Raw genomic sequence first — 144,179 nt, 5'->3', positions numbered from 1 at the left:
ATTTCACCCATACACACAGCAAAATGGGTGTTTTTGAATACAGCGTTTTTACTGCCATGACGTCAGGTTTTGGCTGCAGGAAAAAAAAAACGCAGCAAAATGCTCTGTGTGAGCATAACCTGCAGCATTTTACTGTAAAGGAAAGTACGGGAGACTCATTAGGTCTCATGCACACTTGGCTTATTTTTTCCTTGCAGATTGGCAGCAGTTTCATGTCTGCTGGATGTCAGTTCTTTCAGCAGTATTACGTTTTTTCACCATTTCTGATGACCGGGAAAAAAATGCATAAAAAAAGTGTCCAAATGACATGTAAAAAATAGCAAAATTTTGCATTTTTCATGCAGCATTTTTCCTGCTAAGAAATAAGTTTTTGATGGAGAAAAGTCGACATGTGCACATATACTTACTGTCACCCCATCCCAGCTTCACTTTACTCATTTTTGCCCTTTAGTCACTTGTAGACATGTACCCTCTGCAGATTTGAGGTCTTTTCCTCTCTTCCATGTCTTGACTTGTCAGCTACCTCCTCCTGTAGCATCACACTACTGTTCCTTACAGTTTGCAGACTTGCTGCAGCTGCATCCCCCTCCTCACCAATTATTCTGTGATTCATACTAGTTGGATTTTTTGCTGACTGTGTTGGTTTCTGGACATTTACAGATAGGTCACAGGCTTAACATTTCAATATGCCCCTTATTGCATAGACCACAAAGTTTTGGTTTAGTGCTTTTCCAGAGCTGTGAACATCTAAACAGTTTATCAATATTGGTTGTTGGGTTCTGTCAGATGGAAGTTACACTATTAGTATTCTTCTGATATTTTCTGCTCCTCTTCTCTTGTTATCGGCAGCAGGAGACGTATTTGGACACATCGCCATTAATAGGATCCTATAGATATAGAGTGGAAGTCAGAAGTCCTGATAGATCTTCCCGAGACGTGCGGGTTTCGCAATGTTCTGTGATACGTCTGTAGGGACCTTCTCTTCCTGGCATGAAAAATAATATAATGCAGTCATCACCCTGAGAAGACCCGACTGACTTTCCTAACGTGTATTTATTTCTGGATATATTCCCGCGTGACGTTTGCCTGACTTCTGTTTTTACTGTTATTTTTAGAAATTTCGAAGCTCCTCAGACTTCTAAGCCTTGATGAGAAAAGGAGCAAGGTCACAATGGCAACTTGGAAGAATGTGTCTGAGAAAAGAATTGGCAATATTTTTCTTGAAAGGGTTACTCCCACAATCGCATTATTTTTCACAAAGCGCAGCAAATGCACATTTATTGGTTATATACAGCCCAAGCCCAACTTCATTTTTTTCCTGCACCTTTTCGTCTTTTCAGCTCTTTCTGCCCCTCTGTGAATTCAGCTTCTCATAGCTGAATATCCTTACACAGTTAAAATACTTTTCCTAGCGGCACCTTGCTTTTCCTCAGTACTGCAGACCCCTTCCCCCTTTTTTCTGTGCTCCTGACTAATCCCACCACTTTGCGTTATCATTAAACTAATCTAAGTGGAGAATTCACCTTATACTTGCGTGCACTCTCTGTTCCTGTACAGGACCCAACCTGACCTATTTTATCTTCTACTATCTACATCAGTACAGCCTGTGGGTTTCTACAGCATTGTTAGCTGTTTTGTAATAGAGCTTAATTCTTCAGCACCACTTCATATCCACAACAGAGCTTTTAATTACTAGGCAGTGCAGAGTTGTATTGGATGCCAGTTACTGATAGATCAGTGATATGAAACTGTAAATGCTGCTCTGTTGATGCATAAGGCAAAGGATTATCATTTGCCATATGCATCAACAGAGCAGCATTTTAAGCTTTGCATCTGTAATCTGTCAGCAGCAAGCAACAAACAGCTCAATTGCTCTCATACCCTCCAAATACAGCCTCATCCTACAGTAATATAACTCTTCTGAGCCCCTCTAAATACAGCCCCAACTTGTGGTTTATCACTCACTTCAGCCCCCTCTATACAGAGCCCCATTTTGCCGTATATCACCTCCTTGATTCCCTCTATGTACAGCTCCATCCTGTAGTATATTACTCCCCTTAACCTATCTATACACAACCTTATTCTGCAGTATATTACTCCTCTCAGTCCCTCTATATACAGCCCCATCCTGCATTATATCATTCCTCTGTGCCCCCCTATATACTTCCCCAATGTGCAACCCAACTATATCCAGCCCCATCCTGCAGTATTATACTCCTCTCAATCCATCTATACACAACCTTATTCTGCAGTATTTCACTCTTATCAGTCCCTCTATACTCAGCCCCATCCTGCAGTATATCAATCCTCTCTACCCCTCTATATATTTCCCCGTGTTTTCTATCTATATCTAGCCCCATCCTGCAGCATATTACTCCTCTCAATCCATCTATACACAACCTTATTCTGCAGTATTTCACTCCTATCAGTCCCTCTATACTCTGCCCCATCCTGCAGTATATCAATCCTCTCTACCCCTCTATATATTTCCCCGTGCTTTCTATCTATATCTAGCCCCATCCTGCAGCATATTACTCCTCTCAATCCATCTATACACCACCTTATTCTGCAGAATTTCACTCCTCTCAGCCCCTCTACATACTGCCTCATTTTGCAATATATGACTCCACTCAGCCCCTCTATATACAGCCACATCCTTCAGTATATCAGTCCCCTCAGCCATTATATACAAAGCCCCATCCTGCAGTGTAACACTCCGTTTAACCAATCTGTACACAACCTCATTCTGCCATATCTCAACCCCCTTAGCCCTTTATACACAGCCCCATCCTGCAGTATATCACTCCTCTCAGCCCCTCTATATCCAGCCCCATCCTGTAGTATATTATGACTCTTAATCTATCTATACACAACCTTATTCTGCAATATTCAACTTCTCTCAGCCCCTCTATGTACTACCCCATCCTGAAATATATCACTCCCCTCAGCCCCTCTATATACAGCCACATCATTTCAGTATATCACTCCCCTCAGCCCCATCCTGCAGTATATCATTCCATTAAAACCCTCTTTACACAGGTGTATACAGCCCCATGCTGTAGTATACTGCCCCTCTATTCAGGACCCAAAATAGAGGTGTGGTGGCAAGACGACAAGAGACACTGTGCATGATCCACCAGGGCAGAGGCGAATCAAGATGGGGGAAGCCGGGGCATGTGCCCCGGGCACAGCCGGCAGGGAGCTACCTAATGCAGCGGTCCGAAGTGTCTCCCCCGGCGGCTGCATTCTGCCGCCCCTCGGCCTGGGAGTCAGCAGTTCTCTGAGCCAGCTGTACAGGTGCGAGTATAATTGAAGTTCTGACAATGGACTCCATCTTATCATGTGAACCACACCCAGAGGTTAGGTATGTGGGCAGCCAGATCCATCAATCCCTCAGGATGCCCTTAAAACCTGGCCCAGATGCACCAAACAAGACTCTTAGTACTATGTGCACTAGAGCAATACTCCAGGTTTACATCACAGAGGACAACCTCCATGATACATACCTCCTATTAACTAGGTGTCCGGTAGCCGCCTTACAGTTAGATATTTTTTATCATAGAACTATATAAAGTGGATCAGTCAGGTTTCATATCTGAAGACACTATGGCATAGTTCAGGAGAGGATAAACTCGGGATATATAGTTTTCTATCATATTTTCATACAAAAATGTATTTCATTGAAGACAAAAAGTCTGTGATTCTTGATTCACAACCCAGACATGGACAAGTCATGGAAATCCTTTTATCCTTACCCTGCCTTAAAAAAGCCTGTTAATCCTGATTCTCCCACCCTCTCAGAAAAAGCCTGTGAGTCCTACTTTCCCCGTCCACTCATAGAGAAAGTATAGGAGTAACCCCGGCACACTAATAACATGAAAGTAAAGTCTTCTCAACGACAGTCTTTAATTGTTGTGATTTTATTGATTGTAAAAAAAAAAAAAAAAAAAGGGTGGTGTTACAATCCAAAAAAGGGTGGTGTTACAATCCAACGTTTCAGCTCTACATCTCGAGCTTTCATCAGGGATATGACTAGATCCTTGGTTTTGAGGTGTGTGTATAAGTGGTATAGGTTTGCCTTTGTAATCCAGCTGCTGGAACGGTACCTATAGTAACCACGATGTGTAGGGTCAGCACGTGACTCCCGTCCTTGTGTCCTAAATCTAGTCAGGTGTGGACACATCTAGTCATATCCCTGATGAAAGCTCGAGATGTAGAGCTGAAACGTTGGATTGTAACACCACCCTTTTTTGGATTGTAACACCACCCTTTTTTTTTTTTTTTTTTCCACAATCAATAAAATCACAACAATTAAAGACTGTCGTTGAGAAGACTTTACTTTCATGTTATTAGTGTGCCGGGGTTACTCCTATACTTTAGTCTTGTTTTTCCCAGAGCACCTAAGTTGGGGTTTGAGCCTGTCATATCTACTTTACACTCATAGAGAAAGACTGTGGAGCTGCGAGTCTAGGCGCCATTTATTTTTCTTCGCTGCATTTATTTCGGTCATGAAACATGATGTGATTAAATCTTTCCTCATTAGGTTACTCGCTCCACTGATAACGTCTGCACTGCAGATCCAAAGGTTGAAACCTTTCTCAAAAAAGTGACCTGAAGGAACAACAGTAGGATTCCCCATGAAGGAATAGCTGTCCTGAGGCAGCTGTGCACCAGTCTAGTATAAGAGGAAGAGGATCTACACATGATATATTCAGCCAATGTGAATACATAGTGGGGTCAATTTGTACATATTACTTATCATATTCTGATCCTGAGTAACATCTTGTATTATATTCCACAGCTGCACTCACTATTCTGCTGGTGCAGTCATTGTGCTGGTGCAGTCATTGTGTGCATACATTACAATACTGATCCTCTACTGATCCTGAGTTACATCCTGTATTATACTCCAGAGCTGCACTCACTATTCTGCTGGTGGAGTCACTGTGTACATACATTACATTAGTAATACTGAGTAACATCTTGTATTATACTCCAGAGCCGCACTCACTATTCTGCTGGTGCAGTCACTGTGTACATACATTACATTACTAATCCTGAGTAACAGCCTGTATAATACTCCAGAGCTGCACTCACTATTCTGCTGGTGCAGTCACTGTGTACATACATTACATTACTGATCCTGAGTTACATCCTGTATTATACTCCAGAGCTGCACTCACTATTCTGCTGGTGCAATCACTGTGTACACACATTACATTACTGATCCTGAGTTACATTCTGTATTATACTCCAGAGCTGCACTCACTATTCTGCTGATGCCGTCACTGTGTACATACATTACATTAGTAATCCTGAGTAACATCCTGTATTATACTCCAGAGCTGCACTCACTATTCTGCTGGTGGAGTCACTGTGTACATACATTACATTAGTAATACTGAGTAACATCTTGTATTATACTCCAGAGCTGCACTCACTATTCTGCTGGTGCAGTCACTGTGTACATACATTACATTACTAATCCTGAGTAACAGCCTGTATAATACTCCAGAGCTGCACTCACTATTCTGCTGGTGCAGTCACTGTGTACATACATTACATTACTGATCCTGAGTTACATCCTGTATTATACTCCAGAGCTGCACTCACTATTCTGCTGGTGCAATCACTGTGTACACACATTACATTACTGATCCTGAGTTACATTCTGTATTATACTCCTGAGCTGCACTCACTATTCTGCTGATGCCGTCACTGTGTACATACATTACATTACTGATCCTGAGTTACATTCTGTAATATACCCCAGAGCTGCACTCACTATTCTGCTGGTGCAGTCACTGTATACATACATTACTGATCCTGAGTTACATCCTGTATTATACTCCAGAGCTGCACTCACCATTCTGCTGGTGCAATCACTGTGTACATACATTACATTACATTACTTATCCTGAGTTACATCCTGTATTATACTCCAAAGCTGTGCTCACTATTCTGCTGGTACAGTCGCTGTGTACAGACATTACTGATCATGAGTTATATTCTGTATTATACTCCAGAGCTGCACTCACTATTCTTCTGGTGCAGTCACTGTGTACATACATTACATTACTGATCCTGACTTACATCCTGTATTATACTCCAGAGCTGCACTCACTATTCTGCTGGTGCAGTCACTGTGTACATACATTACAAAGAACTGCAGGCCTCATTTGTTAAGATCAGTGTTCATGATTCCACCTTAAGGCCGGGGTCACACAAGCGAGAAACTTGGACGAGTCTTGCATCTTAATACCTGGCACTGCCACCAGCACTCGGGAGCGGAGCGTGCGGCTGCATAGAAATACATGGAGCTGAACGTTCCGATCCAAGTGCCGGCGGCAGTGCCGGGTATTAAGATGTGAGACTCGTTCAAGTTTCTCGCATGTGTGATGCCGGCCTTATAAAGAGACTGGGCAAAAATGGCCTGTATGGCAGAGTTCCAAGAAGAAAACCACTTCTGAGCAATGAGAACATAAAGGCTCAGATTTGTTGGAAAACATCTTCATGATCCACAAGACTTTTGGGAGAATACTATGTGGACTGATGAGACAAAAGTTTAACATTTTGGAAGGTGTATGTCCAATATATGTGGCGTTGAAGTAAAACAGCATTTCAGAATAGGAACATCATACTAACAGTAAAATATGGTGGTGGTAATGTGATGGTCTGGGGCTGTTTTGCTGCTTCAGGACCTGGAAGTCTTGCTGTGGTAAATGGAACCATGAATTCTGCCGTTTACCAAAAAATCCTGAAGGGGAATATCCGGCCATCTGTTCGTGACCTCAAGCTGAAGCACACTTGACCTTAATCTGATTAAGGCTACTTTCACGCTAGCGTTTTTTAGCGCTGCGCTTCGTGCGCAATAGAAATGCATGCAAAAAACGCATCATGCGTTTTGTATGCGTTTTCTTTTTTAGGCGCATGTGTTTTAACCAGTTTCTATCCATGTTAACTCTTAAAATGCATGTGATTTTAAACGCAGTCTATGCGTTCCCATAGACTGTAATGTGTTATTTTGTCGCATTCCGTGCGCAAGCGTTTTTTTGACACAGGTCGGACGGACCAAAAATGCCTAGGCGCACACTGCAAAAAAAATGCATGCGCACGAAAACGCCCCACCAGTTATAAGGTTTAGGATCAAAACGTCGTATGCGACCAACAGGGGTGACAGTAATGACATTGGCTAGACACATAGAAATCGAAAAACTAAAAAATTAAAAAGCTACGAGTTTCGGAAAATGTCGACACATATCACAGAGGTATTTTTTGTTTTGTTTTTTTTTTTTACAAAGCTCAGAATTTTTTAAGCCACGAAAATAATAAAAAAATGCTATACAAGTTTGTTATAGAAAATAAAAGTGAAAGCACCAAAAAAAAAAAAAAAAAATAGAATTAAAATTGTCCATGACAGGAAGGAGTTAAATAGACAGTATATGAGATTCCGCACAGAATAACACACGTGGCGTCACATGTCCCGAACGTAATTTTCCTGGTTTACGTTCTTCCCGGAGCCCCCCCATTTACCAGCGGTGTCGCCTGAGCAGTGAAATACGGGAGCATTTCTCTATCCCCTAATGACTGCGCTCCATTTGCGGTAATGTATACGGGGGAGCGGTGTCCGTAGGTGACGCTCTCCACATATAGTAAATGACTCCCATTAACAGCAAATTATTGTGCATCAAAGCTTCTTCCGAGATGACAATATTGATGGCCGCTTCATTCTTCACTCGAAATGCAGCTCTTAGCCCCTGTCCCCAGAGGAGCTCATTTCTGGAATGCGAGAATTTATGACGATTTCCTTGAAAGGAGTTAAATAGCGCTTTTCTCTATCACATATTATCATATTGTTTTTTCTTATGTTCGGAATTTTGCTACAATATCCACCGATTACTTCCACTCCGGGATTAATAACAGCAGAAGCTCGAAGCGAAGCTTCACTTTAACTCTGTGAATCCCGGGGGGAGGGGCGGAGTAGGAATTTAGGGGATGACGTCCGTATGGAGTAAATACACGTTGGAAAAATCTAATCATTTTCTCATGAATTTGTAGCAAAAAATATATACTGTATACAGTATACTACAGGTCCAAGTCAGTTCAGCTCCTGATCCCTTCCTCCACCTGCAGCCACTTTATCAGCTGCAGAGATCCTGGTTACCCGGTCAACCAGGCTTCATAGAGATGCCCAGCCCCTGCTGGAGATGCCCAGCCCCTGCTAGAGATGCCCAGCCGCTGCTAGAGATGCCCAGCCCCTGCTAGAGATGCCCAGCCCCTGCTAGAGATGCCCAGCCCCTGCTAGAGATGCACAGCCACTGCTGGAAATGCACAGCCCCTGCCGGAGATGCTCAGTTCCTGCTAGAGAGGCACAGCCCCCGCCGGAGATGCACAGCCCCCGCCGGAGATGCACAGCCCCCGCCGGAGATGCACAGCCCCCGCCGGAGATGCACAGCCCCCGCCGGAGATGCTCAGTTCCTGCTAGAGAGGCACAGCCCCTGCTAGAGAGGACCAGCCCCTGCTAGAGATGCCCAGCCCCCCGCCGGAGATGCACAGCCCCTGCCGGAGATGCTCAGTTCCTGCTAGAGAGGCACAGCCCCTGCTGGAGGTGCACAGCCCCTGCTGGAGATGCACAGCCCCTGCTGGAGATGCACAGCCCCCGCCGGAGATACACAGCCCCTGCCGGAGATGCTCAGTTCCTGCTAGAGAGGCACAGCCCCTGCTGGAGGTGCACAGCCCCTGCTAGAGATGCACAGCCCCCGCCGGAGATGCACAGCCCCCGCCGGAGATGCACAGCCCCCGCCGGAGATGCACAGCCCCCGCCGGAGATGCACAGCCCCCGCCGGAGATGCACAGACCCTGCCGGAGATGCACAGCCCCTGCTGGAGAGGCACAGCCTCTGCTAGAGATGCCCAGCCCCTGCCAGAGATGCCCAGCCCCTGCCGGAGATGCCCAGCCCCTGCCGGAGATGCCCAGCCCCCCGCCGGAGATGCACAGCCCCCCGCCGGAGATGCACAGCCCCTGCCGGAGATGCTCAGTTCCTGCTAGAGAGGCACAGTTCCTGCTAGAGAGGCACAGCCCCTGCTGGAGGTGCACAGCCCCTGCTAGAGATGCCCAGCCCCTGCTGGAGATGCACAGCCCCTACTGGAGATGCACAGCCCCCGCCGGAGATGCATAGCCCCTGCCGGAGATGCTCAGTTCCTGCTAGAGAGGCACAGCCCCTGCTGGAGGTGCACAGCCCCTGCCAGAGATGCACAGCCCCTGCCGGAGATGCACAGCCCCTGCCGGAGATGCACAGCCCCTGCCGGAGATGCTCAGTTCCTGCTAGAGAGGTACAGCCCCTGCTGGAGGTGCACAGCCCCTGCTAGAGATGCACAGCCCCTGCTAGAGATGCACAGCCCCTGCTAGAGATGCACAGCCCCTGCTAGAGATGCACAGCCACTACGAGAGATGCACAGCCCTTGCTAAAGATGCACAGCCCTTGCTAGAGATGCACAGCCCCTGCTAGAGATGCACAGCTCCTGCTAGAGATGCCCAGCCCCTGCTAGAGATGCCCAGCCCCTGCTAGAGATGCCCAGCCCTGCTAGAGAGGCACAGCCCCCGCTGGACAGGCACAGCCCCCGCTGGAGATGCACAGCCCCCGCTGGAGATGCACAGCCCCCGCTGGAGATGCACAGCCCCCGATGGAGAGGCACAGCCCCTGCTAGAGATGCACAGGTCCTGCTAGAGATGCCCAGCCCCTGCCGGAGATGCACAGCCCCCGCCGGAGATGCACAGCCCCCGCCGAAGATGCACAGCCCCCGCCGAAGATGCACAGCCCCCGCCGGAGATGCTCAGTTCCTGCTAGAGAGGCACAGCCCCTGCTAGAGATGCCCAGGTCCTGCTAGAGATGCCCAGCCCCTGCTGGAGATGCCCAGCCCCTGCTAGAGATGCCCAGCCCCTGCTAGAGATGCCCAGCCCAGGCTAGAGATGCCCAGCCCCTGCTAGAGATGCCCAGCCCCTGCTAGAGATGCCCAGCCCTGCTAGAGATGCACAGCCCCCGCTAGAAATGCACAGCCCCCGCTAGAAATGCACAGCCCCCGCCGGAGATGCACAGCCCCCGCCGGAGATGCACAGCCCCCGCCGGAGATGCACAGCCCCCGCCGGAGATGCTCAGTTCCTGCTAGAGAGGCACAGCCCCTGCCGGAGATGCTCAGCTCCTGCTAGAGAGGCACAGCCCCTGCTAGAGACCCGCCGGAGATTCACAGCCCCTGCCGGAGATGCTCAGTTCCTGCTAGAGAGGAACAGCCCCTGCTGGAGGTGCACAGCCCCCGCTGAAGATGCACAGCCCCCACTGGAGAAGCACAGCCCCTGCCGGAGATGCTCAGCTCCTGCTAGAGAGGCACAGCCCCTGCTAGAGATGCACAGCTCCTGCTAGAGATGCCCAGCCCCTGCTAGAGATGCACAGCCCCTGCTGGAGATGCAAAGCTCCTGCTAGAGATGCACAGCCCCTGCTAGAGACGCACAGCGCCTGCTAGAGACGCACAGCCCCTGCTAGAGACGCACAGCCCCTGCTAGAGACGCAAAGCCCCTGCTAGAGCTCCACAGCCCCTGCTAGAGATGCACAGCCCCTGCTAGAGATTCACAGCCCCTGCTAGAGATGCACAGCCCCTGCTAGAGATGCACAGCCCCTGCTGGAGATGCACAGCCCCTGCTACAGATGGGCAGCTCCTGCTAGAGATGCGCAGCTCCTGCTAGAGATGCCCAGCCCCTGCTAGAGATACCCAGCCCCTGCTAGAGATGCCCAGCCCCTGCTAGAGATGCCCAGCCCCTGCTAGAGATGCCCAGCTGCAGGAGCTGCGCATCCCCTGCTAGAGATGCGCAGCCCCTGCTAGAGATGCCCAGCCCCTACTAGAGATGCACAGCCCCTACTAGAGATGCACAGCCCCTACTAGAGATGCACAGCCCCTACTAGAGATGCACAGCCCCTACTAGAGATGCACAGCCCCTACTAGAGATGCACAGCCCCTACTAGCGATGCACAGCCCCTGCTAGAGATGCACAGCCCCTGCTAGAGATGCACAGCCCCTCCTGGAGATGCTCAGTTCCTGCTAGAGAGGCACAGCTCCTGCTAGAGATGCGCAGCTCCTGCTAGAGATGCGCAGCTCCTGCTAGAGATGCGCAGCCCCTGCTAGAGATGCACAGCCCCTGCTAGAGAAGCACAGCTGCAGGAGCTGCGCATCCCCTGCTAGAGATGCCCAGCCCCTGCTGGAGATGCCCAGCCCCTGCTAGAGATGCCCAGCCCCTGCTAGAGATGCCCAGCCCCTGCTAGAGATGCCCAGCCCCTGCTAGAGATGCCCAGCCCCTGCTAGAGATGCCCAGCCCCTGCTAGAGATGCACAGCTCCTGCTTTCTCCTCCTTTTACGAAAAAAATGTCATGTACTGTCTGCTCTATGGGATCAGGCTTGTAAGACTTTCCATTGACATGGAAAGTCATGCACATGATGTTTGCATTGCAATGAATGGAGGACCCGTATTCATTAGCTCCTCCTCTATATGGGCCCAATGGTACTTGCTGAAATTATTTGTTCTAGGATAGGAGTTTGCAATCTGATATTTACCGACCCAGAAAAGTTCTGGTCAAATCTCTGGGAATGACGTGTATCATAAAATACGTATATTTCCTACTCGGAATAAATCAGTGCGCCATATGTCAGAACATAGCATAACAGTACCACAATAATCCAGAACACAGAATAGCAGTACCACACTAATCCAGAACACAGAATAACAGTACCACACTAATCCAGAACACAGAATAACAGTACCACACTAATCCAGAACATAGAATAACAGTACCACAATAATCCAGAACACAGAATAACAGTACCACACTAATCCAGAACACAGAATAACAATACCACAATAATCCAGAACATAGAATAACAGTACCACAATAATCCAGAACATAGAATAACAGTATCACAATAATCCAGAACATAGAATAACAGTACCGCACTAATCCAGAACATAGAATAACAGTACCACACTAATCCAGAACACAGAATAACAGTACCACGCTAATCCAGACACACAGAATAACAGTACCACAATAATCTACAGCACAGAATATCAGTACCACAATAATCCAGAACACAGAATAACAGTACCACAATAATCCAGAACATAGAATAACAGTACCACAATAATCCAGAACACAGAATAACAGTACCACAATAATCCAGAACATAGAATAACAGTACCACAATAATCTACAGCACAGAATCAGTACCACAATAATCCAGAACATAGAATAACAATATCACAATAATCCAGAAGATAGAATAACAGTACCACACTAATCCAGAACACAGAATAATAATACCGCAATAATCCAGAACATAGAATAACAGTACCACACTAGTCCAGAACACAGAATATCAGTACCACACTAATCCAGAACATAGAATAACAGTACCACAATAATCCAGAACATAGAATAACAGTACCACAATAATCCAGAACATAGAATAACAGTACCACAATAATTCAGAACACAGAATAACAGTACCACACTAATCTACAGCACAGAATATCAGTATCACAATAATCAAGAACATAGAATAACAATACCACAATAATCCAGAAAATAGAATAACAGTACCACACTAATCCAGAACACAGATTAACAATACCACACTAATCCAGAACACAGAATAACAATACCACAATAATCCAGAACACAGAATAACCGTACCACAATAATCCAGAACATAGAATAACAGTACCACAATAATCCAGAACATAGAATAACAGTACCACACTAATCCAGAACACAGAATAGCAATACCACAATAATCCAGAACACAGAACAACAGTACCACACTAATCCAGAACATAGAACAGTACCACACTAATCCAGAACACAATAATACCACACTAATCCAGAACACATAATAACAGTACCACACTAATCCAGAACACAGAATAACAGTACCACACTAATCCAGAACACAGAATAACAGTACCACACTAATCCAGAACACAGAATAACAGTACCACAATAATCTACAGCACAGAATATCAGTACCACAATAATCCAGAACACAGAATAACAGTACCACAATAATCCAGAACATAGAATAACAGTACCACAATAATCCAGAACACAGAATAACAGTACCACAATAATCCAGAACATAGAATAACAGTACCACAATAATCTACAGCACAGAATCAGTACCACAATAATCCAGAACATAGAATAACAATATCACAATAATCCAGAAGATAGAATAACAGTACCACACTAATCCAGAACACAGAATAATAATACCGCAATAATCCAGAACATAGAATAACAGTACCACACTAGTCCAGAACACAGAATATCAGTACCACAATAATCCAGAACATAGAATAACAGTACCACAATAATCCAGAACATAGAATAACAGTACCACAATAATCCAGAACATAGAATAACAGTACCACAATAATTCAGAACACAGAATAACAGTACCACACTAATCTACAGCACAGAATATCAGTATCACAATAATCAAGAACATAGAATAACAATACCACAATAATCCAGAAAATAGAATAACAGTACCACACTAATCCAGAACACAGATTAACAATACCACACTAATCCAGAACACAGAATAACAATACCACAATAATCCAGAACACAGAATAACCGTACCACAATAATCCAGAACATAGAATAACAGTACCACAATAATCCAGAACATAGAATAACAGTACCACACTAATCCAGAACACAGAATAGCAATACCACAATAATCCAGAACACAGAACAACAGTACCACACTAATCCAGAACATAGAACAGTACCACACTAATCCAGAACACAATAATACCACACTAATCCAGAACACATAATAACAGTACCACACTAATCCAGAACACAGAATAACAGTACCACACTAATCCAGAACACAGAATAACAGTACCACACTAATCCAGAACACAGAATAACAGTACCACAATAATCTACAGCACAGAATATCAGTACCACAATAATCCAGAACACAGAATAACAGTACCACAATAATCCAGAACATAGAATAACAGTACCACAATAATCCAGAACACAGAATAACAGTACCACAATAATCCAGAACACAGAATAACAGTGCCACAATAATCTACAGCACAGAATCAGTACCACAATAATCCAGAACATAGAATAACAATATCACAATAATCCAGAAGATAGAATAACAGTACCACACTAATCCAGAACACAGAATAATAATACCGCAATAATCCAGAACATAGAATAACAGTACCACACTAGTCCAGAACACAGAATATCAGTACCACACTAATCCAGAACATAGAATAACAGTACCACAATAATCCAGAACATAGAATAACAGTACCACAATAATCCAGAACATAGAATAACAGTACCACAATAATTCAGAACACAGAATAACAGTACCACACTAATCTACAGCACAGAATATCAGTATCACAATAATCAAGAACATAGAATAACAATACCACAATAATCCAGAAAATAGAATAACAGTACCACACTAATCCAGAACACAGATTAACAATACCACACTAATCCAGAACACAGAATAACAATACCACAATAATCCAGAACACAGAATAACCGTACCACAATAATCCAGAACATAGAATAACAGTACCACACTAATCCAGAACACAGAATAGCAATACCACAATAATCCAGAACACAGAACAACAGTACCACACTAATCCAGAACATAGAACAGTACCACACTAATCCAGAACACAATAATACCACACTAATCCAGAACACATAATAACAGTACCACACTAATCCAGAACACAGAATAACAGTACCACACTAATCCAGAACACAGAATAACAGTACCACACTAATCCAGAACACAGAATAACAGTACCACAATAATCTACAGCACAGAATATCAGTACCACAATAATCCAGAACATAGAATAACAATACTACAATAATCCAGAACATAGAATAACAGTGCCACACTAATTCAGAACACAGAATAACTACCACAACAATCCAGAACATAGAATAACAGTACCACACTAGTCCAGAACACAGAATAACAGTACCACACTAATCCAGAACAAATAATAACAATACCACAATAATCCAGAACATAGAATAACAGTACCACAATAATCCAGAACATAGAATAACAGTACCACACTAATCGAGAACACAGAATAACAATACCACAATAATCCAGAACACAGAATAACAATACCACAATAATCCAGAACATAGAATAACAGTACCACAATAATCCAGAACACAGAATAACAGTACCACACTAATCCAGAACACAGAATAACAATACCACAATAATCCAGAACACAGAATAACAGTACCACGCTAATCCAGAACACAGAATAACAGTACCACAATAATCTACAGCACAGAATATCAGTACCACACTAATCCAGAACACAGAATAACAATACCACAATAATCCAGAACACAGAATAACAGTACCACAATAATCCAGAACATAGAATAACAGTGCCACAATAATCCCAAGCATAGAATAACAGTACCACAATAATCCAGAACACAGAATAACAATACCACACTAATCCAGAACACAGAATAACAATACCGCACTAATCCAGAACATAGAATAACAGTACCACAATAATCCAGAACATAGAATAACAGTATCACACTAATCCTGAACATAGACTAACAGTACCACAATAATCCAGAACATAGAATAAGAGTACCACACTAATTCAGAACACAATAACAATACCACAATAATCCAAACATAGAATAACAGTACCACACTAATCCAGAACACAGAATAACAGTACCACACTAATCCAGAACACACAATAACAGTACCACAATAATCTACAGCACAGAATATCAGTACCACAATAATCCAGAACATAGAATAACAATACTACAATAATCCAGAACATAGAATAACAGTACCACAACAATCCAGAACATAGAATAACAGTACCACACTAGTCCAGAACACAGAATAACAGTACCACACTAATCCAGAACACAGAATAACAATACCACAATAATCCAGAACACAGAATAACAGTACCACGCTAATCCAGAACACAGAATAACAGTACCACAATAATCTACAGCACAGAATATCAGTACCACACTAATCCAGAACACAGAATAACAATACCACAATAATCCAGAACACAGAATAACAGTACCACAATAATCCAAAACATAGAATAACAGTGCCACAATAATCCCGAGCATAGAATAACAGTACCACAATAATCCAGAACACAGAATAACAATACCACATTAATCCAGAACACAGAATAACAATACCGCACTAATCCAGAACACAGAATAACAGTACCACACTAATCCAGAACATAGAATAACAGTACCACAATAATCCAGAACATAGAATAACAGTATCACACTAATCCTGAACATAGACTAACAGTACCACAATAATCCAGAACATAGAATAACAGTATCACACTAATCCTGAACACAGACTAACAGTACCACAATAATCCAGAACATAGAATAAGAGTACCACACTAATTCAGAACACAATAACAATACCACAATAATCCAAACATAGAATAACAGTACCACACTAATCCAGAACACAGAATATCAGTACCACACTAATCCAAAACATAGAATAACAGTACCACACTAATCCAGAACACAGAATAACAATACCACAATAATCCAGAACACAGAATAACAGTAGCACAATAATCTAGAACATAGAATAACAGTACCACAATAATCCAGAACATATAATAACAGTACCACAATAATCCAGAACACAGAATAACAGTACCACAAAAATCCAGAACATAGAATAACAGTGCCACAATAATCCAGAACACAGAATAACAGTACCATAATCCAGAACATAGAATAACAGTACCACACGAATCCAGAACACAGAATAACAATTCCACAATAATCCAGAACACAGAATAACAGTACCATAATAATCCAGTAAATAGAAAAACAGTACCACAATAATCCAGAACATAGAATAACAGTACCACACTAATTCAGAACACAGAATAACAGTACCACAATAATCTACAGCACAGAATATCAGTATCACAATAATCCAGAGCATAGAATAACAGTACCATACTAATCCAGAACACAGAATAACAATACCACAATAATCCAGAACACAGAATAACAATACCACAATAATCCAGAACATAGAATAACAGTACCACACTAATCCAGAGCATAGAATAACAGTACCACACTAATCCAGAAAACAGAATAACAATACCACAATAATCCAGAACATAGAATAACAGTACCACAATAATCCAGAACATAGAATAACAGTACCACAATAATCCAGAACACAGAATAACAGTACCACACTAATTCAGAACACAGAATAACAATACCACAATAATCCAGAACACAGAATAACAGTACCACAATAATCCAGAACATAGAATAACAGTACCACGCTAATCCAGAACACAGAATAACAGTACCACAATAATCTACAGCACAGAATATCAGTACCACAATAATCCAGAACATAGAATAACAATACCACAATAATCCAGAACATAGAATAACAGTATCACACTAATCCAGAACACAGAATAACAATACCACAATAATCCAGAACACAGACTAACAGTACCACAATAATCCAAAACATAGAATAACAGTACCACACTAATCCAGAACAAAGAATAACAGTAGCACAATAATCCAGAACTCAGAATAACGGTACCATAATAATCCATATTTTAGAATAACAGTACCACAATAATCCAGAACACAGAGTAACAGTACCACAATAATCCAGAACATAGAATAACAGTACCACACTAATCCAGAACACAGAATAACAGTACCACAATAATCCCAAACACAGAATAACAGTACCACAATAATCCAGACATAGAATAACAGTATCACAATAATCCAGAGCATAGAATAACAATACTACAATAATCCAGAACATAGAATAACAGTACCACACTAATCTAGAACATAGAATAACAGTACGACACTAATCCAGAACACAGAATAACAGTACCACAATAATCCAGAACACAGAATAACGGTACCATAATAATCCATATTTTAGAATAACAGTACCACAATAATCCACAGCACAGAATAACTACCACAATAATCCAGAACATAGAATAACAGTACCACACTAATCCAGAACACAGAATAACAGTGCCACAATAATCCCCAACACAGAATGACAGTACCGCAATAATCCAGAACATAGAATAACAATACCACAAAAATCCAGAGCATAGAATAACAATACCACAATAATCCAGAACATAGAATAACAGTACCATAATAATCCAGAGCATAGAATAACAGTACCACAATAATCCAGAATACAGCAGTTATTCTAACCCTTTTGATAACATAAAGTTGTTGCTAAGAGACTCAAAACAGCAGATCTTTCATCCAAAGATAGAAAAAATCCATATTCATTATGTTCCCACTTCATAGTCACACTTGCTAATTCATTGAACATTATAACATAATATTTCGGAGGCATAAAACTATGAAATCATGAAAATTGAGCTGCAACTTGCAAAAATGGTCCATAAAGTGGCGCTGTTTCTGCACAAAAAGCCCTTCTTCCTGGTGATCTGGTGTAGTAGTATATACCTGCCATATACCTGCTCCCCTGGGGGGCAGTGGCAGTGGACGGGCAACTCCAGGTGCCAAGCTCTTGTTTAATCCTGTCTCTATCCAGAGCTTTATATGCAAGGATTTAGACAGTGGCAAACGTCAGGATTGCCTAGTCTCATTTCCTAGAGGTTCCCTTGAGGACGGAAATTAAATTAAACTTGGCAAAATTATTTATTATTGCATGGTGGTATCATTTGGGCAGTGAATTATTCCATGGAAATCAAATGGCAGTATTTTTGGGGATCCTTTGTATTATTTGGGCACTATAAAGTGGTATTGTGTGGTCTGTATATGTCGGTATTATGTATGCAATGGCTCTAGTACATCTACAGCTGCAGTGCTATTGTATAAGCTATATATGGCGGTATTATCTAGGCACTAATGTGGCGCTCCTGAGGCTCAGTCGCCACAGAGGTACTGCACCTTCTCCTAAGGTGTGGTGCCCCACCAACTAGGTAAGTTGGGAACTCCTTTCCACACTCCAACACCTGCACCCACACACTATCGTTCAGCAATGGACCAGATTGCGGCTCCATGCTTAGAAGATAGCAGAGCACCTTTCATGGGTCCTTGCTTCATAACACAAGATGTGCTGGGAGGTGGGTGGAGTTAGATATAAAAGAGTGGGAAAGTTTAGAATGACAGGTCAGTCTGACGGGAGGTCAGTCAGACGGGGAGTCTGAGTGAGAGAGCAGGCTGACAAGAGGTCAGCCTGAGGGGACCTCAAGGCGGAGGAAGACAGTCAGTCAGGCGAGGCTGAGGACTGGTCTTAGTGGAACGAGCTCCCTAGGAAAGGAACAGAAGGAGAAAGATGTAGAACTGCAACCTAAGCTTCCCTAAGAGAGAGAAGGAACAGCGCGGAACGAAGGAGTAGGAGAACAGAGAGGAGTTGTGGATTGGAAGAGGAACACTGCCTATAGGTTCTCAGCGCAAGGCCGGGGCCCGGTCCCCGAGGTTGTATGCACACTTATGGTTCTGCAGCAGGCACCGGTGGAGTAGTTGGCTGTAAATGCACTACTCCCATCCAAGACTTGGGGCACAACAGCAACTGAATAGAGAGCCAGGACTCTGGAAAAAGGAGTCCCCCAGCTGTCTGTCATACAAGTAGAGTTGTTAGGAACATCTGACAGGAGGAACTTCAGAGTACCACGGTACTGGAGCTCTTCACACTAAAAGGCGCAATAGAGGAGTCGTTCAGGACAGGTACATGTTGGCGGAGTGTTGGAGAGGAGAAGCCTAACTTGCCCGGGAGGTTGATTGAGTCTCTGCCCCGGAGGACACGGCACGGAGGCAGGCACCAGTGTGTACCACAAACTGTGAGTAAAGCTTTGGAACTACGAGCCCTGGTGTCTTCCAGTCATTGTGCACCAACACCGTCAGCTACATCTGGGTATCCTCCTTTACACTACCTGCGCCTATACACTTCCCTGGGGTTACAGCTTCACCTGTGGGGAGCTATACCATCTATGCTGCAACACACCATCAGCCCCAGAGGATCTGCATGCAGCGTTGGCTTAACATCTTGCTTGCCAAACACCACAGGTGGCGTCATAAACTATTCCATAAACTATATTACAAACCACCATTGATATTGGGTGCCCAGGGCCACCGGGTCACAGCTGCCGTCACACATCCCACTGACACCGGCCCGGTACCGAGTACCCCACAGCCCTGTGACGGAGGGCGACCCAATTTTGGGTCACGAACAGGATGACGAGACCCAATGCCATCGGGTTCTGTGCACCTGAAATTTGTGAGACTTTGTGCTTTTGAAAATGTGCAGAAGACCTGATTTAATAGACTGTAAAATGGACATTAGAAATGGCCACTGGCGCGGAGAAGAAGGGCGTGAAGAGATGGGAGGTCCTAGGAAAAGACCGCGAAGAGTATTGGGCCTTCCCTGCCTGAATTACTATGTGACAGATACATGGCCCACCCCCCGAGGGGTTTGTATACTGGCTTGGTATGGAGGCGCTGGAAGAAGATGCCGCCCCCGGAAGGAGGGGCAGAAGAAGCCAGTGGCGGGAAAGGGGCCGAGGCAGGAAGAAGAACGCCATGATGGCAGGAGCGCGGAGGCCAGAAGAAAATGACGGGGGGATGCCACCCTCCCTCAGGCAGCGCTCGCAGAGCGTACCACCGCTCCGACACCCTTTACAGCGCTCACCGCTGCCGCCAGGCCGGTGCTGTCATTGGATGCGGCCTGTCAGGAGAAGATACATGAGAGTCCCGGAGATCAGGGCCGCCATCAGGGCATCACTGCCCTTACTACTGTATGGGGCCCCATGAACAGTAGCAAAAGGAGGGGCCCGGATGCGCTGGCAGGCCGGGCCCTCCTCTCTTGATACTGCTGTTGGGGCTACAGGTGCAATAGTTCATGGCCGCTGCAAGCCCGATACCTAACACCGCGGTGATTTAAAGATACACCTACAGTGTTGTTAGTGAATGCGGCGGCTAGAATTCAGTGTTGTACCTTTAAAGCAGCAGCAGGACCAAGTGCATCATGGTCCTGACGCAGGTCATGTGACACACTGCGCGCTCTTCTTCATTTTCCAGCAGAGCAGCAACATGTCTCGTTTCTGGGAGACAGAAGATGCTGAAATCGGCGATGAGGCAGAGGAGGTGGGCAGTGTGTGAGGACTTGCAGAAAGTTGCAGAGGGGAGTGAGGTGAGGAGATGGGAGGCTGCTGAGGTGTGGAGATGGAGGCTGCTGAGGAGATGGGAGGCTGCTGAGGTGTGGAGATGGAGGCTGCTGAGGAGATGGGAGGCTGCTGACGTGTGGAGATGGGAGGCTGCTGAGGAGATGGGAGGCTGCTGAGGAGATGGAGGCTGCTGAGACAACCAAAAAAATTCTAGAATTCCACTTTTTTCAATTTCACCGCACTTTGAATTTTTTTCCCATTTTCCAGTACTCTATTTGATAAAGCCAGTCATGTCATTCAAAAGTACAACTCGTCCTGCAAAAAACAAGCCCTCACACGGCCATATTGATGGAAAAATAAAAAGTGGGTATATATGACTGGGAAACGTCTTTATTTGGAAAAATAGCTGAAGAGCCCGGCGCTGCCCGGGCATAGTAACTAACTGTGGTTAGTTATAGCAAATTATAATTATCCTCCATCCCATAGTCCCGTGCCCATATACCCATCATACATATCCTCCATCCCATAGTCCCATGCCCATATACCCATCATACATATCCACCATCCCATAGGCCCGTGCCCATATACCCATCATACATATCCTCCATCCCATAGTCCCATGCCCATATACCCATCATACATATTCGCCACCCCATAGTCCCGTGCCCATATACCCCTCACACATCCTTCATCTCATAGTCCCATGCCCATATACCCATCATACATATCTTCCATCCCATAGTCCCGTGCCCATATACCCATCATACATATCCTCCATCCCATAGTCCCGTGCCCATATACCCATCATACATATCCACCATCCCATAGTCCCGTGCCCATATACCCATCATACATATCCTCCATCCCATAGTCCCATGCCCATATACCCATCATACATATCCTCCATCCCATAGTCCCATGCCCATATACCCATCACACATCTTCCATCCCATAGTCCTGTGCCAATATACCCATCATACATATCCTCCATCCCATAGTCCTGTGTCCATATACCCCTCACACATCCTTCATCTCATAGTCCCATGCCCATATACCCATCATACATATCTTCCATCCCATAGTCCCATGCCCATATACCCATCATACATATCCTCCATCCCATAGTCCCGTGCCCATATACCCATCATACATATCCACCATCCCATAGTCCCGTGCCCATATACCCATCATACATATCCTCCATCCCATAGTCCCATGCCCATATACCCATCATACATATCCTCCATCCCATAGTCCCATGCCCATATACCCATCATACATATCCTCCATCCCATAGTCCCGTGCCCATATACCCATCATACATATCCTCCATCCCATAGTCCAGTGCCCATATACCCATCATACATATCCTCCATCCCATAGTCCAGTGCCCATATACCCATCATACATATCCTCCATCCCATAGTCCAGTGCCCATATACCCATCATACATATCCTCCATCCCATAGTCCCATGCCCATATACCCATCATACATATCCTCCATCCCATAGTCCCGTGCCCATATACCCCTCACACATCCTTCATCTCAAAGTCCCGTGCCCATATACCCATCATACATATCCTCCATCCCATAGTCCCGTGCCCATATACCCATCATACATATCCTCCATCCCATAGTCCAGTGCCCATATACCCATCATACATATCCTCCATCCCATAGTCCAGTGCCCATATACCCATCATACATATCCTCCATCCCATAGTCCAGTGCCCATATACCCATCATACATATCCTCCATCCCATAGTCCCATGCCCATATACCCATCATACATATCCTCCATCCCATAGTCGAGTGCCCATATACCCGTCATACATATCCTCCATCCCATAGTCCCGTGCCCATATACCCATCATACATATCCTCCATCCCATAGTCCCATGCCCATATACCCATCATACATATCCTCCATCCCATAGTCCCATGCCCATATACCCATCATACATATCCTCCATCCCATAGTCCCGTGCCCATATACCCATCATACATATCCTCCATCCCATAGTAGAGTGCCCATATACCCATCATACATATCCTCCATCCCATAGTCCAGTGCCCATATACCCATCATACATATCCTCCATCCCATAGTCCCATGCCCATATACCCATCATACATATCCTCCATCCCATAGTCGAGTGCCCATATACCCGTCATACATATCCTCCATCCCATAGTCCCGTGCCCATATACCCGTCATACATATCCTCCATCCCATAGTCCCATGCCCATATACCCATCATACATATCCTCCATCCCATAGTCCCATGCCCATATACCCATCATACATATCCTCCATCCCATAGTCCCGTGCCCATATACCCATCATACATATCCTCCATCCCATAGTCCAGTGCCCATATACCCATCATACATATCCTCCATCCCATAGTCCAGTGCCCATATACCCATCATACATATCCTCCATCCCATAGTCCCATGCCCATATACCCATCATACATATCCTCCATCCCATAGTCCCGTGTCCATATACCCATCATACATATCCTCCATCCCATAGTCGAGTGCCCATATACCCGTCATACATATCCTCCATCCCATAGTCCCGTGCCCATATACCCATCATACATATCCTCCATCCCATAGTCCCATGCCCATATACCCATCATACATATCCTCCATCCCATAGTCCAGTGCCCATATACCCATCATACATATCCTCCAGCCCATAGTCCAGTGCCCATATACCCATCATACATATCCTCCATCCCATAGTCCCGTGCCCATATACCCATCATACATATCCTCCATCCCATAGTCCCATGCCCATATACCCATCATACATATCCTCCATCCCATAGTCCCATGCCCATATACCCATCATACATATCCACCATCCCATAGTCCCGTGCCCATATACCCATCATACATATCCTCCATCCCATAGTCCAGTGCCCATATACCCATCATACATATCCTCCATCCCATAGTCCCGTGCCCATATACCCATCATACATATCCTCCATCCCATAGTCCCATGCCCATATACCCATCATACATATCCTCCATCCCATAGTCCCATGCCCATATACCCATCATACATATCCACCATCCCATAGTCCCGTGCCCATATACCCATCATACATATCCTCCATCCCATAGTCCAGTGCCCATATACCCATCATACATATCCTCCATCCCATAGTCCCGTGCCCATATACCCATCATACACATCCTCCATCCCATAGTCCCGTGCCCATATACCCATCATACATATCCTCCATCCCATAGTCCAGTGCCCATATACCCATCATACATATCCTCCATCCCATAGTCCCGTGTCCATATACCCATCATACATATCCTCCATCCCATAGTCGAGTGCCCATATACCCGTCATACATATCCTCCATCCCATAGTCCCGTGCCCATATACCCATCATACATATCCTCCATCCCATAGTCCCATGGCCATATACCCATCATACATATCCTCCATCCCATAGTCCAGTGCCCATATACCCATCATACATATCCTCCAGCCCATAGTCCAGTGCCCATATACCCATCATACATATCCTCCATCCCATAGTCCCGTGCCCATATACCCATCATACATATCCTCCATCCCATAGTCCAGTGCCCATATACCCATCATACATATCCTCCATCCCATAGTCCAGTGCCCATATACCCATCATACATATCCTCCAGCCCATAGTCCAGTGCCCATATACCCATCATACATATCCACCATCCCATAGTCCCGTGCCCATATACCCATCATACATATCCTCCATCCCATAGTCCAGTGCCCATATACCCATCATACATATCCTCCATCCCATAGTCCCGTGCCCATATACCCATCATACACATCCTCCATCCCATAGTCCCGTGCCCATATACCCATCATACATATCCTCCATCCCATAGTCCAGTGCCCATATACCCATCATACATATCCTCCATCCCATAGTCCCGTGTCCATATACCCATCATACATATCCTCCATCCCATAGTCGAGTGCCCATATACCCGTCATACATATCCTCCATCCCATAGTCCCGTGCCCATATACCCATCATACATATCCTCCATCCCATAGTCCCATGCCCATATACCCATCATACATATCCTCCATCCCATAGTCCAGTGCCCATATACCCATCATACATATCCTCCAGCCCATAGTCCCGTGCCCATATACCCATCACACATATCCTCCATCCCATAGTCCCGTGCCCATATACCCATCATACATATCCTCCATCCCATAGTCCCGTGCCCATATACCCATCATACATATCCTCCATCCCATAGTCCCGTGCCCATATACCCATCATACATATCCTCCATCCCATAGTCCCGTGCCCATATACCCATCACACATCCTCCATCCCATAGTCCCATGCCCATATACCCATCATACACATCCTCCATCCCATAGTCCCAGTGCCCATATACCCATCATACATATCCTCCATCCCATAGTCCCATGCCCATATACCCATCATACATATCCTCCATCCCATAGTCGAGTGCCCATATACCCGTCATACATCCTCCATCCCATAGTCAACCATTATGACATCATAACGAGCAGCGGCAGGCTTGCAACCTATGATGACATCAGCGTCACCATGGCAACCATTGTGACATCATAATGAGGGGCGGTGCTTGACGCGCACACACTTTTTCCCCATTATGTAGATAGGGGCAAAATTGGTGAATTGGAACGCACGGGGTTAAAATTTTGCCTCACAACATAGCCTAGGACGCTCTCGGGGTCCAGACGTGTGACTCTGCCAAATTTTGTGGCTGTAGCTGCGACGGTGCGGATGCCTATCCTGGACATACACAAACACTTTGAGCTTTCTATATTAGATTGTTCTGCGCTGGCACTGCGGTGCATGGACAGGGCGCCGATCTCCTGGCCTGCATCCTCATACATGCTGTGAGGCTGCTGAGTTCTAGTCAGGAGACCCGCGGCCCGTCCATGTACTGCGGTCCGAGCGCAGATCGATATCCACCGACAGCTTCATACATGTACAGAAAACAATACAATAATCTGCAATCAGAAATACGGATTATAAAAAAAAGTCACAATCTGGTTTCAATTATTTTTTAAAAAAGTATGTGACTCATTTCCTTAAAGAAAAATAAAAATATACCTAAACAGAGTATTGGGTATTTTAACAAATGATTAATAAGTTACAGTAGAGTAGAGCTCATCCAGAAGAGTCTACCTTGTGGTGGTGGCGGCTTAAAATTCTTTTGGCCAGAACAAAAGCTGCTGGCTATATGTATGATCTGGGAAATGTTAATGTGTGATTGGTGAGGATGTGGTGCAGAAGTCGAGTTTTTCCAAGAGTGGGTAGTGGGACTCTGGAAGATTTGAGGGGTGGAGGCACGGCTGGGGTGGAGTCTCAAGGGGGCCCAAACATTTTTACAGTATGGGGCCCTGAAATTCCTAATGGCAGCCCTGCCGGAGATTGTGGGACGGGAGCGGAGTCCCAGCCCGAACCAGCGCGGCTGCCCAGGCTCCTGCCGGCCTGTCCTGGTCCTGAACCAGAACGGATGCAGCTATCGGCCGTACGACAGACGACCCCGGGGGTTGCTGCTGCCGTCATTCGCCATCCAGTGCCCCCGCAGGAGCCGGAACAGCACCGGGAGATATCAGGTATGATGACTGCCCCTACCATGATCCTAGTATTAGGAGTCGCACCCGCAGACAGAAATGGTCCAGTGATCGCGCTGACATCAGGGGGTGGCCACCAAATTGCTTTATACCCGCAACAGCCGGCCATAGTATCATTCGCTGTGATACCCCCTGCAGTCGCGGAACAACATCTATCGGTACCCGCTGCCGCTTTGGCCGAATTGCTGACAGCAGAAATACCGGCTGCAACCCCTGCAGAACCCCAAATAACAGATGAAGATACCGCACCTGGTAGCGGTTCCAGTTCAGCTTCCAGAACCCCAGGAGGGGATCAGCATTAGAAGATTTCTCAAAATTCTCGTTACCCAGGAGGGTTTGTTTGCACCAGTTGTGCCTTTTTCTATTTTTCTACTTTTGCTATCATGTTTTTGTTTTTCTGGTAGCACCTTTAGTTGCTCTGTTTTGATTGGCAGCGTTTTCCCAATTTAAACTAGCGATCATGAACTTGGAGTGATCCAAAAACTTTTATTGTAAATAGTTGCACCTCTTTAGGTGCCCTCTCTTGGTTTTACATATAGAGACGCTTTGCGAAGATAATGATTTTGCATGGACACTTTTCGAAGATGATGTCTACCTCAAAGGACACTGCAAGAGATCCCGGCTCGGAGCGGTGTCCAGCACTTACAAGAATAATTGTTGAATGTTTTACTGTGAAGTATTTGATAATGTGTTTTACAAGAGTATTAGTAATTGAGAAATGGCTTTTATAGAAGAATTAGGAATGTCTGATCTAGAGATGAGTGATGTGAATTAAGAATTGAAAGTAGACAGGTGACGGACCAGGTATTTGCGGTCAGCGTCTTGCGTCTAGAAGAGACAGTGAAAGTAGAGAAATAAATGTGTACTAGAGAAGGAAAATGAGAGAAAAATGTGTTACAGAGAATAGCACTTTGAATTGAGAATTGCACTTAGAATTAAAAATGTTAGATAGAATTGTCTGTAACGTTCAAGATGAGTACCTCCTATACTAGGAAGATTAGTATAAGAAAAGTTTGTTATGCATTACAAAATTTTTGTATGTTTCTTTGCTGTCAACTTTGTTGTCTTGCAGCCCGAGGACGTGCTGTGTTTAACGGGGGGGTATGTGGCGCCCCTGAGGCTCAGTCGCCACAGAGGTACTGCACCTTCTCCTAAGGTAAGTTGGGAGCTCCTTTCCACACTCCAACACCTGCACCCACACACAGGATAGTTCAGCAATGGACCAGATTGCGGCTCCATGCTTAGAGGATAGCAGAGCACCTTTCGTGGGTCCTTGCTTCGTAACACGAGATGTGCTGGGAGGTGGGTGGAGTTAGATATAAAAGAGTGGGAAAGTTTAGAATGACAGGTCAGTCAGACGGGGAGTCTGAGTGAGAGAGCAGGCTGACAAGAGGTCAGCCTGAGGGGAGCTCAAGGCGGAGGAAGACAGTCAGTCAGGTGAGGCTAAGGACTGGTCTTAGTGGAACGAGCTCCCTAGGAAAGGAACAGAAGGAGAAAGACGTAGAACTGCAACCTAAGGTTCCCTAAGAGAGAGAAGGAACAGCACGGAACAAAGAAGTAGGAGAACAGAGAGGAGTTGTGGGTTGGAAGAGGAACCCTGCCTATAGATTCTCAGCGCAAGGCCGGGGCCCGGTCCCCGAGGTTGTATGGACACTTATGGTTCTGCAGCAGACACCGGTGGAGTAGTTGGCTGTAAATGCACTACTCCCATCCAAGACTTGGGGCACAACAGCAACTGAATAGAGAGCCAGGACTCTGGAGAAAGGAGTCCCCGATAGAGGCTACAGCTGTCTGTCATACAAGTAGAGTTGTTAGGAACATCTGACAGGAGGAACTTCAGAGTACCACGGTACTGGAGCTCTTCACACTAAAAGGTGCAATAGAGGAGTCATTCAGGACAGGTACATGTTGGCGGAGTGTTGGAGAGGAGAAGCCTAACTTGCCCAGGAGGTTGATTAAGTCTCTTCCCCGGAGGACACGGCACGGAGGCAGGCACCAGTGTGTACCACGAACTGTGAGTAAAGCTTTGGAACTACGAGCCCTGGTGTCATCCAGTCATTGTGCACCAACACCGTCAGCACCGCTACATCTGGGTATCCTCCTTTACACTACCTGTGCCTATACACTGCCCTGGGGTTACAGCTTCACCTGTGGGGAGCTATACCATCTATGCTGCAACACACCATCAGCCCCAAAGGATCTGCACGCAGCATTGGCTTAACATCTTGCTTGCCAAACACCACAGGTGGCGTCATGAACTATTCCATAAACTATATTACAAACCACCAATGATATTGGGCGCCCAGGGCCACGGACCGGGTCACAGCTGCCTTGACACATCCCACTGACACCGGCCGGGTACCGAGTACCCCACAGCCCTGGGACGGAGGGCGACCCACTAACATCTACAGCTACAGTGGTATTGTGTGGGCTGTATATGGCAGTATTAGGCCATGTGCACACGATGCAGATATCCAGCGGATCCGCAGCGGATTTTACCGCGCAGAAACGTTGCATATCCGCATTGTGATGTACAGTAGCATGTTAATCAATAGAAAAAAAAAAACGCTGTGCAGACACTGCGGATTTTTCCGTGCGGTTTTCTTGTGGTTCAAAATATGCAGCATGTCACTTCTTTTGTGCGGTTTTCCACCTGCTCTATTCTCCAAATCCGCAGGGGGAAATCCGCAGGGGAAAACTGCACAAAAACCGCAAGAAAAAAGGAAGAAATCCGCAGGAAAAATGCAGGTCATTTGATCTGCGGATTTCTTCAATTCTGCACGGAAAAATCCGCAGGGCAAAAAAGTACGTGTGCACTTAGCCTAATATTGGCAATATATCTAGTACATTTACAGTGGCATTATTTAAGCTGTATATGGCGGTATTATCTAGGCATTAGATCTGTTACTTCTCCAGCTGCAGTGGTGTTATGTAAACTGTATATGGCAGTATTATATACGTAGGTATTAGATCTATTACCTCTCCAGCTGCAGTGGTGTTATGCAAGATGTATATGGCAGTATTATATAGGTATTAGATCTATTACATCTGCAGCTGCAGTGGTGTTATATAAGCTGTATATGAGGGTATTATCTTGGCAATGGATCTATTAAATCCTGCAGAGCTGCTCCATGTATGGACTAGGTGACTCCTTGCTTGTCCCAACCTCTGCCTCCCGTGATGCCATCATGTGTGTTTGGGGGCAAGCGATATTTGTGGCACCGGAGAGGAATGCTGGTATACAGCAGATTTTGTTCTATTTATTATCGGCATTTAACATTCATTCCCATGGATTCTGAATTCTAAAACATGATAATATGTTGCTGGCAGCGGCCCCAGAATAGCGGAGCGGGGCCAGTGTCGCTGCCAGCAGTCCTCTAAGCATAACACAATTTGGGAACGTCTCCCACAGCCCAGATATTCCCACTCACCCGGGTCCATGCCCCTTCAAGGATATCGGCTCAGGATGCTCGCGCCATTAGGTGCTGATGTAACCATTTATTATCATCCTGGATTTCAGAATTGAGCTATCATTCATAATCTCGGCCTCGTGATGGGGCGAGATCAGCCTCAGGATGGAGCGAGATTGGCCTCAGGATGGAGCAAGATTGGCCTCGGGGTGGGGCAAGATCGGCCTCGGGGTGGGGCAAGATCGGCCTCGGGGTGGGGCAAGATCGGCCTCGGGGTGGGGCAAGATCGGCCTCGGGGTGGGGCAAGATCGGCCTCGGGGTGGGGCAAGATCGGCCTCGGGATGGGGCAAGATTGGCCTCGGGATGGGGCGAGATCGACCTCAGGATGGAGCAAGATCGGTCTCTGGGTGGTGTGAGATCGACCTCAGGATGGAGCAAGATCGGTCTCTGGGTGGTGCAAGATTGACCTCTGGATGGGACAAGATTGGCCTTGGGATGGGGAGAGATCGACCTCAGGATGGGGGGAGATCGACCTCAGGATGGTGCGATATCGAACTCGGGATGGGGCGAGATCGAACCCGGGATGGGGTGAGATTGGCCCCGCCTTACTTAAAGCGTGGCTAATGGGATAAAATTAACTCTATTTCTCCCAGGAGCCGAGAGCTTTAAGTCATAGAGGCCACTATAGTCATCACAGCAGAGCGAGCTGTCAATCAAAGTGCCGGGGTGTACTTACAGCCGCCATTCACTGCATACTGAGCGGAAACTGTGGTTATGCCTCTATGTCTGATAGCTGGCGTCTCCTGGGAGGAATGAAGTCCATTTTCTCCCTGTAGCCGTGATGTCAGTGAGGCAGCTGGGCAGCATTGTAACGCTATTGAACTGCTGATTAACCCAATATATGCAGGTGTATAGCATTTGGGGACTTGACAGATTCCCTTTAAATGGGTTTTCCTCTTTCAGTGAGCCCCATACATTCTAGAATACTTAAAGTACCAAACAGAACAGTTACTAACACTCCCTGGGTCCAGCACGGACTCCCCACTGCTTTTCGGGTATCAAGAGTTTTGGCTGCAGTGGTGATAGTGGCTTGTGCTGCCTGCAGAGCTCAGTGATTGCATTACCGCTGCAGCCAACCTGTCAACGTGACGTCATCACTGCAGCCAAAACACTAAGGGTGTGTGCACACGCTGCGCATTCTGCTGCGGATCCGCAGCGGATTTGGCCGCTGCGGATCCGCAGCAGTTTCTGCTGCGGTGTACAGTACCATTATTCCCTATGGGAATTAAAAACCGCTGTGCAGACACTGCGGAATTTTCCGCGCGGATTTTGCTGCGGTTTCAAATCCGCAGAAAGAATTGCAGGTCAATTCTTTCTGAGGATTCCGCAGCGGTTTACCATCTCCTCCATTGCGGAGATAAACCGCAGGGCAAAATCGCAGGCTAATCCGCAGATAAACCGCAGGTCTTTTGACATATAAGCCATGCAGTCAGGACCGGAGGAAGGGAGCCAGACCTGGGCTATTGTGTATGCGCAGTGTGTGTATATACATGTGTAAGTGCAGTCTGTGTGTGCATGTACTGTATATGTACATGTGTATGTGCGGTGTGTGTACATGTGTAAGTGCAGTCTGTGTGTGTGTATATGTACATGTGTAAATGTGGCACCCCAGGAGTTCGGTTGCCACAATGACCTTGCCTCCCTCCAGGGGGGAGTGATGTCATGCCTGGAAGCAAAGAAGGAATCCCCATACCAGGTAGTTTCAGCATATAACACAGTTTCTGCTCGAGGCCAGCAGAGGGAGCTCTAAACCCGATTTCAGGGGAGCTGCTCTATGTGGTCAGGAGGAGGAAGTTAGTGGAGAGAGTTAGAGCCTGAACAAGGTTGAGAGAGGATGTATGGAGAGGAGCTGGGGATAGGAGCTCAATCTGACCTCACCCCAGGCTTGAGCGCCAGTGACCAGGCACCGGAGCCTGAGGCTGTGTAGGTACTAAAGCCCCAGCAGCAGAATCCGGAGGGCAGAAGACCGCAGATCCTCTGTCCCCTACTGATACTCCACGACACAGCAGCACGTGTGAGCCGGAGATGCCAGACAGGAGCGACCCCTGAAGCAGGCTCCAGCTGCCTGTCATGCGAGTGGAGTTCTACCTAAGCATCAGACAGAAAGAGGGACTTGAATAGAGTTTACAGCAGCAAGTACCTCCGAGAATAGCGCTAGAAAGGAGGTCTCACAACTCACCTGAATAAGGAGATTCCCAAATTACTTCCAGGCTGTCCGGCTCCAGAACCATCTGTAACCTGAGCCCCGGACTGTACCTGCACTGCTCAGTAAAAGGTAAAGGAAACTGCACCCTGCTGTGTCTTCTGAATCATTCCTGCGTCACCTACCCTGCACCACACTCACCACCAACATCACCTTTATCACCCTAACGGCCCTGGGACACAGCTCTACCCGTGGAGAGCTTAACCATCTTTGCTGCCCTATCATCCCCCCGCGGATCTGCATTGCAGTGTCACGAACACTTTATTACAAACTTTATTATCCCTTTTTCACTATCCTTTTTATTGGACACCCAGGGTCAATGACCGGGTCACTGCTGCTGTGACACTTCCCTTTTAAGAAGCGGCCCGGTACCAAATATCCCCACTGCCCTGGCAGGCAATCCATAAGTGCGGTGTGTGCGTGTATATGTGCATGTGTAAGTGCCGTGTGCGTATATGTGCATGTGTAAGTGCCGTGTGTGTGCATGTGTGTGCGAGATGAAATTATTATATTTGAATAAATGTTGATTTTATGTTAAAGAAAAATTGTGAATTGTTGTTCATGGAAAAAAAGAAGACATCCCCTGAAAATAAGCCCTAACCCATCTTTCGGTGGAAAAAAATATTATAAAACCCTGTCTTATTTTCAGGGAAATATGGTATTTGCTGAACCAGTGTATCTGAGCCTATCATGTGTGATACATTCTGTGAAGTGATTGTATCTACGTCTATCATGTGTCACACTGTCTGCTGATCTAATGTATCTAAATCCCGTGATGCGTGATACCATCTGCTGAGCCAGTATGTCTAAGGCCTGTTTCACACTTATGTTTTTTCTGGCCGTTGAAATCCGCTAAAAATGGCGGAAAACGGATCCGCCTGGGTACGGATTAAACCGCTACGGTTCACGGATCCGTAAATTTAAAGGAGCCGGGACGTCATTGCGATAGAGGAGAGGAGATCGCGCGATGGAGGACGTCATCGCGATGGAGGCAGGCGAGGAGATCGCGCGATGGAGGACGTCATCGCGATGTAGGCAGGCGAGGAGATCGCGTGATGTAGGCAGGCGAGGAGATCGCGCGATGTAGGCAGGCGAGGAGATCGCGCGATGTAGGCAGGCGAGGAGATCGCGCGATGGAGGACGTCATCGCGATGTAGGCAGGCGAGGAGATCGCGCGATGGAGGACGTCATCGCGATGTAGGCAGGCGAGGAGATCGCGTGATGTAGGCAGGCGAGGAGATCGCGCAATGTAGGCAGGCGAGGAGATCGCGCGATGTAGGCAGGCGAGGAGATCGCGCGATGGAGGACGTCATCGCGATGTAGGCAGGCGAGGAGATCGCGCGATGTAGGCAGGCGAGGAGATCGCGCGATGTAGGCAGGCGAGGAGATCGCGCGATGTAGGCAGGCGAGGAGATCGCGCGATGGAGGAAGGGGGAGAGAGAGAGAGTGTGAATGAATGAATGAATGAATGAATGTATCCAGCGATCCAGCAGCCGGAAGGAATTGCGGGTTAAATCTGTTTATAAACACAAAATGCGGATCCGGACAGAGAAAAAACGTTGCATGGTCCGTTCGGTGATGTCAGCAGACGCCAAAATTTTGGCAGATCCGCAGACATACGGATGCAACGGACGTCCATCAGTCAAAATCCGCCGATAATGCAAGTCAATGGGTAAAAAAACGGATCTGCCAAGAAAAATGGTAGATCCGTTTTTGGCGGATTTTGACTGATGGTGACAAACGGATGTGTAAAACAGGCCTAAGCCTGTCATGTGTGATGCATTGTAAAGTGGGTGTATTTAATGCTATCATACTGTCTTCTGAGGCAATGTATCTAGGCCTGTCATGTATGATTTCATCTTTTGAGCCAAGGTATGTAAGCTTTTTCTTATCATATCCCTGACTGCCCGGGAGAGTAGGGTGTAGACCCAAATCCGGGAATGTCCAGGACACTTGGGACTTATAGATTTATTTTTTGTTCATTCATTCATAGTTGTAGCACTATTTTTTAGGGAACTATACAATAGCAATTTTCCCTGGTTATTGATTTTTTAATGCATTGTCTCCCTTTGATACTTTTTTGGTGCACGTGTGAAGCAGCGTTTTTATTGTGTTTTTTTTGCAGTATAGAAAATCTTTGATTCTGCACTTAAAAGAGCAACTGCGTTTAAAAATGTCATTACTGTAATTGTTTTTCCTTATTTTTCAGTAATTTTATAGGAAGAAAAACATGTGATTTTAATTCTACCTCTAGAATACAGTGACGTAGAAATGCACTGCTATATAGAGATGTGTCTCTATGTATTAGTACGGTCTTCTTGTAATTTAGGAGGCTACACTGCACATCCAAGTAGAGCAAATTCTTCTATATTTGTCAGCACTGGTTGTGGCCTGTAGTTTTTGTTACTGCCTCCAATGATACAGGTAGAAGGTTGAATCTCAGTGAGACCAGATCTCGGAGAGATGCCGACCCCGCTAGAGGGGGAGGAGCTACGGGCGGAGCAGTGTGGGGCATTGCCTTGATTTCCTAGGACAGCAGAACAGCTTGCTCCGAATCGGAACAGTCCCTCTGGATCTGAGACGTTGGGATCTATGTGATGCGCCTACAGTGCCCCCCACACAGTATGATGGGCCAAGTGACCCCCTCACGGTATGATGTGCCAAGTGGCCCCCACACAGAATGATGCACCAAGTGACCCACACACAGTATGATGCGCGAGTGATCCCCAAACAGTATGATGCGCCAAGTGACCCCCTCACAGTATGATGTGCCAAGTGACCCCACACACAGTATGATGCACCAAGTGACCCCCACACAGTATGATGTGCCAAGTGACCCCACACACAGCATGATGCACCAAGTGGCCCCCAAAGAGTATGATGCGCCAAGTGACCAACACACAGTATGATGCGCCAAGTGACCCCCTCACAGTATGATGCGCCAAGTGACCCCACACACAGTATGATGCACCAAGTGACCCCCTCACAGTATGATGTGCCAAGTGGCCCCCAAACAATATGATGTGCCAAGTGACCCCCCCACACACAGCATGATCCGCCAAGTGACCCCCCACGCAGTTTGATGTCCCCACAGTGCCGCTCACAAAGTATGATGACACTCGCACAATATGATCCCACACACAGTATGATTTCTCCACAGTGCTGCTCGCACAGTATTATGCCCAGACATGATGCCTCCATAGTGCCCACCCAAATGTTGTATGATGCCCCTCCACTCCACGGACAATTAAAAATCCTACTCACCTAGCCCTATTTCCACGATATACTATACACAGACCTGTTCCCACAATGAGGGTTGTGTGCTCTGAATGTACCAGCGCAGGAGGCGCAATATAGTAACGTCATGGCGCCTCCTGTACCGAGCCTCAGTCAGCACAGGTGAATGATGGAGCTGAAGGTTCCCTTCTCCACCATTGCATTCAACCCAAACAAGCAGAACATGCCGCCGTCTACCAAGGCAGTAGGACAGCTTCCCAAATCCACGACCGGTTGCTAGTAGACATGCACTTACTCATGAGCAATCATTACTATCTCACCAATAAGGCGAAGGCCCTTAGTGATTGGGACGATCCCTCTTCCTTATGCACAGAGTAAAGTCCTGGCCCTGTGCTTTATGGGATGGGGTGCTGTAATCGTCTTTCAGCCCATGTGTCTTGGCAATGGATTTAAAAACTCAAGTTAGTCCCGTTTTGATCTTTGTTGCCCGCTCTCCTCTAGGTGCCCTTCATACATAAGGGGAATTGACCTTGAATTTCCACCATCTGCAGAGCGGACGTCTCCTCCACGTCTCCATTCACACAGTCTCTGTACTCACTACCATGTGGCCTTTAGGAGTTAAAAAGCTCCAGCGATGAAGGGGTTTACGCATCTGTATAGTCATTTTTGTTCTACTCCAATGTCTCTGTGTACGATATCCGCCCTAGCAACCAGTAGGCCGCATCCAATTCACGGGTGGCTCCCGGTTGCTAAGGGATAATTGTTCATTTACTGTCTAGGAAACAACTGAAAAAATGCTCCCGACCTAATATAATCCCTTTGCTTTTACTTTTTTTTTTACTTTGCATCTTTATATTTTGCTTTCCTTTCTTTATTTTAATTCCATTTTCCCCCTTCTTTTATTTTTTTGTTCATTTTTTTTATTTTGCCTTTTTTTTTCATTCTTTTCCCTCTTTTTTTCTAATCTATGCTATATTGTAAAAAAATAGCATCATGTCACATTGAGTAAGTGACACGATGCTCTCATTTATTCACTTTATATGGAAGTTACCGTATATATATATATATATATATATATATATATATATATATATATATATATATATTAGATACCTATTTTTTTTCTTTAATCATAAATGTTACTGCCGGCAGCTTGGAAATAGATCCAGATTATAAAACAACGGCTTATTTCTCATTTTATGGTAAATGTCAGGATGCTTTTATTTATTCCGTTTCTTAATTACATTTTTTATGCTATTTATTATTTATTGCACTATTTTAATAGAAAAAAAAGGAAAAAAAATTTCCAAAATACTAAAACGCATTTTTTTTTCCTTTTAATGCTGAATGGAAGAGACTTCATGCAAACGTAATTAAGAAAACAATTAAATAAAAAAGTAAAGAGCATAGAGGTAATAAACTTAAATAAATAATAGGGTATAAAAGATCTTTACTTTTTATTTATTTTTTCGAATCACTTTTGTATTTTTTATGAGAAAAATATTGCAGCAACTGAAAAAAGACCTTGACCAACTCCTTTAGAAGTCAATGGGGTCTGATACAGATGTAAAAAAAAAAAGTCTCTGCATTATTTATTTTTATCATAAGATTTTTTAGTGATATATTTTATTTGTAATTTTTATTATTTTATCATATACAGTATTTATGGTTGAATATGCACATATATAATATACTTTATATGACACATAAATAGACAAAGATTTGTTAAAAGATTTTTGCCATTTTTTTCATGTATATTTATTAAATAAATATTATTTTGAAAATGGAAAAACTTAGGATTATAAGAATTATTATTTTTGTTTTATAATATATCTTTTATCTATTATATTCCTTTTTTAATATAAAGTATGCCAGTGCAGACAGCTATGAAATAAATGCCGATTATAAACCACCTGTATTATTTCATGTCTCCTGGTGAATGGAAGGGACATGAATGATTTAAAGTTTTTTTTTTTTTATGACAATATATTTATACCCAGCAGGATTGAGAACATCTGTTGTCTGTCGGCTTTTCTATTTTAATCACTGTTATTAAGGTTATAAATCATGCTTAGAATGATATATTTATATATTTTCTTTTCCAGTCATTCATAAAATACAAACAAAAATGTTCACTTCTTACAGGAGACATCATGGTGCTGGGAACAAGATCTATTCTGGATCGTCATGGATCGCTCCCTCAGGGAAGGCACGCCGCCGCAATTCACGTTCAATTGGACTTGATGTGATGATACAAATGGGATCCAAGAACAGCAGCATGGATTACTGCAGGGAGATCCACTAACCTCCGACACACTGGGCCTGTGCCCCATGGAGGGAAGAAGGGGAAGCAGTTTGGCTCATTTAGATGTCTCCATAGCAGACCTTCCATAACAGTCCGTCATCTCAGTGTGTCTCCACTGATCCCCCATAACAGTGCGTCATTCACGCGTCACTATGACAGTGCATCATCTACAGATCCCCCATAACAGTGCGTCATTCACAGGTCACTATGACAGTGCATTATCCACAGATCCCCCATAACATTGCATCCTCCACAGATCCCCCATAACAGTGCATCCTCCACAGATCCCCATAAGAGTGCGTTATTCACAGGTCCCCATAACAGTGTGTCATTCACAGATCCGCCATAACAGTGCGTCATTCAAAGGTCCCCATAACAGTGCATCATTCACAGGTCCCCATAAGTGTGTCATTCACACATCCCCCATAACAGTGCATCATTCACAGATCCCCCATAACAGTGCGTCATTCAAAGGTCCCCATAACAGTGCGTCATTCAAAGGTCCCCATAACAGTGCGTCATTCACAGGCCCCTTTGACAGTGCGTCCTCCACAGATCCCCCCATAACAGTGCATCCTCCACAGATCCCCCATAATAGTGCGTCCTACACAGATCCCCCATAAGAGTGCATCATTCATAGGTCCCTATAGCAGTGCGTCATCCACAGATCCCCCCATAACAGTGCGTCATCCACAGATCCCCCCCCATAACAGTGCATCATCCACAGATCCCCCATAACAGTGCGTCATCCACAGATCCCCCATAACAGTGCGTCCATTCACAGGTCCCCATAACAGTGCATCATCTACAGATCCCCTATAACAGTGCATCATCTACAGATCCCCATAACAGTGCATCATTCACAGGTCTCAATGACAGTGCGTCATCCACAGATCCCCCATAACAGTGCATCATTCTCAGATCCCCCATAACAGTGAGTCCATTCACAGGTCCCCATAACAGTGCATCATCTACAGATCCCCCATAACAGTGCGTCATCCACAGATCCCCCATAACAGTGCATCATTCTCAGATCCCCCATAACAGTGAGTCCATTCACAGGTCCCCATAACACTGCGTCATCTACAGATCCCCCATAACAGTGCATCATCTACAGATCCCCATAACAGTGCATCATTCACAGGTCTGGGTCACACTCCCAGGGCTGTGGGGTACTCGGTACCGGGCCGGTGTCAGTGAGACGTGTCACAGCAGCGGTGACCCGGTCCGTGGCCCTGGGCGCCCAATTAATAGGGGAAGTTTGAATGGTGGAATGTAGTTAATGGAATAGCTCGTGACGCCACCTGTGGTGTTCGGCAAGTGAGATGTTGAGCCGACACTGTGTGCAGATCCACTGGGACTGATAGTATGGTGCAGTAAAGATGTAAAAGCTCCCCACAGGTGAAGCTGTAGTCCCAGGGCAGTGTAGATGTGGTTGGCACGGGGATGTAGCAGTGCTGGAAGGGTAGGAAGCATACAAGACACAGCGGGGTGTAGTTTCTGTACCTTTACTTGATAACTGCAGTCCAGGGTCCTGATTACAGATGGTACTGGAGCAGGCTAACCTGGAAGCAACTCCGGGATCTCTCTATCAGCAGATAGGCTGTGCAGTCTCCTTCCTAGTGCTTATTTGAATGAAGTACTCCTAGTACTGAGTTACACTGAAGTTCCTCCTAATTTCTCTTCTACTCTCACTCCTCGTATGGCAGACAGCTGTAGCCGCTATTCCTCTCTTGGCTCACTCCGTGCTGTTGTGCCTCCGAGTCTTAGATGGGGGTAGGGCATTTACAGCCTCCTACTCCTCTGGTGTCTGTTGCAGGACCATTAGTATCCGTTCAACCGTGGAGACCAGGCTCCAGTTCATGTGCTCTCGCTGTGAGGGAGCTCTCTTTCCTCAGCTTAACCTCCAGCTTCTTTCCACACGTCTATACACGTGGCCCTCCTCACACTAACTGACCACTCCTTCCTCTTGGCCCTCAGAGAGCACTCCTCCCTTCAATTCCAGTTCAGAGTCCCCCCTGCTGGCCTGGAGTGGAACTGTGTTGCATGTATAGGTTAACTGCGAGAGAGACCCTTCACTGCTTCCAAGCCTGGCATTACCCTCCCTGGAGGAAGGCAAAGCCACTGTGGCGGCCATACTCCTGGGGGTGCCACATTCCCCCCTAGTGCAAGTCAGCACTCCTGGGCTGAAAAAAGAAACATGAATAACATATAAACATATAAGCAATATGAAGGTTACAAGATTTGAAAAAGGGAAAAAATGTACAAAAACCACATGTTCAAAAATAGTCCTATGATGACAAGTCCAAGCATCAATGTCATGAACATATGAAAACAGTTACAATAATAATTGTACAAGATTTAAAAATGAAAAAGTTACAAAAAACAAGTGCTTCAAAAATGGTCCTATGATGATAAGTCCAAGCATCAATGTCCATGGTCCATTCCTGGGCAAATGGTGAACTAATTACAATTTGGTGACCACACAAGTCCTGTGGTACAATGTCCATAAAACAAAACTGGCAAATTTCAAAGGAAACTCTTACAGATTACGTGTAGGCACAAAACTTGAAAACAGTTACATATATATATATATATATATATATATATATATATATATATATATATATATATACACAATTTCAACATTTACATAAACTTAGCTAGATACGATATCTGATGGGTGGTATACCTTGTGTAGTACGGGTAGACCTGCGTAACACTGGTTGTGTGGGGCTAACTACTGGCGTAGTGTGTAATGTACTGGATACACTACTGGTGGTTCTGCATGGCACAGGGATACTAGATTGTCTGCGAACTCTTAGGCTCACCATGGGCATAACAGGTTCACCACTGGCAGGGCGAGGGTTCTCCGGCTCCACTGCTGGTGTAGCATCTGCTGCCTGATTTTCCTGATCTTCAGGATTTTCTTGAGTCACTTATTCCTGTGCTACCAGCTGGGGAAAGGTCAACACTGGCACCACTCTTGCATCATTTACTTTAGTCCAATTTGCAGGGAATTCTCCAAGTATGGTGCTGACCTTTTCTTCTTCTATGGGTTGGATGTTATCTTGTTCTTCCATTCTTTCTTTTAGCTGATCAGGGCATAATTTCAAATGATCTCTTGATATTGCTGTTGAGGTTTCTCCTCCATCTTTACTAATAAGGCACACCGTGGTATTGTCAAAGATTGAGGGTAGAATGGTGTAGGGTTCAGCTTCTCATTCCAGCTTATGCAGTCTTCTTTTCCTCTTGAGGACTTGTTCTGGTGACAAGGGAACTGCAGGTGCATGCTGATTGTAGTTCCTCTCCTGCTTTTGTCTTGCCTGAGCTAGACTCTTTTCCACACATTATTGTACTCTTCTGTACTGTTGCTGCCTCTCTGTGTCCCAGTCAGCATCTGGGGGTGTCACCTCAGGTGTCAGGACTCCCATATCCAAATCAATAGGCAGTTTACCAGTCCTCGCTCTCATTAGGTATGCTGGAGTGCAGTTGGTGGAATTCACAGGAATGTGGTTGCAGAGGTCTACCAGATCTGGCAACTTTTCTGGCCACAGATTCCTCTCCTCCAAAGGCAAGGTCTTCAGCAGGTCGATCACTACCTGGTTCATCTTCTCACACATGCCATTGGTCTGTGGGTGGTACGGTGTTGTCCGGATCTTCTTACAACCAAACAAGTTACAGAATTCTTGGAACACTTCTGCCTCAAAGGCTGGACCTTGAACTGTAAGCACTCGCTCGGGGTATCCGTGTGGTCGACAAAAGTGCTGTTGGAAGGCTCTGGCTGCTGTCCTGGCTGTTTGATCTTTGACAGGCACAACTACCAGGAATCTTGAGTAGTGGTCCACAATGGTAAGAGCATAGATGTAGCCTGACCGACTTGGAACCAGTTTCACATGGTCCAGGGCTACCAACTCAAGTGGCTGTTTGGTGATGATTGGCTGTAGAGGAGCTCTCTGGCTGTTTCGATCCTTTCTGCGCAGGTTGCATTGTCCACATTCCCGGCACCACTTTTCAATGGCTTTCCTCATGCCCGCCCAGTAGAATCTCTCCCGGTGCAATGCTTCCAACTTCTTCCATCCGAAGTGGCCAGCTCCATTGTGGTATGCTTCCAGGACCATTGATGCCTCTCTCTTTGGGACGATCACCTGCCAAACCAGCTCATGAGTGCGGGCATTGATACTCCTCCGACTCAGCTTTCCTTCATAAATGAACAGCCGGCCTCTCTCCTTCCATAACTGCTGGGTTTCCTCAGGAGCATCTGGCTCTGGGCGTGAGTCAGCTTGGGACAGTAGCTCCTTCACCAGGCGGACTGCGGGGTCATTATCCTGAGTTTCTGCCCAATCGTGATGGGGTAATGGATTTAGGGTGACCTCTTTCAAGCCAGACCGTCTGTTTCTCACTCCTTGAGCACGCTGGGCTGCAAGTGGCCAGTGGAAGGGAGGTAACTATTTCTTCAAGAGCCTAAGGGTCTTCTCCTGCATCTGGCAGATTAGGCATCCTGGACAGCGCGTCAGCACTGGCATTCTTGTGCCCTGCCCGGTACTTGATGGTAAACTCATAGTTAGACAGCCGAGCCATCCATCACTGTTCCAGTGCACCTAGTTTTGCAGTGTCCAAGTGAGTCAACGGGTTGTTGTCCGTAAAGATGGTAAACTTGGCTGAAGCTAGGTAATGCTTGAATCTTTCAGTGACAGCCCAGACTATGGCAAGGAACTCCAGCTTGAAGGAACTGTGTAACGTCCGTCTGCGGTTCTGGGCTGCAGCCAGACAACACCCTGAGAAACACTGATACCCTTTACCCCTATACAGGGATGTGGATTTATAACAGAGCCCAGGAGGTGCTGTCTGAATAGGAGCAGTGGCCAGAGCAGGACGGTTGCCAGAAAGGGAGTTCCAATACAGGACAAAAAGTGGTAGTATCCGGGTCTAAACCAGTCGGGCAGCAAGGTACAAAAACGTTAGGCAGAAGCAGAGTCAGAAGTCCAGGCCAAGGTCAGAATCATAAACCAGGAGGGCAGCAGAGGTACAGAATCGTTAGGCAGAAGCAGAGTCAGAAGTCCAGGCCAAGGTCAGAATCATAAAGCAGGAGAGTAGCAGAGGTACAGAATCGTCAGGCAATAGAGGGGTCAGAAATCCAGGCTGAGGTCAGAATCAAACAGAAATCAATCACTACGTAACACACAGGGGAACCAAGAATATATCCGGCAGCTTGCAAGACCAGTCCCAAGGTATTTGAGAGATCAGGTCATCCCTCACAGGTTCCTGGACTGGTGATGTCATTAGGGCCGCCCCCAGGACCAGGCTAGATGGTGATGCAGTAACCCCCTGATGACTGACAGAGGGGCGGAGCCTGCGCCCACCAGATGCCTGCACAGGAGCCATTTCTCTGTCACCACCATAACTCACGGGCGAACCACGGCGCCTCCCCGTGGCCGAAGCAGGAACAGCCGTCCCCGTGTCTGACAGTGAAATGGCGGTCCGGCGCCTCCTAGTGGTCGTGACCGGAACAACAGGCCCCGAATCCAACGGTGACGTGACAGACCGGCACCTCCTAGTGGCTAAAGCTGGGACCATAGGCCCTGAGTCTGCCGGCGACGTAATAGAACCACGGCGCCTCCCAGTGGCCGAGGCATGAACAGCCGTCCCCGAGTCTGACGGCGAAGTGGCGGTCCGGTGCCTCCTAGTGGCTGTGACCGGAACAGCAGGCCCCAAATCTGACGGAGACGTGACAAACTGTAGTTGTCAGGGTTCCTTTCAGTGGGACGAAGCTTCCTGCTGGCGTAGGAGATCATTCTTTCTTTGCCATTCTGTACCTGCGACAGTACTGCTCCCAGTCCCACGTTGCTGGCATCAGTGTACAACACAAAAGGTTTGTCATAATCTGGGTAGGCCAGAACTTCATCTCCTGTGAGAGCCATCTTCAGTCTGGTGAAGGATCTCTCCAACTCCTCAGTCCATTCAAAGGTGGAACTTTTCTGTTTTGCCTTCTTGGACTGCCCCACCAGAAGATTTTGCATAGGAGTGGCTATTTCAGTAAAGCCTTTGATAAACCTTCGGTAGTAGCCTACCAACCCGAGGAATTGGCGTACTTCATGGAGGTTGCTGGGCTTCGACCAGTCCCGGATGACTGTGACTTTGTCAGGATCTGGTGCCACACCTTCTGCACTCACTACATGACCGAGGTACTGTACCTTGGGCTTCAGGAGATGGCATTTGGAAGGCTTCACCTTCAGGCCAAAGTTGGACAAGGCTTCAAACACCTCAGCCAGGTGCTCCAGATGGTCTTCATAAGTCTTGGAGAAAACAATGACATCATCAAGGTACAACAGGACTGTCTCAAAGTTCATGTGTCCCAGGCAGCACTCCATCAGCCGTTGAAATGTTCCTGGGGCCGTGCAAAGCCCGAATGGCATATAGTTATTATTATTATTTATTGTTATAGCGCCATTTATTCCATGGCGCTTTACATGTAAGGAGGGGTATACATAAAAACAAGTACAATAATGTTAAACAATACAAGTCATAACTGGTACAGGAGGAGAGAGGACCCTGCCCGCGAAGGCTGACAATCTACAAGGGATGGGAGAAAATACAGTAGGCGAGGGTAGAGCTGGTCATGCAGCGGTTTGGTCGATCGGTGGTTACTGCAAGTTATAGGCTTGTCGGAAGAGGTGGGTCTTCAGGCTCTTTTTGAAGGTTTCGATGGTAAGTGAGAGTCTGATATGTTGTGGTAGAGTTCCAGAGTAGGGGTGATGCACGAGAGAAATCTTGCATGCGATTGTGGGAAGAGGAGATAAGAGGGGAGTAGAGAAGGAGATCTTGTGAGGATCGGAGGTTGCGTGCAGGAAAGTACCGGGAGACGAGGTCACAGATGTATGGAGGAGACAGGTTGTGGATGGCTTTGTATGTCATGGTTAGGGTTTTGTACTGGAGTCTCTGGGCAATGGGGAGCCAGTGAAGGGATTGACAGAGGGGAGAAGCTGGGGAATAGCGGGGGGGACAGGTGGATTAGTCGGGCAGCAGAGTTTAGAATAGATTGGAGGGGTGCGAGAGTGTTCGAGGGGAGGCCACAGAGCAGGAGGTTGCAGTAGTCAAGGCGAGAGATGATGAGGGCATGGACTAGGGTTTTTGCAGATTTTTGGTTGAGGAATGAACGGATTCGTGAAATATTTTTGAGTTGAAGTCGGCAGGAAGTGGAAAGGGCTTGGATATGTGGTTTGAAGGAGAGATCAGCGTCAAGGATTACCCCGAGGCAGTGAGCTTGTGGGACTGGGGAGAGTGGGCAGCCATTTACTGTAATGGACAGGTTTGTTGGGGGGGTCACGTGAGATGGGGGAAAGATGATGAATTCTGTTTTGTCCATGTTAAGTTTCAGAAATCTAGCAGAGAAGAAGGATGAAATAGTGGACAGACATTGAGGGATTCTGGTTAGGAGGGAGGTGATATCTGGTCCAGAGATGTAGATCTGTGTGTCATCAGCATAGAGATGATACTGAAAGCCATGAGATTCTATGAGCTTTCCGAGGCCGAAGGTGTAAATGGAGAAGAGCAGGGGTCCTAGAACTGAACCTTGTGGGACTCCGACAGATAGGGGGCGAGGGGAGGAGGTGGTGTGTGAGAGGGAGACGCTGAATGTCCGGTCTGTTAGGTATGATGAGATCCAGGATAGGGCCAAGTCTGTGATGCCAAGGGATGAGAGGGTTTGTAATAATAGGGAATGGCCCACTGTGTCAAAGGCAGCCGACAGGTCCAGGAGGAGGAGGACAGAGTAGTGCTGCTTGCTGTTGGCGGTTAAGAGGTCATTGGTGACCTTAGTAAGGGCAGTTTCAGTGGAGTGGTGTGACCGGAAGCCAGATTGTAAGCGGTCGAAGAGGGAGCAAGAAGAGAGATGGGAGGACAGTTCAGGGTAGACGTGTTGTTCCAGTAGCTTGGAGGCATAGGGGAGAAGTGATATAGGGCGATAGCTAGATACAGAGGATGGGTCAAGAGAGGGCTTTTTGAGGATAGGTGTGATGGAGGCATGTTTAAAGCTTGAGGGGAAACTCAATATAGTTGAACTCACAGAGACCCATTGGAGTGGTAAATGCTGTTTTCTCCTTGTTTGCCTCTGCCACGGGAACCTGTCAATACCCACTAGTGAGATCTAAGGTGGAAAAGTAGTTAGCAGTTTTAAGTGCAGCTAATGACTCTTCAATTCAGGGTAATGGGTAGGCATCTTTATGTGTAATGCTGTTAATGTTTCTGTAATCAACACACATTCTCATGGTACCATCCTTTTTCTTTACAAAAACTATTGGAGCTGCCCAGGGGATAACACTCTCTCTGATGACCCCTGCTTCCTTCATCTCTCTCAACATACCTTTAGCACATTGGTATTGTGTTGGGGGTATAGGCCGGTACCTTTCTTTTATGGGTGGAAGATCTCCAGTGGGGATATGATGTTGAACCCCTTTTGCCTGCCCAAAATCTAGTGGGTGTTTGCTGAATACCTGCTCATATTCTTGTGTCACTCTGTAAACCCCATTTTTCTGGTATGAAGGTGTAGAATCAGTCCCCACCTGTAGTTGCTGGCACCACTCCTCCATCTGCTTCACCGAGCCATTGTCCTCCACCTGATCGGATGAGACCAAGGGCTCTGCTGCCTGCAATGCATTATTACTGACAGTGAGCAGCTTAGCAACTGTGGCATACCGAGGTATTGTGGCCTCCTCCTCCCCACAATTCAAAAGGCGTACAGGTACTCTCCCTTTATGTACATCAATCACCCCTCTGACTGTCAGGATAGTGGGCCTGCTATCAGAATATACTGGTTCTACCAATGCCTGGTAATCCTTCCCTCTGAGGCCTATGGCTGCCCGACACCAAATCAACATTTCACATCTGGGGGGTATTACAATGGGAAAAGCATCACTCACTCTGACACTACCAATTTCTCCGCCAGAGAGTTCTACCTGTTATCTTTGCATCAGGGCCTTGATCTCGTTCTGCAGGACTCGTTGTTCACCGGAACCAGCAGTCTCAGACACCTGTTGCAACAAGACAATAACCTCGGACAGACAATTTTCAATTACATTTGTACCAAGAGTCATCATGGTATTACATTCACGTCGATCAATATCAACAATTATCAGACCTTGAGATTTTAACTCCACCCTCCCCACTTTAACAGTAATTTCTTTACATCCCACTTGTGGTAAAGACTGACCATTACTGGCAACTACTGTTAGTTCATCAGTTGGGCCACCGGTGAGTTCAGAGTCTGCCCAATACCTCTTGTAGAGGATATATGGCATAGTGGTCACCTGGGAGCCAGTGTCCAGCAAAGCGTTCATGGGGATGCCGTCAATCACCACAGGAAGGACCGGTCTCCCTCCAACATACCTGGCTCGCCAGTTCCTTGGGCCTTGTGGTCCTACTCCTGGGGGTTGGCCCTCTGCCCTAGGGGTTGCTCATTTAAAGGACAAAATCTTGCAAGATGACCTGCCTTGTAGCAGCGACAACAGATGGGACGTCCGTCCTGGTCATAGCGGTCGTTGTTCCTTCCTCAGAGTGGCGGGGTTCTCCTCCGGAGCCACGGGACATCCTCTGGACTGGAAGCAAGCTGGATCTTCTCTTTGGAGGACACCTGCAGGGACTGCACGGTTTTAGTAAGTGCAGCCATCCCTTTGGTCAACTCCTAGACCTGATGACACAGCTCTTCTGTAGGATCTTTATCCAGAGTCTGTGCATCAGCCTCCACAGGGATGGAAGGAAAACGTGTTGCTTCCTCGTGGTAAGTGATCGCTGGGCGCCTAGGGGGCGCTGGACGGCTGTCAGTTGGTTCCTGCAGGATCTGAATAGCCCTGTCCTTAAAGTCAGCAAAGTCCAGATCAGGGTTTTGCAGGGTTATGATGCACAACTGTCCTCTGTGGGTACTGGATAGGAGTCCTTCAATGAACTGCTCCTTTAACAGTTTATCCTCCTCCTTCACACTGTCAGGATCAACTTGCTTAACTGCTCGCCGTGCCTCCTGCAGGTTAAGAGCATAGTCCCTTATACTGTCCTGCATTCTCTGCTTACATTCAAAGAACCTCATCTTGATTTCAGCTGCATTGCGAGTGTCAAAGGTGCTTCTCAGCTTGGCTAGAATTTTTTTTAACAGTCTCTTTGTCAGTGTCCTCCAGGCTTTCACCTCTCTCTGTGCTGCACCCGTTAGCTGTCCAATAAGGATGTTCACTTTCTGGCTTTCAGACAGAGGGTATACTTTAAACAAACTGCGAAAAAAGGAGAAACCTGAGTCCATAACTACATGCAAATAAACATCTTTATTGAAAGGCAATAAAAAAAGGAGCAGAGCTATAGGTAAGGAAGTTAAAATACAAAAGCAGTGTCAAAAGATAGCCGGATACAAAATGGAATGAAAATCCTGTGCAGCACTGTCAAAGGCTCCAGCGGGTAAGTAAATGAATAACTAATTGTATATAACAATGCAAGAGGCAAGAAAGGTAAGGGGGAACAAGAGGATCTCTCTGATATATGGTAGCATAATCATGTTGAAAAGTCCTACATGGTGCAAAAAGCGAGACCATCTAATAAATTATTGCACACTTGCCCAATAGAAAATATTGAGGATTATATCGTACCCATCATGTCAGCCGAGGAGAGTGCTGCCGTCCAGGAAAACCCCAATGCGCATTTTGCGGTAAAACCGCTTCCTCAGGTTCTGCTCCCTTTTTTATTGCCTTTCAATAAAGATGTTTATTTGCATGTAGTTATGGACTCAGGTTTCTCCTTTTTTCTCAGTTTTTGTTGAGTCGTCCTACTTTCTATATTTTGGGGTCTATATGTGCACTTGCACAGTATGAAATATTATGTTTTCTGAGGGTATTTATTTTTTCTTTAAACAAACTGCACAGTCTCTCTTTAAATTCACTCAGGGTATGTGACTCACCCGAGTACTGCGGTAGCCAGGCCGCTCCCGGGATGTAGGGCATGGACAGCGGCATTATGGAGACCGCTGCGGCGGGCGCTACTCCTTGCGGCGCTGAGGGGTTGGCGACGGCGTCCACACAGACATTCTCTTCCCCCCCAGTTAACGTTAGCCAGGGCCGGGGGTTGTGTGAGCTTACCGGCGGCCGCTTCGCAGGCCCGATGCTCCGGGCTGTAGGCCTCAGCTCCTCCCACTTCTCACGCGCTGTCCTCTCTTCCCGCGCGACACTTCACTTCGCGCTCTGTGGCAGGCTCCGCCCACGAAGACCTGCCTCTTTTGGTTCCCGTGTGCGCCAAGCAGCGCGGCAATGGCGGTAATTGGTGCCAACACAGTCTTTTACACAAACACAGTCTATGGCACACAGGACCCGGGGGGTACCAGGCTCCGTAATCCTGTACGTGACGCCAAGTTTGGGTCGCCCTCCCAGGGCTGTGGGGTACTTGGTACCAGGCCGGTGTCAGTGGGACGTGTCACAGCAGCGGTGACCCAGTCCGTGGCCCTGGGCGCCCAATTAATAGGGGAAGTTTGAATGGTGGAATGTAGTTAATGGAATAGCTCGTGACGCCACCTGTGGTGTTCGGCAAGGGAGATGTTAAGCCGACGCTGCATGCAGATCCACTGGGACTGATAGTATGGTGCAGCAAAGATGTAAAAGCTCCCCACAGGTGAAGCTGTAGTCCCAGGGCAGTGTTGAGGTGGTTGGCACGGGGATGTAGCAGTGCCGGAGGGGTAGGAAGCAGACAAAGACACAGCAGGGTGCAATTACTGTACCTTTACTTGATAAATGCAGTCCAGGGTCCTGATTACAGATGGTAACGGAGCAGGCTAGCCTGGAAGCAGCTCAGGGATTCTCTCTCAACAGACGGGCTGTGCAGTCTCCTTCCTAGCGCTTATTTGAATGAAGTACTCCTAGTACTGAGTTACTCTGAAGTTCCTCCTAATTCTCTTCTACTAGCACTCCTCGTATGGCAGACAGCTGTAGCCGCTATTCCTCTCTTGGCTCACTCCGTGCTGTTGTGCCTTCGAGTCTTAGATGGGTGTAGGGCATTTACAGCCTCCTACTCCTCTGGTGTCTGTTGCAGGACCATTAGTATCCATACAACCGTGGAGACCAGGCTCCAGTTCATACGCTCTCGCTGTGAGGGAGCTCTCTTTCCTCAGCTCAACCTCCAGCTTCTTTCCACACGTCTGCACACGTGGCCCTCCTCACACTAACTGACCACTCCTTCCTCTTGGCTCTCAGAGAGCACTCCTCCCTTCAATTCCGGTTCAGAGTCCCCCCTGCTCGCCTGGAGTGGAACTGTGTTGCATGTATAGGTTAACTGCGAGAGAGACCCTTCACTGCTTCCAAGCATAATAATAATCTTTATTTTTATATAGCGCTAACTTATTCCGCAGCGCTTCACAGTTTGCACACATTTTCATCACTGTCCCCGATGGGGGCTCACAATCTAAATTCCCTATCAGTATGTCTTTGAAGTGTGGGAGGAAACCGGAGTACCCGGAGGAAACCCACGCAAACACGGGGAGAACATACAAACTCCTTGCAGATGTTGTCCTTGGTGGGATTCGAACCCAGGACCCCAGCGCGTGACATCACCCTCCCTGGAGGAAGGCAAAGCCACTATGGCGGCCATACTCCTGGGGGCGCCACAGGTCCCTATGACAGTGCGTCATCCACAGATCCCCCATAACAGTGTGTAATCCACAGATCCCCCATAACAGTGTGTCATCTACAGATCCCCACAACAGTGCATCATTCACAGGTTCCTATGACAGTATGTCACTGTGGAGACATCACACTGTATGAGGGGAATGTGGGAACATCATATTGTGTGTGGGGGGGGCATAAGCATCACACTTTGCAGGAGGGGGCTGTAGAGTCATCATACTGTGATAAAGGCTGTGGGCACCATACTGTGTGTTGGCATGCAATGTGGGGGGCATCAGTCTGTGTGTGTGGGGGGCAGTGAGTGTAAGGGAGAAGACCGGGCTGCGGGTCCCTGCTTGCAGGGACCGGAACTGTTGAGGCTGCATCCCCTGTTGCCTGGGGGCAGAAGTGAGAAGCCGGACCAACCTCATAACCTGAGTAGGCGGGGGACATAAAAAGAAAAGGGAGCGCAACAGCAGGGAGTTTGGCGCCAACCCACAGCAGTGCGTAGTCAGGTGAGCGGCGTGCTCCGGCACCATGACAGGCTGCACTGGTTTGGCCCCGCTGTCTGCAGAGGGATGGCTGCGCTGAGAGGGGCTGTGCATTCTGCAGTAACCAGAGAGGATTGCTCCATCCCGCGAGCACCAGCATTGCTCAGACCAGCGTCCGTTGACTCCTGCCGCCAACAGTGGGGACTTAAGTGAGAGAGGTGCAGTGTACCCGGTGGCCACCCTAGAGCAAGGCGCCGTACGTTCCGTGTCTGTGAGCACAGCGCATGTGCCAGATAAGAGAGACCTGGTATGGGACAGACACTTGTGCCCTGATTCGCCCGTTTATACTTGCCAGTCTATGTTGGACCTGGACGGCGCTGCGGCCTTAATTGTCTCAGCCGCATCAACTTATGGACCAGGGGATCAGCGGAAGGTACCGGAGACCAACCGCTTCCGCCAGAAGTCGGATCCTCGTTGTTTACGGGTACTCTGGTTTCCTCCCACATTCCAAAGACATACTGATAGGGAATTTAGATTGTGAGCCCCATCGGGGACAGTGATGATAATGTGTGCAAACTGTAAAGCTCTGTGGAATATGTTGGCGCTATATAAAGATTATTATGATGTGGGGGGCTATAAGGGCATCATACTATGTGTGGGGCTGTGGGCATCATACTATGTGGGGGGCTGTGGGCATCATACTATGTGGGGGGCTGTGGGCATCATACTATGTGGGGGGCTGTGGGCATCATACTATGTGGGGGGCTTTTAGGGCATCATACTATGTGGGAGGCTGTGGGCATCATACTATGTGGGGGGCTGTGGGCATCATACTGTGTGGGGGGGCTGTTAGGACATCATACTATGTGGGGGGGCTGTGGGCATCATAATCTGTGTGGGGGATTGCTGTGGGCATCATACTATGTGGGGGGCTGTGGGCATCATACTATGTGGGCAGCATGGTGGCTCGGTGGATAGCACTGCAGCCTTGCAGCGCTGGAGTCCTGGGTTTGAATCCCACCAAGGACAACATCTGCAAGAAGTTTGTATGTTCTCCCCGTGTTTGCGTGGGTTTCCTCTGGGTACTCTGGTTTCCTCCCACATTCCAAAGACATACTGATAGGGAATTTAGATTGTGAGCCCCATCGGGGACAGTGATGATAATGTGTGCAAACTGTAAAGCGCTGTGCAATATGTTGGCGCTATATAAAGATTGTTATTATGTGGGGGGCTGTAAGGGCATCATATTATGTGGGGGGCTGTAAGGGCATCATACTATGTGGGGGGCTGTAAGGGCATCATACTATGTGGGGGGCTGTTAGGGCATCATACTATGTGGGGGGCTGTGGGCATCATACTATGTGGGGAGCTGTGGGCATCATACTATGTGTTGAGGGGCAATGTGTAGGCATCAAAATTTGGGGGGGCATCATACTATGTGTGGGGCTGTGGGCATCATACTATGTGTGGGGCTGTGGGCATCATACTATGTGGGGGGCTGTTAGGGCATCATACTATGTGGGAGGCTGTGGACATCATACTATTTTGGAGGCTGTGGACATCATACTATGTGGGGGGCAGTGGGCATCATACTGTGTGTTGAGGGGCAATGTGTAGGCATCAAAATTTGCGTTAGAGGACTATGAGGTAACATACTGTGTGTGCTGGACTGTGGGTGACACCATACTTTGTGTGGGGGCATTTCGGGCTTCACAGTGTGTAGTTGGGGTCTGTGGGGCCATGGTAGTGTTATCGTACTGTGTAGGAACACTAATTGGCTTCAATAAGAGAATAATTGTGTGGCATGCATGAAGGACGAGGGCGAGGTTAGGGTACTAAGATAAAAATTCAGTGCGCTGCGTGGTATACGTCGCTCTTTTCTAACTTACAAAGTTCTGAGGTAGCATTATAGGGGCACTGTTGTGAGTTCATTTTCCCCTTCACTACTGAGGCCCGAGGAACTCCCTCTTCTGGTAAAGAAAGGTAGTGAGCCTGATTATCAAACACCTGAGTCTGATGATGATGACTGGCTGAGTGGAGTTACTGACTGGATATAAGGCTGCCGACGCCCTTCTGCCCTGCGGGTGATTTCTCTGTGGGATCCTTGGAGACCAGTCTGAATTCCTGCTCCTCTAAAGCTAAGTTTTCTGCTCGGCCTTTTGCATTTGTGCTTAGACTTTGTCTTGCCTTGTTTTTCTGGATTTCTGCCATTCCCTGCTGGGGTGTGCTGAATTCCTTTAGCTCTGTCTTCTGAAAATACCTGAGTGCTGATTTAGTTTTTGAAGCCTAGTTGCTTCAGGGTCTTTTTCATATCAGCTTGTTGGCTTATGTCTTTGGTAGGGTTTTGATAGATTGCAGACAGCAACCTTCCTTTCCTGTTCTGTTTAGCTAGCTTGGGCCCCATCGTTTGCTCAGCCTATCTTTCTATCTGTGTGAGTGTTCTTTCATCTTGCTTCACCGTCATTATATGTTGGGGGCTGCCTTTTACTTTGGGGTCTGCTCTGGGGCAGTTTAGATTTCCTTTTCTGTCTTTAGGCTATTTAGCGCTCTGGCTGTGATCGAGGGGTCTAGGGCATCGTAGGAACCCCCCACGGCTACTGCTAGTTGTGTTGATAGGTTCAGGGGTCTGCAATCTGATAGTTGCCAACTTCTCTGGTTTTCTGGACGTAGCTTCTATTTTTGTGTCTGCCTCCTACGGTGACTCAATCATAACAGAATCACCCGCCATACCGCAGTGTTATGAATGAGTCACCATAGGAGGCAAAAAGCACTTATACAAGCTAAGTCCAGAAAACCAGAGAAGTTGGCAACTATCAGATTGCAGACCCTTGAACCTATCAACACAACTAGCAGTAGCCGTGGGGGGTTCCTACGATGCCCTAGACCCCTCGATCACAGCCGGAGGAATACATAGGCCTAAAGAAAGAAAAGGGAAATCTAAACTGCCCCAGAGCAGACCCCAAAGCAATAGGCAGCCCCCAACATATAATGACGGTGAAGCAAGATGAAAACACTAACACAGACAGAAAGACAGACTGAGCAAAGATGGGGCCCCAAAACTACCTAGACAGGAAAGGAAAGGAAAGCTGCTGTCTGCAATCTGCAAAAACCCTATCAAAGACATAAGCCAACCAGCTGATATGAAAAAGGCCCTGAAGCAGCTAGGCTTCAAAAACTGAATCAGCACTCAGGTATTTTCAGAAGACAGAGCTAAATGAATTCAGCACACCCCAGCAGGGAATGGCAGAAATCCAGAAAAACAAAGCAAAAACAAAGTCAAAGCACAAAAGCAAAAGGCCGAGCAGCAAACTTAGCTTTGGAGGAGCAGGAATTCAGACTGGTCTCCAAGGATCCCACAGAGAAATCACCCGCAGGGCAGAAGGGCGTCGGCAGCATTATATCCAGTCCGTAACTCCACTCAGCCAGTCACAATCATCAGCCTCAGGTGTTTGACAATCAGGCTCACTACCTTTCTTTACCAGAAGAGGGAGTTCCTCGGGCCTCAGTAATGAAGGGGAAAATTAACTCACAACACCGCAGATCCTAGGGTACTCAATAGCAGGAAAGAATTGTAAAAAAGAAAAAAAAAGTGTGTATATTTTTTCCTCTATATCTCTGAGGCCGTAGGGGGAATTATTTTTTCTCTCAATGGAGATAAAGCAATTATCTGATCGTGTGGAGCAGCTCGCTGCGGAAGTGCGGGGAATTTCCGCCTACCTTGCTCATTCACATGCTGCTGAACCAAAGATTCCTACACCTGATGTATTTTTTGGGGATCGGTCTAAATTTTTGAATTTCAAAAATAATTGTAAATTATTTTTTGCCTTGAAGCCTAACTCGTCAGGGAGCTCCACGCAGCAGGTTAAAATTGTCATCTCTTTGCTGCGTGGCGATCCCCAGGATTGGGCATTTTCTTTGAAACCAGATGATCCTATTCTGACTAATGTGAACGCATTTTTTCAGGCCTTGGGGTTGTTGTATGACGAACCTAATGCCATTGATCAGGCTGAAAAGACCCTGCTGGCATTGAACCAGGGTCGTGATTCTGCAGAATTGTACTGTCAAAAATTCCGAAAGTGGGCAATACTTACTACCTGGAATGATAATGCCTTGGCTGCTCTCTTTTGGAAGGGGTTGTCAGAAGCCGTAAAAGATACTATGGTGGGATTTCCTGTTCCCTCTGGTCTTGACGATTCTATGTCATTAGCCATTCAGGTTGATCGGCGTTTGCGCGAACGCAAAATTGCACGAGAGGTGTTGCCACCTGTTGAACAAATGTCTGAACCTATGCAATGTGATAGAGTTTTTTCCAGAGAGCAGCGTCAGGAGTTCAGAAGGCGTAATAAGTTGTGTTTTTTCTGTGGAGATGCCTCGCATATTATTTCTGTCTGTCCTAAACGAGAGAAACGCTTTGCACACTCATTTTCTGTTGGTGGTGTTCAACCTAAGTTTCTTCTGGCTATTACTCTGATCTGCTCCCTGTCCACATTTTCCGCCAAGGCTTTTGTGGATTCGGGAGCAGCCCTAAACCTAATGGACTTGGATTTTGCTAAACGTTGTGGATTTCCGATGACACCTCTGCAGACGCCTATCCCTTTGAGGGGGATTGATGCTACTCCTTTGGCTAAAAATAAACCTCAGTTTTGGACCCAGGTGGTAATGCGGGTCGCCCCAGACCATCAAGAAAATTGCAGATTTTTGGTGTTGCATAATCTGCATGATACTATTGTTCTGGGGTTTCCCTGGTTACAAATTCATAATCCAGTTTTGGATTGGAAATCTGTGTCTGTGGTGAGTTGGGGTTGTCGGTGTGCCTTTATTGAGGCTCTGGTGTTTTCCACCTCTCCTCAGTCGCATGATGTTCCTGATTATTTGGCGGACTTTTATGATGTATTTAGTGAGAATGAGTCTGCGTCTCTGCCTCCTCATAGGAGTTATGACTGTGCAATTGAACTGAGCCTGTGGTGTAAATTTCCCAAGGGTCGGCTCTTCAATCTATCTGTACCCGAGCACGAGGCTATGCGATCCTATATTAAGGAGGCGTTGGAGAAGGGTCATATTAGACCATCCTCGTCACCCTTAGGTGCCGGTTTTTTTTTTGTAGCCAAAAAGGATGGATCATTAAGACCTTGTATTGATTATCGTGCCCTCAACAAAATTACTGTTAAATATCAGTATCCGTTACCCCTGATTTCTGATCTATTCTCCAGAGTTAAAGGTGCTTGCTGGTTTACCAAGCTTGACCTCAGGGGGCGTATAATCTTATTCGCATTAAGCATGGGGATGAATGGAAGACGGCGTTTAATACTCCGGAGGGACATTTTGAGTACCTGGTGATGCCTTTTGGGCTCACTAATGCCCCTTCTGTCTTCCAGTGCTTCATGAACGATATTTTCCGAGATTTTGTCGATAAATTTTTGATTATCTATCTGGATGATATTTTGATCTTCTCCAAGGATTGGGATTCTCATGTGGAACATATTCGGACTGTGTTCCGGATCTTGAGGGAGAATTCCCTGTATGTCAAAGGATCTAAATGCCTTTTTGGAGTACAGAGGATTTCTTTTTTGGGATTTATTTTGTCCCCGTCAACTATTGAAATGGACCCGGCCAAGGTACAGGCCATTTACGATTGGGTTCAGCCCACTTCTTTGAAGGCCCTCCAGAAGTTTTTGGGTTTTGCTAATTTTTATCGGAAATTTATAGCAAAATTTTCTAGTATTGCCAAGCCATTGACTGATTTGACTAAGAAGGGTGCTGATGTGTTAAATTGGTCTCCGGAGGCTGTTTCTTCCTTTCAGGAGCTGAAGCGAAGATTCACCTCCGCCCCGGTTTTGCGGCAACCTGATGTCTCACTTCCGTTCCAGGTAGAGGTGGATGCTTCTGAGATTGGTGCAGGAGCTGTTTTGTCCCAAAAGGATCCTGTAACATCTAAAATGAATCTCTGTGCTTTCTTTTCCCGAAAGTTCTCTCCATCTGAACGTAACTATGATGTGGGGAATCGGGAACTGTTGGCCATGAAATGGGCATTTGAGGAGTGGAGACATTGGTTGGAGGGAGCTAAGCATCAAGTCGTGGTCCTCACTGACCACAAGAATTTGATTTACCTAGAGTCGGCTAAGCGCTTGAACCCTAGACAGGCTAGGTGGGCCTTGTTTTTTTACACGTTTTGATTTTGTGGTTTCTTTTCTTCCTGGAACTAAGAATGTCAAGGCAGACGCCCTCTCTAGGAGCTTCTTTGCTGATTCTCCTGTGGTGACCAAGCCTGCTACCATCTTAGGCGAAGGGGTAGTTCTTTCTGCCATCTCGCCCGATTTGAGACGTGCTCTGGAAGAGTTCCAGGAGGACAAACCTGAGCGTTGTCCCAGTGGAAAGTTGTATGTTCCTGACCAGTGGAAGAAGAGAGTGATGTCTGAAGTTCATTGCTCTGCTTTGGCTGGTCATCCAGGTATTTTTGGTACTAGAGATCTTGTGAGTCGGTCTTTTTGGTGGCCCTCCTTGTCTCGTGATGTCAGGAATTTTGTGCAGTCCTGTGGGACGTGCTCCTGGTCTAAATCGTGTTCTCGCTCTAGTGGGTTGTTGATGCCTTTGCCTGTCCCCAAGAGGCCATGGACCCATATTTCAATGGATTTCATCTCTAATATGCCTGTCTCTCAAAGGATGACTGTTATTTGGGTGATTTGTGATAGGTTCTCTAAGATGGTTCATCTTGTACCACTCCCTAAGTTGCCGTCTTCCTCTGAGTTGGTGCCCCTGTTTTTACAACAGGTGGTTCGCTTGCATGGGATTCCTGAGAACATTGTATCTGACAGAGGAGTCCAGTTTGTGTCTAGATTTTGGAGAACTTTCTGTTCCAAGCTGGGAATTCAGTTGTCCTTCTCCTCTGCTTTTCACCCTCAGACCAATGGGCAGACAGAGAGAACAAACCAGACCTTGGAGTCATATTTGAGATGTTTTATTTCTGCTGATCAGGATGATTGGGTTTCATTTTTGCCCTTGGCCGAATTTGTTTTAAATAATAGAGCTAGTTCTGCCACTTTGATGTCACCTTTTTTTTGTAACTTTGGGTTTCATCCTTGATTTTCTTCAGGGCAGGTGGAGCCCTCTGCCTGCCCAGGTGTTGACACTGTGGTGGAGAGAATGCACCAGATCTGGGACCAAGTGGTGGATAAGTTATCTCTCTCCCAGGAAAAGGCCCAGCGGTTTTCCAACCGACATAGGACCATTGGTCCCCAATTTAAGGTTGGTGATATGGTGTGGTTATCATCAAAAAATATTGCTATGAAGGTGGCTTCTCCTAAGTTTAAGCCTAGATTTATTGGACCTTACAAGATTTTGGAGATTATTAATCCGGTCTCTTTTCGTTTGGCTCTTCCTGTCACATTTAAAATCCATAATGTGTTCCATAAATCTTTGTTGAAGAGGTTTGTTGAACCTGTTGTTCCGGGGGTGGCACCTCCAGACCCTGTATTGGTTGAAGGTAACATGGAATATGAGGTAGAGAAAGTACTGGATTCCCGTCTGGCTAGACGGAGACTCCAGTATTTGGTTATGTGGAAGGGTTATGGTCAGGAGTATAATTCCTGGGTCTCTGCCTCTGATATTCATGCCAAAAGATTGGTGCGTGCCTTTCATCGGGCTCACCCTGATCGCCCTGGTGGCGTGGTTGAGGGTTCGGTGACCCCTCCTCAAGGGGGAGGTACTGTTGTGAGTTCATTTTCCCCTTCACTACTGAGGCCCGAGGAACTCCCTCTTCTGGTAAAGAAAGGTAGTGAGCCTGATTATCAAACACCTGAGTCTGATGATGATGACTGGCTGAGTGGAGTTACTGACTGGATATAAGGCTGCCGACGCCCTTCTGCCCTGCGGGTGATTTCTCTGTGGGATCCTTGGAGACCAGTCTGAATTCCTGCTCCTCTAAAGCTAAGTTTTCTGCTCGGCCTTTTGCATTTGTGCTTAGACTTTGTTTTGCCTCGTTTTTCTGGATTTCTGCCATTCCCTGCTGGGGTGTGCTGAATTCCTTTAGCTCTGTCTTCTGAAAATACCTGAGTGCTGATTTAGTTTTTGAAGCCTAGCTGCTTTAGGGTCTTTTTCATATCAGCTTGTTGGCTTATGTCTTTGATAGGGTTTTGGCAGATTGCAGACAGCAACCTTCCTTTCCTGTTCTGTTTAGCTAGCTTGGGCCCCATCGTTTGCTCAGCCTATCTTTCTATCTGTGAGTGTTTTTTCATCTTGCTTCACCGTCATTATATGTTGGGGGCTGCCTTTTACTTTGGGGTCTGCTCTGGGGCAGTTTAGATTTCCTTTTCTGTCTTTAGGCTATTTAGCGCTCCGGCTGTGATCGAGGGGTCTAGGGCATCGTAGGAACCCCCCACGGCTACTGCTAGTTGTGTTGATAGGTTCAGGGGTCTGCAATCTGATAGTTGCCAACTTCTCTGGTTTTCTGGACGTAGCTTCTATTTTTGTGTCTGCCTCCTATGGTGACTCAATCATAACAGGGCACAATGGCAGGTACCATTGTGTGAGGTGGGCACAGACGCACTCTCCCCTCAGAGCGGGGCGGTACCTGTTTTTGATTTTTGTCTATGGTAGCGTACGGATTTTCTACAGGAGACCCTGTGTCCGGTGCAGTAATAATGTGCCATATATACAGTAATTATCTGCCCGTTCTGTGTACACAGCCCCGGCACCGGCAGCAGCTTTTTGCGCTCGCCCTTTCATCGCAGATCTTTGAAGACAAATATAATACTGCTCATTAATCTTCTGTTAGCGAAACCAAGAAATACAATTATCGCCCGACGCCGCCTCAAACACCTTCCTTACAGCGTCACTTGATATCGAAGAAAAATAAATCAATTTGGATGGAACAAAAGAAAAGCAAAAAAATTGTTTCTCAAGGATTAAAGATGGATAGATAAAGAAATTCGCTTTAATATTTTATTTTTTAGGATATTTTTTCCTTCAGATCTGCAAGGCAGATTATAAAAGCAGTGTGAAAAAGCCGACGGCGGAGCGTCCTCTGCTGACACTCGCTGCATTCAGGTCCTTAGGGGCAATAATGATGGAAGGTAAATATTCCAGGATGGTCACACAGAGACTTTCTCTGGCAGGATTGTCATTTCCAGAGTTAGAAAATACCCATGTCCGTAGGTTGTGTGGAGTATTGCAGCTCAGCTCATTAACGTAGGGCTGAGTGGCAACAAATATATGGAGGGACAGTGCAGAGGTCTATTTCATTTTCTGTTTACACCTAAGCCTGCAATGACGACAAAGGGGCATCTGCTATGTCTAGAGGAAAAAAAATTAATCATAATCACAGAAGGCAATTCTTTACTGAAAAAGCAGTGAAACAATGGATTCTTTACTGTGAGAGCAGTGAGACTATGGATTCTTTACTGTGAGAGCAGTGAGACTATGGATTCTTTACTGTAAGAGCAGTGAGACTATGGATTCTTTACTGTGAGAGCAGTGAGACTATGGATTCTTTACTGTGAGAGCAGTGAGACTATGGATTCTTTACTGTGAGAGCAGTGAGACTATGGATTCTTTACTGTAAGAGCAGTGAGACTATGGATTCTTTACTGTGAGAGCAGTGAGACTATGGATTCTTTACTGTGAGAGCAGTGAGACTATAGATTCTTTACTGTAAGAGCAGTGAGACTATGGATTCTTTACTGTGAGAGCAGTGAGATTATGGATTCTTTACTGTGAGAGCAGTGAGACTATGGATTCTTTACTGTGAGAGCAGTGAGACTATAGATTCTTTACTGTGAGAGCAGTGAGACTATGGATTCTTTACTGTGAGAGCAGTGAGATTATGGATTCTTTACTGTAAGAGCAGTAAGACTATAGATTCTTTACTGTGAGAGCAGTGAGATTATGGATTCTTTACTGTGAGAGCAGTGAGATTATGGATTCTTTACTGTAAGAGCAGTGAGGATATGGAGCGCTCTGCCACATGATGTTGTAATGGTTGATTCACTACAAAAATTAAAAAAGGACCTGGATGCCTTTCTTGAAAAATATAATATTATAGGATCTGTGATGTTGATTCAGGGAACTTGTCTGATTGCCGTATTTTTCTTCCTCTGGATCAGGATGTTAGGACATAGGTTGAACTCGATGGATTTATGTCTACACTCAACCTTCAAAACTATGAAACATCAAAAACAACTTTTGAAAAGGCACAGTGCTGTTTTGGGGAGAAAGTGGCAATATTGTCCGGGACAACTTCTTTAACACTAAGAGAATAGATTAATTTCCATTCAAACGCTATTTCAAATTGATCTAAGATATATAGATAGATAGATAATAGATAGATACATAGATAATAGATAAACAATACAGTAGATAGGTGACAGATAGATAGATAGATAGATAAATTGATAGATGATAGATAAATTGATAGATGATAGATAGATAGATGGATAAATATATAGATTGATAGATGACAGATAGATTAATAGATAGTTGCAGTGGCATAATTACAGTTCTCTGGGCCCCTACCAGCATGTTGGTTAGATCCATGGGCTCCTGTAGTAATGTCCCCCATCCTGTAATATTGTCCCCCATTCTGGACCTCATCCTGTATTAATATCCTCCGCCTTTGCTCGTATCCTCTAATAATGTCCTTTGTCCTGGTACCTATTAGATAGTAATGTCCTTCCTTCTGTAATAATCTCCCCTGTCCTTTTCCCTATCATGAGATAAAGTCCTTCGTCCCCTGTCCTGGACCCCTTCCTGTAATATTGCTCCTTGTCCTGGGACCTTTATTTAATAACTTCCCCTATCCTGTAATTACATCCACACCCTGTAGAAATTCCCTTGGTCCTGGGCCCCAGCCTGTAATAATGTCCTCCATCCTGGCACCTTTCCTGTAGTAATGTCCCTGTCCCGGCGCTTTCCTCAAACACATTTAAACACACAATAAATAAATGATTTTCTTTATCTTTATGTTTCCAGGCTCCCGCGATCAGCAGTCCCGTCCTCTCCTCCCATTGCCGGAGAGAGGAGGTGAGTGGCGCGTGCAATGCTGGCCTCTGATAGGTCGGTGGCCATTATAGCGATTACTTTCATCTCCCCTATGCCAAAAATAAGGCGACTGTCTCTTTAAGAGTGGCATCACGTGCAATAAATTTGGCGTGTACATGGCTGGACAGGAAGATGTTAATATTATTAGCGGCATTTGATGCGTCATCTGCAGCCATTTCTGCACTCGCGCAATCTTTACAGTGGTATCTACCGTTCTTGCTGAAGGGGGCGCCACAGATGGCTCGGCACCAGATCTCGGAATCTTTTCACTGTTTGTGTAGCACTTTTATTTGGTTACATTATGCATGGAGCTGTGATGTGGTAACTGTATGTTGGTATTATTTCTGCACTGTTTTGCGGTACTCTTTTTAGGCATTATGTGGCGCTTCATTGCTGAAGTTCGGGACTTCATGGAAACCACAGCGATCAACTGAGCAAGACGTCTTTCTAACTCCAACAGTCCCTTGTGAGACAATGAAAGTTCTTCCAGGGATTTTATAAGATTGTAAATGGCCAAAATCAAGAAGCACAAATTGCAGAGTATATTGCGGTATAAATAAGGAATCCGCAGAAACTGTCCAAGGCCACAACATCATAATCGGGGGCTCATAATGGAGGTCACAAAACAGAAGATAATACGATCTTTCTGTAAATAATTCAAAAGAAAAAGAGCAACCGGTGATAGAAGTAATGAGAGAACTTAATTGAATAGATGTCAGAATATTGATGTAAGAGACAAAAGGTCTCATTGATTTATCAGCGCCTGTGACAGGACGACGCGATATTACCTTGACAAGTAGCAGACAGCAACATGTCAGGAGCGTGATCAATTATACAAGCAGAAATCTTATATATCAAGTGTGGAAGGACTCAGACATATTCCACAGTGAGCTCATCAAAATATAGGAAAAAGCAAAGTGACACCATGATAACACTATAATACTGCCTCTATGTACAAGAATATAACTACTATAATACTGCCTCTATGTACAAGAATATAACTACTATAATACTGCTTCCTATATACAAGAATATAACTACTATAATACTGCCTCTATGTACAAGAATATAACTACTATAATACTGCCTCTATGTACAAGAATATAACTACTATAATACTGCTCCTATGTACAAGAATATAACTACTATAATACTGCCCCCTATGTACAAGAATATAACTACTATAATACTGCCTCCTATGTACAAGAATATAACTACTATAATACTGCCCCTATGTACAAGAATATAACTACTATAATACTGCTCCTATGTACAAGAATATAGCTACTATAATACTGCCCCTATGTACAAGAATATAACTACTATAATACTGCACCTATGTACAAGAATATAACTACTATAATACTGCTCCTATGTACAAGAATATAACTACTATAATACTGCCCCCTATGTACAAGAATATAACTACTATAATACTGCCTCCTATGTACAAGAATATAACTACTATAATACTGCTCCTATGTACAAGAATAAAACTACTATAATACTGCCCCTATGTACAAGAATATAACTACTATAATACTGCCCCATGTACAAGAATATAACTACTATAATACTACCCCCTATGTACAAGAATATAACTACTATAATACTGCCCTATGTACAAGAATATAACTACTATAATACTGCCCCTATGTACAAGAATATAACTACTATAATACTACCCCTATGTACAAGAATATAACTACTATAATACTGCCCCTATGTACAAGAATATAACTACTATAATACTGCTCCTATGTACAAGAACATAACTACTATAATACTGCCCCTATGTACAAGAATATAACTACTATAATACTGCTCCTATGTACAAGAACATAACTACTATAATACTACCTCCTATGTACAAGAATATAACTACTATAATACTGCCCCTATGTACAAGAATATAACTACTTTAATACTGCCCCCTATGTACAAAAATATAACTACTATAATACTACCTCCTATGTACAAGAATATAACTACTATAATACTGCTCCTATATACAAGAATATAACTACTATAATACTGCTCCGATGTACAAGAATATAACTACTATAATACTGCCCCATGTAAAAGAATATAACTACTATAATACTGCCCCTATGTAAAAGAATATAACTACTATAATACTGCTCCTATGTACAAGAATATAACTACTATAATACTGCACCTATGTACAAGAATATAACTACTATAATACTGCTCCTATGTACAAGAATATAACTACTATAATACTGCTCCTATATACAAGAATATAACTACTATAATACTGCTCCTATGTACAAGAATATAACTACTATAATACTGCCCCTATGTACAAGAATATAACTACTATAATACTGCCTCCTATGTAAAAGTATACACTATGTATATAATTATTAGGCAATATGTATTTTTTGATTATTCATTTTAGTATTGAACGTCTTGAAATTATTAATAAACCTGAAACTTAAAAAGTAGAAGTGCAGGTTTTTTTTCTTAGGAGGATTATCTCTGTGTACAGAATGATTAAGTTTCCCATTACCTCTCCACTCACTCCCTTCTAGAACCTTCACAGTCCGGCTTCCGCCCCCTACATTTGACTGAAACTGCACTCATCAAAGTGACCAATGACCTTCTGACAGCAAAACGTAACGGTGACCACTCTCTGCTCATTCTTCTTGACCTATCTGCAGCTTTCGATACTGTTGACCACCATCTCCTACTCTCTAGGCTCCAGTCACTAGGCATTATGGACGCTGCTCTCTCCTGGTTCTCTTCCTATCTCTCTGACCGCTCCTTCAGTGTTTTGTTCGCTGGCTCCACGTCATCTCCTCTTCCTCTCGCTGTTGGGGTACCTCAGGGCTCAGTCCTTGGCCCCCTTCTCTTCTCTCTCTACACGGCCCCAATTGGACAGACCATCAGCAGATTTGGCTTTCGGTACCATCTTTATGCTGATGACACACAACTATATACGTCTTCCCCCGACCTTACCCCGCTGTACTACAGAACGCCAGTGACTGTCCGCAGTCTCCAACATCATGTCCGCTCTCTATCTGAATCTTAACCTCTCAAAAACTGAACTTCTTCTGCTCCCGCCGTCTACTAACCTCCCTAAATCTGACATTTCCCTCTCCGTGAGTGGCACCACAATAACTCCCCGGCAGCAGGCGCGCTGTCTGGGTGTTATGTTTGACACCAATCTCTCCTTCACCTCCCATATACAATCTCTTGCCCGCTCTTGCCACTTACACCTAAAGAACATCTCTAGAATCCGCCCTTTTCTCACCATGGAAACAACAAAAATCCTCACTGTTGCATTGATCCACTCCCGCCTGGATTACTGCAACGCTCAATTAATTAGCCTCCCCGTCACTCGACTATCCCCTCTCCAGTCCATACTTAATGCAGCGGCCAGGGTCGTCCATCTGGCTAATCGGTACTCGGACGCATCCACTCTTCGCCAGTCCTTACATTGGCTGCCCATTCATTATAGGATCCAATTCAAAGTACTTGTTCTCACCCACAAATCTCTCCACAGTGCGGAACCCCCCTACATCTCCTCCCTCATTTCTATCAACCTAACCGACTGCTGCGCTCTGCAAACGACCTTCGACTAACCTCTGCACTAATCCGTACCTCCCACTCCCGACTCCAAGACTTCTCCCGCGCTGCGCCAATCCTCTGGAATGCTCTACCCCAAGAAATTAGGACTATCCACAGTTTGCATAGATTTAGGCGCTCCCTCAAAACGCATCTGTTCAGAGCGGCCTATCACGTTCACTAATCAATGTCATTCTAAGTGTAAGTGTGCGTGTGTAGCCCATTCACTATCGCCATCCATCCCTCACTCCCTCAAGATGGCTGGACCTTCATTGTAAATACACACCTGTACTCTGCATCTCCCCCACCTTATTGTAGATTAGAAGCTCTCACGAGCAGGGGCGGCTTATTTTACTTTAATTATTGTATTGTTAATGTTGTTACTTATGACTTGTGTTTGAAACACACGACTTAGCAATCAAGAGGAAGTGAGGGCTGCCGCTACCACTGACTTTATCTTGAATACTAATTGAACTGAAGGCGGGGCCAGTGATGCGGGCTCTGATTGGGCGCAGGGCTCACGTCATACCAACCACCTGTGAGTCCCGGGAAGGCAAGTGCTGACACCGCTGGAATGGAGCCGGCACGGGAGGTGGGTACAGGTGTTTTTATTTTCACTAGGGCTAACATTTAGAGTTGTGCTAGTAGTGGACAACACCTTTAAGGCCTTTCCTGGCCCCCAGCAGTGGAGACTTTGATGCTGCGATGGAGCTTTGTCTTGCAGAATAATCCTGGTTTTCTTGACAAACGCAGACATTTTCCTGCTCCGCTGCTGAAAGAAAGTGTCTTCTAATCGCCGTCAGGGGGATTGTGAGGGGATTCTGATCCAGTATTGACCACTGAACCACCATACATAACTGACCACTGAACCACCATACAGTGCTAATCACTGAGCCACCCTGCTGCTTTTAATAATCCCAGCAGTTCCCACCTCTGCCTTGCTGTACTGATTCAGTCATTGCCCATTCTTATGATCCATCCATCTCATCTGTTCATAAAACGTGGGAACAATCTGTATCACTGAGCCTTGACACTTCCAATTCTGTGTCTTGCTCAGTGGTGGTCGGGCTCGGCCTCCTCACCTCAGCAGTGTCTCTGAGCACTGAACGCCATATACTTCTGCGTCTTGCTCAGTGGTGGTCGGCCGTGTCTCTGAGCACTGAAGACCTTGTACTTCTGTGTCTTGCTCAGTGGTGGTCGGGCTCGGCCTCCTCACCTCGGCCGTGTCTCTGAGCACTGTCTCTGTGCACCTTGTAGTTCTGGCCTCCGGGGAGGCTGCGGCTCTGGAATATGGCAGCACTGGAGGACCCCGGCTCCTGGTGGCTTCTCCTCTGATTCCTCCCGTTTCGTTTTCTCCTGTGTTTTGCCCCCTGGTGATTATTTGCTGTGACCCTTTGTTCTGTGTTTGCCCCGATATCTGACAGTCTCAGGAGCGGCCTCCTCTGTGGACTGGGAACAATCTGGGACGTCTCAGAACCAGTTATTCTCTTTTTGCCCATTTTATAACGGCTCAGACGCAGGAATCTCGCCGCTCGTCACTCGCTGCTCGCCGGTGCACGTTGGTTATATACATGGCGCCGGTCCTCAGGGAATATTCCTACAATCCCGTCATTTTCCATATGTTAATTACCCAGGAGACAGTCTAGGATCAACAGCAATAACCTCTCACTGTGGAGACGGCCCCAGGAGAAGGTGATCACACCCCGATCAATGCTCCGCTATATGGAGCCCAAGCAAACTACAGGAGGCGACCCAGTAACTGTATCCGCAAATAAGGATGAGCTGCTCACAGGCTCCGGGCCGCTGGCATCAGACGCCTGCGTCCTGTACTGGCAGCCCAGGCGGGTAATAGGAGACGATGCTGGGAAGCTCTGACTACGTGACAGGGAACCTCTGTCTCCCCAATCCCTGTGTGTGAGATGGAATCTGGCGCTAATTTTAGCTTTGGTGTAATGAAGCCGGAGGCAAATCTCAGTCATATCTGTAATATCCGACCAGGAAATGTACAAATGTATATCACAACGCCCCAAACACGGAGTCAATTCATAAGAAAGCATTGTATCACTGACAGGATGCAATTGTAATTGTGTCTATAGATAATCACAATATAAAGGAGGCGGTATTATATTTTACTGTACATACAGTATGTGACAGTATTACAGTAGTTATATTCTTATACACAGGGGCAGTATTATAGTAGTTATATTCTTGTACATAGGGGCAGCATTATAGTAGTTATATTCTTGTACATAGGGGCAGTATTATAGTAGTTATATTCTTGTACACAGGGGCAGTATTATAGTAGTTATATTCTTGTACATAGGGGCAGTATTATAGTAGTTATATTCTTGTACATAGGGGCAGTATTATAGTAGTTATATTCTTGTACATAGGGGCAGCATTATAGTAGTTATATTCTTGTACATAGGGGCAGTATTATAGTGGTTATATTCTTGTACATAGGGGCAGTATTATAGTAGTTATATTCTTGTACATAGGGGCAGTATTTTAGTAGTTATATTCTTGTACATAGGAGCAGTATTATAGTAGTTATATTCTTGTACATAGGAGCAGTATTATAGTAGTTATATTCTTGTACATAGGAGCAGTATTATAGTAGTTATATTCTTGTACATAGGGGCAGTATTTTAGTAGTTATATTCTTGTACATAGGAGCAGTATTATAGTAGTTATATTCTTGTACATAGGAGCAGTATTATAGTAGTTATATTCTTGTACATAGGAGCAGTATTATAGTAGTTATATTCTTGTACATAGGAGCAGTATTATAGTAGTTATATTCTTGTATATAGGAGCAGTATTATAGTAGTTATATTCTTGTACATAGGAGCAGTATTATAGTAGTTATATTCTTGTACATCGGGCAGTATTATAGTACTTATATTCTTGTACATAGGGGCAGTATTATAGTAGTTGCATTCTTGTACATAGGAGCAGTATTATAGTAGTTATATTCTTGTACATCGGGCAGTATTATAGTACTTATATTCTTGTACATAGGGGCAGTATTATAGTAGTTATATTCTTGTACATAGGAGCAGTATTATAGTAGTTATATTCTTGTACATCGGGCAGTATTATAGTACTTATATTCTTGTACATAGGGGCAGTATTATAGTAGTTGTATTCTTGTACATAGGAGCAGTATTATAGTAGTTATATTCTTGCACATAGGGGCAGTATTATAGTAGTTATATTCTTGTACATAGGGAGCAGTATTATAGTAGTTATATTCTTGTACATAGGGGCAGTATTATAGTAGTTATATTCTTGGACATAGGGGCAGCATTATAGTAGTTATATTCTTGTACATAGGGGCAGTATTATAGTAGTTATATTCTTGTACATAGGAGCAGTATTATAGTAGTTATATTCTTGTACATAGGGGCAGTATTATAGTAGTTATATTCTTGTACATAGGGGCAGTATTAGAGTAGCTATATTTTTGTACATAGGGGCAGTATTATAGTAGTTATATTCTTGTACATAGGGGCAGTATTATAGTAGTTATATTCTTGTACAGCAGTATTATAGTAGTTATATTCTTGTACATAGGGGGCAGTATTATAGTAGTTATATTCTTGTACATAGGGGCAGTATTATAGTAGTTATATTCTTGTACATAGGAGCAGTATTATAGTAGTTATATTCTTGTACATAGGGGCAGTATTATAGTAGTTATATTCTTGTACATAGGAGCAGTATTATAGTAGTTATATTCTTGTACATAGGGGGCAGTATTATAGTAGTTATATTCTTGTACATAGGGGCAGTATTAGAGTAGCTATATTTTTGTACATAGGGGCAGTATTATAGTAGTTATATTCTTGTACATAGGGGCAGTATTATAGTACTTATATTCTTGTACAGCAGTATTATAGTAGTTATATTCTTGTACATAGGGGGCAGTATTATAGTAGTTACATTCTTGTACATAGGGGCAGTTTTATAGTAGCTATATTCTTTTTACATAGGGGCAGTATTATAGTAGTTATATTCATGTACATAGGGGAAGTATTATAGCAGTTATATTCTTGTACATAGGAGCAGTACTATAGTAGTTATATTCTTGTGCATAGGGGCAGTATTATAGTAGTTATATTCCTGTACATAGGGGACAGTATTATAGTAGATATATTCTTGTACATAGGAGCAGTATTATAGTAGTTATATTCTTGTACATAGGGGCAGTATTATAGTAGCTATATTCTTGTACATAGGGGCAGTATTATAGTAGTTATATTCTTGTACATAGGGGCAGTATTATAGTAGTTATATTCCTGTACATAGGGGACAGTATTATAGTAGTTATATTCTTGTACATAGGAGCAGTATTATAGTAGTTATATTCTTGTACATAGGAGCAGTATTATAGTAGATATATTCCTGTACATAGGGGACAGTATTATAGTAGATATATTCTTGTACATAGGGGCAGTATTATAGTAGTTATATTCTTGTACATAGGGGCAGTATTATAGTAGTTATATTCCTGTATATAGGGGACAGTATTATAGTAGTTATATTCTTGTACATAGGAGCAGTATTATAGTAGTTATATTCTTGTACATAGGAGCAGTATTATAGTAGATATATTCCTGTACATAGGGGACAGTATTATAGTAGATATATTCTTGTACATAGGGGCAGTATTATAGTAGTTATATTCCTGTACATAGGGGACAGTATTATAGTAGTTATATTCTTGTACATAGGAGCAGTATTATAGTAGTTATATTCTTGTACATAGGAGCAGTATTATAGTAGTTATATTCTTGTACATAGGGGCAGTATTATAGTAGATATACAGTGGGGCAAAAAAGTATTTAGTCAGTCAGCAATAGTGCAAGTTCCACCACTTAAAAAGATGAGAGGCGTCTGTAATTTACATCATAGGTAGACCTCAACTATGGGAGACAAACTGAGAAAAAAAAATCCAGAAAATCACATTGTCTGTTTTTTTTTTCATTTTATTTGCATATTATGGTGGAAAATAAGTATTTGGTCAGAAACAAAATTTCATCTCAATACTTTGTGATATATCCTTTGTTGGCAATGACAGAGGTCAAACGTTTTCTGTAAGTCTTCACAAGGTTGCCACACACTGTTGTTGGTATGTTGGCCTATTCCTCCATGCAGATCTCCTCTAGAGCAGTGATGTTTTTGGCTTTTCGCTTGGCAACACGGACTTTCAACTCCCTCCAAAGGTTTTCTATAGGGTTGAGATCTGGAGACTGGCTAGGCCACTCCAGGACCTTGAAATGCTTCTTACGAAGCCACTCCTTCGTTGCCCTGGCGGTGTGCTTTGGATCATTGTCATGTTGAAAGACCCAGCCACGTTTCATCTTCAATGCCCTTGCTGATGGAAGGAGGTTTGCACTCAAAATCTCACGATACATGGCCCCATTCATTCTTTCATGTACCCGGATCAGTCGTCCTGGCCCCTTTGCAGAGAAACAGCCCCAAAGCATGATGTTTCCACCACCATGCTTTACAGTAGGTATGGTGTTTGATGGATACAACTCAGTATTCTTTTTCCTCCAAACACGACAAGTTGTGTTTCTACCAAACAGTTCCAGTTTGGTTTCATCAGACCATAGGACATTCTCCCAAAACTCCTCTGGATCATCCAAATGCTCTCTAGCAAACTTCAGACGGGCCCGGACATGTACAGGCTTAAGCAGTGGGACACGTCTGGCACTGCAGGATCTGAGTCCATGGTGGCGTAGTGTGTTACTTATGGTAGGCCTTGTTACATTGGTCCCAGCTCTCTGCAGTTCATTCACTAGGTCCCCCCGCGTGGTTCTGGGATTTTTGCTCACCGTTCTTGTGATCATTCTGACCCCACGGGGTGGGATTTTGCGTGGAGCACCAGATCGAGGGAGATTATCAGTGGTCTTGTATGTCTTCCATTTTCTAATTATTGCTCCCACAGTTGATTTCTTCACTCCAAGCTGGTTGGCTATTGCAGATTCAGTCTTCCCAGCCTGGTGCAGGGCTACAATTTTGTTTCTGGTGTCCTTTGACAGCTCTTTGGTCTTCACCATAGTGGAGTTTGGAGTCAGACTGTTTGAGGGTGTGCACAGGTGTCTTTTTATACTGATAACAAGTTTAAACAGGCGCCATTACTACAGGTAATGAGTGGAGGAAAGAGGAGACTCTTAAAGAAGAAGTTACAGGTCTGTGAGAGCCAGAAATCTTGATTGCTTGTTTCTGACCAAATACTTATTTTCCACCATAATATGCAAATAAAATGAAAAAAAAACAGACAATGTGATTTTCTGGATTTTTTTTTCTCAGTTTGTCTCCCATAGTTGAGGTCTACCTATGATGTAAATTACAGACGCCTCTCATCTTTTTAAGTGGTGGAACTTGCACTATTGCTGACTGACTAAATACTTTTTTTTGCCCCACTGTATTCCTGTACATAGGGGACAGTATTATAGTAGATATATTCTTGTACATAGGGGCAGTATTATAGTAGTTATATTCTTGTACATAGGGGCAGTATTATAGTAGTTATATTCCTGTACGTAGGGGACAGTATTATAGTAGTTATATTCCTGTACGTAGGGGACAGTATTATAGTAGTTATATTCCTGTACGTAGGGGACAGTATTATAGTAGTTATATTCCTGTACATAGGGGGCAGTATTATAGTAGTTATATTCTTGTACATAGGAGCAGTATTATAGTAGTTATATTCCTGTACATAGGGGGCAGTATTATAGTAGCTATATTCTTGTACATAGGAGCAGTATTATAGTAGCTATATTCTTGTACATAGGGGCAGTATTATAATAGTTATATTCTTGTACATAGGGGCAGTATTATAGTAGTTATATTCTTGTACATAGGAGCAGCATTATAGTAGTTATATTCTTGTACATAGGGGGCAGTATTATAGTAGTTATATTCTTGTACATAGGAGCAGTATTAGGCTGGAGTCACACTAACCTGCGCAAAATACGGTCAGTATTTTACATGCGTAATACGGATCAATGACCACTAAATAGTGGTCCGTAGGTCATCCGTAAGCAAGGTGAGGTCGCGTATTTTGCGCATGTGTGTATCCGTATGTAATCCGTATAGCGAGATTTTCTCGCAGCCTTGCAAAATGGACATTTAACGGTTTTGAGGCCTGCAAACAATTTAAATCATTAGCCTGCACCCTATTTAGACACTCAGAAACAGGTGGCTGCCTACATTCTGTACATTTCTCACCTTGCTTTCACGAGGTGTGTTGGTGTTCTTTGTGCAGCATGGCAGAGGGTCTGACATTCAATACAACCGAGCAGGTTCTCTTTACCTGGCTTTTGTCACGGCGCTTTGGCCAACCATATCCTGTGATAGTGGATCCGCGGAGGAGGAGACGCATGTGGGTCCATCCACTTTGAGGCAACGACTCACAAGAGGTCATTTTCACCGCCTCTATTCTTCTCTGCGGGATCATCCGGAGAAATTTTACCAATACTGTCGCATGAGGATTTCCACATTTGATCTCCTCTTGGAGACAGTGCGCCCTGGGATCACCTTTCAGGACACAAGGATGCGCAAAGCCATATCTGCAGAGGAGCGACTTCTACTCACAATACGGTATGTACTACACAACCATATTCTCTATGTTCATAATGTGTGTGTTAATTTATGTTTTTTGGCCTTCTTGGACAAAGTTTAATACCCTCATCTTACTCAAAATATGTTTCACCTGACACAGCAGAATGTTACATCTAATATGTACTGCATATCACTTAGTCATTGTGCCACCAAATATGTGTGTGTTCTTCTCTCTCATTTCCTACCAAGTTTGGTCGGCATGTAACTGATTTTTTTTTACTTTAGCCATTCTAACCTGGACTATTTATGTTGTTCTACAGCTTCCTGTCCACTGGCCTGTCTTATGCCGCCCTCCACCATGAGTTTCTCATTGGAAAGTCCACCAATTCAGGCATAGTGAGGTCTACATGTGCACAAATCTGGACAAGACTCCATCAGGTGGTCATGCCCGAGCCCAGGATGGAAAACTGGTTAAGGATTTCAAGGGACTTTGAGGAGGAATGCCAGTTTCCAAATAGTATTGGGGCCCTTGATGGCAAACATATCAGGGTGCGTAAGCCGCCGAACTCAGGCTCCCAATTCTTCAATTATAAGCAATACTTTTCTGTTGTATTGTTGGCTCTGGTAGACCCTCAATACAAGTTTATAATTGTGGACATTGGGGCCTATGGAAGGACGGGAGACTCTAGAGTCTTCAATACTTCCATTATGGCTCGGCGGCTACGCACCAACCAGTTGGATCTACCACCACCACGCCAGCTGCCAGGCTCCACCGAACAATCAGTCCCTTATGTCCTTGTGGCAGATGAGGCCTTTCAGTTAACGTGCAATGTCATGAGGCCATATCCCCGGCGCAACCTGGACCACCGGCGCAGAATTTTTAACTTGCGCCTATCACGTGCTCGGCGACTGGTGGAGTGTTCCTTTGGCATTCTTTGTGCCAAATGGCGGGTACTCCAGTCTGCCCTTCAGCTGAGTGAACAAAATGTGACTGAAATTGTCAAAGCCTGTGTTGTTCTGCATAACTTCACCAGGATACATGATTGTTCCTCCTCTGCTGGTGTTGTGCGTAGGCCGGACAATGTGCGCAGGGTGAGACCACCTATCATGCCTCAACGTAGACCGCTCTCTGGCCTCAAAGTGCGTGATATATTCACTAATTACTTTATCTCACCTGAGGGGGAAACTTCTTGGCAAGAGAATGCTGTGTCTATGTTATAATTTTCTTTTTTTCAAAGTGTGTCTAAATATATATTACTCAAGCCTTTTTATGATTCTATGAGTGTTTCTTTGCATTGGTTGGTGTCTGTTAGTATGTTGTGAGGGATAGTGAGAAATCACACAGAGACGTTAACTAGAGTAGACAAATTTTTAGTTTTGCCTTTTTTTTTTTTTGTTTTGCTTAAAGGCAAACATTATTTTGCCAGAACACAAATTTGGCAATGGCCAAAATGCCCCTTTGGGCCTTCTTTAACTTGGTGTAACATTAACATTACAGAAAAAAACTGCAACAACCATTATGCAATTACAACATTGCTGCATGCCTACATTAACCTTGATTAGGCAACAAAGGGTGAGCTCCATCACCAAAATAAAGTGAATAAGATAACACTCACATTTCCTCATAATGTTTTCCAATCATAGAAAGATTCCACCATGACAGGCAAGGCTACCTCACATCTTTCACACAGATATTACCTGTCTGTAGAGCAGACAATATTTAAGCATGCTATACTGGAAAGGATGAAAATACAAAACTCACTTGTTAAGACATAGAGAGAGCGTGATATTGTGAATGCTGGTCGCCTCAAATTGGTTTACTAGAGAATGCTAATAACAAAGTGGACTACTTAACTAAAGGCGAGCACGCCTTTCCTATGCATTAGCAAGTGATTAGTGTATTTTCATCCTTTCAGGTAACAGTATAGCGCATTTAAATATTCTCTTTTATACACACATGTAATATCTGTGTGAAAGGCGTGAGGTAGCGTTGCCTGTTATGATGGATTGTTTCATATGTTTGGAAAACATTGTTTAAAAATGTGAGTGTTAAATTATGTTCTAAATGTTGGTGAAGGAGAACACCTGTTTTTTTGTCTAGATTAGAAGCACCAGTTACATGTCACTGGACATCTCCAAATTTTTGAGTCATAAATCCTCATATGTAGGGGAAGGGGAACGGGGAGGAACAGCCTGTGGGTGCTGCTGGACATTGTGGGCAACATCGCCCTGTGTGGGGCCATACTGTTGCCCATGATGCTGTTGTTGTCCAGCCTCCTGGGCCTGTTGGGGATACTGGCCAGAGTAATAATGATGATGGTGAGGGGCTTCTTGTTGGCTCTGGTAGGCCCGTGGCTCATACCCACCAAGATAGCCAGATCGTCCCCAACCAGGTTGGGACCAGCCTCCAGCACTGAGTGGGTACAAGTGGCCATATTGGTGGGGTTGGCTTGATGAAGACATTTGGGGCTGCGGAATAGAAGGATGGGTAGGGGGAGGAAGGGGTTGAGTTGTTGGCCCACGTATTAGGGGCTGTTCAGACCCTGCTTGAGCAAGCATCTGTGTGGATGGTCTCATGCGCATTAAATTTCTTGGTGAGAGCTGCCACCTCTCCAGAAATTCAAACACCTCATATGGGGTATTGGGGGGGTGCTTGCATCAAGCAGGATCTGAATACATCCCCTAATACGGAGCCTGACCTCACGGGTAAGGGCATGGAGATAAAGGGTGAGGCTACGTGCATAGGCCTCCTCACCATCATCTGTAGTGACTCTGGACAAGTAATTCAGCACCCCAGTGTCCACATTGGTCCTGCTCTCTTGAATGGCGACCTGGCGCCTTCTTCTTATTCGCCGTGATGCTAGAGCAGCCTGTGGGGAGGGCCTGATCTGGGCAGTTGGGCTGCTGCTCAAGTTGCCCATCTCTTCCAGGATGGGTGAGGTTGCAGCTGCAGACCGTCCTGGTGGTGTGTTGTGTAGGACAGCCATTGTGTGTTCTGGTGATGCCTCCTCTTCAGCCATCCTTCTTGTAGGGGGAGAAGATGGGCCAGCCACCTCATCCCCTACAGGATCTATAATGGGCTCTGCCTCTGAGGCCGTTCCTCGATCCGTAAGGTTGGATTGAGTTCTGTTATGAAATAGAACAGAGGCAAAAATACATCAATATTTTTGTCCCTGTAAAGTATTTGTGTAATGTTTTTGTGTAATGTGGTGTGAGGTATGTACTTACGGTCTCAGAGCCAGAATTAGGGCGAGGAAGTTCAGCCGGTCATAATATATATATTTCCGCTTTACATGGCCAGCATCCCCACTCCTGGACCGCTGCTGGCGTTCTCGGCGGTACTGGTCCCGGATGCTTCTCCACCGTTTCATCACATCTTCCACTGCAATGTGGCAGGAAAGATTGTCAAAATCACATATTTGAGAGGTCACATTTGCTACCAGTAGTCTAGGCACGGGGCCTTCTGGGGTGTGCGTTCTACCCATGGTGGCATATGTAATTGGGCCGATACCCAGGGTCTCATTAGCTCCCCTGAAACTAATTTTAGTGGCTAGGAGGATGAGGAGCTTGTGGCCTAACCCATAATTATGGCTGTGTGAAGCCACGTGTCACATCCAAATGTAACGGCCTCATGAGGCTAATAAAATTACATGCCCAGGAAGGGGGGGGCTGATTGTAGATTCATTTTATAGCGCGCGCTAACGTTAATTATATTTTTATGGTTGCACTTACGAATTTTATGCTGCTCATCACGTGGTCTGCCACCGAAGTCATGGTACATCTGGCGACAGATGCGCCTCCATGACGCCTCCTTTCTTGTGCGGTTCGCATAGTTTGCGTCGCGTGGGTCCCATATTTCTGGACGCTCCTGCACCAGCACAATTAGCATCTCCACATTTATGTAAGTGGACGCCATGCTGCTGCTGTACTCCGTGGAGGCGTACTTCCGGGATGTCTGGAGCGCTTTTTGAGCTCATTTGCATGTCTACGCTTCCTGATGATGGATTGGCCCATTTCCTGTTCACCAGCCAAAAGACCTGAGTATTGCTCGCAGGTCACACGTGTGTTCAGTGTGTAATGCGTATTTTTTGCGCACCCATAGACTTGCATTGGCGAACTACGGGCGTAGTACGCTGACAATCGCAGCATGCTGCAAGTGGCACGGAGCGTAGGATACGGAGGAGAAATATACGCCCGGTGCGAGTGACCCCATAGAGAATCATTGGTCCGTGTCTAATGCGGGCTTTTAGCGCCTCTCACTCTCCCGTATTCCTCGCCAGTGTGACTCCAGCCTTATAGTGATCCTGCTGCACACGTTGGCAGTAGTAGTAGTCATATTGCACATGTTGAGGGTAATAATGGTCATTTTGCATATGTTTCGGCCAGTAATAGTCATGCTGCACATGTTGGGTGCAGTCAGTATCAGACTTGACTGCCAAGAGCCCACCAGTAACGTTAACTTTGGGGGGCCCACTTTTCACCTGCATATAAATATTACACTACCCACAAATTTACCAATATCTATATATATATACAGTGCCTACAAGTAGTATTCAACCCCCTGCAGATTTAGCAGGTTTACACATTTGGAATTAACTTGGCATTGTGACATTTGGACTGTAGATCAGCCTGGAAGTGTGAAATGCACTGCAGCAAAAAAGAATGTTATTTGTTTAATTTTTTTTTAAATTGTGAAAAGTTTATTCAGAGGGTCATTTATTATTCAACCCCTCAAACCACCAGAATTCTGTTTGGTTCCCCTAAAGTATTAAGAAGTATTTCAGGCACAAAGAACAATGAGCTTCACATGTTTGGATTAATTATCTCTTTTTCCAGCCTTTTCTGACTATTTAAGACCCTCCCCAAACTTGTGAACAGCACTCATACATGGTCAACATGGGAAAGACAAAGGAGCATTCCAAGGCCATCAGAGACAAGATCGTGGAGGGTCACAAGGCTGGCAAGGGGTACAAAACCCTTTCCAAGGAGTTGGGCCTACCTGTCTCCACTGTTGGGAGCATCATCCGGAAGTGGAAGGCTTATGGAACTACTGTTAGCCTTCCACGGCCTGGACAGCCTTTGAAAGTTTCCTCCCGTGCCGAGGCCAGGCTTGTCCGAAGAGTCAAGGCTAACCCAAGCACAACAAGAAAGGAGCTCCGGGAAGATCTCATGGCAGTGGGGACATTGGTTTCAGTCAATACCATAAGTAACGTACTCCTCCGCAATGGTCTCCGTTCCAGACGAGCCCGTAAGGTACCTTTACTTTCAAAGCGTCATGTCAAGGCTCGTCTACAGTTTGCTCATGATCACTTGGAGGACTCTGAGACAGACTGGTTCAAGGTTCTCTGGTCTGATGAGACCAAGATCGAGATCTTTGGTGCCAACCACACACGTGACGTTTGGAGACTGGATGGCACTGCATACGACCCCAAGAATACCATCCCTACAGTCAAGCATGGTGGTGGCAGCATCATGCTATGGGGCTGTTTCTCAGCCAAGGGGCCTGGCCATCTGGTCCGCATCCATGGGAAGATGGATAGCACGGCCTACCTGGATATTTTGGCCAAGAACCTCCGCTCCTCCATCAAGGATCTTAAGATGGGTCGTCATTTCATCTTCCAACACGACAACGACCCAAAGCACACAGCCAACAAAACCAAGGCCTGGTTCAAGAGGCAAAAAATCAAGGTGTTGGAGTGGCCTAGTCAGTCTCCTGACCTTAACCCAATTGAAAACTTGCGGAAGGAGCTCAAGATTAAAGTCCACATGAGACACCCAAAGAACCTAGATAACTTGGAGAAGATCTGCATGGATGAGTGGGCCAAGATAACTCCAGAGACCTGTGCCGGCCTGATCAGGTCTTATAAAAGACGATTATTAGCTGTAATTGCAAACAAGGGTTATTCCACAAAATATTAAACCTAGGGGTTGAATAATAATTGACCCACACTTTTATGTTTAAAATTTATTAAAATTTAACTGAGCAACATAACTTTTTGGTTTGTAAGATTTATGCATCTGTTAATAAATCCTGCTCTTGTGTGAAGTTTGAAGGCTCTAACTTATTTGCATCTTATCAAACCTGCTAAATCTGCAGGGGGATGAATACTACTTGTAGGCACTGTATATATAGCTGAGTGTATGTGTATGTATCAAGCCACGCCCACTCCACATAGCCCCACCCAATGGCGGATGGAGAGTGGGGTTGCAGAGGGAATGTGCGGGACGTGGGTGGAGAGCGGAGCTGTGAGAGAGAGAGCGCAACACAGATGGAGAGTGGGGCTGAGGAGGGATGGAGTGGGATGGCGCGTGGAGAGCGGGGCTGTGGAGGGAGAGCGGGACAAGGATTAAGAGCGGGACTGCGGAGGCATAGAATGGGACAGCGCATGGAGAACAGGGCTGCAGAAGGAGAGATCGGGACGGCGGGTGGAGTGCAGGGATACGGAAGGAGAGAATGCTATGGCTGGTGTAGAGCAGGGCTGTTACGGGAGAGAGCGGGACATGGGTGGAGAGCTGGGCTACTGAGAGAGCGGGACGGCCAGTGGGGATAGAGGCTGCGGAGGGAGAGAATGGGACGGCGAGTGGAGAGCAGGACGGCGAGTGGAGAGCGGAGCTACGGAAGGAGAGAGCGGGACGGCCAGTGGAGAGCGGAGCTACAGAGAGAGAGCGGGACGGCAAGTGGAGACAGGGGCTGTTGAAGGAGAAAACAGAGCTGTGGAGGGAGAATGCAGGACGGCAGTTGAAGATTGGAGCTGGGGAAGGAGAGAGCGTGACGGTGGATGGAGAGCTGGGCTGCGGAGGGAGATAGTGGGGCTGCGGAGCGAAAGAGGGGCTACTGAGGGAGAGAGAGGAACGGACAGTGAAGACAGGGGCTGCGGAGGAAGAGAGTGGGACAGTAAATGGAGAGAGGGGCTGCTGAGGGACAATGCGGGACGGCGGGTGGAGAGCTGGGCTTCGGAGGGAGAGAGCGGGATGGCGAGAGGAGAGTGGGGCTGCAGAGGAAAAGAGTGGAATGGCAGTTAGTTACTATGCCCGGGCAACGCCGGACTCTTCAGCTAGACTATATATAATAATAAACTGCGTAGTTTGGTTAATGAATGATGAGATGCTGAATTTTTCTGTACAGAGTGAATCAAGTGAATTATGCCAAGTACTGCCCATACAGTGGGGTTGGGCGCCCAGATCTGCACAGGGGCCCACCAGGGGATTCCCTTGTTACCCTATGGGCCAGTCTGAGCCAGGGGGTAATGATAGTCATGCTCCACATGTTGGGGGTAGTAGTAGGGATGCTGCACATGTTGGGGGTAGACGAGTAGTAGTAGTTATGTTGCACGTGTTGGAGGTAGTAGTAATAATGCTGCACACGTTGGAGGTAGCAGTAGTCATGCTGCACATGTTGGAGGTAGTAGTAGTTATGTTGCACATGTTGGGGGTAGTAGTAGTCATGCTGCACATGTTGGGGGTAGCAGTAGTGATGCACACGTTGGAGGTAGCAGTAGTCATACTGGACATGTTGGGGGTAATAGTAGTCATGCTGCACATGTTGGGGGTAGTAGTAGTTATGTTGCACACGTTGGGGGTAATAGTAGTGATGCTGCACATGTTGAGGGTAGTAGTAGTGATGCTGTACCTTTTGGGGGTAGCATTAGTGATGCTGCACATGTTGGGGTAGTAGTAGTCATGCTGCACATGTTGGGGGTAGTAGTAGTCATGCTGCACATGTTGGGGGTAGTAGTAGTCATGCTGTACATTTTGGGGGTAGAAGTAGTGACGCTGCACATGTTGGGGGTAGTAGTAGTTATGTTGCACATGTTGGAGGTAGTAGTAGTCATGCTGCACATGTTGTGGGTTGTAGTAGTCATGCTATACATTTTGGGGGTAGCAGTAGTGATGCTGCACATGTTGGGGGTAGTAGCAGTTATGTTGCACATGTTGGAGGTAGTAGTAGTCATGCTACGCATGTTGTGGGTTGTAGTAGTCATGCTGTACATTTTGGGGGTAGCAGTAGTGATGCTGCACATGTTGGAGGTAGTAGTAGTCATGCTGCACATGTTGGGGGTAGTAGTAGTCATGCTGCACATGTTGGAGGTAGTAGTAGTCATGCTGCACATGTTGGGGGTAGAAGTAGTGACGCTGCACATGTTGGGGGTAGTAGTAGTTATGCTGCACATGTTGGGGGTAGAAGTAGTGACGCTGCACATGTTGGGGGTAGTAGTAGTCATGCTGCACATGTTGGGGGTAGTAGTAGTCATGCTGCACATGTTGGGGGTAGAAGTAGTGACGCTGCACATGTTGGGGGTAGTAGTAGTTATGTTGCACATGTTGGAGGTAACCAAAAGCAAAACACAAAACAAATATCCTGGAATAAAAAAGTAAAAAAATATATTGCAAAAATTGCATGAAGGTAGTAATAATAGTAATAATAAGGGTATTTAGTTAACATAATTTTGATCAAAATAATGTAGAAGCCATCCCGCCACGTCACGGCAACCCTTGTGGGACAGTCCTAACTCTTGTATTTAAAACCTTTCCACTTGTCAAGTGACGTAAATGTGAACAAGGGCAGAGGGACTGAACCACCAGTAATAGTATAGGCCAGACAGGATGGATTTTCCAACTCAGAAACAGGGCGGTCACACCCTTATATGCACAGAATGCACAATGAAACAAATGTTGGAGGTAGTAGTAGTCATGCTGCACATGTTGGGGGTAGTAGTAGTCATGCTGTACATTTTGGGGGTAGAAGTAGTGACGCTGCACATGTTGGGGGTAGTAGTAGTTATGTTGCACATGTTGGAGGTAGTAGTAGTCATGCTACGCATGTTGTGGGTTGTAGTAGTCATGCTGTACATTTTGGGGGTACCAGTAGTGATGCTGCACATGTTGGAGGTAGTAGTAGTCATGCTGCACATGTTGGGGGTAGTAGTAGTCATGCTGAACGTGTTGAGGGTAGTAGTAGTCATGCTGTACATTTTGGGGGTAGCAGTAGTGATGCTACACATGTTGGGGGTAGTAGTAGTTATGTTGCACATGTTGGGGGTAGTAGTAGTCATGCTGCACATTTTGGGGGTAGCAGTAGAGATGCTGCACATGTTGGGGGTAGTAGTAGTCATGCTGTACATTTTGGGGGTAGTAGTAGTCATGCTGCACATGTTGGGGGTAGTAGTAGTCATGCTGTACATTTTGGGGGTAGTAGTAGTCATGCTGCACATGTTGGGGGTAGTAGTAGTCATGCTGCACATGTTGGGGGTAGTAGTAGTCATGCTGCACATGTTGGGGGTAGCAGTAGAGATGCTGCACATGTTGGGGGTAGCAGTAGTCATGCTGTACATTTTGGGGGTAGTAGTAGTCATGCTGCACATGTTGGGGGTAGTAGTAGTAGTCATGCTGTACATTTTGGGGGTAGCAGTAGAGATGCTGCACATGTTGGGGGTAGTAGTAGTCATGCTGTACATTTTGGGGGTAGTAGTAGTCATGCTGTACATTTTGGGGGTAGCAGTAGTGATGCTGCACATGTTGGAGGTAGTAGTAGTAGTCATGCTGCACATGTTGGGGGTAGTAGTAGTCATGCTGTACATTTTGGGGGTAGCAGTAGTGATGCTGCACATGTTGGGGGTAGTAGTAGTCATGCTGCACATGTTGGGGGTAGTAGTAGTCATGCTGTACATTTTGGGGGTAGCAGTAGTGATGCTGTACATTTTGGGGGTAGTAGTAGTCATGCTGCACATGTTGGGGGTAGTAGTAGTCATGCTGCACATGTTTGGGGTAGTAGTAGTCATGCTGAACGTGTTGAGGGTAGTAGTAGTCATGCTGCACATGTTGGGGGTAGTAGTAGTCATGCTGTACATTTTGGGGGTAGTAGTAGTCATGCTGCACATGTTGGGGGTAGTAGTAGTCATGCTGTACATTTTGGGGGTAGTAGTAGTCATGCTGCACATGTTTGGGGTAGTAGTAGTCATGCTGAACGTGTTGAGGGTAGTAGTAGTCATGCTGTACATTTTGGGGGTAGTAGTAGTCATGCTGCACATGTTGGGGGTAGTAGTAGTCATGCTGTACATTTTGGGGGTAGTAGTAGTCATGCTGCACATGTTGGGGGTAGTAGTAGTCATGCTGTACATTTTGGGGGTAGTAGTAGTCATGCTGCACATGTTGGGGGTAGTAGTAGTCATGCTGCACATGTTGGAGGTAGTAGTAGTCATGCTGCACATGTTTGGGGTAGTAGTAGTCATGCTGAACGTGTTGAGGGTAGTAGTAGTCATGCTGTACATTTTGGGGGTAGTAGTAGTCATGCTGCACATGTTGGGGGTAGTAGTAGTCATGCTGTACATTTTGGGGGTAGTAGTAGTCATGCTGCACATGTTGGGGGTAGTAGTAGTCATGCTGTACATTTTGGGGGTAGTAGTAGTCATGCTGCACATGTTGGGGGTAGTAGTAGTCATGCTGAACGTGTTGAGGGTAGTAGTAGTCATGCTGCACATGTTTGGGGTAGTAGTAGTCATGCTGAACGTGTTGAGGGTAGTAGTAGTCGTGGGTGTGCGCGGCTCTGCAGCCGGCAGAGTTCTCACCACCAGGATTGAGGGAGGAGGAGGAGGGAGAACAGAGGCAGCAGAGGAGGAGGAGAGAGACAGGAGACTCTTCCCTGCACTCTGTCGCCATCTGACCCCACAACCCTCCTCCAACTTCAGGGACTCACATCTGATCGGAGTGTACACAGGCAGAGCAGCATGGATGTCAAGGAAGGGGACACCATAGAGAAGGGCACCTCAGCCAGTGGGGTGGTCGTACAAGTGAGAGAGAAGAAAGGACCCCTCCGAGCTGCAATCCCCTACATGCCTTTCCCAGTGGCTGTCATCTGCCTCTTCCTTAATACTTTTGTACCAGGGCTGGGTAAGTGGCTGTCTCTTCTGTTCTGGCGGGCACTGCCCACATGATAGGAGCCTGGCATGTGCTGCTCTGGGCTCTCACTTTTCCACCTGTTATCTGGAAGTTTATTTCAATGTGAATGTTTGCTCCAGTGTTTACTAATAGAATGTGACAATCTGATGTCACTGGTACATAGAAGCTCACGGAGAACAGCAGAACATACACTGGAGCAAACTGCCAGAGCTCTGATACAATGTAACTGAGACAATGCAGCACATTGCTGTAACCTGATAGACCTGATACAATGTATCTGATAGATCTGATCCTGTGTCGCGCACTGATCCTAGTATACATAGGATACAGTGTAACACTGAATCACTGCTAGTGTGCAGCACACTGATAGACAGCACTCCTCCATAGTGATACATAGCAGCAGCCATATTCTAAATGTACAATAAATGTAACAATGTAAAGATGATATCTGATACAATATAACCCACTGATATAATGTAACAGACTCATCCTGTAATGTTATTACATACTAGATCTCCCTTCTCACTGATACATTGTTAGCACAAATACTTTTATACCATTCATAGCAATCTCACTCAATGTTCATAAGAGAAATATCGCCGACATTACAACAAAGTGGCCTCAAATCATAAGACGTGCGGAATCTGTAACACAGGACAGTGCAGGGAGATGGCAGCTCCCCATGGGATGCACAACTACAGCACGAGAGCCAAGGATCACTACTGGTGGTGATACAATGTAAGGCCTCTTTCACACATCAGTATTTTTGATCAGTATTTCATCAGTATTTGTATGCCAAAACCAGGAATGTCTCCAAAACAAAGAACAGACATCAGTCTTTCAATTATATTTTTTTCTTGGTAAGTTCCATTCCTGGCTTTGGCATACAAACACTGATGCAAAATACTGACCAAATACTGACGTGTGAATGAGCCTTAACACAGTGGGAGGCCGGTTCCACACGTCAGTGTCTCCGGTACGTGTAGTGACAGTTTTCTCACGTACCGGAGACACTGACACCCGTAGACCCAGTCTAATGAATGTGTCTATGCAGATGTCAGCGTGTTTTCATGGACCGTGTGTCCGTGTGCAAAACACGCTGACATGTCTGTTTTTGTGCAACAGCACGGATCACACGGACCCATACAAGTCAATGGGTCCGTGTAAACACGTACCGCACACGGATGCTGTCCGTGTGCGTTTTTAAAAGTCAAAGGGTTAACATTAAAAATAACTTTTCAAAAACACGGACAGCACACGGATGGTACACATGGACATACGGATAGCACACAGATATCACACGGATGACCTCCGTATGCACATGGACACGGATAGCTCCGGTACCGGTTTTTCCGGTACCTGAATTATTTGGACGTGTGAAACTGCCCTTATTCTGAGATCACCCATGTGGAACAGGATCAATGTCTCACACTGATGCAATGTCTCACACTGACACAATGTCACACTCTGATATACACACATTGCTTGACTGTATACAATTGTTAGTGAAGTCCAAACAGACATGCCTGGAGACCAAGGGTCTGTTCACACATTTAGGGTGTGTGCACACGCTGCGGATCCTGCTGCGGATCCGCAGTTTCTGCTGCGGTGTACAGTACCATTATTCCCTATGGGAAAAGGAAACCGCAGTGCAGATGCTATGGAATTGTCTGCGCGGATTTTGCTGCAGTTTCTAAACCGCAGAAAGAATTGCATGTCAATTCTTTCTGCGGATTCCGCAGAGGTTTACCATCTCCTCCATTGTGGAGATGATAAATCGCAGGGCAAAACTGCAGGCTAATCCGCAGATAAACCGCAGGTCTTTTGACCTGCGGATTTATCTGCGGATTTTGAAAATCCGCGCGGATCAATCCGCAGCAGATTCCGCAGCGTGTGCACACAGCCTAAGTATTTGGTGCAGAAATTTCTGCACCATTTCTGCATCTCTTGGCAGGAAAAACACAATGTAAAATAGGTGTGTTTTTATGCAATTTTTCCCTTGACTTCCCCTGACAAAGTTGCACCCAGCAGCGATACGCGTGGGGCTCCCCACACCTCCCCTGTCCAGGGACCACCTTTTCCTGACGACCTGACCCCCGACGTTCCATTTTGGACTACTCCTTATGGTGACCATTTCTTTACTTTCTACTATATACTGTGGCATTTACCTCCATTTTTTTTTTTTTCTTTTTTGCCCTCAATATTCTATTAGGGTCTAGATCTCCTAACCATCCTCATATTGGATGGTTCCTTGCTCCCTGCTATATCAGGGCTATTTACAGGGCTCCTCAGATCTTATGGGGTCTTCTGGAGTGAGTGTTGGTATATCCCCTCTATTCTTATAATGGATGGTCACCTTGCTTATAGTACCTTTTGGTCTATCTATAAATATAAATATTTTGAGTAAATAGCTACATTTCTCTGGGGACGCCCAGACTCGGGGTTGTTGGGTCATGCCCTATGTATTATTATGTACATTTTGGTGAATTTTGTGTAATTTTCCATAAGTGGTCTTTGCCTATCAGCATTTATTATTAGATCTGTTTGGGACATTTGGGGCTGTGCCTTCCTTTTTAAATGTTTTTATTCTGTATACCTATTTGTCCCTCAATAAAATTTATATGTATTGGTCACATACTTTATGGCCTTGTGTGTGCGCTTTATACGCTGGGTCCTTTCTTCTTCTTTTGTTGATCATTGCTTTTGCCTTTGCATTGTGCAGCAGCCCTCATTTATTTTCAATATTAATTATTCTCCTGACCTCCTTTTTTCATGTTTTATGCGATTTTTTTGCATTTTTTTTTTACTTTTAGTGCAGATTGTTCCTCACTCATTAGTTTGGGGTGAAATCTGCAGCAAAAACGCAGCATGAAATGACATGAGGAAAAAATAAGCAACGTGTGCATGAGGCTTCAGGAATCTCATTCACTTTGCTGGGACTAGGAAATCCTCCAACACCACAAAAAAGAAAACAACAACAAATCTGCAACTTTTGCACAATCTCTATATGACAGACACTATGTGGCCGGATACAAGGCCACACACTCACAGCCACAAATGGCACTGATTCAGCTTTCTCACATTACACAGTGATACAGATTAGGCCTGTTTCACACTTCAGTTTTTTTGTGTCAGTTAAAATCCGGCAAAATGGCGGAAAGCGGATCCGTTGCTAACTGATGTGAACGGATGCCACCAGACCGTTTTTTTGACGGATCCGTTGAATGAACAATTTTAAAGTAACCGCAGCCCGGGGAAAAAAAGAGAGAGAGAGAGAGAGAATGAATTTTTTCCGTCCGCCCGAAAGGATTTCAGGGTTAAATTTCCGGCTGACTTCCTTCCTCCGGGCAAGCGCAATGTAAAATGCGGATCCTGCAGCAAAAAAAAACGTTGCATGGTCCGTCCAGGAATGTCGGCAGACGCAAAAAATTTGGCGGATCCGCAAAAAAACGGATCCAACGGATGGCCATCCGTCAAGATCCGCCGCTAATGCAACTCAATGGGGAAAAAAACGGATCCGCCAAAAAAAAATGGCGGATCCGTTTTTTTTAAAAAACGGCGGATTTTGACTGATGGTCAAAAACGGAAGTGTGAAAGAGGCCTAATACTGTTACATTCTGAATAGATGGTGACAATGTAGCGCAAGCGGCACTGATAACAGGTCCACTGCCCATACACATACAGTAGGAGAGCAGTCAGCAACTACTCCACCAGCTCAGCTACACACATGCACGCTCAGCTACACACATGCACGCTCAGTTGGGCTCAGCGTACAGATCAATGAGGAGGGAGAATAAGCTGTTACCAGAGGTGATGACATCTGCTGTCAGGGAAACGTCAGGACATCCCTATATACAGTGGTACCCTGATATCACTGATACAATGTCACACTGATGGAATATAACACACTAATACCATACTAAAACACCATGCTACTAAGCTAGTGCAATGTCTCACACTGATACAATGTGACACAGTGATACAACATCGCACATAATGTCTCACACTGACGCAATGTCACACAGTGATACTATGATAATGTCTGTACAGCGCTGCGGAATATGTTGGTGCTATAGAAAGAGATTATTATTATTATAATGTCACACAGTGACACAATGTCTCGCGCACGGATACAATGTATAAATGACACGGATATCACTGATACATTGTGTCACTTTCCTTCAGTTAATAAATAAGACAATAATCATCTAGAAGAAATATATGGGACGCCCTGAGGATTCAGGCGATGAAGCGTTAAACAGTTTTACGCTTTGTGAAGCAGATTAATAATCCCGTATTCCTCCATATTTTACATCCCGGGAACCATGACAAGCACAACTATTGAATGAAGCGTTTTAGCAATGAGCGCCCAATCTGAAGGGACTTTACGGCTGATTAATGGCCGCGTCCCGGACACATTCCGCTCATGACACCTGACAAGAGATCACGGCGCAGCATTTACTTATCGATGCTGAGCGTGTAATAAGGATTCTCTATATGAATGAAGTGTGTGCGGCCTCAATATATATAAACAGTGTAACCAGCCACATCCTGCCTATACATGGTCTTATTACTGGGGTGGGGGGCTTCATAGAATTGGTGCTGGAAGAGCAGCATCCTTATATGACTCCAGGGTGGAAACTGGGTCACTGCTCCTTTAAGATTCCTATGGAAGTAACAGTGGTTGTTTCTAAAGACACAGCTGCTGCAGAACCTCTTAATATTACATTACTATTCTCATTACTAGAGAAGATATTGGTGTTTTCTTGTACACTAGAATATCATTAATGGGGGCACCACCTCTGGGACCCCCATATAACCATATTTGCTCCAGTCAGACAATTGCAAGCTCATTCTCCATTCAAGTCAATGGGATTTTCAGAAACAAATTAATAAGTTCTTGGATCCCCCCAAAACAAGCAACATTGTATTATACTTCTTATTAAAAATCTTCTCCTTTCTCAAGATAGGAGGGATTTTTGTGTTTTATAGTTTACTACTTGTGGCTAAGGTTACCGACCACCCTCTGCAGTATATCAGCGGTGGCCAGTCCCCTAGGCAATGGGCGCAGCACTTACAAGCTGTTTGATATAGAGCTTGTAAATGCTGCTTTGAAGCTAGCCAGATCGTAAGATACTCACATTCTGGACCAGCGATGTCCCATCGGTCATGTGACGTTGTTATGTCTCGTGAGCGCTGCAGCCAGTCAGCAACCACTTAATGACTGCATGGGTCCAGGAGGTGAGTATATGGGGTGTTTTTTTTTTTTTATTTTATCTGGACTACTTTAGAATTTAATAAGGGGTTGTCAATCTAGTGTACCACCCCTTTAAAACTTATTATAATACGGTATTTTAAAGGGGTTGTCTCAATTTTTTTAACAAAATTGCGCCCTTGTTTGCAGCCTGTTTACACTGGCCAGTTATCAGGATATCATCATTCCTACGAGCGATCCTCCCCGATGGTCATCCTGTGTATTTGTGCCCTTACTAACCACCAAAAAATGGGGAAAATATATGAGGTATAGTACATGTAGATAAATAGAGGGCAGAGGGTTATTCTGTCCTGTGTCATGGACGTTCTTAGAAACCCCCTTTAAAAAAAATCATGCTCAGCCATAATAGCTTAGATAGGGTTGATAGGGCATGCTGAGACTAGTAGTGCCATGAGTGCGGGTGTAGAGGTAGACAACAATGGATAGGGCACAGGTCGCCCTTTTTTGCAGCCTTTCTGGCTGAGCAGATTGCACATCAGTTCTAAAAATGACATTTGGAGTTGGCAGAGAGCAGAAGTCGGTTGCGGAATGAGACGCGCGATGGCGAAGTATCAGGAAAGAAGCTCCGTGCTTGGCAGTGATTCCGGGTGGCAGCTCTTCTACCGCCATTCTTATTACATTGGAATGAATGGACAAGAATGTAAGGGTGCGGTGAAAAAGCCAGAAATTGGGAATGTAAACCGTCAACAAACTTTCTATGGATCGCTAGTAAAAGCAAATATGACAAACCTTGTAATATATCAGAAAATATTGCCTCTTTCTCCACTTATGAGCCACTTCTTCCACTTCCGCCTGCTTCCTAAACTCATCATTCACTCTGGAAAACCGTAAAAATCCATCGTGATCAAAACAGATGGGAAAAAAGACAGACTGGCATTTCACTGAGGGATAAATGTTACAGCTGACGATCCAATCGGAAAGAGGAGTATAAGGAGGTAGCAGAGTAGCACAAGGAGAGAGACACATAGAGATTTTGCTGCTGTTTTCTACTGTGTTTTATCTCACCCCAGTGCTGGATTTATGGTTACACTGCTCTATAATGTCCTCTATGCTGCTGCTGCTTTTGTCTATGTACTAAATTAGAAATTAAGATCAGAGATCTTTCATGTGTGTTTTCTGTAAGGGAGACATCATAACAGGTAGTTAGTGTTTTATCTCACTCCAGTGTTGGAATCACAGTTACACTGCTCAGTACTTCTGTATAATGTCTTCCTTGCTTCTTCCAACACTTGCTACATAAAGGCAAGAGAACAGGAATCCTTCATATCTATGTGTGCTGGGTATAAGGGACATAGTAGGGAAAACTTAGAAAAATTCAGGATACAAGTAATATAGTGGCCAGAAATTGTATTATTCATCATATTCACACACACACACATACATTGCAGCTTATTCTAAAAAGCAGGTTATAAATAATGGCGGAATTGTTATTTTTTTCTGTGATTTCACCGCACCTAGAATTTTGTTTCCCCTGAATTTTTAGTACATTAATTATGTGGTAAAGTGAATAGTGTCCTTCAAATCTACAACTCGTTCCACCAAAAAAACAAGCCCTCACACGACTGAATAAAAAAAAAATTAGGGCTCTTGGAAGAAGGGGAGGAAAAAACGTAAACGCTAAAATGAAAAAACTGCCTGGCCGGGAAAGGGTTAATGATAGGCACTATAGGACCCCATTTAATTGAAGACATGTTAGACTCCCTTGAATTGTAGATTTATAGACCCCCTATAGTTATATACTCTGTGGACCCCCTGTAATTAGCCCAAGCTTCCCCATAAATGGCCGCCTCAGTGAGTAGATGTCTTGTAGAGTAAGCTTTGTTTCCATCCTCTGTGCAGGATCGGGCCCGAGGAGCCCTGAGCGCCACTCTCTCCAGTCACATTTAAATTCCTTTTTTTTTTTTTTTTTTTTGTTTCCCTTTTTTACACTTTTATGGCCGCTGTCAGCCGCTGGAAATCTCCATTCAGATTGTTTGCGACAAGGGAGCGCGACCGTTCACTTCCAGAGGAGACGGTGTGAGAATTATAGCGGGCGGAAAGTGAGGATGTAATTTGTTCAGACGGATCTGTGAATTTCCAATTTATTCATTATTTACTGGATTTTCCCAGTGAAAGTTGTTTCCAGCGTGAGAAGAAATATCTACAGGAAAAGCGGCCTGTTCTGTCCTGTAAAGGGAAAAAACCCCAAATATACTAAAGTAAAAAAAGAAACAGTAATGCTGCGTATAGATAGATAGATAGATAGATAGATGGATATATAATATCAATTGCTAGTGTGATTAATACACCCTGATGGTCCGGTGTTGGGGCAGACTCTGGTGAGTGGTAAGCCTTGGGCGCGTTCTTCTGTAGCTATGGTCCCCCTCGTATGAGCAGAGGTTCTTCGTCACATTTGATTGCAGGACATAGTGATAAACATCAATAGTAGATACAATACAGTGCAGACATACCACCAACCCCTCTCAATGCTAATAGAAAAAATTAGAGTCCGGCTCAACAGGACTGGATTTTTCTTTTCTTTTTCAAAAGAAAATATAGTTCATACAAAAGAAAATTTTCATGGTTGACATGACCCAGTCTAGAATCATATGCTCCCTCCAGGCTGGGCACACAGGCTCCTATCTCCAGGCTGGGCACACAGGCTCCTATCTCCAGGCTGGGCACACAGGCTCCTACCTCCAGGCTGGGCACACAGGCTCCTACCTCCGGGCTGGGCACATTGGCTCCTCCCTTCAGGCTGGGCACACAGGCTCCTCCCTCCAGGCTGGGCACACAGGCTGCTCCCTCCAGGCTGGGCACACAGGCTGCTCCCTCCAGGCTGGGCACACAGGCTGCTCCCTCCAGGCTGGGCACACAGGCTGCTCCCTCCAGGCTGGACACTCAGGCTCCTCCCTCCAGGCTGGACACTCAGGCTCCTCCCTCCAGGCTGGACACTCAGGCTCCTCCCTCCAGGCTGGACACTCAGGCTCCTCCCTCCAGGCTGGACACTCAGGCTCCTCCCTCCAGGCTGGACACTCAGGCTCCTCCCTCCAGGCTGGACACTCAGGCTCCTCCCTCCAGGCTGGACACTCAGGCTCCTCCCTCCAGGCTGGACACTCAGGCTCCTCCCTCCAGGTTGGGCACTACTATTGCTAAGTCCTTTTCCATGTCAGCAGGACTATGCGTCACCTACACAGCAGATGTTATCATCAGTCTATAGAATAGTGACATCAGGGGCCATAATGGACCAGAGCTGTGATGCAGTTAGTAGTGAAAAGGGATCTGTGTGACTTGTGTCAGTGGATTGTGTATGATGCTTATTAGCCTTGAAATGTCCCAGAAGGACAATGTAACAGCCCCTCGATTCATTGCGCATACAATGAAGGAAATAAGTATTTGATCCCTTGCTGATTTTGTAAGTTTGCCCACTGACAGAGACATGAACAGTCTGTAATTTTAAGAGTAGGGTAATTTTAGCATTGGATTTTATTTTTGATATTCTGTCTCTCAATGTTGAAATTAACCTACCCTTAAAATTACAGACTGTTCATGTCTCTGTCAGTGGGCAAACTGACAAAATCAGCAAGGTATCAAATACTTATTTCCTTCACTGTGAGATATATATATATATATATATATACACACACACACACAGTGAAGGAAATAAGTATGTAAACACCAACATGCCATTGGAAAAGTCACTTTGACATTTTCCTTTTCCAAAAACTTTTATTAGGGTTTTATAACAATAAAGGGGAAAGGGGGTGGGACAACAGAGGGAAAAGACATAGAGGCAGAGAGGACCATGTGGTCCTTGAAACCCAAAGGGTAGGAAAATAACAAATCAGATTTTAAAAACCTTTCAATAAATTCCAGAACTACAAAGGCACTAAATGCAACTCATATCAAATATAATGACTTAAGAAAACTTTAGGGAAATAGAGATATCCATTGGGACCATTTTTTTTTGTAAATTTAATCGAGATTGCCGTTCACCATCGCTATGTGTTGTTCAAAGGTTTATGGAGGGTAATTTTGTCGATAATATCTTGGATTTTTTTTTTGGGGGGGGGTGTTGTGAGTTCATTTTCCCCTCCGTCACTGAGGCCTGGTGAACTCCCTATTCTAGTGAAGGAAGGTAGTGAGCCCGATTATCAGGCACCTGGGACTAATGAAGACGATTGGCTGAGTGGAGTCACTGACTGGATTTAAGGCAGCCTACGCCCTTTCTGCCCTGCGGGTGATTTCTCTGTGGACTCTTGGACACCAGTCTGATTCCTGCTCTCCTAAAGCTAAGTTTTCTGTTTTGCCTTTTGCATCTAAGATTTGTTTTTGTTTTTCTTGCTTTTTGGACTCTGCCACTCCCTGCTGGAGTGTGCAGTGTTCCGTGAGCTCTGTCTTCTGAAAGTACCTGAGTGCTGATTTAGTTTTTGAAGCTTAGTTGCTTCAGGGCCATTTTTATATCAGCTTGTTGGCTTTTGTCTCTGATAGGGTTTTGGCAGATTGCAGACAGCAGCCTTCCTATCCGTTCCTATCTAGGTAGTTTTTGGGCCCCGTCTTTGCTCAGCCTGTCTTTCTATCTAAGTGTTTTCATCTTGCTTCACCGTCATTATATGTGGGGGGCTGCCTATTGCTTTGGGGTCTGCTCTGGGGCAGTTAGATTTCCCCTTTCCTTCTTTAGGCCTATGTATCTCTTCGGCTGTGATCGAGGGGTCTAGGTCATCGTAGGAACCCCCCACGGCTACTGCTAGTTGTGTTGATAGGTTCAGGGGTCTGCAATCTGATAGTTGCCAACTTCTCTGGTTTTCAGGACTTAGCTAGCATTTCTGTTTTTGCCTCCTACGGTGACTCAATCATAACAGAATCACCCGCCAAACCGCAGATCCTGGGGTACTCAATAGCAGGAAAGAATTGTGTTTAAAAAAAAAAAAAAAAGTGTGTGTATATTCTTTCCTCTATATCTCTGAGGCCGTAGGGGGAATTTTTTTTTCTCTCAATGGAGATAAAGCAAGTGTCTGATCGTGTGGAGCAGCTCGCTGCTGAAGTGCGAGGAATTTCCGCCTATCTTGCTCGTTCGCATGCTGTTGAACCAAAGATCCCCACACCTGATGTATTTTTTGGGGATCGATCTAAATTTTTGATTTTCAAAAATAATTGTAAATTATTTTTTGCTTTGAAGCCTAACTCGTCAGGGAGCCCCGTGCAGCAGGTTAAAATTGTCATCTCTTTGCTGCGTGGCGATCCCCAGGATTGGGCGTTTTCTTTGAAACCAGATGACCCTATTCTGACTAATGTGAACGCATTTTTTCAAGCCTTGGGGTTGCTGTATGATGAACCTAATGCTATTGATCAGGCTGAAAAGACCCTGTTAGCATTGAACCAGGGTCAAGAATCCGCAGAGTTGCACTGTCAAAAGTTCCGAAAGTGGGCGGTCCTTACTACCTGGAATGATAGTGCCTTGGCTGCTCTCTTTCGGAAGGGTTTGTCAGAAGCCGTAAAAGATACTATGGTGGGATTTCCTGTTCCCTCTGGTCTGGACGATTCTATGTCTTTAGCCATTCAGGTTGATCGGCGTTTACGTGAACGCAGGATTACACGAGAGGTGTTGCCACCGGTTGAACAGACGTCTGAACCTATGCAATGTGATAAAGTTTTGTCTAAGGCGCAACGTCAGGAATTCAGAAGGCGTAATAAGCTGTGTTTTTTCTGTGGAGATGCCTCACATGTTATTTCTGTTTGTCCTAAACGTGAGAAATGCTTTGCACACACGTTTTCTGTTGGTGGGGTTCAGCCTAAGTTTCTTTTGGCGATTACTCTGATCTGATCCCTGTCCACATTTTCCGCCAAGGCTTTTGTGGATTCGGGAGCAGCGCTAAACCTAATGGGCTTGGATTTTGCTAAACGTTGTGGATTTCCGTTGACACCTCTGCAGACGCCTATCCCTTTGAGGGGGATTGATGCTACCCCTCTGGCTAAAAATAAACCTCAGTTTTGGACCCAGTTGGTCATGCGGGTCGCCCCAGACCACCAAGAAAATTGCAGATTTTTGGTGTTGCATGGTCTGCATGATGCCGTTGTTCTGGGGTTTCCCTGGTTGCAGATTCATAATCCAGTTTTGGATTGGAAGTCTGTGTCTGTGGTGAGTTGGGGTTGCCGGTGTACCTTTAGTGAGGCTCCGGTTTTTTCCACCTCTCCTCAGTCGCATGAGGTTCCTGACTATTTGGCGGACTACTATGATGTATTTAGTGAGAATGAGTCTGCGTCCTTGCCTCCTCATAGGAGTTATGACTGTGCAATTGAACTAAACCCGGGGTGTTAATTTCCTAAGGGTCGGCTCTTCAATTTATCTGTACCCGAGCACGAGGCTATGCGGTCCTATATTAAGGAGGCGTTGGAGAAGGGTCATATTAGACCATCCTCTTCACCTTTAGGTGCCGGGTTTTTTTTTGTGGCCAAGAAGGATGGTTCTTTAAGGCCTTGTATTGATTATCGTGCCCTCAATAAAATTACTATTAAATATCAGTATCCGTTACCCCTGATTTCGGATCTATTCTCTAGAGTCAGAGGTGCTTGCTGGTTTACCAAGCTTGACCTCAGGGGGGCGTATAATCTTATCAGCATTAAGCAGGGGGATGAATGGAAGACGGCGTTTAATACTCCGGAGGGACATTTTGAGTACCTGGTGATGCCTTTAGGGCTCACTAATGCCCCTTCTGTCTTCCAGTGCTTCATGAATGATATTTTCTGAGACTTTGTCGATAAATTTTTGATTATCTATCTGGATGATATTTTGATCTTCTCCAAAGATTGGGATTCTCATGTGGAACCTATTCGGACTGTTCCGGATCTTGAGAGAGAATTCTCTGTATGTCAAAGGATCAAAATGCCTTTTTGGAGTACAGAGAATTTCTTTTTTGGGATTTATTTTGTCTCCGTCAACTATTGAAATGGACCCGGCCAAGGTACAGGCCATTTATGATTGGGTTCAGCCCACTTCTTTGAAGGCCCTCCAGAAGTTTTTGGGTTTTGCTAATTTTTATCGGAAATTTATAGCAAAATTTTCTAGTATTGCCAAACCATTGACTGACCTGACCAGGAAGGGTGCGGATGTGTTGAATTGGTCTCCGGAGGCGGTTGCTTCCTTTCAGGAGCTGAAGCGTAGATTTACCTCCGCCCCGGTTCTGCGGCAACCTGATGTCTCACTCCCGTTCCAGGTAGAGGTGGATGCTTCTGAGATTGGTGCAGGAGCGGTGTTGTCCCAAAAGGATCCGGTAACATCTAAAATGAATCCCTGTGCTCTCTTTTCCCGTAAGTTCTCTTCATCTGAACGTAACTATGATGTGGGGAATCGGGAACTGTTGGCCATGAAATGGGCATTTGAGGAGTGGAGACATTGGTTGGAGGGAGCCAAACATCAAGTGGTGGTCCTCACTGACCACAAAAATTTGATTTACCTAGAGTCGGCTAAACGCTTGAACCCTAGACAGGCTAGGTGGGCCTTGTTTTTTACACGTTTTGATTTTGTGGTCTCTTTCCTTCCTGGAACTAAGAATGTCAAGGCAGACGCCCTCTCTAGGAGTTTCTTTGCTGATTCTCCTGTGGTGACCAAGCCTGCCACCATCTTAGGCGAAGGGGTAGTTCTTTCTGCCATCTCGCCCGATTTGAGACTTGCTCTGCAAGAGTTCCAGGAGGACAAACCTGAGCATTGCCCCAGTGGAAAGTTGTATGTTCCTGACCAGTGGAAGAAGAGTGATGTCTGAAGTTCATTGCTCTGCATTGGCTGGTCATCCAGGTATTTTTGGTACTAGAGATCTGGTGAGTCGCTCTTTTTGGTGGCCCACCTTGTCTCATGATGTCAGGAATTTTGTGCAGTCCTGTGGGACTTGCTCCCGGTCTAAATCTTGTTCTCGCTCTAGTGGGTTGTTGATGCCTTTGCCGGTCCCCAGGAGGCCATGGACCCATATTTCAATGGATTTCATCTCTGATATGCCGGTCTCTCAAAGAATGACTGTTATTTGGGTGATTTGTGATAGGTTCTCTAAGATGGTTCATCTTGTACCACTCCCTAAGTTGCCATCTTCCTCTGAGTTGGTGGCTCTGTTTTTGCAACAGGTGGTTCGCTTGCACGGGATTCCTGAGAACATTGTATCTGACAGAGGAGTTCAGTTTGTGTCTAGATTTTGGAGGACGTTCTGTTCCAAGTTGGGAATTCAGTTGTCCTTCTCCTCTGCTTTTCACCCTCAGACCAATGGGCAGACAGAGAGAACAAACCAGACCTTGGAGTCGTATTTGAGATGTTTTATTTCCGCTGATCAGGATGATTGGGTTTCATTTTTGCCCTTGGCCGAATTTGCTTTAAATAATAGAGCTAGTTCTGCCACTTTGATGTCACCTTTTTTTTGTAACTTTGGTTTTCACCCTCGATTTTCTTCAGGGCAGGTGGAGCCTTCTGCCTGCCCAGGTGTTGACACTGTGGTGGAGAGAATGCACCAGATCTGGGACCAAGTGGTGGATAAGTTATCTCTCTCCCAGGAAAAGGCCCAGCGGTTTTCCAATCGACATAGGACCATTGGTCCCCAGTTTAAGATTGGTGATATGGTGTGGTTATCATCAAAAAATATTGCTATGAAGGTGGCTTCTCCTAAGTTTAAGCCTAGATTTATTGGACCTTACAAGATTTTGGAGATTATTAATCCGGTCTCTTTTCGTTTGGCTCTTCCGGTCACATTTAAGATCCATAATGTGTTTCATAAGTCCTTGTTGAAGAGGTTTGTTGAGCCAGATGTGCCTGAGGTGGCACCTCCGGACCCTGTATTGGTTGAAGGTAACTTGGAATATGAGGTAGAGAAAATTCTGGATTCCCGTCTGGCTAGACGGAGACTCCAGTATTTGGTTAAGTGGAAGGGTTATGGTCAGGAGGATAATTCCTGGGTCTCTGCCTCTGATATTCATGCCAAAAGATTGGTGCGTGCCTTTCATCGGGCTCACCCTGATCGCCCTGGTAGTGTTGTTGAGGGTTCGGTGACCCCTCCTCAAGGGGGGGTACTGTTGTGAGTTCATTTTCCCCTCCGTCACTGAGGCCTGGTGAACTCCCTATTCTAGTGAAGGAAGGTAGTGAGCCTGATTATCAGGCACCTGGGACTAATGAAGACGATTGGCTGGGTGGAGTCACTGACTGGATTTAAGGCAGCCTACGCCCTTTCTGCCCTGCGGGTGATTTCTCTGTGGACTCTTGGACACCAGTCTGATTCCTGCTCTCCTAAAGCTAAGTTTTCTGTTTTGCCTTTTGCATCTAAGATTTGTTTTTGTTTTTCTTGCTTTTTGGATTCTGCCACTCCCTGCTGGAGTGTGCAGTGTTCCGTGAGCTCTGTCTTCTGAAAGTACCTGAGTGCTGATTTAGTTTTTGAAGCTTGGTTGCTTCAGGGCCATTTTTATATCAGCTTGTTGGCTTTTGTCTCTGATAGGGTTTTGGCAGATTGCAGACAGCAGCCTTCCTATCCGTTCCTATCTAGGTAGTTTTTGGGCCCCGTCTTTGCTCAGCCTGTCTTTCTGTCTGTGTAAGTGTTTTCATCTTGCTTCACCGTCATTATATGTGGGGGGCTGCCTATTGCTTTGGGGTCTGCTCTGGGGCAGTTAGATTTCCCCTTTCCTTCTTTAGGCCTATGTATCTCTCCGGCTGTGATCGAGGGGTCTAGGTCATCGTAGGAACCCCCCACGGCTACTGCTAGTTTTGTTGATAGGTTCAGGGGTCTGCAATCTGATAGTTGCCAACTTCTCTGGTTTTCAGGACTTAGCTAGCATTTCTGTTTTTGCCTCCTACGGTGACTCAATCATAACAGGGGGGTCTTTTCCAATGAAATGCAATGGAGTTTTTTGTAACTAGTAAGATATGAACCACCAAAGGAATGGTGGAATGCTCAATGCCATCAGAATGTAATGATAAAAGAACTAGTTGAGGTGACAGGGTGATGGGTTTGGAAAGTAGGGAGTTAAGGAAGATAGGTCTTTCCAAAGAGATTTGATTAGAGGACCACTTTGATATTTTCCAACCAGTAAAGCCAGCCAGCTATGTTGTCATCTTCTACCTATCACGGTCCGGTCAGCGCTAGCGGACAGCCTCGGCTGAATAGGGACTCGCCCACACTGCAGAGGGGCTCGGTGTCGGCTACAGTGGGGAAAACTCGGGCAGACAGGACCTGGGACGCCGAAGTTGGCAAGCAGGACAGGACCTACGGTCATGTGACTGAAAGGGGCAGGGCTTAGCATCCTGCTGCAGAGATACTGCAGGACAGAACTATAGGAATCCTCAGGTCAGACAAACGGGTATAACTGACGGGGATTGGCGCTTCCTGGGGCTATAAGAAGCTCTCCCCGAACCAAGGAGAGGCCACAATAATAAGCCCCAGGTGTGCAGGTAAGAGCCTGCACTGGTATCAAAACATTAACCCCAGGAGTGCAGGTCCACCAGTACTGGGTTCCAGACATTAACCCCAAGCGTGCGGGTCCAGTCCGCACTGGGATCATGACACTACCTTTATGGCTTTCCATAATTTCCAGCCCTTGGCTTGGTAGCAGCCTCCTAAGGTTCATTTTCTCTTCCATCATCGTTCCCAAGTATACAGTGATATGTTACATTTCTCTGTATCGAACATAATTTCTGTGGAATAGAATATGAACAGTGACTAATAAGGAGACTTTCAGGTCATAATTAGAGAAACACTCTGCATAGTCAAAACTCCACATTAATTAATTGACTGTTAATTAAACAATACTGCACTCTCTGGCAGGAATGAGGTTTGGAATGAAGAATTGGACAACGGAGCTAAAAAAAAATCCAAAATATCCAACAAAATGTCGGGACAAATTATTGTGACGCTAATTTATCTGTGTGATAGGAAAGCCGATAACATTTCAATTGAAAATTGCTCAAAATTCTGAGAGTGAGACCTTTTTTTAAGTGCGACTGATTCTATTTCTAAATTAGTCCTGTCCGGCAGCAGCAGTATAGCAGTTGCGACAAAGTCACCGGTAAAGTGATGGAGGCTTGGGCTTGTTTTATGTGGGCATTCTTAGAGTGGGTGGGAGGGTGCCCACCTTATCTCCACCTGCACCGCCGTGTACTGACAGGACCTGTGTGATGTCACAATCTTGTGGTCAGTCACATGATGGATAGGCGTCACATGGTCTAGGGTTTAGGTGGCGAGTTTTGCAAGTCAGCAGTATGCAGTGTACCTGGGGAGGAAATACTCCAGGAAATGTTTGTGCCCGTGTGGCATGTTATGGACCCGTACCGTGGACACTACACCTGTTAGCGGGCGGAACCCCGCTGGTAAAAGGACTGTGTTTTCTTCCTTTTTATTTTGTTTTGCTGTTTTGCCCAGAGGGCCTTGTTTATTTTCACTTGCTTGGTATATGATGCCTCATGTTCTTAAAGAGACAGCGTTCCGTTTATACCTTTGTGTCCAGCCGAGTGAGCCGCTTTACCACACAGTTATATTGTTGTACATAGGAGCAATATTATAGTAGTTATAGTGCCTTGAAAAAGTATTCATATATCATGAACTCTTTCACATTTTTTTCATGTTACTGTACTTAAATGCATTTTATTGGCATTTCAGGTGATACCAACACTAAGTAACAAGTAGTGTAAAGGAAATGATACAGGGTTTTCTAAATATTTTAAAAATATAAATCTGACAATTGCTGCTTTAGTCTTTGGGGTCTGTCTCTACCAGCTTTGCACATCTAAAGGTGGCAGGATGTTTACAGTCGTTCTCCTGCTAGAAGGTGAACCTACAATCCCAGGCTCAAGTCTTTTCCAATCTCTATCAGGTTTTCCTCTGGAATTGCACCGTATTTAGCTCCATCCATCTTCCCATCACCTTTGATCAACTTCCCTGCCCCTGCTGAAGAAAAGCCTCCCCACAGCAGAATGCTGCCACCACCATGTGTGACAGTGTTGTGAGCAATTTTCAGTGCAACAGATTGTTGTTTTCAGGGTGATGTGCAGTTTTGTTTTTCCACCACATATAGCGTTTTGTGTTTAGCCCAAAAAGTTCTCCTTTGGTCTCATATGAATAGAGCACCTTGTTCCACAATGTGTCCCCTACACAGTTTTTTTGCAAACTGAAAGTATGTATATGACTAATAGTTATCCTGTGGACATATTCTCCCCCCAGAGCTGTGGATCTCTGCAGCTCCTCCAGAGTGACCATGGGCCTTTTGGCTGCTTCTTTATTTAGTGCCCACCTTGCTTAGGATGTCAGTTTAGGTGGACAGCCATGTCTTAGTATGTTTGCAGTTGTACCATACTTCTTTCATTTTTGGATGATGTATTGAACAGAGCTCCATGAGATGGGCTATTAATTTATAATCTAACCCTGCTTTACTCTTCCCCACCCCACAACTTTATCCTTGACCTGTCTGGTGGGCTCCTTGGTTTTCATGATTCTGTTTGATTCCTAACACAAACCTCTGAGGCCTTCACAGAACAGCTGTAGTTATACTGAGAAGAAATTACACACCAGGTGGACGCAATGTAATTATGTGACTTCTGGAGTTGATTGGTCCCTAGGTATTTTATTTAAGGGTATCAGATTGCAGGGGGCTGAATACAAATGCATGATTTCAATTTTCAGATTAATATTTTTTAAATATTTAGAATACCAGTGTATCATTTCTTTTACATGTCACAAATACTTACTACTTTGTGTTGGTGGGGCAGAAAATCTGAATAAAATACATTTAAGTTTGTGAGTGTAAGGGTGAGTGCACACAGTGCGGATTCACCTGCGGATTTTTCTGCATGGATTTTCAAGTAAAGTGCCATGTGGTTTTCCTGCGGATTTGCCAGCGGTTTTTCCCTGTTTTAACACCTGGACAATGGAACAGGTGGCAAACCGCTGCGGAATCCGCTGAAAGAATTGACATGCTGCGGATTTAAAACCGCAACAAATCTGCGCGGAAAAATCCGCACCGTGGGCACTGCGGTTTTGAAATCCCATTGGCTAACATGGTACTGCACATTGCTTGCGGATCTGCAGCAGAATCCGCAGCGTGTGCACATACCCTAACTTGGAAAAAATATGGAAAAGTTCACGGGGTATGAATATTTTTCAAGGGGCATGAATATTTTTTCAAGGCACTGTATATTCTTATATAGGAGGCAGTAATATAGCAGTTAAATTTTTGTATATAGAAAGTAGTGTTAAACAGATACGAAGTCACATTTGCAACCTGAGAAATAATGGAAGTGACTTTAAAATGACAAATAATAATGACGTAAAAGTTTAATTTTCCGATCTTTGTGTCTTCCAGCTCTTCTATATCTCTATGGTGTGTTCTGTATTTGCTGCCCCTTTAAGAGAAGCTGCATTTAATGAAGTGACAGTGGAGCCTGTGGCATTGCCCTCGTCACTAATGTCTCTGTGACATTTGGTGGGGGTTTCTCCTGGAATGCGTCAGTATGAATATTCGCTATGGCGCTGACAGGTTGGAGGCTATTCCAGCTTCTCTTTCTTTCTATGGCTCTCAGATCAGTGACACTTTGTGGCTGATGTTCATTTTGTCCAATTGTTTACTGATCGGGATAAATGGTCACATCTTGGGTTGTGGGTGCTAGAGTCTCACCCTTCTGCCTGGGCTCATACTGGAAATGGGCAGTTTCTAATGTGGGTGAACGGCGTTGCCTCTTCTTTTGGCATTCCATGGGAAGTTGGCTTCCTACAGAACAATCTGCTGCACTGAAAATGGCTCACGACACAATCTATTCCTGGAGAGACATTACCGCTCCTTGCACTTCCTTCTATCCATCTTGGGCAGCCTACTTCTCCTTGGCTGAGACTTCTCACACAGATGGATTAAAGGGCAACTCCACATATTACTGAAACTGCAGAGAGGCAAATATCTCTACATTACGTGGTAAAAACAAGATACACAACTGAGTAAGAAACATTGTACTTTGTCAAGAAAATTGGATTTGTCTTTGTACTGATAAACAAACTAAAAGTTTGAGACACTGAAGAACAATTCTGGCCCTTATAAATAATACTGCCCCTATGTACAAGAATATAACTACAATAATACTGCTCCCTATGTACAGGAATATAACTCCTATAATACTGCCCCTATATACAAGAATATAACTACTATAATACTGTCCCCTATGTACAAGAATATAACTCCTATAATACTGTCCCCTATGTACAAGAATATAACTCCTATAATACTGCTCCTATGTACAAGAATATATCTACTATAATCCTGCTCCTATGTACAAGAATATAACTACTATAATACTGCTCCTATGTACAAGAATATAACTCCTATAATACTTCTCCCTATATACAAGAACATAACTACTATAATACTGCCCCTATGTACAAGAATATAACTACTATAATACTGCTCCCTATGTACAAGAACATAACTACTATAATACTGCTCCTATGTACAAGAATATAACTACTATAATACTGCTCCTATGTACAAGAATATAACTACTATAATACTTCTCCCTATGTACAAGAACATAACTACTATAATACTGCTCCTATGTACAAGAATATAACTACTATAATACTGCCCCTATGTACAAGAATATAACTACTATAATACTTCTCCCTATGTACAAGAACATAACTACTATAATACTGCTCCTATGTACAAGAATATAACTACTATAATACTGCTCCTATGTACAAGAATATAACTACTATAATACTTCTCCCTATGTACAAGAACATAACTACTATAATACTGCTCCTATGTACAAGAATATAACTACTATAATACTGCTTCTATGTACTAGAATATAACTAGTATAATACTGCCCCCTATGTACAAGAACATAACTACTATAATACTGCTCCTATGTACAAGAATATAACTACTATAACACTGCTTCTATGTACTAGAATATAACTACTATAATACTGCTCCTATGTACAAGAATATAACTACTATAATACTGCCCCTATGTACTAGAATATAACTACTATAATACTGCTTCTATGTACTAGAATATAACTAATATAATACTGCTCCTATGTACAAGAATATAACTACTATAATACTGCCCCCATATACAAGAATATAACTACTATAATACTGCCCCTATGTACAAGAATATAACTACTATAATACTGCCCCTATGTACAAGAATATAACTACTATAATACTGCCCCTATGTACAAGAATATAACTACTATAATACTGCCCCTATATACAAGAATATAACTACTATAATACTGCTCCTATGTACAAGAATATAACTACTATAATACTGCCCCCTATGTACAAGAATATAACTACTATAATACTGCTCCTATGTACAAGAATATAACTACTATAATACTGCCCCTATGTACAAGAATATAACTACTATAATACTGCCCCTATGTACAAGAGTATAACTACTATAATACTGCTCCTATGTACAAGAATATAACTACTATAATACTGCTCCTATGTACAAGAATATAAACACGTGATACAAATCCTCTGCGCCTCCATGTTAATGATTAATGATGTGAATACTGATATAAGCGCTGTAACATTCTGCAGTTAATCCGGTGTGCGATGTATATATAAGAGGATCAGGACGGTGCACAAAATAAATATTATTCTCCATAATCTAACGCATCCACAGAATATATGCGTGATATAGAGCGGGAGCAGACATGGAAATGTGCCGCCTCTGAGTGCAGACCCTGAAACCGTCCTCAGGGAAAATAAATAACAGAACTTCATGGGAAAATGTTAAAACAATTTTATTTGTATCTAAGAGCCTTGGATAACCGGACAGATCATGAAGAGGATGTCACCGCACAGAGAGTGTCTGCTGAGACAAGGCCTCATCTAGTAGGAGGCTGAGTCCTACACGCTCATGACATAAGACTGTATGGCTGAATATAAACTGTGTATAGCACTTGAAATTGTATGGTGGTATTATGTGTGCTGTATATGGTAGTATTATCTTGACATTGTATGGTGGGTTTACATGAACTGTGTGGCAGTATTAGCTTGACATTGTATGGCGGTATTATGTGCGCTGTATATGGCAGTATTATCTTGACATTGTATGATGGTATTATGTGGACTGTATATGGCAGCATTATCTTGACATTGTATGATGGGATTACGTGGACTGTGTGGCAGTATTATCTTGACATTGTATTGTGGCATTATGTGGGCTGTGTGGTAGTATTATCTTGACATATTATGGTGGTATTACGTGGGCTGTGAGGCAGTTTTATCTTGACATTGTATGGCGACATTATGTGGGCTGTGAGAAAGTATTATCTTGACATATCATGGTGGTATTACGTGGGCTGTGTGGCAGTATTATTTTGACATTGTATGGCGGCATTATGTGGGCTGTGTGGCAGTACTATCTTGACATTCTATGGTGGTATTATGTGGGCTGTATATGGCAGTATTAACTTGGCATTGTATGGTGGTATTACATGGGCTCCTTGTCAGTATTATCTTGACGTTGTATGATGGTACTAGGTGGACGGATTGTGTTGCAATATTAAGTAAAAAAAAAGGAGTGAAGCCATCGCTGCTTGTGGTCAGCACACAATACATAAAGTGAATATGCACATATTAATTTCTAACTGTATTTCAAAATGAGACATTTAGCAAAAAATTGATCAATCATTTGAGCCACCCCGCCACGCCAAGGCAATCTCATATGGGGCAGTCCTACTCTACGTTTTTTATATTCGCTGTGCCATTACGACTTCCTAAATATATTAAAAGCAAGACTGTATAAAATGCACACTATACCTGAAGCGTTTCTCAATCACTCCCATGGAGCCAGAAAAGGCGAGCGCAGATAAAGGCCGACCAGGTCTGCATATACACATCTCAGGTTTAACCTCCACACTTGCCTGACCAGCAATCACAGATAAAGGGTGATACAGGTGCACAATTAAATAGAGCTTGGGGCAGGGCTGGGCTGCCGTGTGAGTGTGCACAGCAGCCTAGATCAATCACAAAGAAACACAGAAAAAATGGTGAACATAACCCAGCGCACACGGCAACAGTGGTGGTCAGCCACATAACCAACATCAAGTAAAAAAAAGGGAGAAGCCTTCGCTGCTTGTGGTCAGAACGGAATACGTGTGGCAGTATTATCTTGCATTGTATGGTAAAACTACGTGGGCTGCGGGGCAGTATTATCTTGACATTGTATGGTGGTATTATGTGGGCTGTATGTAGCAATATTATCTTGGCATAATATATCAGTATTATGTGTGCTGTATATAGTAGTGTAATCTTGGAACTGTATTGTTTGTATGTGGGCTGTATATGGCAATTTTATCTTAACATTTTATGGCGGTATTATGTGGGCTGTATGTGGCAGTGTTATCATGGCGCTGTATTATTTGTATGTGGGCTGTACATGGCAAAGCTTTATTGGCATCACCTAGCGGCAGTATTTTTTGTGCTGTATGTAGCAATGCTATGTTGGCATTATATAGCGGTATCATGTGTGCTGTATATGGCACATGTTGTGTTATTTTGGCAGCATATAGCATTATTATACGTACTTAATACTGCAGTGTTGTCTTGGCTATCTATTTTCAGTATATGAGCTGTATATGGCATTGTGGTCTTGGCATTATATAGCGGTATTCTTACTGCTGTGTATAGTAGTGTTACTTAGTTACCATATAGAAGTATCATATGGGCTGTATGTGGCAGTATTATCTTGCCACTGTATTATTAGTATATGTGCGGTTTACCTGAATGTTATCTTTGCATTGTATTGTTATTACATGGACTGTATATGGCTTTGCTATTTTGCCGTTACATAGCGTATAATTTGGGTTGTGAATGGCAATATTATCTTGGCCATGTATTGTTACTATATGGGTTATATATGGCAGAGATTATTTTGTATTATGTGTCAGTATTATATGAGCTGTATATGGCAATATGACTATGGTGCTGTATCGTTAGTATATGGCAGTTTTAATGGTCATATTATGTGAGCTGTATTTTAGAGTGGCACTATATGGCAGTATAATATGAGCAGTGTATGTCAGTTATTTTGGCACTAAATGACAGTGTTATGTAGGCTGTATATAGCTATACAGTATAGCCGCTCTGTAGTTTCGGCCCTTTGGGAGTCATTGCATCCAATATTACATTCTCTACGGCTCCTTGAAGGCTACTAAGTTGTTTTTTTTTTATTTCCATGGGGAATTAATCTTCTAATGAATGTAATTATGGGTAATGGCTGCCCAGATGGAAATTACTGGGGTGTTGGTGGCGGCTTGTAAAACGGATATGGATGTCTTGCTATTTACACATTTGGGAAATATATGGACTTAATTACTGGGGCGCGGAGAAACCCATTTACTGAGAAGGAAGTGAAATACGTAGTTCTGTGCTCAGAGAGTCGCTACAAATAGATTATGTGTAAAGCTATTACTCTCTGGTGGCAGCCGTATCCTGAGCAGGCCTCCAACATTTTTCATTGCGCGGTTAGTACAGGGGTTTAGTTATAGGGGATACAGAGGTGGGAGTCATTCCTGGGCCCTGGTGCAAGAAGGGGCCCCATAGCACATGGCAGGTGGGGGCCTATTTCATAGTTTGCATAAAGGCCCAGGAGAAAGCAATAAAGTCTGCAGAACACAGAGCGGACGACCTCTTCACCGCCGATCGCCCCATCTCCCCGCTCCTTAATGTATTTCTTATGTTGCATATTAACGCTGTATATTGATTATCCAAACGGTGCGAAAAAAATGAGAAGAAGAATCGCTAAGGGAGATGTACCAAAACCGGAGAAAAAGAAAAGTGGAGCAGTCGCCCATAGCAACCAATGAAGTTATTATATATTAAAAAGTGATCTGTCGAGTGTGGAGAATAAGGGACAGGAGTATAGAGAATAAGGGGCAGGAGTGTGCAGAATAAGGGGCAGGAGTGTGGAGAATAAGGGGCAGGAGTGTGGAGAATAAGGGGCAGGAGTGTGGAGAATAAGGGGCAGGAGTGTGGAGAATAAGGGGCAGGAGTGTGGAGAATAAGGGGCAGGAGTGTGGAGAATAAGGGGCAGGAGTGTGGAGAATAAGGGGCAGGAGTGTGGAGAATAAGGGGCAGGAGTGTGGAGAATAAGGGGCAGGAGTGTGGAGAATAAGGGGCAGGAGTGTGGAGGATAAGGAGCAGAAATCTGGAGAATAAGGGGCAGGAGTGCGGAGACTAAGGGGGCAGGAGTGTGGAGAATAAGGGGCAGGAGTATGGGGAATAAGGGGCAGGAGTGTGGAGGATAAGGGGCAGGAGTGTGAAGAATAAGGGGCAGGAGTGCGGAGGATAAGGGGCAGGAGTGCGTAGAATAAGGGGCAGGAGTATGGGGAATAAGGGGCAGGAGTGTTGAGAATAAGGGGCAGGAGTGTGGAGGATAAGGGGCAGGAGTGCGGAGAATAAGGGGCAGGAGTGCGGAGAATAAGGGGCAGGAGTGCGGAGAATAAGGGGCAGGAGTGCGGAGAATAAGGGGCAGGAGTGCGGAGAATAAGGGGCAGGAGTGCAGAGAATAAGGGGCAGGAGTGCGGAGAATAAGGGGCAGGAGTGCAGAGAATAAGGGGCAGGAGTATGGGGAATAAGGGGCAGCGCTGGGAATATTGAGGTGTCACAGAAACTTAATTTATAGAAAAGTATAGAAGAGACATTTGGGGAGATTAAAATTAAGATTTTACACAATTCCTTTTCGTAGACGCCGACTCCATATGTATCACCGTTTTGTGCCATTCCATACAGCATCTTTGGTTGTACCTACACCAAAACTTGAAAAATGCAGAGAAAATGGGGACACGGTTAAACTCTTGGGGTGTGTGCACACGCTGCGGATTCTGCTGCGGTTCCGCAGCAGTTTTTGCTGTGGTGTACAGTACAATAATATCCTATGGATATTATAACCGCAGTGCAGACGGTGCGGATTTTTCCGCATGGTTTTCCTGCGGTTTCTAAACCGCAGAAAGAATTGACATGTCAATTCTTTCTGCGGATTCCGCTGTGGTTTGCCATCTCCTCCATTGTGGAGATGAAAAACCGCAGGGCAAAACCGCAGGCTAATCCTCAGGTAAAACCGCAGGTCTTTTGACCTGCAGATTTACCTGCGGATTTTACACAATCCGCGTGGCCAAATCTGCACCCCAATCCGCAGCGTGTGCACATACCCTTGATGTTAGCTACCCCATATTTATAAATTCTATATAAAAGTTGCAGACAGATCTTTGTGGTCTTTAACAAAAAAAAGTGGAACAAAAACATTTGTGTTGCAACAATTTGTGCTAAAAAATATTCTACACAAGCGAGCGACATTGGACAATTTGGTCTCCCCCTTATTATCTACTAAGCATTCTTAAAAGCTGCATCTCTCCCCCCGTCCTCCCCCAGTTTTCCTAAGTCCGTACCCCATATATAAAACGAAAGTTGTTGTACTCGAATGTACGCTGTTTTTTTCTTTTTCTCTTTATTGTGTACAATTTTTTGCCATTCATTTCAACATTCCCAAATAAAGAATTTACAAAAAAAAAAAAAAGCTGCTTCAGCGTAATTTACCCCACATTTATCATTACGCTGCAATGTCTGATAAATATGGCAGAGTTGAAGTGAATGCATTAAAGATTTTGCACAAATTGTGCCATGGCTCATCTTATAGGGGAAATATTGGCCTTTTAGTGTATTATTGGGGGTCACTCATATGGGAGAGCATGCAGATTGGATCCCATGGACCTGACCCCCCTATGTGCCCTCTGTATTTTTGCACTGAGGCTATGGATTGTATTCTGGGCAGTGTCTCATCTGGGTATGTTTCTGGGCAGGGGGTCCAGGAGCCCCCCGATGATGTGTGAGGCTTGTCAGGATTTGTTATAGTTAAGCAGAGCAGCGCGGATACGGATAAATATTTATAGAAAGATCAGGGCACAAAGAGGCCTCAGCAGACGGAGATTTACAATCTCCGATCCAGGCAGGTATTAAAGGGCACCTCTACCCACAACCTAAAAATAAAGGAACGGCGAGCACAAGCTTAAAGGTAAAAAGACCTGGACTCGGCAGCTGCCTCATTCACCAGTCTTCTCTCCTTTGCTTAGGACCGTAGTCTGCTGCCTGTGACTTTACAGGTGATGCAAAACTACAACTCCTAGCAATGATATGTTGACAGTTGTAGGCAGGGCCGCCATCAGGGCATTACTGCCCAGACTGGCGTATTGTGCCCGGTGGGCAGAGGGGGCCCGCATTGGGCCCCATCTTTGCAACAACTGGAAAGCCACTATAAAAGGGGTCAGGGCACCCTCAAGTGCTGCATGATCAGCTAATGACCGGCCTTATGTGCTCACCCCTCTGTGATATGAAACTAATAGAGGAGTTCCCCTTTAATGGCTGAGTATCTAACATCTGGAATGAGTTTTCTCCGGCATTACTGTAGGAATCATCAGTCCGGCGCGTTACCCGCTCCCCTGGCACAGAACTTTCTATGTGATTTACAGCTCGTTGCGTCGCTTTTCCATCATTTCTGCTATTTCTCTGCCAAATCATTTGCAGTAATTAATTTGTTGTAGCGGATTAGTGATGCAAATAAAGTTCTGACTAATTTAATTATTCAGCGTTCCACAAGAAGCGAGACTGAAATGTAGCAATGCCCGGCCCTCGTGTCTTATGCCTCGGACACGCAGGGTGGGGGTCCTTTACGCTTACACGTCCCCGACAGAAGAATGGTAGGATTTTGGAGGTCAAGAAAAGGGTTTACGTTGCGCCTCTTTTATTTTCTGTTTTTTTGTTTGTTCACCAATGTGGCCGTGATCTTTTCCAGCCGCCGATGCCATCAAAGTTCCCACCACAGATACCTATTTTCCTGCCTTGGATATTCCTATAATGCTACCCAAAGATGCACCTATTTTACTTGCCATAGATGCCCCTATGGTTCCAGCTGCAGATGCCCATCCACAGATGCCCCTATAGTTTCAGCCATAAGTGCCCCTATAGTTCCAACTGCATAAGCCCCTATAGTTCCAGCCAAAGACACCCCTATAGTTCCAGCAGCAGATGCCCCTTTAACACTAGCCGCAGATGACCCTATAGTACTAGCCTCAGATGCCCTTAAAATTCCAGCCACAGATGCCCCTAAGTTTCAGTTGTAAATTTCCATATAGTGCTATCCACAAATACCTCTTTTCCACCCACAGATAACTCTATAGTTCCAGCCACAGATAACTCTTTTTCCAGGCATAGACGCCCCTGAAGTTCAAGACAAAGATGCCCCTATAGATTTTGGCATAGATGCACCTATCGTACTATCTAAAGATCCCTCTTTTCCAGCCATAAATTCTCCCCTACAGTGCTTCCCAAAATCCCCTAGAGTTCCTGCCACATTTGGCCCATGTGGTTCCAGTTGCAGATGCCCCTATAGTTCTAGAAAAAGATCCCTCTTTTCCTGCCATAAATGCACCCTATTGTGCTACCTAAAGGCACCCCTATAGTGCAAGTCACATTATGCCTCTCTTCTAGTCATGGATTCTACTTTTTGTATTGGCTACATTGTCATTGATGAGCCCATTTAAGTCATGCAAATTGGAAACGTTGTTAGTTGGATCCATGAGCTGAGTACAGTGTTCCCCCGCTCCAGTCCACAAGAGCCACCAACAGGTCAGGTTTTAAGGATTTTCTTGGTATCGCCCAGGTGGTGGAATTATTGCCTGTGAAGGTGAGCAGATCTCAACTGTGCAGTTTTAAGGGAAATCCTGAAAGCATGACCTGTTGGTGGCTGTTGAGGACTGGAGTCGGGGAACACTGAGCTGAGACGTTACCACTTACCAGCTGCTTGGTATAAATAAGATATGGTACCCAGAGATGTGCCATAATTTCTGTAACTAAACGAGGACTTGTCCGCCCTTCTACATTTACAGTAAGGTACAGGGACAATTATTGGGGGTCACACCTGGGCTCTGGCACCTGAGAAGTCTCTGCCACCTAATAAGAGACCAGTTTTATATATGACTCATGGCAGGAGTGGGACCTGCTGCAGACTCTGCATTTGGTGTTGCAGAAAGCTGAGATATGAGGAGCTGTTTGAAAAGTCTTAATAGATGTCACTGGTCGGTTTCTTTCCTTTGTAGCTGCAGGTTAAAAAAAAAAGTTCTGTAATTGCCATTCTGAGCCCGCAGGGCCACTAGTCATGAGAAGAGATTTTTGCAGTTTATATAGAAACCATATGGCGTTATTATGTGAGCACTAGAGATGAGCAAGTAAATTCACTGGACCCTGGTGCAGCAGTCAGTACTCTGTGGCCGCTGGACTCAAGCCTTGGAACGTGATCGGGGCTGCTTATCCACCATCCTGACTATCCTGCGCTGCAATCAGACTGGACATAATTTTACACCAAAGCCCAAAAATTGACCGTACAAAATTGTTGACACCTTTCCAAAATTGTGGGTGCCCATTCAAGCTCCCTCAAATTCGTGATGCTCGTTCAAACTCACCTGTGACAAGTAACAGGTGTGGGCAATATGAAAATCACACCTGAAAAAAAGATAAAAAGGAGAGAAGTTGATCTTTTCAACTTAGTGTTGGCCACACTAAGCATGGAGAACAGAGGAGAAGAGAACTGTCTGAGGACTTGAAAACCAAAATTGTTGAACAATATCAACAATCTCAAGGTTACACGTCCTTCTCCAGAGATCTTGATGTTCCTTTGTCCACGGTGCAAGAAGTTTACAACCCATGACACTGGAGCTAATCTCCTTGTACGTGGACGGCATAGAAAAATTGCTGAAAGGTTGCAATGCAAGATAGTCCTGATGGTGGATAAACAGCCCCAGTCAAGCTCCAAAGAAATTCAAAACTGTTCTGTAGGCTCAGGGTGGATCAGTATCAGTGCAAGCTATCCGTTGATATATGAATGAAATGGAACACTATAGCAGGAGACCCAGGAGGACCCCACCGCTGATACAAACAAAAAAAAAGCTAGACTGCAGTTTGCCAAAATGTACGTCAGTAAGGGAAAATCCTTCTGGGAAAGTATCTTGTGGACAGATGAGATCAATATAGAGCTTTTTGGTGAAGCACATCATTCTGCTGTTTACCAGAAAAAGAATGATGCCTACAAAAGAAAAGAACACAGTACCTACAGTCAAATATGGTGAAGGTTCCAAGATGTTTTTGGTTTGTTTTGCTGCCTCTGGTACTGTGGGTTTTGACTGTGTGCAAGGCTTCATGAAAACTGAAGATTACTAAAGGATTTTGGGTCACAATGTAGTGACCAGTAGATCAGAAAGCTGGGTTTGCGTCCTAGGTCATTGGTCTTCCAACAGGACAATAATCTCAAACATACTTCAGAAAGCACCCAGAAATGGATGGAATCAAAGCGCTGGAGAGTTCTGAAGTGGCAGCAATGAGTCTGGCTATAAATCTTATTGCTCACCTGTGGAGAGATCTTAAAGTTGTTGTTGGGAGAAGGCGCCTTCAAATATGAGAGTCCGGGAGAAGTTTGTAAGAAGAGTCGTCCAAAAATTCCAGCTGACAGGTGTAAGAAGCTTGTGGATGGTTATAATAAGTGATTGATTGCAGTTACTTATTCCAAAGGGTGCAACCAAATAGTAAGTGAGGGGTGTGAAGAATTTTGTCTAGCCCACTTTTGTGGTGTAGTGTGAAATTATATCCAATTTTCCTTTATTTCTCTGTTTTTTTGTGTTGTTCCAAAACACAAAGGAAATAAACGTGTGTATAACAAAACATGTGTAAATGTAATAATATCCTGAGAGACATACTCCATTTTCTGGAACAATTTTATGGGTGCCAACATTTTCGGCCATGAGTGTATATGACTATTATTTGAAGACTAAATTGCTGTTCATGTGGACACAATATTGAAGTCTTTTGTGTTAACTACAGTGGGGAAAAAAAAGTATTTAGTCAGTCAGCAATAGTGCAAGTTCCACCACTTAAAAAGATGAGAGGCGTCTGTAATTTACATCATAGGTAGACCTCAACTATGGGAGACAAACTGAGAAAAAAAAATCCAGAAAATCACATTGTCTGTTTTTTTTTCATTTTATTTGCATATTATGGTGGAAAATAAGTATTTGGTCAGAAACAAAATTTCATCTCAATGCTTTGTGATATATCCTTTGTTGGCAATGACAGAGGTCAAACGTTTTCTGTAAGTCTTCACAAGGTTGCCACACACTGTTGTTGGTATGTTGGCCCATTCCTCCATGCAGATCTCCTCTAGAGCAGTGATGTTTTTGTCTTTTCGCTTGGCAACACGGACTTTCAACTCCCTCCAAAGGTTTTCTATAGGGTTGAGATCTGGAGACTGGCTAGGCCACTCCAGGACCTTGAAATGCTTCTTACGAAGCCACTCCTTCGTTGCCCTGGCGGTGTGCTTTGGATCATTGTCATGTTGAAAGACCCAGCCACGTTTCATCTTCAATGCCCTTGCTGATGGAAGGAGGTTTGCACTCAAAATCTCACGATACATGGCCCCATTCATTCTTTCATGTACCCGGATCAGTCGTCCTGGCCCCTTTGCAGAGAAACAGCCCCAAAGCATGATGTTTCCACCACCATGCTTTACAGTAGGTATGGTGTTTGATGGATGCAACTCGGTATTCTTTTTCCTCCAAACACGACAAGTTGTGTTTCTACCAAACAGTTCCAGTTTGGTTTCATCAGACCATAGGACATTCTCCCAAAACTCCTCTGGATCATCCAAATGCTCTCTAGCAAACTTCAGACGGGCCCGGACATGTACAGGCTTAAGCAGTGGGACACGTCTGGCACTGCAGGATCTGAGTCCATGGTGGCGTAGTGTGTTACTTATGGTAGGCCTTGTTACATTGGTCCCATCACTCTGCAGTTCATTCACTAGGTCCCCCTGCGTGGTTCTGGGATTTTTGCTCACCGTTCTTGTGATCATTCTGACCCCACGGGGTGGGATTTTGCGTGGAGCACCAGATCGAGGGAGATTATCAGTGGTCTTGTATGTCTTCCATTTTCTAATTATTGCTCCCACAGTTGATTTCTTCACTCCAAGCTGGTTGGCTATTGCAGATTCAGTCTTCCCAGCCTGGTGCAGGGCTACAATTTTGTTTCTGGTGTCCTTTGACAGCTCTTTGGTCTTCACCATAGTGGAGTTTGGAGTCAGACTGTTTGAGGGTGTGCACAGGTGTCTTTTTATACTGATAACAAGTTTAAACAGGTGCCATTACTACAGGTAATGAGTGGAGGAAAGAGGAGACTCTTAAAGAAGAAGTTACAGGTCTGTGAGAGCCAGAAATCTTGATTGCTTGTTTCTGACCAAATACTTATTTTCCACCATAATATGCAAATAAAATGAAAAAAAAACAGACAATGTGATTTTCTGGATTTTTTTTTCTCAGTTTGTCTCCCATAGTTGAGGTCTACCTATGATGTAAATTACAGACGCCTCTCATCTTTTTAAGTGGTGGAACTTGCACTATTGCTGACTGACTAAATACTTTTTTGCCCCACTGTATATGGCAGTTTCATATAGAAACTATATGGCAATATTATATTCCAGCCATATGGAAATAGCCTATAGGAACTATATGGCCATATTATGTGAAAACTATGGGGCAGTATTATGTGAAAATTATATAGAACTATTATGTGGCATTATCATGTGGGAAATATATGGCAGTATTATGTGGGAGATATATTCCAGCATAATGTAGGACATATATAGCAGTATTATCTGTGAAATATATGGCAGTATAATGTGGGAAATATATGGCAGTATCATGTGGGAAATATATGGCAGTATCATGTGGGAAATACATGGCAATATTATCTGTGAAATATATGGCAGTATTATGTGGGAAATATATGGCAGTATCATGTGGGAAATATATGGCAGTATTATGTGGAAAATATATGGCAGTATCATGTGGGAAATATATGGCAGTATCATTTGGGAAATACATGGCAATATTATCTGTGAAATATATGGCAGTATTATGTGGGAAATATATGGCAGTATTATTTGGGAGATATATGGCAGTATTATTTGGGAAATATATGGCAGTATTATTTGGGAGATATATGGCAGTATCATGTGGGAAATATATGGCAGTATTATGTGGGAAATATATGGCAGTATTATTTGGGAAATATATGTCAGTATTAATGTCACTGGGTTACTGCACCAGTGTGGAGCCTGAAGACCGCAGCGTCTGATTGCTCCTACTTCATCGCTGAGAAGAAACACTTCTTCATTTTAAATGTGTTTATTGGCCATGTTGGAAATCCCTGTGTTCACAGCTGTGCACAGTTAGCCACTCCTTTCCCCTTTATAATCTGGTCTCTGTTACAAATCCTTGTCAGAGATAGCATTTGCTGCATGGCTTCTGGAGGGAGAGGTGTCCATATGAGAAGAAGAGTTGGAGAAGTGATTAGTGACTGTTGCTTGGTTTGTATGCGAGCTAATTCCTTATCCATCTCTATTTTGGTTTATTCCCAAACCTCCACGCCCCGGTGCATTCCTCTGTTATATGTGAGTGAATATTTTGTATGTCTGGAGTTTTCTGTTAACCCTTGTCTGTGTTGCCCTGTGTGTCGGGTTGGTGTACTGCGGTGCATAGTAGCACCCCTAAAGGGGTGCAGTGTTCTTCTCTGAATGTGATCTTCTCTTCTCTTTCAGGGACATTTGTCTCAGCGTTTACTGTGTTGTGCGGAGCCAGGACTGACCTCCCCGACCGCCACATATGCTGCGTATTCTGGCTGAACATAGCTGCAGCCCTCATTCAAATCCTCACTGCGATTGTTATGGTCGGATGGATCATGAGTATATTCTGGGGGATGGACATGGTCATTCTGGCAAGTAAGTGCAGAAAAAAATATTCTCTGTAGCAGCTGCAGTTCTGATATTCTAGTCATGAACCAGCTGGCACAGGATGAACAGAGGAGCTGATATATCAGAGAGCTGAGGGATGGAGCGGCGAGAGGAGCCGCATGTGCTGATGGATCCCATACAAAAAGGTTATAGGAGGATCAGCCGTCTGGACATATGTGACAGTTATGGCAGGGGGTGATCAGAGGGCAATCATGCTGAATTTTAGGAACTAAAGCAGTAGGGGGTAAACATTCTCGAAATCTGCTTTGGTCACTCATAGCTTTGGCCACCAGCTAGATTACTGTATATTGAAACTTAGGTGAGAGAAGAAGTTAGCTACTTCCTGCCTCACTGATGAAGGTTCTGACCCCGGCAGTGATAACAGATTGTGGTCCACACTCTAAAAAAATAAGAGGGACAGGAGGGTTCTTGCATAGTGGGACTTTTGAGAGAGGGTAACCAGGTGACAGTAAAAGCCACTCTTGGCAGGCAATATGGCTAGCACTAATATATTTCAGACAGCTACTTCCTGACCCAGAAAGTGAAGCGGTCTGGAGCACACTGTAGGTAGAGTTTTTAGGATTTTGAGTCTGATTTGCAAGATGCAAGGCAACCAGACTAAGTGCTCTTATCTGGCATCGAGCGCTTTGTCGGTTGCTATAGGGAAGTTATGTGTCCTATTAGAAGAATGCGTCCAGGATAATTGCTCTCTGAGCTTTTCTATAAACCTTCTAGATCACTCGGGCTCCGTCCTGTAAACATGTCAGGTAACAGGAGCTGCTGGAGGCAGAAGTGTTTACACAGGCAGGATATATGAATTATATACGGACCATACACACTGTGGCAGGGATATTGTGGGACAGGCCGACATGGACATGTTTGGACAGTTGAGTCACAACACAGACGCGATGAGGGAGTCTGCAAAAAATATGCTTAACATATACCAGACTAGTTAAAGGGGCTCTCTGTCTTTTTTTACAATGCAGTTTTACTGATCTCAGGGTTTCTACCTGATGTGACCTCCAGCGATCCGTGGTAATTATTGAAGGAAAACAGCAGCAAGTGTTGAATTGTTCAGGAGAAATGGGAAACTATATAACGCTCATTGGGTGGACATAGCGGCTAATGGGTGGACGCAGCGGCTCCTCTAGAGTGAGAATAACTCTTTGTAGATGCTCTCAGCTCTTGCTTGGCAATGAGGATCCTGATTGGAAGTCAGGAAATAGTATGAATAAACTGGAAGAACACGAACCACCTGCTAGTGGGCACATCTAGGATAGATACAGTTGCCCCTCCAAAGTTCCTCAGGACTTTTAGTGAAATCAAGGCTTGGTGAACTGTGAGGTGTGCTGGGGACCTTGGTCCTGTTGGGAGGTCAATGACACTTGAGTTTTACCTCTCATCAGAAGATATGATGTTTTCTTCAATGACTTCCTGATATTTGATTGAATTCATCTTGACCTCCACATGCTGCAGGTTTCGAGCCCCAGAGGGTGCAAAGTAGCCCCAGAACATCATTGAGCCACCAGCATGCTTCACTGTAGGTATCCCTGAGCCCCTACCATGCTCACTGTAGACATCACCAAGCTGCCACAATGCTTCACTGTAGACAAGACCAAACCAACACCATACTTTGCTGTAGGCATCGCCAAGCTACCACCATGCTTCACTGTAGGAATTACCAAACCTTCACCATGTTTCAATGTAAGCAGCGCCAAGTCACCATCATGCTTCACTGTAGAAATGACCAAGCCACCACCATGCTTCACTCTAGGCATTGGCGAGGCCCTACCATGCTTCACTGTATACATCACTGAGCCACTGTCATGCTTCACTGTAGGTATCACCAAGCCACAGCCATGCCTCACTATAGAGGTCACAGAGCCACCACCATGCTTTACTATAAACATCATGAAGCCACAACCATGTTTCACTGAAGCCTTTACTAAGAGTTTTTCACCACCTGCCTCATTAGGAATTTGATGGCAGACGGTGACAGCTTCCTATTTCTGCCACATTCAGGTAGAGTAGCTGATGTTTCCATGTGAATTCCTGCTGTATCTCTGTATCTCTGCGACAGCAGCTAGGCTCAGCAACAAGTTTGTACATTTTTCTATTACTATGTGAGTTTTTATAATTTTCATTGAAAAGATAGATATGATATAGATAGATAGATAATGAGATCCACTCTTGCATTTTATAAAGCACATATGAGATTTTCTGCTTTTTTTGAGAAATTATAGAAATAGAAAGAAAAAACTGTCTCCATAATTTAAGCTGTTTCTGTTATTTGTCAACATGAGGGTAACACATTCCCTCTCTGGGGTTCACTCACCTGGCATAGACTCGTTCCATGCTGACCTTCAGCAGAGTGAATAATTTCCACATTCCTGAAAATAAAGTTGACCTATATTCCATCATCTGGTGTTTTACCTTCACCCAAGACGCAGAGCGATAGTGCCCTAAAGAAGAGCAGGCCGTAGGCAGATGGATAAATCTTTCTCCCCAGAGCCTCATTTCCTTCAGTCTTTATAGAGACTTCTCCTTTAATTAGCCCCGAGTGTCCCCTTACTAAGATCTCTTCTAGTGTACCCCCCACAGGGATGTGATGAGGACTCAGGACATTTGTCTAATAAGGAAAGACAACCAAGTCTTTTCATAGCTGCTGTATAAGCATATTCAAAAAATCACTGATCCCACACGACGGTGTGTCAGATACACAACAATTTTCCATTTCTAACTTTGCATGCCAGTTATACATATTAGAATGTGGCAGTCTGCTCATTCTATACGATTTATTCTACTTTCATGAATTTATACAGCCACCACTAGGGGGTGCTCACTACATAGAGATTTATACAGCCACCACTAGGGGGCGCTCACTACATAGAGATTTATACAGTCACCACTAGGGGGAGCTCAGTACATAGAGATTTATATATCGACCACTGGGGGCGCTCACTACATAGAGATTTATACAGTCACCACTAGGGGGAGCTCAGTACATAGAGATTTATATAACCACAACTAGGTGGAGCTCACTATATACAGATTTATACAGCCACCACTAGAGGGAGCTCACTACATAGAGATTTATACAGCCACCACTAGGGGGAGCTCACTACATACAGATTTATACAGCCTCCACCAGGGGGAGCGCACTACATACAGATTTAAACAGCTACCACTAGGGGGAGCTCACTACATAGAATCATAGAGTGATACCTTAGAATGGTAGAGTTGGAAGGGACCTCCTGGGCCATCTGGTCCAACCCCCTGCTCAAAGCAGGATTCACTAAACCATCTCAGACAGATGTCAGACCAGCATCTGTTTGAAGACTTCTATTGAAGGAGAACTCACCACTTCTCGTGGCAGCCTGTTCCACTCATTGATCACTCTAACTGTCAAAAAGTTTTTTCTAATATCCAATCTGTGTCTCCTCCCATTCAGTTTCATCCTCATAGACTGTAAGCTTGCGAGCAGGGCCCTCACTCCTCTTGTTGTTTGTTATAATCTACTGTATGTGATTATTGTTATGCTGTAATGTCTATTGTCTGTACAAATCCCCTCTGAAATGTAAAGTGCTGCGGAATATGTCGGCGCTATAAAAATAAAATTTATTATTATTATTATTATCCCATAGCTTCTAGTCTTTCCTTGTACAAATGAGAATAAAGATGATCCTTCTAAAATGTGACAGCCCTTCAGATATTTGTAGACAGCTATTAAGTCTCCTCTCAGTCTTCTCTTTTGCAAGCTAAACATTCCCAAATCCTGCAACCTTTCCTCATAAGACAGGGTTTGCAGACAAGTCACCATTCTGGTCGCTCTTCTCTGAACTTGCTTCAGTTTGTTGATGTATTTTTTAAAATGTGGCGCCCAAAACTGGACACAATATTCCAAATGAGGTCTGACCAAAGAGGAGTAGAGGGCAATAATGACTTCACGTGATCTAGACTGTATGCTTCTGTTAATACATCCTAGAATTGCATTTGCCTTTTTTGCTGCTGCATCACACTGTTGCCTCATGTTCAGTCTGTGATCTATTAGTATACCCAAGTTTTTTTCACATGTGCTGTTGCTTAGCCCTATTCCTCCCATTCTGTATATGCTTTTTTAATTTTTATTGCCCAGATGTAGTACTTTGCATTTTTCCCTGTTAAAAATCATTCTGTTAGTTGCTGCCCACTGCTCCAGTTTATTTATATCTTTTTGAATCCTCTCTCTCTCTTCTCTAGTATTAGCTATCCCTCCTAGCTTTGTGTCATCAGCAAATTTAATCAGTTTACCCTCAATTCCTTCATCTAAATCATTGATAAAGATGTTGAACAACACAGGGCCCAGGACAGAGCCCTGTGGCACCCCACTTGAGACATTCTTCCAACTGGATGTGCAGCCATTTACAACGACTCTTTGGGTCCGATCACTAAGCAAAGTCCTTTTTATTTCATCCAAGTGAACATGAGACTTTGTATAGGATTTGCGGGTTAGGGAGGCATGCGGGGAGTGTGCAGGTGGATACTCCCTGCGTGCCTCCCTAACCCACAAATCCTATACAAAGTCTCTGGTTCACTTGCATGAAATGACACATTATTTTTCTTTACACATAAGAACAGACTTGTATATTTTTTTGCTGTGCACCCCGTATTGGATATGAATGCTGTTCATTCAGTGTATAAGGACCGCTCATCAGAGTAATGGTGAATGAACAAATCCTCTAGTGCAGTCGCTTTGTTCTTGCTTTTGGCCAGTTATGAATCCACCTAACAGTTGCCTTGTCCATTCCATACTTAGTCATTTTTTTTAATAAGGATTGTGCGAGATACTTTGTCAAATGCTTTGCTGAAGTCAAGATATACTATATCTATAGCATTTCCCTGATCCACCCAGTCAGTGATTCTGTCATAAAAGAAAATTAAGTTAGTCTGATATGACTTATTAGTTACAAACCCATGCTGACTCTGGTTAATCACTTCATTCTTATCCAGGTACTGACATACATGTTGTTTAATAATTTTTTCAAAGACCTTTCCTGGTATAGAAGTCAGACTCACCGGCCTATAGTTGCCTGGGTCCACCTTCTTCCCCTTTTTTGAAGACAGGAACAACATTTGCTCTTCTCCAGTCTTCTGGGACTTCTCCTGTTCTCCAAGAATTTTAAAAGATTATGGAGAGTGGTTCAAAATTTCTTCTGCTATCCCCTTCATACTACATACAGATTTATACAGCCACCACAAGGAGGAGCTCACGACATACAGATTTTTACAGCCGCCACTAGGGGGAGCTAACTACATACAGATTTATACAGTCACCACTAGGAGGAGCACACTACATATAGCTTTGTACAACCACCACTAGGTAAAGCTCACTACATACAAATTTATACAGCCACCACTGGGTGTAGCTCACATAATACAAGTTAATAGTTTCCATTGCACTCAAATTTAGCTTTATAAATATATAATCAGGAGCTCCCCCTAGTGGTGGCTGCTGTCAGGAATAATTTTAATATTCATAACTATATATTTAATTTAAAAAAAAAATGTATTCTGTTTATTCATTCGTTTATTCTATTCATTCCATTCCTGTTTTAGAATTAATATTACTCCAGTTTCTTTTCTGTTGGGGGTTCTATTTATTTATGTCATAAGAATACTTTGTTTTCTTTACATTATTTGTATTTAATTCTATGGCTCATTGTGTTCCTACGGCAGCTGCTCTAGTCTGTAGTTCTGTGCATTAATATGGGCACTTACAGGGACACAGGAATTAGAGGGATAATTTCTATATTTCTGGGGACAGTTTTGTGGGTTTTGATGAGGGTATTGCAGCTGGCAATTTTGGGGTCTGGTCCTGGACTGTAACTATAGTGAGTGCAAAAGAGCCCTAGAGTTTAAGGTCATTTTGGCCCATCAGGTGGCTCAGGATGAACAGGACCAGAAGGAAATGGTGGACCACTGCAGTGCCAGATCAATGGCTGCTGGATGGGCAATAATTAAAGGGGAGAACATGTGTGACACCCCCCCCAGCTGCATTCTAGCAAAGTATTTCTTGAGGTTGCTGGCGGTCCTCAGCGGTCGGACCCTCTACGCAATAAATTGACAAGTTGGGACATAAATTGACGAGCTGGGACCTATCGTAGTCTAGTTGGGGGTAAATCTTGGTTTTTAGCCTCCGCCTTATTTTTTTTTTTATTATTTCTCATTCCTGCGGGTTCTGTAACATCCCATCTCTGACATCAATGCTGGGAATTATTTGCTGCCGCCCAGCTCCGGCGCGGGGGGACGAGATCCACCAAACATAGAGATCTAATTTTACACTGTTTTATCCTTGTTGGTTGTCATGACAATAAATCTAAGAGAAGGTACGGTAGGCGATAAATTCTTTAAAAAAAATGTTTTCCAGCATCTTTTTGCGGGCAGAATACTGCCATCTCGGCTGCAAACAGAGCACAAGTCCCAGCGTGTTCTGGGAAGAGAATCCTGGGACTTGTAGTCCGGTGATAAATGTTCAAGCTTACAGAACCTCGTAGATTATCCTGTTGGCATTCACAGTATAACGCTCATTAGATTAGCAGTTTGTGCTCAGGAACTGTTCTTCCTAAGAAGCTACAATATTGATGTAGACTATGGCCTTAAATTTATAAAGATACCAAAATGTATGCAGACCCCAGATCAGACCCAAAAATAAAGTCCAAAATACGGACCCCAGACCTCAAAATAAAAGCAGATTTCTATCAGTAGGCAATATGATTTTCGGACCTCGAATTACACATCACAGGACAAATACAGACCCAAGTCATTTCAGACCCCAAAAAGATACAGACCCCAAACCCCTAACTGTAGACCCCAGAATAAATGCAAACTCTTGACCCCAAATAGAAATAAGACCAGGTGAGACCCCAAAACAATGCACAAACCTCCAACCAAAGAATTTATGTCCTAAACTCCAAAATATATACAGACACCAAAGAAAATTCAGACCCCAAAATAAGTACAGACCCTACAGTAAATGCTGATCTAAAACAGGTACTGAACCCAAACGATGAATTACAGACCCCCGAAATATGCAGACCCCAGAGCTCCAAGTACATTTAGACCTCAAAATAACACAAGCAACAACCCAGAATAGGTGCAGACCACAAACTCGGAATTACAGAACTCCGATTAAATATCCCAAAAGAAATTCAGATCCGAACCTCAAAATAAATACTTATCCCAGACCCCAAAACTAGCACATACCCTAGACTCGTATCCCAGATTACATTTTGATCAGACCCTAAAAAAAAGACCCTCGATATAACTACAAACTCCTAAATGGGTACAGACCCCCAAACTAGAGCCACAGAATACAAACAGACCCTAGAGCCCAAAATGAACACATAGCCTATGTTCCCAAAATAAACTCAGATAAGATCCTGAAAAAAGACTCCAAACCACAAAATAAGTACAAACCTCAAACTCCAAAATGCAGATTCTGAAATGAACAGATTCCGGACCACCAAATGAGTTCACACTATGGACCAGACCCCAAAGTAGGACCCCAGAATTAACACAGACCCCCAAATTCCAAAATACAGAATCCAAATATGAATACAGATCCCAGACCAAATATAGACTTTAGACCAGACCCTAAAATAAATGGACCCCAGCTTCAAAATCACTATGGAACCCAAAGTAAGTAAAAACCCAAAGAAATTCAGACTGGACCGCAAAGTAAATGTATCGCAGACCTCAAAAGGATTACAGCCCCCGTGAGTGCTCTCCTCCTCCTCACTCTATAGGGCCCAAATCTACAAAAAGGGCCAAATCAATGCCCATCATCCCCGAGAGTCCATGAAGGTCCTCTCTGTCCTAGCGCCCCCCAGAGGCAGAGCTTCCCATAGATTCTCTCCTAAAAACCGACGAAGCATTACAACATTCACTCTTCGATACGTTGTTCCGCTTCTCGAAGCATCCACTCGTGATCGCTCGGGATTGGAGTCCATGAACTCTGTAAACCGAGATCCGGTCCCGTAATGTGTGTGACTTTCCTGCATAGGAAGAAAGGCAATTAACACGCGCTGATGTGACAGCACTTTAGCACTTTACTTAATGGTGCTGATAACCGGATTACCGCTAATTACAAGGAGTCTTCAAGTCATTATCTCTGTCAGACGAAGCACAAACAGCGCTCCGAGACCTCGGAAGCTCGAGTAAGCCACCATATATCTATATTCCCAGGTACCTGTGATGGCTGACATATTGGTTGTCACAAGTTCTCAATTCCTATTCAGCTTTAGCAACGTGTTACTCAAAGATTCAGCTCCCGCTCCCATGGGAGGGATTTCTACAAAATATTGGAGGCATCTGGGAATTTTTGCCCCTTCATCCAGAAGAGCATTTGTGGGGTAAGATACTGATGTTGGGGAGAGGCCGGGATCACTATCTCCAGTATAGGTATTGGATGGGGCGGAGGTTCGGGCTCTGTGCGGCCGTTTATGTTCCCCCTCCCCCCATGTCTTTATGGACCTTGTGCACTTGTACGGAGATGGGACATATGATTTACGTTCCACCTTGAAGACGTCAGTACTGCTATGGTGTATAATGTGGATTGTAATATGTGTTATTAGGATTGGTGTTGTGTTCTGCTCGTCAGTAAGGAGAGTTGGGGTTAATGATTGGGTCAAGTCCAGAGTGGGAAGGGCTAACGTGAAGGGATAAGGACAGTTTTAGAAGCAGACCTATGGTCCGACCAGTCAGCAGAAGTATGAACCTTAGTGTAGAGAGAGAAGTGACCGAAGAACAGAGTGATCAACCGAAGACGGGTCCTGCGACAGGACGCCTAGCAGTACGGCCCAGAGTTAATAACTTAGAGAGGTAGCGGAATACGAAAATGGTTGCACTCAATTGTGTTAAAGCATGTCAGTGTGATATACATGACGTGTGAATAGCAACATGGCTTTTGAAGTTTAGGAAAAATACACATGAGATGCTTAGCACAAAATTTGGCCAAACAATGTGAGCCCATCCACCATCGTCAAGGTAATCTCATGAATCGGATGGGTCCCTAACCTAACTGCCCAGTGTGAACACTTGCCTATGGCTAATCTCTTGGTAAAGCATACATTTATGGGAAGGTCGGAACCTGAGGTGATTAGATGTAATTAAAATCACTACGTGATGAAGGGCGGAGTGCTCAGTCAGAAAGCTAGCATACAAAGAACAGAAAACTGACGGCACATCAAGAACTAGTCTGAACAGGTGCATACCAAAAAACAGCTTACACATCATACAGCCGGCTCTGGTCCAACATGAATCGCCGATAAATCTCCTATCAGGACGAGACAGATAACGTTATGAACATGAACATCTATTGCCTATCTATTATCTATCTCTCTATTATCTATATATTTATTTCTCTATCTATTTATCTATTATCTATCTATTATCTATCTAACTATTGTCTATTTATTATCTATATATCTATTATTTGTGTATCTATTATGTATCTATTATCTATCTATCTATCTATTTTCAATCTGTTATCTATCTATCTATCTAGAAATCCAAAAATCAGAGGCAGCACACCATTTGTAGTGAAAAAAGAGCTACTTATTAAATAGCTCTTTTTCCACTACAAATGGCGTGCTGCCTCCAATTTTTGGATTTCTGCATTTGAGGTTTGGTATTTGCCTGGGGGGGGCTTTACACCCAGATTCTCCTTTTTCTGTGCTGCTCTAATTTTTCCTGTTTTTTTTAATCTATCTATTATCTATCTATCATCTATTATCTATCTATCTAGCTATTATGTATTATCTATCTATCTGTCTATCTATCTATATAGAAATATATAGGTTTACATGAGTAAGTGGTTGATTTCCATTGCTTGTATTCATAGTTTCCCTATTTTCTCCTCTTTTTCATGTTTGTCTCTGATGACATCCCTGCTTCACTTCTTTCGCAGTCTCCCAAGGTAGGTGGTCCGTGCCTTATATAGGGGGTTATCCTATATACATCAGTGGGCCCAATGGCGATGGTTTTTGTCATATGTCGCAACTTTGAATGATAAGAAAAAGGGATATGTGGCGCCCTGAGGGTTCAGTCGCCACAGAGGTACTGCACCTCCTCCTGAGGTGTGGTGCCCCACCATCCAGGTAAGGTGGAGACACCTGACCACGCTCCAACACCTGCATCCCACACAACACAGTAGTGTAGCAAAGCACCCTTTGGTGGCTCCCTGCTTGGAACACAAAGAGTGCTGGGAGGTGGGTGGAGTTTAGATAGCATCAAAAGAGCGGGAAGAGTTTAGGATTTGGTTAATCAGTCAGGGAGAAGCTCCCCTGAGTGGGATGGATGAAGGAAGTGCTGCAGCCGACCTCAGTGACCTGGGTCCGCTGGCACAGGAAAGATACATTGATAGAAAGCCTGACTCTCTCCATAAGAAGGAAGGATTTGTACGGAATGTAAGGAGAGGAGGACTAAGGATTAGGGTTAGAGCAGTACCCATCCCAAGTTCACAGCGCAAGGCCGGGGTCCGGTCCCCGAGGTTGTACGGATACTAATGGTCCTGCGACAGACACCGGAGGAATAGAAGTTGTCACCACTTTATTCCCACACCAGACTTGGGGGCACAACAGCAACAATAGTGAGCCGGGAATTGGTAGCAAGGAGTCCCCGAAGCAGGCTACAGCTGTCTGCCGTACAAGTAGAGTTCATAGGAACATCTGACAGGAGGAACTCCAGTGTAACTCAGTACTGTGAGTACTTCACTAAAGGCGCTAAGAGGGAGACGTTCAGAAAAGGCACATATGTTGGTAGAGTGTTGGAACGGAGTACTTCATCTTGCCTGGAGGTTGGCTGAGCTCCTGGCCCGGAGGACACGGCACGGATGCGGGCACCTGTATGCACAACAGACTGTGAGTAAAGCTTTGGAACTACATGCTCTGGTGTCCTCCGCTTATTCCTGCGCCAACCCACTCAGCACTGCTACATCTCTGTGCCGGACACTACACCCTCTCCCTCAACACCTATCTTCACCTACTCTTCCCTGGGACTACAGCCCTGCCTGTGGAGGGCTACACCACCATTGCTGCACCCCACCATCTGTCCCAGATGATCTGTCTGCAGCGTCGGCTTAACATCTTCATTACCGAATACCACAGGTGGCGTCACGAATCATTTACTCATAAACTGTATTCCATCACTCTTAACCCCTTTTCACAGTGGACGCCCAGGGCCACGGTCCGGGTCACAGCTACCGTGACATCTCCCATTGAAATCCACCGGGTTCCGAGTACCCCGCCTTCCCTGGCGAACCCTGGGGGCGATACAGACACGCATGGCAATTTTTATTTTGTGCTAAACCCACACCATAGGCTCGCCCAGCACACCTTGCCTGTGTCCTGCTCCTATTCTCCACTGCCAGCCATGAGACCCAAAAGTCCGGGCAGGACGTTCTGCCTTTACACAGACTCAATGGTGGAGGAAGGACCTGTCGGCTCCCTGCTCCACCGTTATATTCAGCTATATCTGTGCCCTGGGGACATCCCCCCGATCTCCAGGGACCGCAGCATAGTTCCTCTATTTATCTACTGTATCTATTTATCCTATTTCCAAAGTAATCCTCTTATATTGTTATTTTCAGGCTATAAGGAACAAGGCATTCCCCAGCAGCTGTAACCATGACTTGTCTCATGTCGGATCGGTCAGGGACATTTTTCCATGCGAATGTCTTTTTCTAGAACAGTTGTAAATAAATGGAGAAGACACAGAAGGACGCTCAATGGCGGATGTACATAAAGGAGACCAGTAATGTGCCGACAGATACCAGGTTGGTCGCCTGGAACCTACAACAACCATGGAGGAACGTTCTGTGTTGCCCCCACAGTCATTATAACCTCAGTTCACTATTCAATTTTGGAAACGTTTTGGTGCCGTCCATTCTCCCAACCCAAGATGTCCATTCCTTGTCCTCCATGTTTGTGTTTGGACCAAATGGTGAAGGTGAAGGAGATAGAAATTCAGAGAAAGTCAATGATGAAGTGGCATGTGGCTCGGTATCACTCTACGTGGGTCGAGAGTGATGTGTTCAGCATTTATTGGATCCTCAAACCTTAGGACACGGGTCCATCAGCCATTATTCACATGGATGTCGGAGCCAACATGTCGGAATTTTCTGTGTTTCCAAAAGAACTTTCTATAGTAAAGATCCAGAATTTTTATTGGTGTTCCTTCTTGTAAATATGAGATATTTCTATGTCCCGGAGTACAGGACAGAACATTGTGCTCGGTTTGGAGGTTCAGACCCATAGATTAATTCTATTTGTTGTGAAACAGACTTTTGTTAAAAATTTTGCAAACATTTTTGAGAGTAAATTTTTACGATGACATAACAATCCGGGGCCGACACCGGGGACTGGGGGGTGTAGGGTTATAATCTGAGGAAACGTGCTCTACAGTTGTCAATCTGATGGTTAGTGACGCAGGACCCAAGGGCATCCAAAGACCCCCAGACACCTGGAGATAGCCCTGTGTGGACATGCACATCCTCTCTCTCCAGTGGGCACGGTCTTATTGGTGTGAGGTCGCGGCTGAGAGGCATCTCAACCAATCAGAGGGCAACGTTTTAACTTAAAGATGGCGTTCATAGTAATGTAATGACCCGCGTAACAATGACAATGTACAAGATGTGCAGTGGAGGCGATACCCGGAGGGCGTCCACTCGGAATAGTCTTCCCCGGGTCAAAGAGCGACCAGAGGCCGGACCTGCAGGTTGTCACATCTGGTTATTGTCACGAAAAAAAGATGATTAAACTCAATATGAAAAGTAAAGTTAGTTCTATGTTAGTTTAGGAGACAGTATCACAAATGAGAACTTAGATACAGCAGATAGTAGCACATGAAAAGTTTAGATACAGCAGATAGCACACTAGAGGTTTAGATACAGATAGTAGCCCACAAGAGGTTTAGATACAGCAGTTAGTAGCGCACAAGAGGTTTAGATACAGCAGTTAGTAGCGCACAAGAGGTTTAGATACAGCAGTTAGTTGCACACGAGGTTTAGATACAGCAAATAGAATCAAATGAGAGGCGTAGATACACAGGTCAGCAGACAGTATCACACATAATGGGAGCAGATACACCAGCTGAGATGACAGTATCATACATGATAGGCTTAGATACACCCGCTGACACAACAGTATTGCATATGAGGCATAGATACACCAGCGGAGGTGACAGTATCACACAAGATAGGATTAGATACAGCAGTATTTTAACCATGTCTAATTTGATCATATGTGATACTGTCTGCTGAGTTGTGTATCTAATCCTATCCTGTGCGATACTGTGTGCTGAGCTGTGTATCTAATCCTATCCTGTGCAATACAGTGTGCTGAGCTGTGTATCTAATCCTCTCCTGTGATACTGCCTGCTGAGCCTTTTATCTAATCCTCTCCTGTATGATACTGCCTGCTGAGCTGTGTATCTAATCCTATCCTGTGTGATACTGACTGCTGAGCCGTGTATCTAATCCTCTCCTGTGTGATACTGTTTGCTGAGCCGTGTATCTAATCCTATCCTGTGTGATACTGACTGCTGAGCCGTGTATCTAATCCTCTCCTGTGTGATACTGTGTGCTGAGCCGTGTATCTAATCCTATCCTGTGCAATACAGTGTGCTGAGCTGTGTATCTAATCCTTTCCTGTGATACTGCCTGCTGAGCCTTTTATCTAATCCTCTCCTGTATGATACTGCCTGCTGAGCTGTGTATCTAATCCTATCCTGTGTGATACTGACTGCTGAGCCGTGTATATAATCCTATCCTGTGTGATACTGACTGCTGAGCCGTGTATCTAATCCTCTCCTGTGTGATACTGACTGCTGAGCCGTGTATCTAATCCTCTCCTGTGTGATACTGACTGCTGAGCCGTGTATCTAATCCTCTCCTGTGTGATACTGTCTGCTGAGCCGTGTATCTAATCCTCTCCTGTGTGATACTGACTTCTGAGCCGTGTATCTAATCCTCTCCTGTGTGATACTGACTTCTGAGCCATGTATCTAATCCTCTCCTGTGTGATACTGACTGCTGAGCCGTGTATCTAATCCTCTCCTGTGTGATACTGACTGCTGAGCCGTGTATCTAATCCTCTCCTGTGTGATACTGTCTGCTGAGCTGTGTATCTAATCCTATCCTGTGTGATACTGACTGCTGAGCCGTGTATCTAATCATCTCCTGTGTGATACTGACTGCTGAGCCATGTATCTAATCCTCTCCTGTGTGATACTGACTGCTGAGCCGTGTATCTAATCCTCTCCTGTGTGATACTGACTGCTGAACTGTGTATCTAATCCTCTCCTGTGTGATCCTGACTGCTGAGCCGTGTATCTAATCCTCTCCTGTGTGATACTGACTGCTGAGCCATGTATCTTATCCTCTCCTGTGTGATCCTGACTGCTGAGCCGTGTATCTAATCCTCTCCTGTGTGATACTGACTGCTGAGCCGTTTAACTAATCCTATCCTGTGTGATACTGACTGCTGAGCTGTGTATCTAATCCTATTCTGTGTGATACTGTCTGCAGAGCCTGTATCTAATCCTCACCTGTGTGATACTGACTGCTGAGCCGTGTATCTAATCTTATCCTGTGTGATACTGACTGCTGAGCCGTGTATCTAATCCTATCCTGTGTGATACTGACTGCTGAGCCGTGTACCTAATCCTGTCTATTTTAGATGCAGTCGCTGCTCTGGTCTTCTCTCTGTGATCTGGGTCTACATTTTGGAATGAGGCCGTGGTGATGGAGGGGAACTTTCCCATGAACTTTGTGTGGAGTGAAGTCCTCGCTGCCTGTGTGAATGTCACAAGCAGCCACAATGGAGGATGTGTCAGGCCTGGTACCAGGCGGGGAGATGTGGGGAAGGCCGGGAGCAACCGAGCGCAGCCGTGTCTCCTGTCCTGGACGTCACCGCGGCTGCATAGCAACCAATTACAGCGTAGCTTTCACTTCTAAAGTTGCTTTAATAAAATGAAAGCTGCGCTGTGATTGGTTGCTGGTTTACAGCTCTGCCCACCATTCCCACACATAATCGTAGGTGTGGGATCGTCCCGTGACCTGCAGTATGGGATCTATAGCCGTGTATCTAAGGCCTGTTTCACACTTACGTTTTTTGTGTCAGTAGTCATCCGCCAAAAAGGCGGAGAACGGATCCGTAGCCGTGGAAACACCAACGGGAGCCACTGGACCATTGGTGCGCCGGGATCCGCCGATGAGGGAAAGTTAAAGGAACCGCGCTGAAATAAAAATACCGCCGATGTCGCAGGAAGAGGGCGGGCTATCGCGGGAATGTCAGCGGCAAATGGTCGAGATGAAGATGTCGGGTCGCCGCAATGTCGTTTGGGATATCGGCAGTCACGCGGTGAGGATCGGCAGTCACGCGGTGAGGAGAGAGACAGAGTTTTGTTCAGCAGCCACATTGGATTTAGGGTTAAATCTGTAGCGAAAGGCAAAAATCCGGATCCAGCCGCCAAAAAAACGTTGCATTGTCCGTCCTGTGATGTCAGCGGACGCCAACATTTTGGCGGATCCACAGAAATACGGATGGGACGGACGACCATCAGTCAAAATCCGCCGATAATGCAAGTCAATGGGGAAAAAACCGATCCGCCAAGAAAAATGGTGGATCCGGTTTTTTTTGCAAAACGGCGGATTTTGACTGATGGTGAAAAACTGATGTGTGAAACAGGCCTAAGGCAAATCTGTCCGTATCTAAGCCGTCTGAATTATGACACTGTATCCAAGCTATCATATCTCAGCTGTCAGTTACACCATGGCTCTGTATCTAATCTGTCAACTGTACTATAGCACTGTATCCAAGCTGTCAGATAGACAATGGCGGCGTATGTAAGCTGACAGATAATGGCAGTGTATCTAAGCTTACAGCTGTACTACAGCATTGTATCTAAGCTGTCAGACTATGACATTGCATCTAACCTGTAAAATAGCCTTACAAGCTGTTAGCTGTACCATGACACTATATGCAAGTTGTCAGATATACTTTGCCACTGTATCTAAGCTGTCAGACTATGGCATTGTATTTAAGCTGACAGCTTTACTATGGTAGTGTATCTAAACAGTTAGATATTCAAAATAGATGTATCTAAATTCATATCTACAGGGTGGGCCATTTATATGGGTACACCTAAATAAGATGGGAATGGTTGGTGATATCAGCTTCCTGTTTGTGGCACATTAGTATATGGGAGGGGGGGAAGCTTCAAGATGGGTGGTGACCATGGCGGACATTTTGAAGTCGGCCATTTTGGATCCAACTTTAGTCAGTGTATCTAAGCGGTCAGCTGTACTATGTCAGTGTACCTAAGCTCTCAGCTGTACTATGTCAGTGTATCTAAGCTGTCAGCTGTACTACGTCAGTGTATCTAAGCTGTCAGCTGTACTATGTCAGTGTATCTAAGCTGTCAGCTATACTATGTCAGTGTATCTAAGCTCTCAGCTGTCCTATGTCAGTGTATCTAAGCTCTCAGCTGTACTTAGTGTATCTAAGCTGTCAGCTGTACTATGTCAGTGTATCTAAGCTCTCAGCTGTCCTATGTCAGTGTACCTAAGATGTCAGCTGTCCTATGTCAGTGTATCTAAGCTGTCAGCTGTACTATGTCATGGTATCTAAGCTGTCAGCTGTACTATGTCAGTGTATCTAAGCTGTCAGCTGTACTATGTCAGTGTACCTAAGCTCTCAGCTGTACTGTGTCATGGTATCTAAGCTGTCAGCTGTACTATGTCAGTGTATCTAAGCTGTCAGCTGTACTATGTCAGTGTACCTAAGATGTCAGCTGTACTATGTCAGTGTATCTAAGCTCTCAACTGTTCTATGTCAGTGTATCTAAGCTCTCAGCTGTACTATGTCAGTGTATCTAAGCTGTCAGCTGTACTATGTCAGTGTACCTAAGCTGTCAGCTGTACTATGTCAGTGTACCTAAGCTCTCAGCTGTACTGTGTCATGGTATCTAAGCTGTCAGCTGTACTATGTCATGGTATCTAAGCTGTCAGCTGTACTATGTCAGTGTGCCTAAGCTGTCAGCTGTACTATGTCAGTGTACCTAAGCTGTCAGCTGTACTATGTCATGGTATCTAAGCTCTCAGCTGTACTATGTCATGGTATCTAAGCTGTCAGCTGTACTATGTCAGTGTACCTAAGCTGTCAGCTGTACTATGTCATGGTATCTAAGCTCTCAGCTGTACTATATCATGGTATCTAAGCTGTCAGCTGTACTATGTCAGTGTGCCTAAGCTGTCAGCTGTACTATGTCAGTGTACCTAAGCTGTCAGCTGTACTATGTCATGGTATCTAAGCTCTCAGCTGTACTATGTCATGGTATCTAAGCTGTCAGCTGTACTATGTCAGTGTACCTAAGCTGTCAGCTGTACTATGTCATGGTATCTCAGCTCTCCCTTGCACTATATCAGTGTATCTAAGCTGCCAGCTGTGCCGTGGTACTGTATATAAGCTGCCCGGTGTACATATACTGTATATAGCGTTTTGTATGGCCCCCACCTCAGTAGCGCATGGGAGTTGTGGTTTTTAATGTTTTTAAACTAAATCCTGAATGTGGAAACTTTTCTTTTGTATTTAATAAATGGTTTCTGTGATATTTCATCGCGTCTGTTGTAACTGGCGAGAAACCCACAGATCCAGCGAGCGGGGCGGCCGCCCATAACATCCATCGCAGCGGGTGTATGAAATATTGGGGTCTCCCAAGGCGGCACAAATACCTGATTATTAACCCTCCTGGACTCCTGGATGGACCCCGGGAAGACGGCGACCGGCATCTCCCTGTAACACACAGAATTATAGATCTGACATCAGTTGCTTGCTGATGGTTTCCAGGGGGGGGGGGGAGTAGATATTGATGTTACTATTTTGCTGAAAGTTGAACAAACAGAAAAGCAGCAAATTTACAAATGAACGGAGGCTCGCCTTTACTTGTTACATTTATTGCAGAGTTTTTATTGGTCACACAATTTTGACGAATGAAGTCTATGGGACAGATGTGGGATCAGTTTCTTATATTATTATCAGATTTGTGGCATAAAAAGAAAAATATGTTGCCCAAGCTCGACAAACAGCAGGACACATCCTGTGATAGCGCATTATTGCCTGGTTTTCAGCAACAATGTCCAGGGAGGGCAGACGGAAGCCCCTCCAACCACGAGCTGCTCATGATGTAGATACTGGGGGCAACACAGCAGCGCAAGATGAAGAGGGCATCTTCATCATCCTCAGTTTTAGCCACAGGGAACAATCAAAGTGAAGTCATTTTTAAACAGTTTTACTGGGAATTTAAACTAAGATAATACCAACATAGACAGTGGGTACGGAAAGTGTTCAGACCCCTTTAAATTTTTCACTCTTTGTTTCATTGTAGCCATTTGGTAAATGGAAAAAAGTTCATTTTTTTCTCATTAATGTGCACTCTGCAACCCATCTTGACGGAAATAAACAGAAATGTAGAAATTTTTGCAAATTTTTTAAAAAACAAAAACTGAAATATCACATGGTCATAAGTCTTCAGCCCTCAGCCCCTTTGCTCAGTATTGAGTAGACGCACCTTTTGAGCTAGTACAGCCATGAATCTTCTTGGGAATGATGCAACAAGTCTCTCACCCCTGGATTTGGGGATCCTCTGCTATTCTTCCTTGCAGATCCTCTCCAGTTCCGTCAGGTTGGATGGTGAACGTTGGTGGACAGCCATTTTCAGGTCTCTCCAGAGATGCTCAGTTGGGTTTATGTCAGGGCTCTGGCTGGACCAGCCAAGAATGGTCACAGAGTTGTTGTGAAGCCACTCCTTTTGTTATTTTAGCTGTGTGATTAGGGTCATTGTCTTGTTGGAAGGTGAACCTTCGGCCAAGTTTCGGGTACAGAGCACTCTGGAAGAGGTTTTCATCCAGGATATCTCTGTACTTGGCTGCATTCATGTTTCCTTCAATTGCAACCAGTCGTCCTGTCCCTAAGGCTGAAAAACACCCCCATAGCATGATGCTGCCACCACCATGCTTCACTGTTGGGATAGTATTGGGCAGGTGATGAGCAGTGCCTGGTTTTCTCCACACATACCGCTTAGAATTATCACCAAAAAGTTCTATCTTCGTCTCATCAGACCAGAGAATCTTATTTCTCATAGTCTGGGAGTCCTTCATGTGTTTTTTTAGCAAACTCTATGCAGGCTTTCATATATCTTGCACTGAGGAGAGACTTCCGTTGGGCCACTCTGCCATTAAGGCCTGACTGGAGGAGGGCTGCAGTGATAGTTGATTTTATGGAACTTTCTCCCATCTCCCTACTGCATCTGTGGAGCTCAGCCACAGTGATCTTGGGGTTCTTCTTTACCCCTCTCACCAAGGCTTTTCTCCCACGATTGCTCAGTTTGGCTGGACGGCCAGGTCTAGGAAGACTTCTGGTGGTCCCAAACTTCTTCCATTTAAGGATTATGGAGGCCACTGTGCTCTTAGGAACCTTGAGTACTGCAGAAATTTGTTTGTACCCTTGGCCAGATCTGTGCCTTGCCACAAATCTTTCTCTGAGCTCCTTGGCCAGTTCCTTTGACCTCATGATTCTCATTTGGTCTGACATGCACTGTGAGCTGTGAGGTCTTATATAGACAGAACTTGATTTGTAAAGGCACACACCTATCAGTTTAATCAAACACAGCTGGACTCCAATGAAGGAGTAGAACCATCTCAAGGAGGATCACAAGGAAATGGACAGCATGTGACTTACATATGAGTGTCTGCGCAAAGGGGCTGAATACTTATGACCATGTGATATTTCAGTTTTTCTATTTTATTAAATTTGCAAAAATTTCTACATTCCTTTTTTTCAGTCAAGATGGGGTACAGAGTGCACATTAATGAGAAAAAAATGAACGTTGTTGAATTTACCAAATGGCTGCAAAGAAACAAAGAGTGAAAAATGTAAAGGGGTCTGAATACTTTCCGTACCCGCTGTAGTTAACATAATATAGCCATATAGTGCTAATCATAAAGCTGTGCTATTTATCCAGTACATGGCTGTATTATGTTAGCAGCTATATCGTTAAGTTATAGTGTTAAGATAATACAGCCATGCGGTGTGAAAGTAATGCAGCCATATTATTATTATTATTATTATTTCTATAGCGCCATTGGTTCCATGGTGCTGTACATGAGAAGGGGTTACATACAAATTACAGATATCACTTACAGTAAACAAACTAACAATCACAGACTGGTACAGAGGGGAGAGAGGACCCTGCCCTTTCGGGCTTACATGCTACAGGATGGTGGGGAAGGAGACAGTAGGTTGGGGGATTGCAGCAGTTCCGGTGTTGGTTGAGGTGATATCTCCGGTAGTGGTGATACCATATGGTGTTAAGATAACACAATCGCATATTGGTAAGATAATACAGCGATACAGTGCTGATACTGGAACTCCACATATTCCTAAGATAATACTACTACGAAGTATTAACATAATACTGCCAGAGTTAAGATAATAGTGCCATATATTGTTAAGATAATACCACTATATAGTACTGAGGTAAGAACACCCCCTATAGCTAGGATAATACTACCATGAAGGGTTAATATAAACTGCCAGATAATACTAAGATGATACTATCATATAGAGCTAAAATAATGGTGACATAATAAGTGCTCAAATAATACTAACATATATTGCCCAAGTAACACGCAGCATCTGAATTATATTAATGAATTAATGCTGTGTGGTCTTCAGTTGCTCTTGGAGATTCCATCATGGAGGGTTCTAAGAAAGCGGCAGGTCTGGTCCATCGCCATAAACCAGTCCAACCTATACTTCTAATGTTAGGAGACAGAGGTACTGCTGCCAAAGTGTTTAATTGTGGAGCCAGCGCTTATCATGGAAGAAGATTCATCCCAATGTTGCTCTTCTAATTTTGTTTTCCCTCTCAGAGTCTCATTAATTTATTATGTTTTAAAGCTGTGAGAAATCCTGAAAAGATCACAGAGGTCTCCTTATTACCCAGCAATTACTGTGCCGCTGCTCACAACACAAGCTGCTATTAAAATGTAGTGGCCGACACTAAAAAAATACATTTACACCTCATCTATGTGTCGGGAGGATGAAACAAGCAAACCTTTGTGATGTCAAAACCAGAGAGCAGGATTCAATACAACAGAAATACTTCATGGTATGTACAGTGGCAAAGACAGGCGTCAGGGCAAAGGAGTAGAATCTGGGCAAGATGTTGGAGAAAGTCTAGGAACCAATTGAGGGAGCACTGTGTACAAGAATATAACTGCTATAATACTGCTCCTATGTACAAGAATATAACTGCTATAATACTGCTCCTATGTACAAGAATATAACTGCTATAATACTGCTCCTATGTACAAGAATATAACTGCTATAATACTGCCCCTATGTACAAGAATATAACTACTATAATACTGCTCCTATATACAAGAATATAACTACTATAATACTGCTCCTATGTACAAGAATATAACTACTATGACACTGCTCTTATGTACAAGAATATAACTACTATAATACTTCTCCTATGTACAAGAATGTAACTGCCATAATACTGCCCCCTATGTACAAGAATATAACTACTATAATACTGCTCCTATGTACAAGAATATAACTACTATAATACTGCCCCCTATGTACAAGAATATAACTACTATAATACTGCCCTTATGTACAAGAATATAACTACTATAATACTGCTCCCTATGTACAAGAATATAACTACTATAATACTGCCCACTATGTACAAGAATATAACTACTATAATACTGCTCCTATGTACAAGAATATAACTACTATAATACTGCCCCTATGTACAAGAATATAACTACTATAATACTGCCCTTATGTACAAGAATATAACTACTATAATACTGCCCCTATGTACAAGAATATAACTACTATAATACTGCCCTTATGTACAAGAATATAACTACTATAATACTGCTCCCTATGTACAAGAATATAACTACTATAATACTGCCCACTATGTACAAGAATATAACTACTATAATACTGCTCCTATGTACAAGAATATAACTACTATAATACTGCCCCCTATGTACAAGAATATAACTACTATAATACTGCCCCCTATGTACAGGAATATAACTACTATAATACTGCCCCTATGTACAAGAATATAACTACTATAATACTGCCCCCTATGTACAAGAATATAACTACTATAATACTGCCCCCTATGTACAGGAATATAACTACTATAATACTGCCCCCTATGTACAGGAATATAACTACTATAATACTGCCCCCTATGTACAAGAATATAACTACTATAATACTGCCCCTATGTACAAGAATATAACTACTATAATACTGCCCCTATGTACAAGAATGTAACTACTATAATACTGCCCCTATGTACAAGAATGTAACTGCTATAATACTGCTCTTATGTACAAGAATATAACTACTATAATACTGCCCCTATGTACAAGAATGTAACTGCTATAATACTGCCCCCTATGTACAAGAATATAACTACTATAATACTGCCCCTATGTACAAGAATATAACTACTATAATACTGCCCCTATGTACAAGAATATAACTACTATAATACTGCCCCTATGTACAAGAATGTAACTACTATAATACTGCCCCTATGTACAAGAATGTAACTGCTATAATACTGCTCTTATGTACAAGAATATAACTACTATAATACTGCCCCTATGTACAAGAATGTAACTGCTATAATACTGCCCCCTATGTACAAGAATATAACTACTATAATACTGCCCCTATGTACAAGAATATAACTACTATAATACTGCTCTTATGTACAAGAATATAACTACTATAATACTGCCCCTATGTACAAGAATGTAACTGCTATAATACTGCCCCCTATGTACAAGAATATAACTACTATAATACTGCTCCTATGTACAAGAATATAACAACTATAATACTGCTCCCTATGTACAAGAATGTAACTGCTATAATACTGCTCCTATGTACAAGAATATAACTACTATAATACTGCTCCTATGTACGAGAATATAGCTACTATAATACTGCCCCCTATGTACAAGAATATAACAACTATAATACTGCTCCCTATGTACAAGAATGTAACTACTATAATACTGCTCCTATGTACGAGAATATAGCTACTATAATACTGCCCCCTATGTACAAGAATATATCTACTATAATACTGCTCCTATGTACAAGAATATAACTACTATAATACTGCTCCTATGTACGAGAATATAGCTACTATAATACTGCCCCCTATGTACAAAAATATAACTATAAAACTGTACACTACTCACACGTCTAGAGCACTGTATAGTATTTTTAAACCGTAGCACAGTTATGTATTATGTGGCAGTACCATTTATGCACCCTATATATATTTTTGGATTGTTTGGCAGTGCTTTTTTTGGCCCTGCTGAGGTAATATTATTTGGGTATTCTATGGCAGCATTATTATCCGCCTATATAGCAGTACTATTCAGAAAGAAAACAGCAGAATTAATTAGGCTTTTGTGCCTTAGGGCCCCGTCACACATAGCGACGCACCAGCGATCCCGACAACGATATGACCTTGTCAGGATCGCTGGTGTGTCGCTACATGATCGCTGGTGAGCTGCCAAACAGGCAGCTTCAGCAGCGATCAGCACCAGCGACATGCAGGTAACAAGCGACGCACGTTGCTTAGTTACCCACTGTGTACCTTAGTTACCAGTGTGCTGGTGCAGGGAGCTGGTATCTAAGGTACACATCGGGTTTCTAAGCGCTGCTGATCGCTGGTCTCACGCCTGTCACACGCAGCGATGCGTGCTGGCCAGCAGGAGACCAGCCATCAAAAAAATGTCCTGGCCATTCCAGGACGATCAGCGATACCGGCAGGGGGGCCGGCCGCTGGTAAGTGTCACACACAGCGATCTCGCTGGTGAGATCGCTGTTGCATCACAAAACTTGTGACTCAGCAGCGATCTCGCTAGCGAAATCGCTGTGTGTGACGGGGGCTTTATTGTTTTACAAAAACCTACGTGTATGGACGGGATGATCAGCCGACAAGACATAAGCACAATGAGGGAACCGAAAATGTTAATATTTTCTTGCGTGCTCTGCAAGGTCCTTGGAAATGGTAGGAAGGCGGCTGATCTCCGGAATGAGGTTCCTGCTGCCAGGAGGATAAATTAGTAGTGACAAGTCATCAGCGCCACCTTCCTACATAGACCTGATAAGTTCACAATGCCTGGAGGTGCCCCGCGCCACAGTCTCAGGGAGATGAAGAAGACAGGCACCTTCTCAGACATCCTCAGCCTGGGCTGCCTCGTGGTTAATAAGATATCCAGTACCGCCCGGCCGTATCCTTATCTAATGCATACTCTGTCCTTGATTTACTTGATATTTATCGTTAAGAATCTTTGCAACACATTTTATTTTATTATATCAATATATCTAAAATGCAAAATGAGACAGCTTTGCAAAGGGCCCTGATTAACAATCTACCATCTTGTGTACACAGCTTCTCTGCAGAGTCATGTGTCTCCATGTTTACAGACCCATTGTAGTCAGATTCTGAAGTCATGAATGTCCCCATTCTGTCTTATTGTCAGGGAATGTCGAAGAGCCAGAGATGGAGATTACTAGAGCAGGGGCGGGCATATCATTGGTGCAACCTGTGCAGCTGCAAAGGGGCCCAAGAGGGCCCTATATACGAAGGGATGGCACTATCCATAATAAGTGAATACACTATATACAAAGGGACAGCACTATCCATAAGAAGTGAGTACACTATATACAAAGGGACTGTGCTATACATAATAAGTGAGTACACTATATTCAAAGGGACTGTGCTATACATAAATGAGTGCACTATATACTAAGTGACTGTGCTATACATAAGTGAGTACACTATATACAAAGGGACTGTGCTATACATAAGTGAGTACACTGTATACTAAGGGACTGTGCTATACATAATAAGTGAGTACACTATATACAAAGGGACTGTACTATACATAAGTGAGTACACTGTATACTAAGGGACTGTGCTATACATAATAAGTTAGTACACTATATACTAAGGGACTGTGCTATACATAATAAGTGAGTACACTATATACTAAGGGACTGTGCTATACATAATAAGTGAGTACACTATATACTAAGGGACTGTGCTATACATACGTGAGTACACTATATACAAAGGGACTGTGCTATACATAAGTGAGTACACTATATACTAAGGGACTGTGCTATACATAATAAGTGAGTACACTATATACAAAGGGACAGCACTATCCATAAGAAGTGAGTACACTATATACAAAGGGACTGTGCTATACATAAGAGAGTACACTATATACTAAGGGACTGTGCTATACATAATAAGTGAGTACACTATATTCAAAGGGACTGTGCTATACATAACTGAGTGCACTATATACTAAGTGACTGTGCTATACATAATAAGTGAGTACACTATATACAAAGGGACTGTGCTATACATAAGTGAGTACACTATATACTAAGGGACTGTGCTATACATAATAAGTGAGTACACTATATACAAAGGGACTGTGCTATACATACGTGAGTACACTATATACTAAGGGACTGTGCTATACATAATAAGTGAGTACACTATATACTAAGGGACTGTCAGGAACACCGCACTGAACTTGCTCACTGAGCCAGTGCGCGTGTCCTGAGTAAAGCGAACAGTGCTCTAAGATACCTGTGGAGCGGGCAGCAGCCGAGTAGATGCGTACTTCAGAGTCGCAGGACCTGAAGCATGTGACTACTAGGGGCGTGGCCTAAACTACACAGAGCTAGGAGCTGCAAGATAACTCCTAGCAGGGTAACTGCGAGACAAAGTTACCAGGGGGCATAGACAGGGAGAATAGTCAGGACGTAGCCAGTAAGTCACACACAGAGATAGCTGCAAAGGTACAAGAGGGGCGAGCAGAGAGTAGTCAGGTCACAGGCAATGAGTCATACACAGAGATAATAACGCAGTACAAAATCAACAGGCAAACTCACAACGGGAAACAGAACTGGGTCAGAACCATATAAACAAGCTATAGCAACAAACCGGCACACAGGGGTCAGCACACTAGGCCAAAGGCAAAAGTATAACTGGCAGGGATTGAAGCTTCCCAGGGGTTTAAGAAGCTCTCCCAGAACCAGAAAGAGGCCACAATCATTAACATCAAAACCTGCACCGAGCTCGACATTAACCCCAGGTGTGCAGCTCAAAAACCTGCACTGGGATTATGACAGTACCCCCCTCTCAACGGGGGGCCTCTGGACCCCCAGGCTTCCCCAGGTACTTGGCATGGAAAGCCCGAACCAGGCGATCTGCATGTACCAAGCGAGCAGGGACCCATGAGCGCTCCTCTGGTCCATATCCCTTCCAGTGGACCAGGTACTGCAAAGAGCGGCGCACCCGCCGAGAGTCCACAATATGTCCGACCTCATACTCCAATTGACCCTTCACCAGCACTGGAGGAACAACAGGCTCGGAGTCCTCTTTGACAGATCCTGCGGGTTTCAACAGAGATTTATGGAACACATTAGATATTTTTAAGGAGGCGGG

General features: G+C 44.6%; 1 protein-coding gene and 1 long non-coding RNA gene across 2 annotated transcripts; both read left to right on the top strand.

Moving 5' to 3' along the window:
• Positions 1-84,106: 84,106 nt before the first annotated feature.
• STUM (stum, mechanosensory transduction mediator homolog) lies at positions 84,107-121,952 on the top strand. The gene is made up of 2 exons (XM_073556381.1): positions 84,107-84,423; positions 117,354-121,952. The coding sequence occupies exons 1-2, from the start codon at positions 84,261-84,263 to the stop codon at positions 117,560-117,562; spliced, it is 372 nt and encodes a 123-aa protein (XP_073412482.1). The 5' UTR covers positions 84,107-84,260; the 3' UTR covers positions 117,563-121,952.
• Positions 121,953-127,107: 5,155 nt separating this feature from the next.
• LOC141060100 (uncharacterized) lies at positions 127,108-135,194 on the top strand. Its single transcript, XR_012222662.1, has 2 exons — positions 127,108-127,500; positions 129,172-135,194. It is a non-coding gene; the product is annotated as an uncharacterized lncRNA (long non-coding RNA).
• Positions 135,195-144,179: the final 8,985 nt, after the last annotated feature.

The sequence above is a fragment of the Dendrobates tinctorius genome, unplaced genomic scaffold, assembly GCF_039654945.1.
Source record: "Dendrobates tinctorius isolate UK_male_01 unplaced genomic scaffold, ASM3965494v1 ptg000232l, whole genome shotgun sequence".
Lineage (NCBI taxonomy): Eukaryota > Metazoa > Chordata > Amphibia > Anura > Dendrobatidae > Dendrobates > Dendrobates tinctorius.
The sequence above is the reverse complement of the archived record's forward strand: the minus strand, read 5'-3'. Positions and strand labels throughout refer to the sequence as shown.

Bases quoted from the DNA above. Each gene is read 5' to 3' on its own strand.
- STUM (XM_073556381.1), top strand. From the start codon at position 84,261: ATGGATGTCAAGGAAGGGGACACCATAGAGAAGGGCACCTCAGCCAGT. The intron at 84,424-117,353 runs GTAAGTGGCTGT...CTTCTCTTTCAG, and splicing joins TACTTTTGTACCAGGGCTGG to GGACATTTGTCTCAGCGTTT.